Genomic DNA, 133417 nt, shown 5'->3' with positions numbered 1-133417 from the left:
GGCCAGGCTGGTCTCGAACTCCTGACCTCAGGGAGCCACTTTATAATGTGGATTTTACAGATAGGGCACAGGGGGTTCAGGAACACAACGGAGGTTCCACCCAGGCAGTCTGACTCCAGAACTCCCACCAGGACTCCAGGCCCCTTATCGAGCCAGTCTCAGCCTGCACACCCCTCACCCCCCCTCAGTGGAGGGCCTCAGGAAATGCAGACTCCTTCCCTCTTGGGGCACTTAGGAGGTGTGGAGGGGCAGGAAGGGTCCCCAACTCTGATGTCTTGTGCTCCAGCAGAGCTGCAGGCTCAGCCTCCCTGCTCCCTCTGAGAGCTGGTGCCGTCCACAAGGTCAGGGGGTGAGCTACCTGTCTCAGAGGGAAGCCAAGGAGTTGTTCAGCTAGGGCATTGCAGATAAGACACTTGCCACATCTACAGGGAGGTCTAAATGGTCTCTAAAATCTCTTCCTACTCACAGGTTATTTCACTTGGGCCATTTTTCACTAATTCATGTATGCATCCACTAACCTGATATTTGCACAGCAGCTACTGGGTACCAGGGCCTTAGATTTATTCAGAAAACAAACAGTCCACAGAGCAGGCAGCAGAGGCGTGATGAGCCTTGGGGTCGGCATCCAGCTCCACTGACCGGCTGGTTTATCTCCCTTAGCCTCAGTCTGCTCATCTGCAGAATGGACGTGATAGCAGTATCTATCCGTGGAGTTGTGAGGACTAAACGAATGCTAAGCGCTTCCACCCATGGCTGGCACGTGGCTGAGTGCTCAGTAAACATTTGCCACATCAAAATCCAGAGGAGAATTTAAATTACTAACCTTTGGGCTGTGCGAAATGGCTTATACCTGTAATCCCAGCACTTTGGGAAGCTGAGGTGGGTGGATCACTTGAGGCCAGGAGTTTGAGACCAGCCTGGCCAACATGGCAAAACGCTGTCTCTACTAAAAATACAAAAAAGTAGCCGGACATGGTGGTGCACACCTGTAGTCCCAGCTACTTGGGAGCCTGAGGCAGGAGAATCACTAGAACCCAGGGGGCAGAGGTTTCAGTGAACCGAGACTGTGCTGCTGTACTCCAGCCTGGGTGACAGAGAGAGACTCTGTCTCAAAAAATAAAAATAAAAATAAATTACTGACCTTTTAAACCATTCTGGCTGCAGTGTTGCCTCCTCATATTAGAACAATAGGAAAACTTTCCTGCATTCTGGCCACATCTGGAAGGTGGTCTCCATGCCACTGCTCTGCAGCCAGCACTAGGATCAGCCCCACCATCCTCACCATGCTTTCTAGAAAGGAAATGGTATTACCATGCCTCCTGCAATCAGTTCATCAGATCAGTTCTCCACTCTCTGTATCCTGTGGTCACACCCAAGTTCTGTCAATACGTGATCATCCATCTGTGCACTGTCTGGGGTCTGACTCCAGCCCTGGGTCTATCACTCTCCAGCTGTGTGGTACTGAGCAGGTCAGGGCCCTCTTCTGAGCCTCAGTGTTCCTCATCTGTGAAATGGGGATAATGACAGGACCTGTCCTTCTGTGTTTTCAAGCGAATCACATGAAGACACCTGGGGCCGAGGGGACACAGAACCACTCTGAAACACACGGTGCCAACCGAAAGGCTCCCCTGACAGACCCAGCAGCTCTGAGGAGTGCCTATCCCCGTTTTACAGACAAGGAGATGGAGGGTGACCGAAAACAACTCAGAGCAATCCACCAAGCCTCCATGAGTCAGTAGCATCAGGCCACTTCCGTGTGTTCCGTGACACTGCAGAGCTGTCCTGGCATGGCATCAGGGGCCTCTCCAGGTTTGCCCTGTGTTTTGAGTTACCTGAGTTCTGCCAGGGTCGAGATAGGAGCAACTGAGTCACCTCTTCTGGGGGCATTTTCAGCCAGGCCTCCCCATGCCTCCTCAGAGTCAACAGCTGCTGTGTCAATTACACAGAGGAAACAGGTGAAAACCAAATGTCAAGACTAGGGGGCAGAGGCTGTGGCCTAGAACAAAGCAGTTCACACTGAGCATATCCCTGGCACCCAGTGGCTCTCCTCCCAGCCCCAGAGCAGGCCTGGCCTACCCGCAGATCTCTTTCTGGGACCAGATGTCCCTCCTGGCTCCTCATCTCCCTACTGTCATCTCTGCCTAGAGAAATGCCATCCACCCCCCTTTATGGCCCAGTTCAAGTGCCCCTTCTTCCAAGAAGTCCTCTTGGAGTTCCCCCATCCTCTTTTATAGGAAGTCAGGCTCTGAACCCCTGAACCCCTGAACCCCAAAGTCCCACATCCCTTCACTTATAAGAATACTGACATCCAACACTCCCAAGCACCTCTCTGTGGCAGGTCCATTCCTAAAACTGCATGGATTGATTTATTTAATCACCATAACAATCATTTGAAGGGAATTACATAGGGGGTTATAGACAGGGAGACTGAGGCCTAAAGAGATTTAGGAACCTGCCCCAGAGCACACCAGCAATCAGTGCCAGTGACAGGACTTGAATCCATATCTCTGTTGGACCATAGGTCCATGATTTATCTCTAGGTCATACAGTTTCTCAGTGAATGTATTTTATTCATACATTCAACGAACACTTCCTAAGTGCCCACCAAGTGCCAGGCCTCAAGCTGGGCTCTGCATACATGACAGAGCCCAGAAACCATCCCTGCCTTCACGGAGCTGATAGCTTGATGAGGAAGTAAGGTAAAAAATTAAACAATCAACGAAGTAATTAATCAAATAATTCAATAAATATGAAGACAAATACATGTAATGGGAGGGCAATTTAGAAAGCAGCCTAAACAACAAAAGAGTGAAAATGAAATGAAATAGAAAATTCACTTTAGCCAGGTAATTAGGGAAGGCTTCTTGGAGGAGGTGACGTTTGTAACAAGGTCCTGATGGCTAAGGAGGAGCCAGCCTTGGAAAGAGTGGGCCTGGGGCTCAGCACACCAGGCAGAAGGAACAGCATGTGCAAAGGCTCAGAGTGAGGAATATCCTCAGCATGTTGGAGAAACTAGCATCTGGTAATTGTGACTGGAGCACAGAGGCAAAAGAGATGAGGGCAAAGAGCTGGGCTGTGAAGACAGAAACGGAAGTACAGTTGTAGTCCCAGGGCAGCAGAAAGCTATGGTGGATTCAAACAGGGAGTGAGGGGACCCATTTATATTTCAAGGAGGGGAGCTGAAGGACTCAGCTCTGCTCTGACGAGATAAAGGCTATTGATCAATGCTAGGCCCAGCAGCCTCTCCTGCATGCCAGACCAGGCATAATTATCTCCACTCTTTTGTTTTTTAGTTTGCTTTCTTCATTGCCCTTTCATTACATATATTTGTCTTCATATTTACTGAATTACTTGATTCATTACTTCATTGATTTTTCATTTCTTCTCTTACTTCCCCATCAAGAAATTGAACTGCTGGCTGGGCGCAGTGGCTCATGCCTAAATCCCAGCACTTTGGGAGACAAAGGCAGGCGGATCACTTGACGTCAGGAGTTCGAGACCAGCCTGCCAACATGATGAAACCCGGTCTCTACTAAAAATACAAAAAATTAGCCAGGTGTGGTGGTGGACGCCTGTAATCCCAGCTATTCAGGAGGCTGAGGCAGGAGAATCGCTTGAACCTAGGAGGTGGAGTTTGCAGTGAGCCAAGATCGTGCCACTGCACTCCAGCCTGGACGACAGAGAGAGACTCCGTCTCAAAAAAAAAAAAAAGAAAAGAAAAAAGAAAAATAAATTCAGCTGCTAACACCACAGGATCCTGATAGCCAGAGGTCACTAGGGACCAAGCAGAAGCCTTACAGAAGCCCCCCAGGGTAGAGGGTAGGAAGGCAGCCCCCCTACCCCACTCCCAGGGAGGAGACACTGGAACTGGTCTACCCAGAGCAGCTGAAAGGCAGGCAGTCGGTCCACCCACCCGTGCAGGCCCTGCAGCCTTGGGCCCCTCAGTCCTGGACGGGCCAGAGCTGGCCTCCTCCACCCCACATTAGTGGTGGGCTACTAAACATTAACAACTGGCTCTCTAAGTGTTGTTTGGATACCTATATTGCTATTTTTCATTTACATTAACAAAGAAAAAGGGAAACAGCAAAGATATGTCAGTATCTCATTTGTCCATCAATGACGTGAGCAATTTTTTGCCAAGTGGGATAATAGTCTTCAGATACTGGAATCTTTGCTGAATCTGATTTTGAATACAGGTTTTGAATAGTTGGCTGAATCCGATCATGGTTTTCAAATTGTTTGTGCTGTTCATGATGTAACTGCTACAGACATGACATATCGATTGCATGGAATGTGCCGTAATAACATTTCATCACTTTGTCAACTCTATCTAGACAATCAACAAAACAACAAAGCAAGTCCTGATTTGTAACATTTGCAGATTTCCATGGTTTTAATATTCTCTGACTAGGTGCAGTGTCTGTAATCTCAACACTTTGGGAGGCCAAGGTGCGAGGATCGCTTGAGACCAGGAGTTTAAGACTAGCGTGGGCAACCTACTGAGACTCGCCCCAATCTCTACCTAAAAAAAAAAAAAAAAAAAAGGAAAGTTGTAATACATAAATACTTCTGCCATGGCCAATTGCAAGATAGCAAACGAGCACAGCATTTGGAAAAGGTGCACAAAAACTCACCATTCTTTCTGCTCTACAAATGCAACAGATGGCAACCTCAAGAGCACAGAGGGATTCATTCGCTATGGCGATCACAGCAAAGGGCCACAAACGGGGTGGCTTGATCAGAAATGTATTCTCTCCCAGTTCTAGACATTAGAAGTCCAAGATCAAGGTGTCGGCAGGGTTGGTGCCTCTGAGGGCTATAAAAGAGAATCTGTCCCACACCTCTCCCCTGGTTTCTGGTGGTTGGCTGGCCGTCTTTGGCACTGCTTGGCTTGTAGAAATTTCACTCCGATCTCTGCCTTCATCTTCACATGGTGCCCTCCTTGTGTGTGTGTGTGTCTCTGCCCGATTCCCCCATTTTATAAGCACACCAGTCATATTGGATTATGGCCCATGCTAATAAACGCCAATTAACTTGCTTACTTTTGTAAAGACCTTATCTCCAAATAAGCTCACATTCTGAAGTACTCAGGGTCACAACTTTAACATATGAATTTAGGGCAAAGAGGAAGAGGATTCAATCCATTACAATGAATGATGGTGGTAAAATAATCAGAAAGTGTTTCATTCTGAATATTTATTATCTTTTTAAATATACAGTCATGAGTCACTCAACAAGGACACGTTCTGAGAAATGTGTCATTAGGTGATTTTGCTGTTGTGCAAACATCATAGAGTGCACTTATCCAAGCCTAGAGGATGCATTTTAAAATGTATATATTCTTACATGGAAAGCCAAATGTCCCAGCACCATTACTGAATATCAATCATTTCCCCCTAGTTGACCTGCAAGGCCAATATCAAGTGCTGTATGTAGCTTTCTCTACAAGCCCCATATAATCTTATGGGACCACCATCATCTATGTGGTCTGTCATTGCCCAAAACATCATTATGCAATGCATGACTGTAATTTAATTTTGTGTATGTAGGCCGGGCGCGGTGGCTCAAGCCTGTAATCCCAGCACTTTGGGAGGCCGAGACGGGCGGATCACGAGGTCAGGAGATCAAGACCATCCTGGCTAACACGGTGAAACCCCGTCTCTACTAAAAAATACAAAAAACTAGCCGGGCAAGGTGGCAGGCGCCTGTAGTCCCAGCTACTCGGGAGGCTGAGGCAGGAGAATGGCATAAACTCGGGCGGCGGAGCTTGCAGTGAGCTGAGATCCGGCCACTGCACTCCAGCCTGGGCGACAGAGTGAGACTCCGTCTCAAAAAAAAAAAAAAAAAAAAAAAAAAAAAAAAAAAAATTTGTGTATGTAATTTAATTCTTAACAGTGGCTATGTTTAACAACCAACTCACAAAATGCCTAAAAATTTAACCACCATTCTTGCAAGCCAAAACAGCAAGCTCCAACATGCCCCTGGTCCTTGCCTGCCCTCAGCCCTGTCCTGGGTCTGCATCTCACCTCCCTGCAGGCTCCTCTGAGCGGCGGGTCAGGAAAGCTGTATTCAGGTCCCATACATCTCCTCTGAGGAACCTCCAAAGTCTGGTCTCCTCCTACCCAGGAGGGGTCCTGAAGAAAAGACACTCCAGGGACAAGCTGTGGTCACAGGGCTGTCCAGCCTGACCAGTGGAGAGCCGAAGCTGTCCAAGTGCTCAGCTGAGCCAGGAGATGGCTCAGAAAGCACAACCCAGTTTTGTCCTCTGGGGTCACCAACCATCTCATTTTGCTGGGGACTGTCTCTGCTTAGCACTGAAAGCTCTGCCTCCCAGGAAATCCCTTAGTTCCAGTAAACTGAGAGCTGGTCACCCGCAGCTCATGGTCATATGGTCACAACAAAAGGAAAATGCTTATACAGTCGGCCCTCTGCACAAGTCATGGGGGGCATGACTGAAGGACTTGAGCATCCTACAATTTGGTCCCCCACAGATATTGGGGGATGACTGTAATATAAAATTCAGTGAAATAAGCAGAAAACAAAGGCAATGTCTCCACCTGTCTCAGGGACCTGTTTCCCCACTCAAAGACAGGGCTGCTACCCAGGGGCCACTTGGAAAAGCTCTGCACAGAGTGAACAATGATGTCAAATTGATGCTTCCAGGGCAAGCTGAGAGGTGGCAGGGATGAGAGGCAAGGAGAGGCAGCCCTGAGGAGCGGGCAAGCACAGGACCCTGGAGTTGGATTCCAGTCCTCGCTGTGTGACCTTGAGGAAGTGACCTACCTCTTGGTGCCTCAGTTTCTCCATCTGTGACAGGTTTCTTCCTCACTGGGTGGTTGTGCAGCTTTAGTGAGATCAACCATAGACAGCACAGTGTTGGGCTTATTGCCAGCACTTAAGCAGTGCTTTTAGGAAGCCAAACCAACTGATAGCATTTGTGCGTGCCTTTTTTTTTTTTTTTTTCCATTTTAGAATTGTTTCCATTATAGCTGTTCTAATGCTATTTGTGCAATCAAAACAAAACCAAACCAAACCCACAAGTATCTAGGTACATAAATCTATGTAAATATAATCTGAAACCAAACGTTGGAGTGTGGTGGGGTTGCACTGGGGCTGTCCCCCAGCTGTCACAGCTGGCCCCAAAGCACGCCATACTTGGAGGCGTGGCTTTAGAAGAGCTGACAGGAGATGCAGTGGTGCCTCCCTGAGGTTATGCCAACTCATGCCAGAACTATAACCCAAGCAGGCAGTCTGGCTGCTGAAGAAAGAGAGGGCAAGTGGGCGCAGCTCCTAAGACAGACAGGGTGTTTGTGTTTCCGGGACAGTCTGGCACAGAGGTGGCTCAGGCCCACCTCTGCGGCCTGACACAGATTCTATTCACCCTGCAGACTGGTCTCAGCAGTGTGGGGCTGCGGTGGCCCCACAGGGAGGAAACTGAGCTGCACTGCACAGAAGGGGAAGCCACGTCCGCCAGTTGCCTAGGGATAAAGCCTTCTGCTTTTCCACTTGTCTCTGAATTCCTGTCCCAGTAATTAGTATTTCTTGTGCAGGCTGGAAAGAGCAAAATACTTAGGGTGTAACATGTAAGGAGGTGCCCACCATCAGTGCCAATGGCCCTGCACCTCACTTTAATCTTCATGTGATTCTGTTAGGCAAACTCTATTATTATCCCATTCCATTGTCCAAAAAAGGAAAAAAAAAAAAAAAAGAAAAAGAAAAAGAATAAGGCTCAGAGAGCTGATGTTACTTGCCCTGGAAAGTGACAGAGCCAAAATTCAAACCCAGACCCATCAGATTCCAGCACCTAATGGCTCAACCACTGGGCCATCCTTTCTCCTGAGCACATGGGCACCCAGGTGATCCTCAAGTGACCAGTGTGGCAGAAAGTACACTGAGGCTGAGTGTGCAGGCAGCAGCTGCAGTCCCTGCTCTGTCCGGGCTCACCAGGTGACCTTGGGCAAGTCCCTTTTTTTCTCTGTGCCTCAGTTTCCTTGTTTATAGAAGCGGGTGGCTATGCTGGGCCAAGAATCACAAACTGCAGGGCCCACAGCGCCCAGGCAGCAAAGCTAACGAGAGCAGGAGGGGGCAGGGTGGGAGACAATAGGGAGTAGGGGCGCCTGGGGTGAACTGGAGAGTACAGGCCACGCTGGGAAGCACTGCCCAGCTCCAGTGAACTGTCACTTGAGGAAATACAAGCCACATGTGGCCTGGTCCTTCAGTTTTTTCAAGGAAGCCAGAAATTTGAAATTAGTATGAAAATCTTAATTGTTATAAGTTGGGGATGAATTCAAATAGATTTAAAGCCTGTCTTAAGCCAAACAAAGCCTATCTAAGGCTAGATCTCACCCACAGGGCCTCCAGCAAGCAACCTCTAGATTCCATGTCAGAAGCTGTAAGTGTTCCTCAATATCCACCTCCCCTTTCTATATGAATAGAACCCCATATTTTCAGCTAGGTTCACGGCCCCCTAGAATAAAGACATTATTACCTAACATTCCTTGCAACTAGGTGGCCACATGACCAAGTTCTGAAAAATAGGATGCGGCCGTAAGTAAAGTCTGCAACTCTTGCATCATACCCTTAACAAAAAAAAGAGGTGCACCCTTTTGGAGGAGCAAAAAGGGAAGGGGTATGAGTGCCCAAAGTCCAGAAGCCACCACAGCCACCGTGTAGCCTGGTCCCTCGCATGGGATGGAAGTAAACAGCTTCTTGTTTATATGAATTCTTACTCTGAGTTTGTTACAGCAGCCAAAGCCATAACCTACCTAGCAGAGGCTTTTTCAGGGACCTTCCTCAGGGCTCATAATTTTAAAGCCAGAAGGCTCCCGCAATCCTCAATTCCTACCCCCATTCCTGCCCATGTACCCATTTTACAGATGGGGAGACCAAGGTTCAGAAAGGTGGGGAGTCTGTGACTTCATGAGTGAACAGCCTTTGTAAATGCAGACACATCATGAACAGGACCCTTCCTCTACCCCAAATAAAGCTACCAGGAGCTCACATCTGGGAAAAGGGACTACAAGGGTGGGGACCGTGCCACCCGCACCCTTTCAGGGGCCACTGTGTGCTAGGCAAAGCCTTTCTTCACTGCTAGGGGCCCCTACAAGTCCCAGGCTTGCACCCTAACCCCGTGTTTCTTTGCTGTCTGCCCGCAGTCCCCGAGCTCATGTCTCTCCGGGCTGAAGAGGCCTTCAGGACTTTTTTTTTTTTTTTTTTTTTTTTGAGATGGAGTCTCACTCTGTTGCCCAGTCTGGAGTGCAGTGGCACCATCTCGGCTCACTGTAACCTCCACTTCCTAGGTTCCAGTGATTCTCCTGCCTCAGCCCCCCGAGTAGCTGGGATTACAGGCGTGCGCCACCACACCCACCTAATTTTTCTATTTTTAGTAGAGACAGGGTTTCACCATGTTGGCCAGGCTAGTCTCAAACTCCTGACCTGAAATGATCCGCCCGCCTCGGCCTCCCAAAGTGCTGGGATTACAGGCATGAGCCACCGTGCCTGGCCCGCATTGGTAATTTTTTAAAGCTCCTTCCACCCCTATACACCCTCACCCCCACACACCCTCACCCCCACCCCCGCCTGATGGCCCCAGGTGACTGCAGGGTCAGGGCACGTGAGTCTGGTGGTTTCGCCCTTAGGGTCCCGGGTATCCAGTGCTCGGCGCTTTGCCAGTCTCAGCCACTGGCTCAGACTTTCCCCTGGAGACAGAGAGGCTATGGGGGCAGTGATCTGGAAGGCCAGCTGTGTAAAAGTCCCTGAGGGTCAAAGTCTAGACCCGGCAGTGGTGGAGAATAAAACACTGGGAGGCTGCACCTGCCGTTCTGCAAATACGCCTGCCCCTGCCTTAGCAGCAGAAGGCCTCAGCCAGCCCTCAGCGGGAACCCAGCCAGGGCCACCCACCCCAGCCATGCTAAGCCTCTGCCAGAGTGAGAGAGGCCCGTGTCACAGTCACTCTCAGGGTGGGCCAGAGGGTATCACAGAGACAGGCCGGTCCTGGAGCCATGCACATCAGGGGCTGGGTGCCACCTCCAGCACCAACTCATAGTGACTTTGGGCAAGTCCCTTTTCCGTCTTGAACCTCAGTGGGCCTAGTCTTGGCAACTGTGTGGTCGAGTGTCCAGTCCAGGGTCTAGACCAGAGTCAGTGGCAGCAAACAGCCTTGTTATCAAGAAGTAACATAACAAGAAGAAAGGAGAAAAAAGATAAGCTGATTTTTCCTTTTCTGAGTGTTTGTAGAAGTCAACAGACAATGTCCAAGGTTAATAAATCAGGAAATGGCAGTATAAGCATGTTATTTATGGCTCTGGAGGTAACGCCATATGAGCTCAAACTATTAGAAGTGGTTGCCTCTGGGGATGGGGCTTGCAGGAAACTGGGGCTTTTCATTATAAGTCCTTTTTACCAGTTCATGTTTTTTTAATGTCTGTTTAGAATTATTTATTAAAAAGTGACCCTGCCCCTCCAGTGTTGATTTTCCAGGTCATCACTGTTAACAGAAGTGTTTTTGGCCTATAAGGCCACGTATAGGATTAAGTGCTCAGACTGTGGAGTTGGGTTACCAGAGTTCAAATCCCTGCTCTGTAACTTACCAGCTGTGCCGCCTTGGGCAAATTACTTAACCACTCTGTTCCTGTTTTCTCATATGTAGAATAGGAATAATAATAATTCAATGCTCCTGGTATATACAGTAAACATTCAGTAACTGCAAGACATTTTATTATATATCCCTTTAATTCATATATGCAATTGTTTTACAAAAATAGAATTAGTATGCTATACATAGTGTTTGCAACTTGCTTTTCTTTCTCTTGCCAAGTTATAATGGATATCATTTCAGCTTAGAATGTACAGTTCTATTTCATTCTTTTTAATTAATACAAGAACTCCATTGCATACAATGTAAAATTATTTAGCCATAACCCTCTACTGAAGGAAATTTAGGGGTCCTATTCTTTGGTGTAATATACTTTGCAGTAATTAACATATATATTTTGGCACACATGTGGCTATTTCTAAAGGATAGATACCTAAAAGAGGGATTAATAGGTTATAGAATTGTGCAATTAAAAATTGTACAGATACTTGAGCCGGGGAGGTCAAGGCTGCAGTGAGCATGATGGCACCACTGCATTTCAGCCTGGGTGACACAGCAAGACTCTGTCTAAAATAAAAAGGCATAGACACTGCTAAATTGCCCCCCTTAAAAAGTAGTACCAATTTAGAGTCCCAGCATTTCCATTCCAATGTGGAGGTGATCTCTCTAGATTGGCAAAAAATTGTTTTAGTGTGCCTATTGTAATTCTGAGTGGAACCGAGCATATTTTCGTAACTTCATCATCCATTTTTATTTCTTCTCCTGTGAAACAAATGTTTATATCCTTTACCCAACTGAAAAAAAGTAATACTGTTTATTAAACTTCAAAAACATTTCAGCATTCTAAACATACAAAAAATAATAATAACAGAATGTTGCAAATCGTGTTTACGGAGAGAAGGTTCCTGAACTTTCATTGCAGTGGCTCTTTGCTTTACTGACAATGAAGAGCTCTAGAGTTTATTTAAAAACCACCACACTTAACTAAAAAAACAAAACAAAAACTAAACACTTCTCATGCCAGCTGACCCCCCACCTTTTCCCCTAGCTAAGAATGGCAGCAGAAAGCTGTCACCATATACAGAAACAAGACAACTTGAAGCTAAATGAATGCCCACTGCAGTCAACCAGTCTAGCGTCACGGTGCATGCCCTGAGCTATGGCCCCTCCAAAAGGCACCTTCCCCACAGCCTCAACGCCAGACAAGAAGCATCAAGAGCTTGCCTCAGTTGTTTTATTCTTTTTACAAACTATAGACGTATGTAGTTGATAACTCAGGATTTCTAGCCAATAACCACATAGTTAACACCATCTTACAAATTATAAAAATCCCAGAAACACGTTTTTTTTTTTTATTGGGGGTTTTTTTGTTTGTTTGTTTTTTTGGTTTTTTTCGCTCTGTCCCCCATGTTGGAGTGCAGTAGTGCAATCTCGGCTCACTGCAACCTCTGCCTTCTGGGTTCAAGCAATTCTCGTGCCTCAGCCTCCCGAGTAACTGGGACCACAGGCATGCGCCACCACGCCCGGCTAATTTTTGTATTTTTAGTAGAGACAGGGTTTCGCCATGTTGGCCAAGTTTGTCTCGAACTGCTGACCTCAGGTGATCTGCCTACCTGAGGCTCCCAAAGTGCTGGGCTTACAGGTGTGAGCCACCACGCCCGGCCCAGAAACATCTTTAAATGCCCTGTCACACCAACAGCAAAGTGCACAGAGTGAGAATATGAGAATGCCTTTTCATTTTAAAATGTTTGGAGGCCGGGCATCGTGGCTCATGCCTGTAATCCCAGCACTTGGGGAGGCCAAGGCTGGCGAATGGTGAATGGCTTGAGCCCAGGATTTCAAGACCAGCCTAGGTGACATGATGAAATACCATCTCTACAAAAAATTTAAAAATTAGCCATGTATGGTGGCATGCACCTGTAATCCCAGCTACCTGGGGAGCTGAGGTGGGAGATTCGCCTGAGCCCAGGAGGTGGAGGCTGCAGTGAGCCGAGATCACACCACAGCACACCAGCTTGGGCGACAGAGCAAGACCCTGTCTCAAAAAACAAACAAACAACAAAAAAAAGGTTTGGAATTATGTACAACTTTGATACAGTTTCAGGGTGCTCTGGACACCCATGGCCACTTTATGTAAACCACTGACAGTTTCTAGAGCGCTCTGAGAGACTACAACATGATCGTGATCAAATTTTGTAAGTAAAACTAATGACGGCAACAGATACTTCTCAAATAAGAGATGAGTCAATTACAGCAGCGGTCCTCAACCTTTTTGGCACCAGCGACCGGTTTCACAGAAGAAAATTTTCCACAGACAGGGGCCGGGGGTGGGGGCAAGGGGGATGGTTTTGGGATGAAACTGTTCCACCTCAGATAATCAGGCATTAGTTAGATTCTCTTAAAGAGCACTCAACCTATATCCCGCTCACACGCAGTTTACAACAGGGTTCAGGCTCCCATGAGAATCTAATGCCACCGCTGATCCAACAGGAGGCTCAGGTGGTAATACTTGCTCACCCACCGCTCACCTCCTGCTGTGATGCCTGGTTCCTAACAGGCCACAGGTGAGTACTGGTCCATGGACCAGGGGTTGGGGACTCCTGAATTCTGACACTCCTCTGCTCTAAGATATTGACAAGGAGATGGATAAACAGGTTTTTTTATTCATCCTCTTCCTCGTCTACCTTTTTCAGGCAATTTTAACTTTGGCGCCATCAAACTTTCCTTGAGACTTAGAGTCAGTGACACCCTTCTCACACTTCTTCAGTTCACTGCCTTAGTGATGTCAGGCTGCTTTGCACTGTCACTCAAGTTGTTCCATATCTCACTCAGCTTTTTTGCCACATCTCCAATAGAGATGCCAGGGTTTGTGGATTTGTCCTTGGGGTGGAATACTGAACAGAACAGGAAGAATCCAGATGGTAGCCTTTTGGGGGCTTTAGAGTCCTCTTCTTGCCTCCCTTAGCTGGTCTGTAATCCTTTATTTCTCAATCATAGAGTACTTCAACCACCTCAGTCATTTCATCAGGCTTAGACTTCTCTTTTCCACACATTGCCTTCCACCTCTCAGAGCACTTCTTGGAAATTTCTGTGAAATTGACAAGTACCTCTGGGTTTTTCTTCCTGTGTTCTTCTCTGACATCTGCATAAAAAAGGCATAACCAGATATCTCACCTTTTGGTTTCTTGGAGGTCATCTTTAGCCATCCTGACTGTATTGTTCGCTAGTCTGGGCAACGCAGGGCACCTGCTTTACGCATTTTTAATTGGGCTTTTTGCCACTTTCTTACTGATTCATAGGACCTCTTTGCATATTAGAAACCTTAATTCTTTAACACATATGAGCCAAATATTTTCCCAGGGTCTTCTGCATGCTTTTAGCTAAATTCTTGGTGTCATTGGTCATAGAAAAGTTTTGCATTTTTATAGTTAGATGTAGTCTTTCTTTATGATTTCTGGTTTTCATGTCTTGCTTTAAAAGGCTTTTTCTGATTGGAATTTATTTTTAAAATACTCTCCTATATTTTCTTTTTAATACTTTTATAGTATCTGTTTAACATTTAATTCATCTGGAATGTTTGTGTGCATGAACATGTTGTGAGGTAGGAGTCTAATTTTTTGTGGGGTGAGTCTTTTTAAAAATTGATAAATAATAGTCATACATACTTATGAGGTACATGTGATATTTTGATCCGTGCACACAATGCGTAATGATTAAATTAGGATAATTAGGATAACCATCACCTCAAGCATTTATTATTTCTTTGCATTGGGAACCTTCCAAATCTCCTATTCCAGCTATTTTGAAATAAACTATAAATCCTGTTAACTATAGTTACCCTACTAGGATCTAATTTTGTTTGCATCTAAATGGAGAACCAATTGTCCCAACATAATTTATCGATTAAGTCACCCTTTCCTGCCTGACTTGTGATGTCCCTTTGTCAAAAGCGTCTCTCTGTCATTTTATGCATTCTTCTTGTGGTTGGCACATGGCAGGACTCATGAATGTTGACTTTGGGAGCAGCTGAAATGTCGGCTGAATGAGAGCGAGCATATGCCACAGTGCAGCTGACCAGAGCTCACCTTGCAGCTCAGAACTCAGAACCAGAAATGAATATGAATGGCTCCCAACATCAGTTAATATTTGTGGCTTTGGTTTTGATGTTGTTTTCAAAACAACTTTGCTTACCTACAATAATTTTTCCACATATTAAGTGTACAGGGTGATGACTGATGACTTGGCAAACATGTACACTCTTGGACCAAACATGCCAACCAAATAATACAGAACACGTCCATCTTTCCAGAAAGTTCCCTTGGGGCTCTTTGCAGTCAACCTCCCCTCCACTTCCACCCCAGGCAACCACGATTATCTGAAACCACACGTGTGTAGCACATTGATAACATTGTCAGAGAAATAAATAACCCAGCTGCAGCACGAGCTTGTTGGCTGAGGAGGAAGGCCAACTTCCCCTAAGGGACAGGACTTCTCTCTTGAGGACGACAAACTCCTCCCTGGGCTGGTTTGGTTAAGAAGAAATGGGATAACCCAAACCAGGTCTCCCCAACTTCAGGTAGGCAAGTTCTGTTCCAGTGGTTTTCAACAAGTCTAGAAACTGGCCAGATATTTACTTAATATTTTCTTCTAGATCAATTGGTCTTTCTACATGTAATTCAAAATGATCACTTTTAAAACAAAATATAATATCCCATTAAATGATGAAGGGCACATGCCATAATTAACAAAGGACTAGTGATTATGCAAAATGAAAAATGAATCTTCTGTGTCATCTGAAATCATATGAATACTGCCTCGGGGGCAACCACAGACATGAAAGAGGTAAGGGAAAAGCAGAGGAAGAATCTGGAACTTCATTCAGGTTGGAGGCTGGTGGTTAGAGGGGAGGCAGAGGGGCACAAGGGCTGTCTCAGCAGAGCTAAGGGGTGAGGGCTCCCTTCATCACTAAAGCAAAGGAGTTGCTTTGGGAACAAACCTGAGTCTACACGATCCCTCCCTGCAAGGCCATGAGAAGGTAGAGAAACATCCCCTTAGCTCATAGGTTCTAGGACCTTCCAGCCATAAAAGGAAACAGAGCGGTTTTTGAGGGGCCACTCAAGGGGAAAATACCTTTGGAGTCAGACAGACTGGGATTCACTTCTACTTAGGTGACATTGGGGAAGAGAGTAAACAGAAAGGCCTCAGTTTTCTCATCTGTATAATGGATATAATAGTAGTACCTCATTGTAAGGACTGAAAGAAGTGTGGTTTATAAAGCACATTGCCCAGAAATGATAACCAGTCACCTTTCATTTGCCCTAGGATCCTGAAGGATACAAACACGTGGATATCAGCCTTTGCCCAGTGATTGAGTAGTTAATAAAATCAGTCCCCACTGAAAGAAGTGGGGCTGGCAGTCATGAGTTTTATTAATTAATTTCTCGTTAAAGTTTTGCCAGTGGGAGCAGTTAACTGCCTGTAGGCTGGCAGCCCTAACTAAATGAGAATGGATTCGGGGGTTGGCCTAGAAGCAGGGCAGGATTTGGGTGAGCAGAGGCTCTGGCCACAGAGGGCCTGCAGCACCTACTCCGGAACGCCTTGGCCAAGGCCTCTCCCAGTTCTGGCTTCCTCTGAGGGTGGAGGCAAGGGGCCTGCAAGGGCCTGGCAGAGGCAGGAAGCGGGCATCGGTGGGCTGGGAATTACTTTTTGCATGACTGAGCTGACCCTTTCCCAGGCCCTGTGCAAATTAGCTCCTGCAATCCCGCAGGGTCTGCCAGGTGAGTGCTGCTGCCACCTGCAGGCACAGGTGAGGAGTGCTCGGTGGTCACGTCCTTGCCCCAGTGCCCACACTCAGCACTGCCCTTTCGCTCGCGGGAGCAGACGGAGATCAGGGCCACACACTAGGAGGGACCGTTACACCTTTGCCTGATGGGCAGGGCAGGAGGGGCCCTTGAGACTTATCTCAACTGTGCCTTACCCCATTTCACTGAGGGGGTGGGGAGGACTGGAGCCCAGAGAAGGACAGGGACTGGTTTGAGGTACAGAGTTAGAGGCTGGAACCCAGGTGTCCTGCCTGGGCTCAGGGAAGGCAGGTCTCAGGTGGGCCTGGAGGCCAAGAAAGGGAAGCCTGCCTTCTTGAGTTTGTCCAGCCCAAGGGGAGCAGCAAGTTCTCACCTAGAATTATTCATCCATCCCTGCGAGAAACTGCTGGCCCAAGCCAGATATTGGGTAACACCTACCTAGGTGCTATGGCTGTGGTAACTTTAGAGGCAGTAGATTCTGAAGACTGTGGCTTCTGGGGAGGCAGCTTCATCTCATCAGCTCACTCTCTATCACCCAGCTCTTCAGGGGCCTTGAGTAACTTCAGCAACTCTGATAACAAACTTCCCAGTACAGACACAACACTGGGACTTGGTCACATGAGCTGGTGGCAGGAGGGGAGATGATTAGCCCTTCCTCTTGGTTCACCCCTGGGGAACTTGAGTTCCAAAAAGACAGGACTAGGCTATAGTCACACAGCAGCTATGATGAGAGAGCTGGGACTAGAATCCTGGGAATCCTGTTTTCAATAATGAAGGCAAAATACAGACACTTTGCGGCAAATAAAAACTGAGAAAGTTCACCACCAGCAAACCTTCACTAAAGAAAACTCTAACACAGGTACTTGAGGTGGAAGGGACCCGATCCAGATAGAAGGTCAGAGGTCACAAAAAGAATAGGGAGCAGAGAAAGTGGTAAATATGCAGACAAATGTGCACAAATATTGACTGCATAAAACAGTACTAATCGGCTGGGCGTGGTGGCTCATGCCTGTAATCCCAGCACTTTGGGAGGCCTAGGTGGGCGAATTACGAGGTCAAGAGATCGAGACCAGCCTGGCCAACATTGTGAAACCCCATCTCTACTAACGATACAAAAAATTAGCTAGGCATGGTGGCACGCACCTGTAATCCCAGCTACTCAGGAGGCTGAGGCAGGAGAATCATTTGAACCTTGGAACCTTGGAAGTTGCAATGATCGTGCCATTGCACTCCAGCCTGGGCGACAGGGCAAGACTGTGTCTCAAAAAACAAACAAACAAACAAACAAACAAACAAAATCCAGTAATGATCATATCTAGTAGAGTTTGGAAAAAAATGTAAATACCAGACAACATAACATAGGAATTGGGGTTAGGAAGGCAATAGACTCAAAATGTTCTAATATCAATGTGTTGTCCAGAAGGGTAGAGGTTTTCATTAATTGTAGGCTTTGATAAGTTAAGTGTGCATGTTATAATTTCTAGAGTGAACACTGGAAGAGGTTACACACTATGGCCCATGGGCTAAATACAGATTGCAGCCTGTTTTTATATAGCCTGCAAGCTAAGGATGATTTCTAGATTTTTAAATGGCTATAAAAAATCTGACTGTGGGCCGGGCGCGGTGGCTCAAGCCTGTAATCCCAGCACTTTGGGAGGCCGAGACGGGCGGATCACGAGGTCAGGAGATCGAGACCATCCTGGCTAACACAATGAAACCCCGTCTCCACTAAAAATACAAAAAAATTAGCTGGGCGTGGTGGCGGCGCCTGTAGTCCCAGCTACTCGGGAGGCTGAGGCAGGAGAATGGCGGGAACCCGGGAGGCGGAGCTTGCAGTGAGCCGAGATCGCGCCACTGCACTCCAGCCTGGGCGACAGAGCGAGACTCCGCCTCAAAAAAAAAAAAAAAAAAAAAAAAAAAAATCTGACTGTGGCCCACAGACCCTAATAAAAGCCACTGACTGTGGCCCACAAACTCTAAAATATATATTATCTGGCCCTTTACAGAATAAAGGTCTCTAACCCCTGTACTAAAGGAATAGAAGCAGTATGTCATTTCAAACAAGCCAAGAGACAAAATTAAATGATAAAATATTTGCAGATAATTTTTTAAGTCCAGAAAGAAGAGAAAAAGAACAGAATAAGCAGATAAGATAAAGTAATGGATTTAATTCTAAACATTTACAAAGTATACACTACGTTTACATTTACATATACATTTACATTAAATATAAATGAACTAAATGCTCCAGTTAAAAGGCAAAGAATTTCAGACTGGATTTGGAATGGGGGGAGGGGAAATTATGGTGTTTACAAAAGAAAAGATACATTTAAAGCATAAGAATAAAGTTTAAAGTAATAAGGTAAAAATACTAATGAAGAGAAAGTTGAAAAATTACCTATGGAATACAGTGTCCAATATTTGAGTGATGGGCATACCAGAAGCCCAATTGCACCATTACACACGTAATACTCATGTAGCGCACAAGCACATGTACTCCCTGAATCTAACACACACACACACACACACACACAATTTATTTCACACACGCGCACACACATACACACACACACAAAGGCAGATGTATTTATATTCGTGAAAAACAAAATAAACTTCAAGGCAAAAACCAGAGGTAAAGATAACAAACGTTACTAGGAAGACATAACAATATTAAATTTGTGCCTACAACATAAGCTCAAAATATATAAGCAAAACTTAATAAGACTATGGAAAAATCAACAGCCATAATAGAAGAGTTTAAGACACCTTTGTCAGTTTAATTTTAAAAACAAGACAAAAGAGTATAAAAGATTTGAAGAACTCTGTTAATAAACTAGACTTAATGAGCATGTGTATAACACTGCACACAATTGTTGTAAGATACATGTGTCAAGCAGAACGTTTATAAATTTGGCTCATATTCTGAGCCTAAAACAAATCTTGATAAATTTCTAGGAATTTTAACCATTCATGTAATGTTGCTCTGACCACAATACAATTAAGCTAAAATCGATAAAAAATAACTAGAAAATCCCCATAATGTGGAAAATTTAAAGACATACTTCTTTATAATATATCACAGAGAAGTTACAATTAAAAACTAAAAACATTTTGAGATGAATAATAATGAAAATATATATATCAAAGCTGGTAGGAAATTTTTCTAAAGTTAATACTTACAAGAAAATATATAGCATATATTAGAAAAGAATAAAGACTTAAAATTAATGAACTAAGTATCCATTTCAAAGAACCTAGAAAAATAATCGTAAATTCAACCCAAAAAGTATAGGAAAGACCAAAGCACAAGTTAACAAAATAGTAAGCATACAATTAAGAAAATGAACAAAAATCAAAATTGGCTCTTTGAAGAGACTAACAAAATTGGCAAACCTCTGGAGAAATAACGAAGACCCTAGGAAAAAAAAGCACAAATAACCTATGTCAGGTAGAAAAAGGAGAACATTATTATGACCATAATTATATAAGAAGATAATATTATGAACAACTTTATGCCAATAAATTTAAAATTTATAAAAAGCCTTAGAAAAGCATTGCTTACCTAAATTGATGTAAGTAGAAATAGAAATTCTGAGCAGTCCTAGACATTCTAGGATTTGTATTTATACTCAAAAATCTTCCCACAGTGAAAACTTAAGACCAGAAAGTTCCACTGGCAAGTTATACCAAACATTCTAGGAACAAATAATAATTCCAAGTTGGCCCCAAACTCTTATGAAGACTCAAACTCATTTTATGAGGCTGGCATACTCTTGACGCCAAAACCCAACAAGACAGTATGAGAAAGAAAACTTACAGGCTACTCTTTCTCAAGAACATCGATGCAAAAATTCTTTTAAAAAATTAGTAAACTAAATCCAGTAACATATAAAAGGATAATGTTAGGTTTAACAAATGCAACACATAGTTTACATTACCAAAAAAATTAATGTAATTCATGACATTAAAATATCAAAATTCTAAAATGATCGTAATATATGCAAAGAGATGTTTGACAAAATTCAAGATTCATTCATGATTTTAAAACAAACAAAAACCCTTAGCAAACTGGAAACAGAAGGGAACTCCCTAAATTTGATAATATCTGATTAAATATACAGGTATATGAAACCCTACAGCAGATAGTATACTTTCAGGTGAAACTGTTAAAAACTTTTCCCTGGAGATTGGTAACGAGATAAGGAAGCTCACCATTACCACAGCTGTTAAACTCTTGTTCTGTAAGACCTGGCCTGTGTATCAAGGAAAAGAAATAAAATAAAATAAAACATACAAGGATTGGAAAGATAAAAATGAACTTTATCATTCATGGATGATATGATGAGTACATGAAAAATGCAAAGCAATCCACAGATAAACTATTAGATTCAACAAGAGAGTTTAGCAAGGTTGCTGAATACAAAAATCAATCTTAAAACATCATTATGAGGCCAGACATAGTTGCTTATATCTGAAGTCTCAGCACTTTGGGAGGCTGAGGCAGGTGGATCACTTGAAGCCAGGAGTTTGAGACCAGCCTGGCCAGCATGGTGAAATGGCATCTCTACTAAAAATACAAAAATTAGCTGAGCATGGTGGTATGTGCCTGTACTCCCAACTACTTGGGAGGCTGAGGCACAAGAATCACTTGAACCTGGGAGGCAGAGGTTGCAGTGAGCCAAGATGGCACCACTGCACTCCAGCCTGGGCAACAGAGTGAGACTGTATCTCAAAAATAATAATAATTATGTAATACTATATAGTAGCCATAAGAATTAGGAAATGAAAATTTTTAAAAATCACTGCAATAGGCAGCCTCTAAAGCAGTCTCCCAGTGAACCCTACTTCCTGGTATTCACTCCTTTGTGTAATCTCATCTTCTTGTATGGGCTGGATTTAGTGACTAACTTCTAATGAATAGAATATGGCAGAAATCATGGGATGTCCCTTCTGATATTAGGTTGTAAAGAGTGTGGCTTCCATCTTGGATTCTCTCTCTCTCTCTCTCTCTCTCTCTCTCTCGTACTCTCTCTCTCTCTCAGATCACTTGCTCTGGGTGAAGCTAGCTGCCATGTCATGAGGCAGCCCTGTGGATCACCTCCACAGTCAGGCCCTCAGATGAGACCTCAGCCCTGTCCTCCAACTTGACTGAAGCCTCATAAAAGATCGTGAGCCAGAGCCACTCAGCTAGGCCACCTCTGGATTCCTGGCACACAAAAATGGGGAGATAAATATTTGTTGTTTTAGCCACTGAGTGTTGGAGTGATTTGTTACATGGCCATAACTAATATGACCATCATTTATAATACTTCAAAATATATCAAGTACTGAGAAATAAATCTAAATGGAAATGTGCAAAACCCAGATAAAATTCTAAAACTGAATTGAGAAATAATTTAAGACATGCAGAAATATACAAGTTAGGGCACTCACCAGTAGTCTAATACATATGTGGCTGCCTAGTTTATGACAGAGGTGACATTTCTGAACATTGAAGGAAGAGTTGACTTTTCAATAAATGGTGCTAGAACAGTTGGGTATCCCTATGGGAAAAAAATGAAATTTGACCCTAGCATGTACCAGTCACCAAAATCAATTAAAGATCTATGGGTGAAAAGCTATTAAATTTCCAGGCCATAACATAAACTAACCAGAAGTAAGAGTTTAATCAATTAGAATATATTAAACTAAAGAATGGCTGTTTGTCAAAAGACAGCAGGGAAAAAAAGTGAAAAAGAAAATTCATAGAATGGGAGAATATATTGACAATAATATAACTGACAAAGGAGTACTATCCAGAATACATAAATACCTCCTACAAATGGACAAGGAAGAAATGAAGAGTGAGCCTGAGACAAAGACTTGGGTACAGGCAGTATATCTAGAAGGTCATGCCAGGAGCAGGAGTTGGTGGGGGAGGGAGGTAGAAACCCAGTTCACAGACATTGTCAAGGTCACTGCTATAGGTACTGAAGACTGGGTTCCTTTGGGACCTCCAAGGCCCCTGAGAGTTCCAGGGTTGTTTCCATGAAGGTCAGGAGGCTGGAGCATTTCTCCACCATTCCAGGCTTTCCCACATGGTTGGAGGAGTCCCTGGGGTAGAATGTGGAAAGACTGACTCTCTGGCAGTGGGAGGCTCCATGACATGGAGGCTGAAATCAGAGTGATGCTGGCCCCAGATGTGTCTGCTATAGAGCCAAATGACCCAATAAGAAGCTGGAAAAGCATTTGAATAGGCACTTCAAAAGAGGAAATCCAACTGGCCGATAAATACATGCCGGAAATACAATTTAAAATACCAATGAGCCATCGCGACACACCCATGAGATTTCCCCCAAATTAACCATACAGAGTGTGGCTCTGTGGAGCACTTAGGAGGGGGCAGAGGATGGCTACGTGGGGCTGTAAATTTGTTCAACCACTTTAGAAACCAGGCATTATCTAGTAACATTGAAGATGCTCATGACCTGTGGTTCAGACAGTCCACTTCCAGATACATAGCCTGCAGAAGTACATGCATATTTGTACCTACTCACTTATAAGAATGCTTATAGTAGCATTGTTCATAACAGCTTTAACCTGCAAACATCCCAACATCCATCAGGAAATGAATGGATTAATAAATCAGAGTATGTTCACATATTGGAATAGTATACAGCAATGAACAGGAATGAACTACTTCTACATACAGCAATGCAGATGAATCTTCCAAACATAACGTTGAGTAAAGGAAGGTGAGTTTCATTCATGTAATCTTCCAAAATAAGCAAAACTAAAACTGTATTGTTTCAAAACTAACACGAAAGAGCTAAAACTGTATTGTTTACAACTGTACAGGTGGTAAAATCATAAATAAAAGTGAGAGAGAGATTCCTCTAAGTGTTGGAATAGTGTTTCCCTCTCCAGCACAGTGAGGTTGTGATGGAGGATTGGGGATGGGGGTTTCTGGGGTGGTGGCAATGTTCTCTTTCTTTACCAGGGTTGTAGTTACATAGGGATTTGCTTTATCATTTTTGTTAAACTATGGGTATATCCTGTGCATTCTGCATAGTTCACCATTTTTTAATGCTTAAAAATAAATAACTAGCCCAGGCATGGTGGTTCACACATATAATCTTTATGCTTTGGAAGGCTGCGGCAGGAGGGTCACTTGAAGCCAGGAGTTCAAGACCAGCCTAGGCAATGAAGCAAGACCCCCATCTCTACAGAAAAATTTTAAAATAGCTGGGCATCGTGATGCACACTGGTAGTTGCAGCTACTCAGGAGGCTGAGATGGAAGGATCACTTGAGCCAAGGAGTTTGAGGCTGCAGTGAGCTCTGATTGTGCCACTGCACTCCAGCCTAGGCAACAGAGTAGATCCTGTCTCTGAAAATCCATCAATCTATCAATCAAACTGACCCACACACATCACCAATTCTCTTCCCTCCCTTGGGTTCCTCACCTTAGTTACAGACAGGCCACCCCAACTACACAAGAGTCCAAGACTTCAGCCTTGATGATGCCCCACCCTCACCTGACCTGCAGTGTGGGTTCTACCTCCCAACACCTCCCAGAGCCTCACCCCTCCCTTCATTCCTGGTGGCAGCATGACCCAGGTGGGGTGGCTCACCATCATCTGCTGCTGATGCTCAAGGACAATCTAGGACAGCTACTCCTCCCTGGATGCCACTCCAACCTGTCTCCACCCACTGCCACAGTGATCTTTTTGAAACACCATTTGGATCAGGAACTCCCCTGGTCAAAGACCTTCAGTATCTCCTTACTTCCCGAGCACCATAATTGGCCCTTCCTTATTTTTCCAGTTTCTCTCCAGCTCCTCCCACCACCACTCTGCTCACCAAGCCCACTCTCCTGCATTCTCTTTCTCACCCAATCACCCCCAACCCCAAGCCTGTGCCACTTCCCCTCCCTTTTCTCCTGCCTAACCCTATTCAACACTGTGGTCTTGGTGTAGAAGTCACCTTCCATAGGAAACCCTCCTGCCCTGCACCGCCTGACTCAGGCTGGTTGACACCTCTCTCCCCACTCTAACACCCACTAGCGGAAGCAGCCAAGCCCACAGGCTCCAGGCACTCCAGAGAGGTCTGTGTTCTTGCAGCCTGGGTTCCTGGGTAAGGGAACAAATGCAGGGCCTGTCTGAGACCAGAGACTCCCACTGTGCCAGGCACAGCCTGAAAGCAGGTCCGGGGTGCTTCTGAGAAGGAGGCTTCTCAGCCTTAGCAAAGCTTTCCCTGGACCAAGCCTGGAGGGTGCAGAGAACCACGATGAGACCATGAAGTCTAACTCCAGGCCCTTTCCCCGTTTTCCTTCCAGGAGCAAGCAACCTAAGCCACCCAGATTTTTGTTTAACCCAAGGGCCTTCTCCACAAAAGACAAATTGAATTTCCTACCCATGCAGGGGATGGAAGGCCTTGGAGTCTAATGTGATGTAAAAAATAATAAAGAAATATGACATTTTTGCACTCCCAAGCTTGACCACACACATCTCACTATGTTAGCACTGCCTAATATCTCTCCAGGCCCCAGCAAATGGTGAGCCAAAGGTGGGGGAGTGAAGTGGCAGAAGCGGGAACCAGGTCTCCTTCCTTCATAGGGTACCCTGGAGCTGAGCAAGTCCTGGCTCAACAGAAGGTCTCACTGCATGTTGGATAGACAGAGGGTAGATGGACAGGTGTTTGAACATTGGATGGATGGATGGATGGATGGATGGATGGATGGATGGAGAGGTAAACCCACAGACATTAGAATGGACAGATGGACAGATGAGCGGATGAAGGAGGAAGGAAGGATGGATGGATGGATGGATGGATGGATGGATGGATGGACAGATGGATGCACAGACATTAGAATGGACAGATGGACAGATGAGTAGATGAAGGAGGAAGGATGGATGGATGACGGGTGGAGGACAATGGACAGATAGATAGTCAGATGAATGGCTGGATGAAGGAAGAGATGAATGGATAGCTGAGGAAATAGAAGACAAAGGGATAACGGATGGATGGGCAGACAAAAGAATGAACAGATAAATGGATGAATGGACAGACGTATAAATGGATGGGTTAGAACAACAGACAGTCCAACAGATGGATGGACACACTTACCAATGTTCTTCTTTAACAGGACTGGGAAAGTCAAGCCAGGGCCTCAAATCTGCTCTTGTTGGAAATGCTCCTCCTCATAGATGGCAGGGACGTCATCGCCACACACAGGTGCTGGGACAAGGGAAGAAGGCAGAAGTGGCCAGCCTGACCCCTGGTGGTTGCTATGGGAATGATCACCCCAGAGCCTGGCTTGGCTGCTGGGGGCCGTAGGGGCTGTGAGAAGCTGGGAAGGGTGGGACCTTCCAGAACACTCTGATCTTCTGTCATCCAGGCAGGTTCCCATCAAAACACTCTTGGACACAGTTTGCCACATCTATAGTGTGCTAGGCACTAAACCAGGACTTTGCTTGCACTCTGAAGGACCTAGTCTTGGCCAAACCCTGCTAGAGAGAGCTGCTGGGGCCACCGTGGACAGGTGACTCATACAGCATACATTTATGCATTGCTTGTCACGCCAGGCAGTGAGCCAGGACACTCATCCCTTTCTCATCAGCCCTTGAAGTAACACCCAAGACAACCCCCGTTTGACAGGTGAGAATACAGAACCTCAGAGAGGCCAAGAGGCTTGCGTGGGCCTGTAGCGAGTGAGGGGCAGAACCCAGGCTGTCAGGGAATCCCCCCCTCACCCTGCCCATCCTTAACGACCTTGCTCCCTGCCTCCCCGCCAGACCCTGTGGGGAGGAAAATTGAGGTTGACGTTCTCAGCATGCCGGCCTCAGCATGAGCACACACACAGCCCCTCCCACCTCAGATATCCCTGTCCAGTAGGGTCACTCCTAACCTCTCACGGTTCTGGTGGGGAAGCAGAGCCTGGTGTGATCTCAGCTCCAGCGCTGAGTACCTATGTGACCCTGGGCGAGCCACTTAACCTGTCTGTGCTTCAGCTTCTCATGCGTGTTCCCAGGATGACACTAAACACAGGGCTGGTGTCAACATTCAACAGGCAACCATATTTAGAGAGCATCTGACTCACCGGGAGTGTTTTCCTCTTATCATTGCTAGGGAGGAAATGGGCTCAGAGAAGAAAAAGCCTGAATATGGAAGACAGCAGTTTCCCCCACGCTCTCTTTCATCATTTTTCAATAATACGGTGGTATCATCACTCGTCTTAGAAACAGTGCTCCCTCCTTTGCCTGCAAATAAAATCCAAATTCCTGAGTCTCCTCTACCCTTCCTTATCTCCCCTCCCCAACCCCAGAGGCATCCTGAATTTTGTATGTACCCTTTACAGCTCTGTCTGTAAAGTTCAGTGCAGTGTAAGTGTTTAGATACATATTACTTACTTTTTCTTGGCATTAAACCATTATTAAAAATGTATGGGCTGGGCGGGTGGCTCACGCCTGTAATCTCAGCACCTTGGGAGGCCGAGGTAGGCAGATCAACTTGAGGCCAGGAGTTTGAGACCAGCCTGGCTAACATGAGGAAAATCAATCTCTACTAAAAATACAAAAAATTAGCCAGGTATGGTGGCACACGCCTATAACTCCAGCTACTTGGGAGGCTGAGGCAGGAGAATTGCCTGAGCCTGGAATACAGAGGTTGCAGTGAGCCGAGATTGCACCCCTGCCCTCCAGTCTGGGTGACAGAGCAAGACACTGTCTCCAAAACAAAAAAAGGCGTATCCACCAAGATTACATGCCTGTAATCTCAGCCTGGGCAACATAGTGAGGCCCCCGTCTCTACAAAAAATAAAAAATAAAAATAACTGGGTGTGGTGGTGTGCTTGTAGTCCCAGCTACTCCAGAGGCTGAGGTGGGAGGATCATATGGCCAACACAGTGAAATCCCATATCTACTAAAAATACAAAAATTAGCTGAGCGTGGTGGTGTGCACCTGTAGTCCCAGCTATTTGGGAAACTGAGGCAGAAGAATTGCTTGAACCCAGGAGGTGGAGGTTGCAATGAGCCGAGGTCATGCCACTGGAATCTGGAATCCAGCCTGGGCGATAGAGTAAGACTCTGTCTCCAAAAAAAAAAAAAAAAGTAAAATAATTAAGTAAAATTTTTAAAGGTATGAAACTGTAGTCTCTGGGACTTTTTTTTGTTTGTTTTTTTTAATCAACACCTATGTGTCTTAGCTTCGCCCACGCTGTGGCTGGTAGCTGTGGTCCATTCGCTTTAGAGGTTTAGAATGTTCTGTTCTGTGATGATACCACAAGGCCACTCTCCTATCAAGGGGAAGTTGGGCTGTTTCTGTGATTACTAACAACGCTGTTATGAACATTCTCAGGTGTGTCTCTAGGAACACTGCAAGGCTTCCCCTTAGATATAGTAGGGAGGTAGATTTGCCAGAGCATAGGTGTGCCAGTGTGCCTCCATACCAGCGATCCCCAACCTTTTGGGCACCAGGGACTGGTTTCATGGAAGACAATTTTTCCACAGATTTGGGGTGCACAGTGAGGAATGGTTTCAGGATGAAACTGTTCCACCTCAGATCATCAGGCATTAGATTCTCATAAGGAGTATACAATCTAGATCCCTCGCACGCACAGTTCACAATAGGGTTCTCAGTCCTATGAGAGTCTGATGCTGCCCCTGATCTGACAGGAGGCGGAGCTCAGGTGATAATGATTTCTCCCCAGCCAGTTCACGGCCTGGGGGTCGGGGACCCCTGCTCTGTACAAAGAGAAATGCCTAACTGCTTTTCCAAAGTGCTTGAACTAATTACACTCTCACCAACAATTCTGAGAGTTCCTGTTGAACCACGTCCTTGCCAACACTGAGCGGTGTCAGACATCATAATGTTTACCAATCAAACGTGTGGAGGATGATGTCTTGTTGTGGTCTTGATTTCCATGTGCCTGATCGCCAGTGGGCTTAAGCATCTCGTCATATTTTTTTGGCCATAGCTGTTTCATCTTTGGTGAAATGCTGGTTCATGGGTTTTTTTTGCCCATTTATCCTTTTCTTGCTAGTCCATAGGGGTTTTTGATACCAATCCTGATCATACATGTATATGTGTATATGTCTCTCACAGATTTAGCTTGTGTTTTCACTTGCTTAATGGTATCTTTGGGGAAACAAAATTGTTATTTTTTAATTGTATCAATTATTGTATCACAGTTAATGCTTTTTGGTGTATTTTATTTAAGAATTCTTTCCCTGAAGGCAGAAAGATATTAACCTATGTTTTCTCCAAACAGTGTTAAAGTTGTACCTCTATTAATCCATTTAGAACTGCGTCTTGGTTATGCTATAAGGTAGTGATCCAACTGCACTTTCCCCTCACATGAACAACCAACTTTACCCACTCTGAGTAATGAACACTCGCTCTTGCACACTGATCTGACATGTTCCCACTGGCAGAGCTCAGAGCTCCACGTCTGCCTGCATCTGCTTCTGGGCTTTCTTCTCTGTTTCTTTGGTCAGTTTGTTGATCCCTGTGACAAATTCCTAAATATATGGGGATTTTTTTAATTGTATTTTTGTTATTACCCTCTAACTTCATTGCATTATGATCTAAGAATGTCCTCTATCAAAAACAGGTTGAGTATCCCTAATCTGAAAATCCAAAATCCAAAATGCTCAAAAATTTTAAAACTTTTGGCCGGGCGCGGTGGCTCAAGCCTGTAATCCCAGCACTTTGGGAGGCCGAGACGGGCGGATCACGACGTCAGGAGTTCGAGACCATCCTGGCTAACACGGTGAAACCCCGTCTCTACTAAAAAATACAAAAAACTAGCCAGGCGAGGTGGTGGGCGCCTGTAGTCCCAGCTACTCGGGAGGCTGAGGCAGGAGAATGGCGTAAAAACCCGGGAGGCGGAGCTTGCAATGAGCTGAGATCCGGCCACTGCACTCCAGCCTGGGCGACACAGCAAGACTCCGTCTCAAAAAAAAAAAAAAAAACTTTTATATTTTTTTTGTTTGTTGTGTTTGTTGCTATTGTTGTTTTAAGACAGGGTCCCACTCAGTCGCCCAGGCTGGAGTGCAGTGGCACAGTCTCGGCTCACTGCAACCTCTGCCTCCTGGGTTCAAGTGATTCTCCTGCCTCAGCCTCCCAAGTAGCTGGGACCACAGGTGTGCACCACCATGCCCAGCTAATTTTTCTGTTTTTAGTAGAAACAGGGTTTTGCCATGTTGATTAGGCTAGTCTCGAACTCCTGACCTCAAGTGATGTGCCCACCTCAACCTCCCAAAGCGCTGCAATTACAGGCGTGAGCCACCACACCTGGCCCAAAATTTAAAACTTTTAAATCACAGACATGACACTCAAATGCTCATTGGGGTTGGACACAGTAGCTTACGCTGTTAATCCCAGCACTTTGGGATGTTGAGGTGAGAGGATCACTTGAGCCCAGGAGTTCGAAGCCAACCTGGACAACATAGTGAGACCCTGTCTCTGCAAAATTTTAAAAATTAGCCAGGTGTGGTGGTGCACACCTGTAGTTCCAGTTACTTAGGAGAATGAAGTAGGAGGATCCCTTGAGCCCAGTATACTTGGTGAGCTATGATAGTGCCACTGTACTCCACCCTGGCCAACACAGCAAGACTCTGTCCCAAAAAAAAAGAAACAGAGAGAGAGGGGGATAGAAGGAGGGGAGAGAGAGAGAAAAGAAAGAGAGAAAGAAAGGAAATAAAGAAAGAGGAAAGAAAAAGAAAGAAAGAAAGAAAGAAAGAAAGAAAGAAAGAAAGAAAGAAAGAAAGAAAGAAAGAAAGAAAGAAAGAAAGAAAGAAAGAAAGAGAAAGAAAGAGAAAGAAAGAAAGGAAGGAGGGAGGGTGGGTGGGAGGGAAGGAGAGAAGAAGGAAGGAAGGAGGGAGGGAGGGAGGGAAAGAGAAGAAGGAAGGAAGGAAAGAGGGAGGGAGGAAGGAAGGAAGGGAGGGAGGAAGGGAGGGAAGGAGAGAAGAAGGAAGGAAGGAAGGAGGGAGGGAGGGAGGAAGGAAGGAAGGAAGAAGAAAAGAAAAGAAAAGCTCATTGGACCATTTTGGATTTCAAATTTTCAGGTTAGGGATGCTGAACCAGTAAGTATATAATGCAAATATTTCAAATAAGAAAAAAAGAATCCAAAATCCTAAGCACTTCTGATCCCAAGCATTATGGGTAAGGGATAATCGACCTGTATCTCTTCTTTGAAATGTTTTGGAACTTGCTTTCTAACCTGGCATACAATCAGTTTTTGTAAATGGTCCGTGATTGCTTGGGGAGCGCCTAACTGTGGAAGGTGGGATTGAATCACTGTCCATTAGATCAAGTTTAATCTTGATGTTCACATCTTTGCTATTTTTTTCAGCTTTGCTATCAATAATTAAGAGAAGCATTTTAAATATGCCACGTTGGTGGTACATTTGTCAGTTTCTCCCTATTCTATCCTTTTTTTTTTTTTTTTTTTTTTTTTTTTTTTTTTTTTTTTTAGATGGAGTCTCACTCTGTCACCCAGGCTGGAGCACAAAGGCGCAATCTCAGCACACTGCAACCGCTCTCCCTACCCAGGTTCAAGCAATTCTCCTGCCTTGGCCTCCCAAGTAACTGGAACTACAGGCATGTGCCACCACACCCAGCTAATTTTTGTATTTTTAGTAGAGACAGGGTTTCACCACGTTGGTCAGGCTGGTCTCAAACTCCTGACCCTGTGATCTGCCCCACCTCGGCCTCCCAAAGTGCTGAGATTACAGGCATGAGACACTGTGCCCGGCCTCTATCAACTTTTAGAAGTCAAGTTTATTGGAGTAAATTTAAACACAATATAATGTACTTTTTAAATGAGCAGTTCTGTGAGTTTTTATATATACAATTATGCAATCACCACCACTCTCAGAATATATTATATTTTTAATAGCTTAAAAAGTCTCAGCCAGGCGCAGTGGCTTACACCTGTAATCCCAGCACTTTGGGAAGCTGAGGCGGGCGGATCACCCTAGGTTAGGAGTTCAGGACCAGAATGGCCAAGATGGCAAAACTCGTCTCTACCAAAAACACAAAAATTAGCCGGTCATGGTAGCGCACGCCTGTAGTCACAGCTACTTGGGGAGGCTGAGGCAGGAGAATCCCATGAACCTGGGAGGCAGAGGGTGCAGTGAGCCAAGATTGTGTTACTATTCTCCAGCTTAGGGGACAGAGCAAGACTCTATCTCAAAAAAAAAAAAAAAAGTCCCAGCTGGATTTTGTGGCTCACACCTGTAATCCCAGCACTTTAGGCCACCAAGGCAGAGGAATCCCTTGAGGCCAGAAGTTTGAGACGAGCCTGGGCAACATGGTGAAACCCCATCACTACAAAAAATAAAAGATTTAGCCGGGCGTGGTGGCATGTGCCTGTAGTCCCAGCTACTTGGGAGGCTGAAGTGGAAGAATCACTTGAGCCCAGGAAGTCGAGGCTACAGTGAACCGTGTTTGCGTCACTGCACTCCAGCCTGGGCAACAGAGCAAGACTCTGTCTCAAAAAAAAAAAAAAAAAAAAAAAGATGAATTGTTAAACAAAATGTGGTATATTCACAGTAGAATATTATTCAGCCAGAAAACAGAATGAAATTCTGATACGTTCTACAACATGAATAAACCTTGAAAATATCATGCTAAGTTAAGAAAAAATCTCCGAACAAAAGATTCTACTTGTGATATATGTGATTTCATTTATATTGAATAATTAATGTCCAGAATAGGTAAATTCATAGAGACAGAAAGTAGATAAATAGTTTGCCAGGGTCTGGGAGGAGAGAGAAGTGGGGAGTTACTGCTAATGAGTATGAGGTCTTTCTCTGGAATGACGAAAAAGCTCCAAAATTAGATAGTGGTAATGGTTTTACAACCGCAACCACTACACGGAAAACTTTAAACGGTTAGCTTTATGGTATATGAATTATGTCTCAGTAGAGCTGTTATGCTTTAAATGTTTGCATACAGGTATCAGTGCAGACATGTGTTTTTATTTGTCTGGATAAATATCTAGGAGTGGGATTGCTAGAGCATAAAGTCGTGTATATTTAACTTGTGAGAAACTGTCAATCTGTTTTCCGAAGTGACTGTACCATGTGTATTTCCACCAGCAGTATATGACAGTGCCAGCTGCTTTGTACCCTGGTTAGCACTTGGCATAGTCAATTTGGGGTTTTGCGTTTGTTTTTTATGTAGTTTACTAATAGATGTATAGCATATTCTTATTGTGGTTTTAATTTGCATCTCCTTTATCATTAAAGATGTTGAGCATCTTTTCATGTGCTTCTTTTCCATCCACATCCCTTCACTGGTGAAATGTCTGTTCAAACATTTTGTCCATCTTTTATTTGAATTTTTTTTAGATGTAAGAGTTCTTTTTTCCTTTTTTTTTTTTTTTTTTTTTTTGAGACAGCATTTCACTCGTCGCCCAGGCTGGAGTATAGTGGCGCGATCTGGACACTGCAACCTCCACCTCCCGGGTTCAAGCTATTCTCCTTCCTCAGCCTCCCAAGGAACTGGGATTACTGGCATGTACCACCACACCTGGCTAATTTTTGTATTTTTAGTAGAGATGGGATTTCACCATGTTTGCCAGGCTGCTCTCGAAACCCCTGACCTCAGGTGATCTGCCCACCTTGGCCTCCCAAAGTGCTGGGATTACTGGTGTGAGCCATCGCATCCAGCATGTGAGTTCTTACATATTCTGGATATAAGTCCTTTGTCAGGTATGTATTTCTGCAAAGTTTTTCTTCTAGTTTTTCCTTTTATTTCTCCTTAAGAGTGTCTTCTGAAGAGCAGAGGTGAGGTCTAGTTTATCTATTTTTGATAAATAGGTCTGGTTTCTCTATGAATGAAGTCTAGTTTATCTATTTTTGCCTGTTTTGTGTCCTAAGATATGTTTGTCTAACCACGGTCACAGTGATTTTTGCCTATGTTTTCTTCTAGAGGTATTATAGCTTTGTACTTTATGTTTAGATCTATGATTCACTTAGTTAATTTTTGTCCATGGTGTGAGATATGGGTCAAGGTTCATATTTTTTGCATATAGATGCTTATTTGTTCCAGCATCATTTGTTGAAAAGATTATCCTTTACCTCCATTCAATTGCCTTTGTGCCTTTGTGGGAAAAAAGTCTGTTGTGATTTTGCTTGGGATTTCATTGAATCTCCCCAGTTTAGAGAATCCTCTCATCTTAACAATATTGGGTCTTCCAATCCATGGATATGGCATAACTCTCCAATTATTTCGAGCTTGAAAAACTTCTTTCAATTTTTGCCTTATACTTTTTTTTTTGAGACAGTCTCACTCTGTTGCCCAGGCTGGAGTACAATGGCGTGATCTTGGCTCACTGCAACCTCCACCTCCCAGGTTCATGCCATTTTCCTGTCTCAGCCTCCTGAGTAGCTGGGACTACAGGCACGTGCCACCACGCCCAGCTAATTTTTTGTATTTTTAGTAGAGACAGTGTTTCACCATTTAGCCAGGATGGTCTCGATCACCTGACCTCATGATCTACCCACCTCAGCCTCCCAAAGTGCTGGGATTACAGGCGTGAGCCACGGCGCCCAGCCCAATTTTTGCCTTATACCTTTTAAGGCTACTTTATTATACCTTCTTGGTTAATTGAACACTTTATCATTATGTTGTGACTCTATTAGTGCATTGTGCTTTATAATTTGTCTTATATCAAAATTGCTATACAGGCTCTCGTTTATTTTTTCCTTCACATATCTTGATTCATTTTTGTTTTCTTCTTTTTTTGAGACAGTCTTACTGTGTTGCCCAGTCTGGAGTGCAGTGGTAGGATCACAGCTCATTGCAGCCTTCACTTCCAGGGCTCAAGTTATCCTCCTGCCTCAGCCTCCAAAGTAGCTGGGACTACAGGTGCATACCACTATGTGTCGCTGATTTTCAAATTTTTTTGTTTTTTTTAGAAATGAGGTCTCACTGTGTTGCCCAGGCTGGTCATGAATGCCTGGACTCAAGCGATCCTCCTTCCTCAGCCTCCCAAAGTGTTGGGATTATAGGTGTGAGCCACTACACCCAGCCTTGATTCATCTTTTTACTTTCAACCTTTCCATGTCCTTTTACTTGAGCTGTGTTTCTTATGAATGGCATATACCTGGGTTTTGTTTTTGCATTCAATCTTAATGTCTCTTGCCTTTTAACTGATCCATTTAGTCTGTTTATATTTATTATAATTATGGATATATTTGGGTATGTTTGTGTTATCTTACTTTTGGATTTCTATTAGTTCCACTTTTTGTTTCTTTTTCTTTGAGTTTTATTTGATTGTTTTATCTATCCTACTTTTTTCTCTCTACTGCCCTTGAAGTTGCTTTTTTTTTTTTTTTTTTTAGCTAAAGGCAATTAAACCCTTGAAGTTTTACCACATGTATTTAATTAATAATATCTCATATTAAACAATATCTTAACACCCTCCCTAACCCTCCCCACAAATGCCAGCTAACACTTTAGGACACTAGCTCCAGTCTTACTCTTACTCTTCCTTATTTATACACTATTATTCTCCAACATTTCACATTCCTTCTTCTTAACATCGCAAATAAAATTATTATTTTATACAGATGATTTTTGGATTGGCTTTAGCTACACTTACTATTTTTAAATTTATTTTTGAGACAAGGTCTCACTCTGTCACCCAAGCTGGAGTGCAGTGGCGCAATCACGGCTCCCTGCAGCCTTGACCTCCCTGGGCTCAGGTGATCCTCCCATCTCAGCCTCCCAAGTAGCTTGAACTACAGGTGCACACCGCCACACCTGGCTAATTTTTGTATTTTTAGTAGAGACGAGGTTTTACCATGTTGCCCAGGGTGGTCTTGAACTTCTGGACTCACGCTGTCGTCCCACCTTGGTCCCCCAAAGTGCTGGGATTATGGGTGTGAGCCACTGTGCCCAACCTTTTACCATTTTCTTTCTTTCTTTTTTTTTTTTTTTTTTTTTGAGGCGGAGTCTCGCTCTGGCACGATCTGGGCTCACTGCAAGCTCCACCTCCCAGGTTCACACCGTTCTCCTGCCTCAGCCTCCCAAGTAGCTGGGACTACAGGCGCCTGCCACCACGCCTGGCTAATTTTTTGTATTTTTAGTAGATACGGGGTTTCACCGTGTTAGCCAGAATGGTCTCGATCTCTTGACCTCGTGATCCGCCTGCCTCGGCCTCCCAAAGTGCTGGGATTACAGGCGTGAGCCACCGCGCCCGACCCCTTTTACCATTTTCTAACGTCACCATTCCTTCTTCTTGCATCTTAGGCTGACCTGGAATCATTTTCCTTCTTGAGGTACAGCCTTTGGGAGTTTCTTTGGGTCATTCTCAGCTTTTATTTACCTGTATATGTTATATGTATTTTTTTTTCCTTTTTGTCTTGGTTCTTGAATGGTAGTTTTATTACAGTGGGTAACTAGTTAGGTATGAGCAGGGCAGGAAAGGACTTCCCCCCAACACACACACACACACACACACACACACACACACACACACACACTAGGAGTGTTGGGTGACCATCAGGCGGTGGTCAGTTGGTTGTTAACTGTTTCTGTAAAGTAATTGGTCACAGCCAGTACGGGGGAAAGGCAGTCTCCTAATAGAAAACACCTGCAAGCGATCAGCAGCTTCCCAGTAAGATCTCAGGAGTGGGAAGCAGCTTACTTTCAAGATCCTGGACATATGCCAAGGTATCAAACCCCAAGTCAAGAGGCCAAGCTGTGCACTCGGTTTCTCAGGTCAACCGCTTGGCCTTCTTTTGTTTTGTTTTGTTTTGTTTGAGACGGAGTCTCACTGTGTTGCCCAGGCCACTGCAACCTCTGCCTCCTGGGTTCAAGCAATTCTCGTGCCTCAGCCTCTTGAGTAGCTGGGATTACAGGCACCCACCACCAGGCCCAGCTAATTTTTATGTTTTTAGTAGAGACATGGTTTCAACATGTTAGCCAGGGGGGTCTCAAATTCCTGACCTCAAGTGATCCATCCGCCTCGGCCTCCCAAAGTGCTGGGATTACAGGTGTGAAACACCGCGCCCAGCCCTAAAGCTTTTCAATAAACTTTGACTCCTGCTCTGAACTTCGCTCAGTCTCTCCTTTTGCCTTATACCCCTCAGTCAAATTCTTTCTTCTGAGGAGGCAAGAGGTTACTGCAGATCCAAACGGATTCACTAACAGTAACTTGGATATCTTCCACCAGTAACAGTTTTGCTGGACGCATTTTTTTTTTTTTTTTTTTTTTTTTTTAGATGGAGTTTCGCTCTTGTCACCCAGGCTAGAGTGCAGTGGCACAATCTTGGCTCACTGCAACCTCCACCTCCCGGGTTCAAGTGAGTCTCCTGCCTCAGCCTCCCAAGTAGCTGGGATTACAGGCATGCACCGCCACACCTGGCTAATTTTGTATTTTTAGTAAAGATGAGGTTTTGTCATGTTGGCCAGGCTGGTCTCGAACTCCTGACCTCAGGTATCTGCCCACTTCGGCCTCCCAAAGTGCTAGGATTACAGACGTGAGCCACAGCACCTGGCCCCTGATGGACACACTTCTAAGTGGACATTTATTTGCTGTCATCACTTTAAAGCTAGTACTCTCACCTCCTAGCTTTTGTCACGGTGGTTGAGAAGCCAGCTCACGTTCTGTTGTCCTTGATAGGCAATCTGTCCTTTCTCTCTGCCTGCTTTCATCGTTTCTCTCCGACATCCTGTAGTTTCGATAAAATGTGCATAAGCATGGATTTATGTATTATGCTTGAGATACTTCCTGTTTCCTGCTTCTGAGACTGTTTTTTCATCGCTCTGGAAAACGTGCAGCCATTTTGTCTTCAAATACCGCCTCTTTCCCGCTCCCTTCATTTCCTTCTTTTGGGACTCTTATAAGATCTTCTCATTCTTATTCTCTGTATCTCTTAAGCTCTCTTCATGTTATCCATCTTCTTATCTCTGTTGCATGCTTTATGTATATAACTCCAGGCTTACTAATTCTCTCTTGTTTGTTTGTTTTTGTTGTTGCTGTTGTTGTTAAAACAAGATCTGGCCCTATTGCCCAGGTTGGAGTGCAGTGGCACAATCTCGGCTCACTACAACCTCTGCCTCCCAGGCTCAAACCATCCTCCCACCTGAGTAGCTTCCTGAGTAGCTGGGACTATAGGCACATGCCACCATGCTGGGCTAATTAACTCTCTATTCAACTGTTTACTGTTAGTTGAATTTTAGATTTTGAGGTATTTTTTATTTTTATTTTTTTTTTAGTAGAGACAAGGTCTTGTTCTGTCACTCAGGCTTGAGTGCAGTGGAGTGATTATAGCTCACTGCAGCCTCAAACACCTGGGCTCAAGCAATCCTCCCGCCTCAGTCTCCCAAGTAACTAGAACTACAGGTGTGCCCCCACCATGCCTGGCTTTTTTTTTTTTTATAGGACAGGGGTCTTGCTATGTTGCCCAGGGTGGTCTGAAACTTCTGGCCTCAAGTGATCCTCCCGCCTCAGCTTCTTGAGTCACTAGGATTAAAGGCATGAGATACCATATCCAACTTGAGATAATATTTTATTTCTTGAAGTTCCTTTTTTTCCCCCCAAATATTTCTCTCTCTTCATTCCTGTTCATTTATATGCTCAAGTTTGCGATTGCATCTTGTGTTTCTTTAAACATGTCATGTATGGCTATTCTGTATTCCATCCCTGGGGTCTAAATCTGTTACTTCCTTCTTTTCTGCTGACTCTCACTCGGTGGCTTACTTTCTTGTGATTTGGTAAGTTTGGTATTGAAGCCCATTGCCTGATCTCACTCTGGGCATCCTCCTGGCCTAACCAAGGGAAGCTTTCCTCCATATTGAGTTTGCTTCTCTCTTGCCAGTAGCAGGGCGCACCCCAACCCAGGACCACCTCAGTCCCCTCAGAGAGTTGTATCTCAGAGGAGATTCAACTTCTCATCTTTCCCACCCCTAGCTCTTCCAAAGTCACTATCACCAAATGGAAAAAATTGCTATAAGACTGGCTTCGGAACCAGCCCTCCCCTCCAGACAATAAGCCAGTTCATGCCAGCTCTCTGATACTCTCCCACGCCCCCAGCTCCAGCGCCCCTGGGTTCATTCTCCAACTCCTTCTGTTGAAACCCAGGCTCTTGGCCACTCTATTCCCTCACCCTCCTTAATTTTTCTTCTCAGCACTTGTCACCACCTGTCCTGTCTGTCTCTTTGTTAAACTGTTCAGTGTAAGACATTCCTTCCCCACAAGAATGTGATGACTTGTTCATTTATATATCCTCAGCAACTAGTGCAGTGCCTAGAATATAACAAGTGTTTAACAATTACGTGATGGGTGAATGAATGAGTCAATGAGACACAGCACCTGTCTCCAAAATGCTCTCGGTCTGGCAGCTGAGACAGACAGGGACAGTCATAACACAGAGAAAGAACATCTGTCAGAGGGGGAGGGCAGGGGTGGTGGGGCTGAAAGGAGGCTCCACCCTAGATTTGCAGGTCAGGGACCACTTCCCAGTCTGGACTGAGGGGAATGAGGATGTGCAAGGCTGAGATTTGAAGGATGTGTCGCCATCACTCCACAAACGAGACGCACAGGAGAGCCTTCCAGACAGAGAACAGCCCAGAGATGAGAAAGAACCTGTTCAGGGAACTGAAAGCTGTTCAGTGTGGCAGCACCGAGGAGGATGGGGGAAGGAGTGGTAAGACACAGCTGGAGAGGGGGACACAAGCCGGACCCTGAGCCTTTCCAGTTCCAGTGGGGAGTGTGGCAATGAAGAGGGGGTACCGTGGAAGGGCTTCCGCAGGGGAGGACACGGGCAGGCTGCAGGATGGAAAACACCCTCTAGCTTCTGGATGAAGTTGGAATTGGGAGTGGGGAGGCAGGGAGGCCACGGGGCCCCTGCAGGAGATGGAGGCTAGGTCTGCACCAGGGCTGATAGCAGGGGTGGGGACACCCAAGGCAGACCCCTTGGGGTTTCTGGAGGAGGCTTTGACTGGCAATAGGAACACCTCAAGCTGAGTGGGCTGTGAATGAGGGGGACTCATCCAGTGGGCCGGGGGGCTGCCCCCTCAGCACAGCCTGGGTGGATTTAGAGAGTGAAGAGTCCACACCCCGGACTCCTGAGCCAATGCTCTTCTCATTAGAGTTTCCAGGTTTAGCAAAAATCAAAATACATCAATACAAAGGATACCCTGCTACATGTGAATCCAGGTAAACAACGAATAATGTTTTAGTATGTCTTCCAAATTGGGCATCTGGTATTTTATCTGACAATCCTATTTTCAATAGCCCTGCACACACACACACATGCAAACACCCCTTTCTGAAATAACAGTAACAAAACCACACACAGAAATCTCCTAATCTGTGGTCCCGTTGACATTTACGTGTCATCCGTTCACCAAGTGCCTGCTCTGAGTCCCTGGCCCTGAACAGCAGTCCCCAGACTCCACCCCATTCCATCCTCCGGCAGAGTCTGGAAGCTCCCAAGAGCTGGCCCTCGGGCCCCAGGGCCCCATCTGGGCTTTGCTGGGAGGGAGAGGAAGGGGGACATGGGACCCTGGTTCCACACCATCTCCCTCAGTCCCTCCCCCACACCCAGGTGAGACATTTCCAGGAAGTGGTCCCTGCTCAGGGCCTGGACCCCAGCGGGGCTCAGGGCCACAAGCTTGGGGTTGCTTCCTGAAACTGCCAGTCTCATCCCGTGTCACTGTGGCCACATCCTCCCTTGGGCATCCCTGGGCTTGGTGAGGTCTGGGGCCAGGCTCTGGGCTGGAGGGCTCTATGCAAACCCAGCCACAGCAGAAGCCTGTGTCCCCCAGCTCCCCTGGAGCTGTCCAAGAGAAGAGCTAAAGGTTCCCATGATTCCTCGGGACCCTCATTAGCATGGGGACCCCCCACTCCAAGGCCTGGAGAGCCTGGGCTTAACCATGGGAGCTTGGATGGGTGCTCACATCACCCAGATGGTGGTGGGGGTGGGGAGATTCTGCCTGGAGTGAGTTAGTGTGGGAAAGAGGCCTTCTCTATCCACCACTGGGGCGATTTTGTAGAAGATGTGATAAATGACCACCAGGAATTTCAACAGACTGGAAGATTGGGGAACTGGGAGGTCGGGGGACATGTGGCACGGCCTGGAGGCTGCACTGTGTGGGGACTATTCCTACAACAGCAGAAAGCCAGCAAGGTGGGAGTAGAGGCCCCTCTGGGGAAAGAAACTGAGGCATGGTGAGATGTGCCTAAGAAGGGGTTGTGCCTGCAAGGTTGAGCAGAGCTGGGCCTGGGGCTTGGACAGGCTGGCCTCTGAAACTCAGTCAACACTGTTAATAATAATAATAGCAAAAATACTAATGATAATACCAGTAACCGTTTACTGAGCACTTACTCTGTGCCAAGTCTCTTTATTTGAATTATTTTACTTAGTCCTCAAAATAGGTACCACTGGCCTCTATTTTACAAATAGGAAAACTGAGGCACAGAGAGGCTGAGTGGCTTGTCCACAGTCTCACAGCTAGCAAGTGGCAGAGCTGGCACTGGAGCCCAAGCAGCCTGGCTCCAGAGCCTGTGCCACTCACTGCTTGGTGAAGGAGTTACTTGCGTCTAGAAATGTACAGAAGAGCAGAAGATGTCCCAGGAGAACTTTTCCAGAGAAAATCCTGCTCCCATTTTCTGCCTGTGACCTTCGAGGTCATCAAAACTGCCCGATGGCCTGGGGCAGGGCCCTGAGCACCTACCCCAGCCCTGCTCTGGTGCCAGCTATATCTGGGGTGCGGCCCCCAAAAGTGACAGTGCAACGGCGCATTGGGAAAAGAGACAAATGGCCGTGTAAATGTGTGTTGCCTTTCCTCCTGGAGGAAGTGGGTCACTCAGCAGGCACAGTCCTGCAATTACGGCCCCTCCAGCTAGTGCATGGGGTCTGCAAACAGGTGTTTGAGCTATTCCAGATGCAGTCTTGGCACCAAGGGCCTCTGAGTGTTGGCCAGCGGCGCCCCCTCGTGTTCGTCCGGGGAAACGCACTGGCTTCATGAGCGCTGTCTCCCACAGGGTCTGACAGGTCTGGGGTAAGGGTGATTCTCTGCAACTATGGCCTGAGCTTTGGATTTAAAACCCACACTCTCACGCCTACCAGGGCAAATTCAATCCTGCCCAATCACCAAATAGCCAGGTCACTGGGGTCCAGCTGATTCAGCAGGAGGAGAAAGAAGTGTTTTCCTCTGCCCCGCAAGAAAACTCTGTGGGATGGGCTACTGGTCCAAATGGTCTGTAGAAGTCTTGGGAGTACGCAGGAGGAGCCTCTGGGAAGGGCTGAACCTCCCAGTCTCTGGGAAGGGTGGGCTTGGACTTGGAGTCATCATTATTTAGGGAGTTAAAGGAAAAGAGGCCTCAGGCATAGGCCAGTAAAGTCTCAGACCCTGGGTAGGTCCCACCTGCCCCAAGCCAAGATGCCGTCTGGCCCTCCCCAGGAGGAAGATGACAGGGCCGAGCAGGTGCTTCCATGGCAGCTTGGATGAGATCCTGCCCCTAGCAAGCAGGTGGAGGCTGTGGGAATTCCCACCCCACAGTGACACTCTTCCCCCTGGTCTTATGCAATCTTTACTAAGCTCCTGGGTTAAGCTGGACAAAGCCACTTGCCCCCATGTCACAGCTGTGGATACCCAGGGTCGGTGAGAAGTGGCAGGCCCAGGGTCATACAGACTCAGAACCAGGTCTTGAAACTCGGCCTCCTGATGCCCAGGCTGGTGCTCTGCCCACATCCCTGGACAGCTGGGCCCAGGTGCCAGGACAAAGTTTGCTGCCCCAGGTGAGGTTGGATCTGCCCTGGAGCAAAATGTCAGGGAGAGGTAGAGCAACACCTTCCCCTCAGTGCCTGGAGAGGCTGTGGAAGTGGAAAAGGCCCCTTGAGGGTCACAGTGGCCTCCGGGGTCCAGTAGCAAGCCTGCCACCCTCTAGCGGAATCCATGGCCTCAGGCTGCTGGCAGCCAGAGAGGCTGAGGGTTCCAGGCCAGGAGGCCCAGACTACGGCGTTGTCTGGGAGGAGCTGAAGGCCTCTACCTGTGCCTTGGCCTCTGCTTCTGAGCGGCATCGCTGGGAGCAGAACCACAGGAAAAGGAAGAAACCTGCAAGAGAAAGGCTGGTAGGTGGGAGTGCTACGGGGCAGCGTGGGCTTCCCCAGAGGCCAGGGTCTCCGTGGCTGCAGCAAGCTGGCCTCCCTGGGGCCCATGAGCAACTCTCAGAATCTCTTACTGTAGGAGGCCAGCAGCGGCAGAGCCTCAGAGCTGGAAGAGCTGCTGCGGCCAGACCATAGAGTACCTTCATGCAGATGTAGCCCCCACCAGCTTAGCTAATGGGGCTGTGGGTTGGATGTCAGTGCCCCACTCGCCCCCTTCACCTGAACCCCTTTGGCAGTGAACATCCCACCAGCCATACACCCCCTGCCAGGTGGCTTCCTCCAGGCCGCCCTCCAGCCCTACCGTAGAGCGAGTTTAAGATGGTGAAGAGGAACAGCTGGGGCAGCAGGAAGATGCCAAAAGAAAAGAAGGCCAAGGCCCAGGTGGTTCCCAGCAGCACGGTGAGGCCCAGCACGGTGACAGTGTCATGGCAGGCCCTGGCATTCGGTGCGTCCGCCCGCACCCGCAGCCTGCGCAGGGTCCACAGCGCCCAGGCCAGCACCACCAGGTTGAAAAGGGACGTGAGGCCACCGTAGCCCATGACCAGGACACTGTGTACCACAGGGCTCCGAACCCAGCACCTGCAGGGGAAGGTGATGTGTCGGGCTCACGGTGGCTCCTAGGCCCACGTGGAGGACAGCGTCACTCCCTGAAGCCCCACTCGGTCTCCTGGCTCAGGCTCTATTGTTTCCTGCCTGACTGAACACACGGTGAAGCCCCTCACCCGGCTTTCCAGCCAGGCCACCACCAGAAGACACATCTGCCGCCTCGGTCAACGATCTGAAGCTCCCCCATGACCACCTTTCCAGCCACAGTGGTTTCTCTCACGTCTGTGTGCCTTCACCACCCTGAAAATTCTTCCTGTCTCCTTTCCACATCTCACTCCTCTCTGCTTCCACAGCCAGCCCGAGGCCGGCATGCCCCATCTTCTATTGGACGCTTGGCCCAGAGCCCTCTTTCCTGGAAACTCCCCCTTCCACTCCACTACATGGTTGTCACCGCCTCATCTTCATCTCTGCAGTGGGACATCCCTACCCAGGAGCCTCTCCCCACCTAGACGGGGCCACCATGGCCTGCGCTGGACAGTGGGCAGGCTGCCAACCCATGGCTTGTGGACAAGGGCCCTCCAAGTGTCAACCTGAGAGCACGAAGAGCAGCAGGAGGCTCACTGAGGGATGAGCACAGAGCCATGGAGAACTGACCAAAGCCAGCCCTGATCCCGGGCCCTCCCAGAGGCCTCCACCCTCTGCCTCCCCAAGACACCTTCAAGACAGATGCCACCTTTTAGTCAGACACAATGTCATGCTGAGGCAGGAGAATAGCGTTCAGAGACAGGAACATAAGGACTTCCTAGAACTAAATCAAATGGAGGCCAGGCGCAGTGGCTCACGCCTGTAATCCCAGCACTTTGGGAGGCCAAGGTGGGCTGATCACTTGAGGTCAGGAGTTGGAGACCATCCTAACCAACATGGTGAAACCCCGTCTGTATTAAAAATACAAAAATTAGCTGGGCATGGTGGCGGGTGCCTGTAATTCCAGCTACTAGGGAGGCTGAGGCAGGAGAATCACTTGAACCTGAGAGGCAGAGGTTGCAGTGAGCCGAAATCGCACCATTGCACTCCAGCCTGGGTGACAGAGCGAGATTCCATCTCAAAATAAATAAAAATAAATCAAATGGAAACACTTCAGCTATGACAGGAAATATCCTCTCCATTTACATAGGGCGTATGTCAAATGACTTTGTAACTTTACTTCATCCTCCTCATTGACAGAGGGCGTACACCAAGTAACCAGTGGAAACCTCTAGAGGGTACTTAAATCTCCACAAATTCTGTAACCCTACTCTTGAGGCCCTATGCTCTGGCCCACTCCTGCACATGCTTTCATTTTCAATCAATCTCTGCTTTTGTTGCTTAATTCATTCCTCTGTACACTTTGTCCTTTTTCTTTTTTCCTTTTTTTTTTTTTTTTGAGAGGGAGTCTCTGCTGCCAGGCTGGAGTGCAGTGGCGTGATCTTGGCTCACTGCAACCTCCGCCTCCCGGGTTCAAGCAATTCTCCTCTCTCAGCCTCCTGAGTAGCTGGGACTACAGGTACCCAACATCACACCCGGCTAATTTTTATGTATTTTTAGTAAAGATGGGGTTTCAACATGTTGTCGAGGCTGACCTCGAACTCCTGACCTCAGCTGATCCACCTGCCTCGGCCTTCCAAAGTGCTGGGATTACAGGCATGAGCCACCATGCCTAGACTTGTCCAATTCTTTGTTCAAGATGCCAAGAACCTGGACACCCCCCATCAGTAATGATGTGCTTTATGTGAATTGTCCCCTGCAATCTCCATGACAACCCATAAAGCAAGTACATAATCATCCTCATTTTGCAGATGAGGAAACTCAGGCTCTGGCTCAGGAACACATTCCAGTTAGAGGCAAAGCTGGAACCTAATGCCCCCGGCCCAGAGCCTGAGCCCCTAACTGTCACAATCCCCTGCTTAGGTTCGCTTCGTGGCTCCTGCCCCTACAGTCACAAGGGTCCCAGGACATTATTTTGGGATTCCTCCGAGTTGATGAGTGGGGACTCACTCTCACCGTTAGGGAATATCCCCACAGGGGCAGCTCTACCACAGTCCATTCAGCCAGCATCCCGTCAGCGGACATCTGAATGATTTTCAAGGGTTCTATTTGTTTTGTTTTTTGAGATGGAGTCTCATTCTCTCTCCAGGCTGGAGTGCAGTGGCGCAATCTCAGCTCACTGCAACCTCCACCTCCCAGGTTCAAGCGATTCTCCTGACTCAGCCTCCTGAGTAGCTGGGATTACAGGTGCACACCACCACGCCTGGCTAATTTTTGTATTTTTAGTACAGATAAGATTTCTCCAAGTTGGCCAGGATGTGTTTTGTTTGTTTGTTTGTTTCAAGTCGGAGTCTTGCTGTTGCCCAGGCTGGAGTGCAGTGACGCTATCTCGGCTCACTGTAATCTCCACCTCCCGGGTTCATGCCATTCTCTTGCCTCAGCCTCCCAAGTAGTTAGGACTACAAGCGCCCACCACCATGCCCAGCTAATTTTTTGTGTTTTTAGTAGAGATGGGGTTTCACTGTGTTAGCCAGGATGGTCTTGATCTCCTGACCTCATGATCTGCCCGCCTCGGCCTCCCAAAGTGCTGGGATTACAGGCGTGAGCCACCGCGCCCAGCCTGTTTTTGGTTTTGTTTTGTTTTGTTTTGTTTTTGTTTTTGTTTTTGTTTTTTTTTGAGACGGAGTCATGCTCTGTCGCCCAGGCTGGAGTGCAGTGGCCGGATCTCAGCTCACTGCAAGCTCCGCCTCCCGGGTTCACGCCATTCTCCTGCCTCAGCCTCCCAAGTAGCTGGGACTACAGGCGCCCGCCACTTCGCCCGGCTAGTTTTTTGTATTTTTTTTAGTAGAGACGGGGTTTCACCGTGTTAGCCAGGATGGTCTCGATCTCCTGACCTCGTGATCCGCCCGTCTCGGCCTCCCAAAGTGCTGGGATTACAGGCTTGAGCCACCGCGCCCGGCCTGTTTTTGGTTTTTAACTGATGTTTGGGTTTAGGAATGTGTATATACAATAGTAAGAGATGTTTTAAATTGAAGAGGAAAAAAGTCACAAACCCCAAGGTAATTGTTTCCTGAGAGGAGGGGAGAGTGAGGGAGACCCACGGAGAAGCTGGCTCATAGGTGGGTGTTCTCTAACATCTGTGCATTAGTGGGTCCTGTGGATGTGTCACTATAGCTCCTTTGTCCTCATCACATTATTACATAAGAAAATAGGCTGGGCATAGTGGCTCACACCTGTAATCCCAGCACTTTGGGAGGCCAAGGCAGAAGGATCACCTGAGGTCAGTTGAGACCAGTTTGGCCAACATGCTGAAACCCTATCGCTACTAAAAATACAAAAATTAACTGAGCATGGTGGCAGGCACCTGTAATCCCAGCTACTCGGGAGGCTGAGGCAGGAGAATCGCTTGAACCCAGGAGGCAGAGGTTGAAGTGAGCTGAGATCGCGCCATTGCACTCCAGCCTGGGCAACAAGAGCGAAACTGCATCTCAAAAAAAAAAAAAAAAGAAAGAAAGAAAAGAAAATACATCTTCAAAGAGTATGTAAACTGAGGCCAGAGATTCTATTTCTTCATCTGTAGGATGGGGATGATTATGCACTTGCCTTATGGGCTGTCAAGGAGATTGCAGAGAACAATTCATGTAAATTGAAGTCACATGTCCTCTGATACACCCAAGCCTCACTGTGAGGGATCAGGCCCACCTATGTACCACGCAGTCCCCCGGCCTTGCTTCAGGGGCTGGGGGCCAGGCTCTGGACCAGCCTGCCAGAGACCACGTCCCAGCTCTGCCCCTGACTGGCTGGGGCTCCTCAGGTAGAGTTCTGAAGCTGCCTGTTTCTCAGGGGCCCTAACTGTAAAATAGGGCTGGCAACAGGACCCAGCCCTTGCCCTTGTGAAAACGAAACCGGCAGATACCCAAGGCCTGCCACAGAATCAGCCCCCAGCTATCCTGAGCCTTCATCAGCCAAGAAGGAAAAAGAAGGTTCCACAGCCAACTGCAAGTGAGTGACAGGCCGGCAGGGGTTCCTTAGGCTAGTCTATGTCTGGCTGTTAGAAATGCTGCATAATAATAAATAGTGTCCTTAATGTCCTCACCTGCAGGGAGGGGCTATAAAAAAAGCAGTAGCGTGTCCCCCGGCCCCCAAAGGCCTACCTCGCTGCCTCTCCTTGCCTCCCCCAAGCCCAGCCCCCACAGCATTCTTGTCCGACTGGGAGGGCTTGAGAGGCCTGGCAGTGCCCAGGGCAGATCGGGAGGAGTCGGAGCCTGGGTAGGTGCAGCAAGGTGGTCTGCAGGGGAACAGAGTCAAGTGCAGGCTGAGCCAGACCCTTAGGGCCTGGGCACTGGAGGACAGGGCAGGACAGAGGAGACGGGAGGCCCGGCTGCCCTGGCATGTTGGCGAACAGATGTGGCTCCGTAGACTTTGTCAGCATAGAATACAAGGCTGCCTCTGCAGGAGACCTGGATCCATGGAAGGGATGTGACGGAGCCCCCTGCAAACTCCCGTCAACCCCAGCTCCCTCTCTGCCCCACAGCCAGTGCCTTGCCTACAGAATATTCCATTTGGAGTCCCAGGCCCATGTGGCCCTTCTGTCAGAGCCAGGGAGCCCACTCAGCCCTGAGGGCACTCACATGGACATGTTCTGGAAGCCCGTGCCATTCTCCCAGCTGTTGAAGACGGGGATTGTGTGGGGTCCGTACACTGAGCTCTTGACAGAGAGGCAAAGCAGCACCAGGAGGGCTGGGACCCCTGAGAGGTGAGACAAAGGCTCAGGAGATGTGGGAGAGGGCTGGCCCTTGGTCCCTGGGGCTGCTGACACAGAATTCCACTGGGCAAGGGACAACTGGGAGGAGACTGTTCTGAGCCCCCAGCTTCAGAGCAATAAGCCTGGTGGTTTGGAGGAAGCTCAGTTCTACAATGGAACAGTGGTGGAGGGAGGAGTGGTCACACCGGGACGGTGATGGTGGGGAGCAAATGGGAGGGAGGACTGGGGAACTTCTGAGGAAATAGAAATAAGCAAGAAAGGGGCAAGGACGGTGATGAAGGTAGCAGTGATGGTACTGTTGGAGATAGAGAAGGTGGAAGAAGTGATGATGGTGGTGATGGAGGTGGAGGAGGTGGTGACGGTGGTGAAGGAGGTAGAGGAAATGATGGTGGTGATGGAGGTAGAGTAGATGATGGTGATGATGGAAGTGGAGGAGATGTAGGTGATGATGGTGATAGTGGAGGTGGAGGAGGTGATGATGGTGATGACAGAGGTGGAGAAGATGGAGGAGGTGATGGTGATGATAGAGGTGGAGGAGGTGATGATGATGATAGAGGTGGAGGAGATAGAGGAGGTGATGGTGATAGAGGTGGAGGAGGTGATGATGGTGATGATGGAGGTGGAGGAGGTGATGATGGTGCTGATAGAGGTGAAGGAGATGGAGGAGGTGATGGTGATGGTGATGGAGGGAGAGGAGGTGATAATGGTGGTGACAGAGGTGGAGGAGATGAAGCAGGTGATGGTGATGAAGGAGGTGAAGGTGTTGATGATGGTGATGATGGAGATGGAGGAGGTGATGATGGTGATGATAGAGGTGGAGGAGATGGAGGAGGTGATGATGATGGTGATGGAGGTGGAGGAGGTGATGGTGGTGACAGAGGTGGAGGAGATGAAGCAGGTGATGGTGATGAAGGAGGTGGAGGAGGTGATAGTGATGATAGAGGTGGAGGAAACGGAGATGATGGTGATGATGGAGCTAGAGGAGATGATGATGGTGATGATGGAGGTGGAGGAAGTGATGATGGTGATGATGGAGATGGAAGATGAATCAGGTGATGGTGATGAAGGAGGTGGAGGTGATGGTGATGATAGAGGTGGAGGAGATGGAGGTGATGGTGATGATGGAGCTAGAGGAGGTGATGATGGTGATGATGGAGGTGGAGGAGGTGATGATGGTGATGATGGAGGTGGAAGATGAATCAGGTGATGGTGATGAAGGAGGTGGAGGTGATGGTGATGATAGAGGTGGAGGAGATGGAGGTGATGGTGATGATGGAGCTACAGGAGGTGATGATGGTGATGATGGAGGTGGAGGAGGTGATGATGGTGATGATAGAGGTGGAGGAGATGGAGGAGGTGATGGTGATGATGGTGATGATGGAGGTGGAGGAGGTGATGATGGTGATAATAGAGGTAGAGGAAATGGAGGTGATGGTGATGATGGAGGTGGAGGAGGTGATGACGGTGATGATGAAGGTGGAGGAGGTAATGATGGTGATGATAGGGGTGGAGGAGATGGAGGAGGTGATGATGAATGGAGGTGGAGGAGGTGATGATGATGGTGATGGAGGTGGAGGAGGTGATGATGATGGTGATGGAGGTGGAGAAGGTGATGATGGTGGTGACAGAGGTGGAGGAGGTGATGATGATGGCGATGGAGGTGGAAGAGGTGATGGTGGTGATAGAGGTGGAGGAGGTGATGATGATGGCAATGGAGGTGGAGGAGGTGGTGACAGAGGTGGAGGAGGTGATGATGGAGGTGGAGGAGGTGACGATGGTGATGACAGAGATGGAGGAAATGGAGGAGGTGATGATGGAGGTGGAGGAGATGGAGCAGGTGATGATGGTGATGATGGAGGTAGAGGAGATGGAGGAAGTGATGGTGATGATGGAGGTGGAGGAGGTGATGATGGCGATGATAGAGGTGGAGGAGATGGAGGAGGTGATGATGATGGCAATGGAGGTGGAGGAGGTGATGATGGTGGTGACAGAAGTGGAGGAGATAGAAGAAGTGATGTTGATAACAGGTGGAGGAGGTGATAATGGTAGTGATAGAGGTGGAAGAGATGAAGGAGATGGAGGAGGTGATGGAGGTGGAGGAGGTGATGATGGAGGTGATGGAGGTGGAGGAGATGGAGGAGGTGAAGATGATGGCGATGGAGGTGGAGGAAGTGATGATGGTGGTGATAGAGGTGGAGGAGATGGAGGAGGTGATGTTGATAACAGAGGTGGAGGAGGTGATAATGGTAGTGATAGAGGTGGAGGAGATGAAGGAGGTGAAGGAGATGGAGGAGGTGATGGAGGTAGAGGAGGTGATGATGGAGGTGATTGAGGTGGAGGAGGTGATGATGGAGGTGATGATGGAGGTGATGGAGGTGAGGAGGTGATGATGGTGGTAATGGAGATGGAGGAGATGGAGGAGGTGATGGTGAAGATGGAGGTGGAAGAGGTGATGATGATGGTGGTGATGGAGGTGGAGGAGATGGAGGAGGTGATGGAGGTGGAGGAGGTGATGATGGAGGTGATGGAGGTGATGGAGGTGGAGGAGGTGATGATGGATGTGAAGGAGGTGGTGATGGAGGTGAAGGAGGTAATGATGGATGTGATAGAGGTGGAGGAGGTGGTGATGGAGGTGATGGAAGTGGAGGTGGTGGTGATGGAGGTGGAAGAGGTGATGGTGATGATGGAGGTGGAGGTGGTGATGGAGGTGATGGTGATGATGGAGGTGGAGGTGATGATGGAGGTGATGGAGGTGGAGGAGGTGGTGATGGAGGTGGAGGAGATGATGGTGGTGGTGGAGGAGGTGGTAGAGGTGGAGGAGGTGATGATGATGGTGATGAAGGTGGAGGAGGTGGTGATGGAGGTGGAGGAGGTGATGGTGATAACGGAAGTAGAGGAGATGATGATGGTAGTGATGGAGGTGGAGGAGGTGATGCTGATAACGGAGGTGAAGGAGGTGATGATGGTGGTGAAGGAGGTGGAGGAGGTGATGATGGTGATGATGGAGGTGGAAGAGGTGATAAAATTAGTAATGTAGAAAGTAGAGGTGGGTGTAGACAGAGATCACAGCTAGTGGTCATGTAATGGCCACTATGATGATGAGGAGGAGGGGAAAGAAAGGACTAAAAGGGGTCAATATCCTGCCCGCTGGAGGTCTGAGGAGAAGGAGAGGAGAGATGCTGTGCTTACCCCAGCCTAGCACACCAAGCTTGAGCACATATCTGCGGATGTAGATGTTGTAGACACGCCCGAGGAGGAGGTAGAGGTTGAAGCCCTCGATGGCCATCCAGGTGAGGCAGCTGAGCAGCGCGTAGTGCAGGGCAGCAGCCAGAGCCGTGCACGCTGACTGGGGCACAGGAGACATGGCAAATGCGGGGCTCAGCAGGAAGGTGATGTTCAGGAGCAGCACGGAGGCGTGCAGGTTCATATGGATGCGTGCTAAAGAGTCAATCTTCTTCCTGCAGGTGAGAGCATGGCCCTCCATGGCCCAGGGACATCATCCAGGCAGCACTACCCACTGGTGCATGCCGATGGGGAAAATGAGGTGAAGAAGGGGCAGGGATCCCACAGCAGTCGCACCAAGAGGCTGGTCTCCCACCTCCTGGCCCCCACCCTCTGGAGAAGCACACCCAGTTCTAGTTGACTAAATGGGACACAAGGAAGGGTGATGTGCCACAGTTGGGGGCAGGCCCAGCACTGTGGCAGTGGAATACCTGGAATGGAAGTGCAACAGGACCGTGATCAGTGAGGCCACGATGGAGATGCTGCAGCCCACGAGGGAGATGTATGTAAGAGGTGCCAGCAACTCTGCAGGGACCAGGGCCGGGGAGAATTGCTGCAGGAGGGAAGAGGGGCTGGAGGCCAGAAGCATAGTATCGCCCTCCCTCCCAGCCTCAGTCAGAGAGACCTCCTGAGGCCTCCTCTCCAAGTCCCCTTCCCCACAAGCCTAGCCATGGACCTGGCCTGAACGAGGCCATGGCAGATACAGTGAGTTTTGCCCCCGCCACAGCTCCCATCTCCCTCTTCTGCTATGAGTGCCTCCCTTCCCCTACTCCCTATGCACCTGGGGCGTTCCACCACTTTGCCCTCTCTGTGCAGAAAGGTGCGCTAGGCCTGGTCAAGCAGGGCCCTCCCTCCTCCTGCCTATAGTGATTGGTTCAGGGATGAGCACATGGCTGGCAGAACTGGGTAAAAGATTTTATTCCACTGGTCTGAAAGCTTGCAGGGCATGAGCCTGGAACTGCTGCCAGCTATATTATTATCTCATATTAGGAGTTCCTATTTGAGGGCTAAGCCAGCACAGAGCAAGCACAGTTGAGGGACAGAGATAGAGTGCTATCTTAGTGATCTTAGTGATCAGCCCCTGGATCAAGCCATGCCTGAAGCCTAACCCAGCCTTTTCAGGAACATGAGTCCTTAAATTTTCTTTCTTTTCTTTTTTTTTGCTTAAGCCCATTTAAGTTGGGTTTTCTGCCCCTTGCACCAGCTTTTGCCTTTCTCCTCTGCCACAGACACAGGGCCCTCTACAGCTCTGGGCCCCACTCAGGATGCATACATACCATGAGAACAGCAAAGTAGGTGAGGTGGTTGCAGCGGCAGAGCACCTGAGAGTGGGAGGGCTGCTCTGTACGACAGCCCTCAGGGCTCCAGCCGCCCCAGGGCTGTTTCCTGGCTCCCTCCTTCCAGAAGACACAGCTCAGGGTATAGCCTTCCTGGGTGAAGATGCTGGAGTCAGTCATAGGGTGCAGAGGAAAGGCTGCAGATCAGTGTCTGGGAGTCCTGGGGGCCAACGGTGACTCAACTGTCCATTCGCCAACATTTTACCAGGCACTGGCTGGCCTTTGGCCTCAGACAGTCTCAGATTCCAGTCCCATCTCCACTGTGGGCTCTCAGAGCGACCCGGGCAAGATGCCAAGTTGCTCTGCGCCTCAGTTTAGTCATCTGCAGAATAGGATCATTCATACCCATATTACAAGAACGGTGGAAAAACAAAGGGCAACATGGAATCTTGAGTGTCCAGCTCTGACCTTTTATACAGTAGGCACTCCATAACCAGCTGATCCCTTCCCCTCGTCCCCGTGGGGAACAGCAATGTGCTCAGACCCATGCCTGGCTGGGGGAGACGCATCTACAGACAACCCTAACGCCAAGTCACGTGGGTGGAGAGGTGGAGGAAATGACACAGGCAGTCACGGAAAACCATGGAGGGCAGGCAGAGCTGACCCAAAGGGAGAAGGGGAGGTGGGGGCCCTGAGGCCTTAGAGGATGTGTTGGATTTCAATATGAGTAGGGCAAGGGCATTCCAGGTGGAGGGAACCATAGTGGCAAAAGCCCAGAGATGAAAGGAAAGGATGATGGTGAAATTTACAGTGCAGGGCAGTCCTGGTGAGGCTGAAGGGAAGATGGAGCAGAAAGCAGAGGCTCCGGGCTTTTCAGGAATGGCAGGAACCAGAAAAGGAGGCACTGAGGCTTGTGAGCCACCCCACTCTGCCCCCACCCCCAATGAGCAGCCCTTTCTTTGTTCCAGGATCAGCATCTGCACTTCCCCTAGGAGCTCATTCTTTCACCCCAGTCCCTGGGCCCTGTGACCCAGGCCTGGCCAATCCACACCTTCCATCCCCCTGGACATAGTGACAGGTAAAGGGATGTACACATGACCCAGTTGAACCTTTAAGATCCTGAGACCCTGGTCTGCACTGGGGCAGGTTGGGGATGGAGAGTGGGGGGAAGAGCCTGATGGGAAGAAGGAAAGGAAGTCTGGCTCTTCAGCATCCATCATGCCACAGAATGGACAGCCAAGGCAGGAGACCATTGCTGAGATGGAGACAGACTGAGCCACGAGGGCATCAGATCTGTCCCTGGATCCAGCTGTGCCTGAAGCTGGTGGACCACCCCTAGACATTTCATTGATGTGTGCCAATCAGTTCCCTCTGTGCTCAAGCTGGCTTGAGGTGGTCTTTTCTCACTTGCAACCGAAAGCATCCTGACAAATGCATGAGTAAAAACCTCTCTTTCTTATTTCTTGAGCAGGAATTTTCAAAGTGTGATGGATTTCCAAGAGGGTTCCACAGGTTTGGGTCTGGTCAAACCAATGTTCAACAGGAGAGTCACAGAGGGGCAGGGGTGCAGGGGAAATGGGGGCGCCCCCAGCAGTACCAGGCTTTGGTTGTGCCAGAAGCTGATGTTCACCGGATCCCTGAGGTTGTTCACGTGTCCATGACTCAGCTGGGCCCCCAGGACGTAGTTATTGAGCAGAGATGAGTTGTTTTCATCCTGGAAGGGCAGCAGGAGAAGAGTTGAGTGGGGGTGGAAATCGGGAGGCCCTGGGTAAGGTCTGAGCCCCGCTTCCCTGGATGAGAACAAGCAGCAAGAGTTTCACGTGTACAGCATGAAAGCCTTCCCAGCCTCCCAGCCTCCCAGCCTTCCCAGCCTCCCAGCCTTCTCAACCTCCCAGCCTCCCAGCCTTCTCAGCCTCCCAGCCTCCCAGCCTTCCCAGCCTCCCAGCCTCCCAGCCTTTGCATGTGCTGTTCCTGCCAGGGGGAAAGCTGTCCTCTCACCCTCCCCTGCTTCACGTCCCATTCGTTTAATGCATTCCAGCCCCACACCCTCCACCTCACCACTATCCTCACACACTTTCAAAGCCAAAGTTGAAAGGTGCCTTCCCCAGAAGCTCCCCTGGACTGCCCACTGGGAAGAGCCCTGACCCCACACTGACTCATCCATCGCTCTGGATCTTTGTGGCTATTATCGACCTTGTGCTGACATTAAATCTCTAAGGTCTGGCCGGGCACAGTGGCTCACGCCTATAATCCTAGCATTTTGGGAGGCTGAGGCGGGCAGATCACTTGAGGCCAGGAGTTCAGGATCAGCCTCGCCAACATGGTTAAACCCGGTCTCTACTAAAAATACAAAATTAGCTGGGCATGGTGATGCACGCCTGTAATCCCAGGGAGGCTGAGGCAGGGGAATCGCTTGAACCTAGGAGGCGGAGGTTGCAGTGAGCCGAGATCATGCCACTGCACTCCAGCCTGGGCAACAGAGCGAGACTCTGACAAAAAAAAAAAAAAAAAAACAACAACAACAAAACAAAAAACCTCTAAGGTCTTAGTCTAAGCATGAAGACAGAGAGTTCTCTGAGCGCAGGGAACAAGTGTCTTCTTGTCTGTCTCCCGCCTAGCGACAGGCACATAGTAGGTTTCTTAGGTCTTATTTGCAGATTGTAATTGTGCCTTCCTACCATTCTGCTAAAGCTGGCAGGGAAACTGAGGCCCACAGAGGGACAATGGCTGGCTTGCATTGCACAGCCGACTGGTTGGTCTCACTCAGTGCTGGTCACCCAGAGGCCAGGCAGTGACATGGGCACCTGCAGTGGATCCCAAGAAGGGGCCGGCACCCACCCTCCTTGGCCCGCCATCACACTGACCTTGAAAAAGTGGGCATTGGAGAAGTAGATACAGATGAGCCGCAGCTCCCCGGGCCGGGTCTTGCAGGCATCCTGGGTCAGCTCGGCGGGGAACTGCATGGCATGCTGACCCCAGGCATACTGACCCCGGGCATGCTGACCCCGGGCCTGCAGAGGGTCACAGACAAGCTGAGTCTGGCAACCAGGACCTGTAGACCTGACCCCAACACCTTCACTGCCTCCCACTCCCCATGAAACCTTCCTTGGGGTTTCCACCCACAGAACCTTCGCCCCCCAGGCTGCATCTCCTCCCAAACTTCCCGAGATCCCAGGCCTTCCCTCCATGCTGTTCCTGAGTTTGGGGTGTTTACCTGACCCACTGGGCCCCTGAAGATGGAGCTACCTCAGCACTCAGCCCCAGCCCAGCCCCCGCCAGGGATCCAGCCAATCATCCCAGGGTCCTAAAAGGAGCCAGGGTTCCTGGCCTCTCTCACAGCTGCCTCCCCCAGGGGGTAGCCTCCAGCCAAAGCAGGAAGAAGACTCCACCCTGGAGGGGCCATAAAGCACCACCCTTTCCACAATTCACACAGCGAGTATCAGCCCCATTTTACAGAGGAGGTAACTCACTGCCAGTTAGGGCAGAGCCTGGACTGGGGGGTGTGGGGAGGAGGACGGTGGAGCCTAAAGAAAGTCCACACCTTAAACCCCTGGAGGACTTCTAGGGCAGGGGCAGCTGGCCACGCCCCCACCACCACCACCTGCAGCCTCTGACCTGGGGCACCCGCTTCAGAGTGGCACTGCTCAGTGAGAGGCCAGAGAAGTTGCAGCTCAGCTTGAAGGCCAGAGACTGGATGGCGGGTGTCTGCAAGGTCAGGTTGTAGCCCGGGAAGCTGGTGTTCAGTAGCATCTGCTCCAGCTGGTGAAGTTGACTGCAGCCCAGAGAGACGGCCAGGGAGGCCAGAGCCCAGAGTGGGGTAAGGGTGAGAGGGAGCTCTAGACAGCCTGGGAGGGCAGGGCCTCCCCACCCACACCCCTGCCACTCCCACCTCCAGACCACTGCATACACAGTGTCCTTGGCACACTGTTACCTCCCTACCCCATCTATCCCCTCCTCTCGATTAACTCCTGTTCAGGTCCCAGTTTGTTGTCACCTTCTCCAGGAAGCCTTCCCTGACTGCTCCCTCACAGCTTCCCAGTAGCCGCTCTTATCCCTGACCAGTCTTCAGCATTGTCTGCTCACCCAGAGCTGCTCAGTCTTTGGGTCACAGACCCTGGAGAACCCAGCCAGAATTTTAGAGTCCCTTCCCAGGAAAATGCATGGAGACCCACAATTCTACACTTAGTTTCATGATATCCATGATTAAGGGCCCCCATTCCTCAATGATAAACTTCATGAGGGCAGTGACACGCCCACCCTGCATCCGCAGAGCCTAGTGTCAGGCATGCAGTAGGCACTCAATAAAAGTGCTAAAAAAATGCACAGTTAAGAGTCTATACAAGACCAACTCTGACCCACTGATTCAAGGTGCAGGCTTGGGGTGGGAGACACAGCTGGCTCTAAACAGGAGAAGGCCACCCCCAACTCACCGAAGGTGAAAAAACGGGCTCCGGGCTCTGGACACTTGCATATTCTCCATGTAGCTGAGGAGTTCTTTCCATGTCTCTGTGGGGACACACCTCCCCCTCAGCTTGTGTCTCAGCTACCCTCTGGCCCCACCACCTCTGGGCTTTCCATCCCAGCCTGAGAGTCTAGTTCACAAGCAGCTCCTGCTGCCCCCAGGAAGCCTAAGTGGCCCCTTTCAGTCTCCCAGGGTTTGATGCCTGCCCCTTTTGCATCATAGTCCCAGGACTGGGCTAGGGCTGCCCCCAGTTCAGCAGAGCTCCCTTACCTGCTGTTGCATTCTGCAAAGTCAGAAGGCACAGGCACATGAAAAGAGTACCACAGTGATCCATGCCCTGTGCTGAGTCTCCTCCAAGAACTGGCTCTGGCCCTGGAAAAGGTACATGCCATCATCATGATGATAAAAGAACGGCCTCTAACTTCTAGGTGTCTGGCATGTCCCAATAGTAGGACATGCAGCATCTTATTTGACCCTCACCACTCTTGCATTTCACAGATGAGGAAGCTGAGGATGAAGGGCAAAGGGTCTTGCTTTACTTAAACCTGCCTAAAGCCAGGTCTCTAAGACTCCAGAATCCTTGACCACCAAGTAATGGCTGCCATTAGCAGCTCTGCCTGATACACTCCCCCTCCCAAAAAGCAGTCTATCTGGGGGCTTCCCCAGGACACCAGCTTCTACCCAGACGGAAGGTGTTTGGGAGAAAGCAACATGTAAACTCCATCCAGCCCTGCTATTAACTCATCATGTGGCTTTGGGTAGGATCTGTCTCTCTCTCTGCCCTCATTTTCCTCCATTTTAAAATGAATTAATAAACTTCTGCTTCAATAGAGCAAATTTATGTGTGCCCCTGAAAGCCCCATTAACATGAGAGGGAATTAATAAAATAGGCATAAAGCCACAGAACAATGGGAAAGAAAATAGGCATGAAAAACAGTACAATGGGGAAGAAAAGAGGCACAAAGCCTCTCAGGAAGCTGCTGGAGGATGTGCTCCAACAAAATGAGAGAGTAAATCATGAAAGACACAGGGTACAGGAAACCCTGTACCCTACCATGGGAGAGGTAAAGCTACTCCCTAGAAAACAGGCACAAAGAGAGAACAATGGGAAAGAAAACAACTGCAGAGATGGGAGATGTCAGCTAAACTTTGGAGGCTACAAGTAGGTGGCACCTGGTAAGACATTTAGCAGACTGAAAAAAGTTGAACCCAAGTGCCTGCAGTGGGGAGAGGTGTGGTGTTGGCGGGAGACAAGAAACCTCACAACCTTGGAAGCACTTGAGAACTGGAGGCATCAGAAACTTCTGAAGTGGGGATGAAGGAAGAGGCTAAAAACAGGGATTGTTGGTCAGACACGGTGGCTCACGCCTGTAATCCCAGCACTTTGGGAGGCCGAGGCGGGTGGATCATGAGATCAGGAGATCGAGACCATCCTGGCTAACATGGTGAAACCCCATCCCTACTAAAAATACAAAAAATTAGCCAGGTGTGGTGGCAGGCGCCTGTAGTCCCAGCTACTCAGGAGGCTGAGGCAGGAGAATGGCATCACCCAGGAGGCAAAGCTTGCAGTGAGCAGAGATGGTGCCACTGCACTCCAGCCTGGGGAACAGAGTGAGACTGTGTCTCAGAAAAAAAAAAAACAGGGATTGTTGTCCAGGCATGGCAGCTCACGCCTGTGATCTAAAACACTTTGGGAGGCCAAGGCAGGAGGATCGCTTGAGACCAGGAGTTCCAGACCAGCCAGGGCAACATGGCAAAACCCTGACTCTACAAAAAAATATATAAAAATTAGCCGGGTATGGTGGCCTGCGCTTGTATCCCCAGCTACTCAGGTGGGTGAGGTGGAAGAATCACCTGAGCCCAGGAGATGGAGGCTGCAGTGAGTCAAAATCATACCACTGCACTCCAGCCTGGGCAACAGAATGAGACCTTGTCTCAAAAAAATAAAAAATAAAAATAAAAACAAGATTCGTTGGTTGCGAGTCTTTAATGTCCAACTCAGTCCCCAGATCTCCCCTGCTACCTCGAGTTTTCAGGAGTTTCCTCACCATCCTACCATCCCAATCCTGCTCCACACAAAGTTTACTCTCTGGAGAGAGGATGCACCATAATCAGAGCAGAAGGGGGAATTAAACAATATCCCCTCCCCATGTCCTCCCCTACTCAGATTCCAGAAGACTGCAGCAGCCAGGGTTATGCCCCAAGGCAGGAGAAAAGTCTCTGAAGAGCTAACCATTCCCAGAATAGTATCCTATAGCTGCTTCCATTTTTGTGTTCCTCAATGTCATGGCCAAGACCTAACTTACAGTGAAATTTCACCAGTCACCAAGCTCTGCCAAGCAATTAGGTTTTTAGTGCTCCTCTCTTGAACGGTCAACCAAGGATTACTGAAAATTTCAAAACACACACCCTTTCTTGAGAAGCTGCTGGAGGATGTGCTCCAACAAAATGAGAGAGTAAATCATGAAAGAAGACACACGGTACAGGAAATCCTGTGTCCTACCATGGGAGAGGTAAAGCTACTCCCCAGAAAATGTGTGAAGAACAGCAGGACTAGGGCATTTCCCACCCGGAGGGAGCAGGAGAAAAGAATGCCCTGGGAGGGAGTTCTTCAAGAAAAAATTAAGGAAGAGGAAAAGGAGAGTAGATAGACGACCGAATAGGTTTGAACATCTAGAAAAACTGTTTTTGAGATGTCTTACAGAAAGTTTGTAAATGCAAAAATAAAAAGAAGCAATTAATTTCAAGAAAACCAAGTTGTACAAGAAAATGAAATGCTGCTACATGACTTGATATGGAATGTAATGCATATAGTCATAATAGAAACGTTAAACAAGAGATTTTTTTAATTGTGTAAAAACCGTATTAAGATGATTTTGATTTCCACCTAGAAAGTAGACAGCCAGATGGGAGCACTGTTCCCATTATAACAATGGAAAAGCTAAATAATGTACCAAATCTTTTTTTTTTTTTTTAGCCTACTGGAGAGCTGAAGTCACAGGCCACCAAGCAAACTGGTTTCTGGAGGTAACCAGAATGCATTATCTTTGATAGATGAAACACATGATCTGTTTCATGTTTGACAGAGCATGGAGGAATAGGTAGTTGCCGCAAAAGTAGATAAGGAGAAAATGACTAACACCTTAATGAAATCTTAATGGCTGAGCATTAGCTAGAGTGGCAGTTTACTGGGAGCCCCAGACACAAGGGTAACCTGTACCCCCAGACAGTTTCTTCCTACAGTCCTCCACTGGACACTCATGAGAATGATGTGGAGTGGGACAGGGCCTGAGGGAGGCCCCATGGTAACACAGCCATGCAAGACGTGCCAAGGGTTGAGGGTGGAGCAGGAGTACCTGGAGAAGCCCATCTGTGCTCTGGGCTCTGCATGAGTGCAAGGTAGTAATTGGCTGCTGCCAAGAGATAAACACCTGTACCCTGGCTTTGCTTTGATTTAAGATGCCCATCCCACAGGTCCCTGACCTGCTATAAAGCAAATGTTGACTGCCTCTGCTGGAGGAGTAGAAGACCCTCCCACTACAATGCTACAGTGACACTAAGCAAAAGCCATCAGGGCCGGGTGCCTTGGCTCATGCCAGTAATCCCAATACTTTGGGTGGCCGAGGTAGGCGAATTGCTTGAGCCTAGGGGTTCAAGACTAGCCTGGGCAACATGGCAAAACTCTGTCTCTAAAAAAAAAAAAAAAAAAAAAAGCCAGATGTGATGGTGCATGCCTGTAGTCCCAGCTACTTAGGAGGCTGGTGTGAGGATCACCTGAGCCTGGGAAGTTGGAGGCTGCAGTGAGCCGTGATAGCACCGCTGTACTCCATCCTGGGCAACAGAGTGAGAAAAGAAAACCAAAGGAAAAGCCGCTGGACACTGGCAAGGAAGAGGCAACCCATTAGTGTCCAGGATTTTGCACTGATATAAAATGGAGGGCTGCTGCTACTACTGGGAAAAGAGCAGGAATCTCACTCCCACTCGAGATCCCCCAACCAATAAGGCAGAGTTTAGTTCCCACAGGGGTGAAGGGGAGGAAGTCAGCCTGCATTCTAGTACCTGCACTGAATAAGAGGCTGAGGTTGTCAAAAACTGGAGGAGAAACAGGAACACTAAGAAAGCCCCACTCCTGGGGCTCAGGCTCAAGACTGTCTAAGGCTGAAGCTACAGCAGGATAATCAAGAATTCACTGCCTCCACCACAAGCCTTGCACCAAGCAACAAGTAACAGCAGTCCACCGCTGGAGAAGGGACTAGAACACGAAGAGAGATTTCCTCTGTGTTGCATGCATGCAATGCTGAGTGCAGAGTGGGGACCCTGGGGGACTCAAGTCCTCATTGAACACAATGTAGGGACAGTCCACCACTGGAGAAATTTGGAGCCTGTAGTCTACCGAAGGTAACTATAGCAACAACAAAACCTAAATCCAGCTGGGCACTGTGGCTCATGCCTGTAATCTCAGCACTTTGGGAGGCCGAGGCAGGAGGATCATTTCAACCCAAGAGTTCAAGATCAGCCTGGGCAACATAGTGAGCCTCTATCTCTAAATAAACAGATAAATAAATAAAACTTAAACCTAAATCAACTACAGATTAGATTGACTTGAGGCCTATACCAAAGCCATGACATAAGAAATATTTCAATTTCTTTCTAGGCATAAATATCATTTACTTTACTACTGTTCCATTACACACAATGCCTGGTAGTCAAAGATTTTAAGACACACAGAACCAGATCTTAGAGATGGCCAAAATGTTGGAACTATCAGATAGAGACAAGATAGCTCTGATAAATATGTTGAAGGGTGCAGTGGAAAAGGTAGACTTCTAAGAACAGATGGGAAATTTCAGCAGAACAATGGAAACTATTAAGACTAGTCAAGTAGAAATGTTAGAAACAAACTCGGTATCGGTGATGAAGAATTCTGTCAATGAGTTTATTAGCAAAGTGGACACAGTAAAGAATCTTTGACCTTGATGATAGTGTAATATAAATTATCCAAATTGAAATATAAAGAGTAAGAATAGTGAAAATAAAAATTAACAGATTACCCAAGAACTGTGCAAATGGTCTGTATATATGTAATTGGAATCCTAGCTAAAGGAGAGAGAACAGAGAAGAATAAATAGAAACAGAAAGAATAGAAAATTAAAATTTTTTAAATGGCCAATTTTTCCCCAAAACTAATAAAAGACAACAAACCACAGATCCAAGAAGCTCTGCAAAACCCCATGGAATAAATGCAAAGAAAAACACATCTAGATAAATCCTAGTCAAACTGCTGCAGAACCAAAGATAAGATCTTGAAGTCAGCCAGAAAAAAAGAGCCATTGTACACAGAAAATGAAAGATACAAACAACAAGAGGCTTCTTATCAGAAACTATCAAAACCAGAAGATAATGCAGTCATATCTTTCCATAAAAATCTGTCATTCTAAAACTCCATGCCCAAGGAAAATACCTTTCAAAAACGAAGACAAGGTTGGGTGCAGCGGCTCACACCTGTAATCCCAGCACTTTGAGAGGCTGAAGTGGGTGTATTGCTTGAGTCCAGGGGTTCAAAACCAGCCTGGCCAACATGGCGAAAACCTGTCTCTACAAAATATACAAAACTTAGTCAGGCATGGTGGCATGCACCTGTAGTCCCAGCTATTCAAGAGGCTAAGGCTGGAGGATCACTTGAGTCCAGGAGGTCAAGATTGCAGTGAGCCATGATCATGCCACTGCATTCCAGCCTGGGTGACAGAGAAAGACCCTGTATCAAAAAAAAAATGAAGACAAAATAAGAACTTCTTCAGATGAGCAAGGAGTTAGAGAATTCATTGCCAGCAGATTGGCACTAAAATAAATATTGAAGAAAATTCTTAGGGCAGAAGAAAAATTATGCCAGTTGGAAATTTGGACTTAAACAAAGAAAGGAAGAGTACTGTAATTGGCAAAAATGTGTCAAATATAAAATAAATTTCCTTGGTTTTAATGTCTGTTTAATATAAAAACAGTAACAATGCATTGTGGGGATCATAGCGTATGTAGAAGTAGAAGCATACCACAAAAATAGCACAACAGGCAGGAGAGCAGAAATGGAAGTATTTGGTTGTGAGGTTCTTAAACTATATTTTAAGTATTGTAATGTTATTTGAAAGTAAATTGTGGAAAGTTAAATATGTGTATTTAAATCCTACAGTGCCATTACAAAAAAGGAAAAATTATAAGATATAGCTAGTAAGGCAATAGTAGAGATAAAAGAATATTATGAAAACTGCTCAATCCAAAATAAGACAGGACAAGAAGGAAAAGAAACAAAGAACAGATGGAATAAAGAGAAAACAAATAGCAAGATGGTAGATATAAACCCAATCATATAAATAATTACATTAAGTATAGTCTAAATGCTCCAATTAAAAGGCAGAAATTGTCAGACTGGATTATAAAAGCAAAACCTAACTACATATTGTCTTCAAGAAACACGTATCAAATATAAAGACACCAATAAATTACATGTAAAATGATGGAAAAAGATATACCAATCATAAGTGTATTAGTCCAGCCTCACGCTGCTATAAAGAGCCGTCAGAGACTGAGTAACTTATAAAGAAAAGAGGTTTAATTGACTCACAGTTCCACAGGCATGGCTGCGGAGACCTTAGGAAACTTAACAATCATGGCAGAAGGTGAAGGGGAAGAAAGCACGTCTTCACATGGCAGCAGGGGAGACAGAGAGAGAAGGGGGAAGTGCCACACACTTTTAAACCATCAGATCTTGTGAGAACTCACTCACTATCAGGAGAACAGCAAGGGCGAAATCTGTCCCCATGATCCAATCACCTCCCACTAGGTCCCTCCCCAACACTGAAAAATTACAGTTCAACATGAGATTTGCATGGGGACCCAGAGCCAAACCATATCAATAAGTAAGATGGAATAGCTATATTAATATCTGAAAAAGTAAACTTCAGAGGGCCGGGCGCGGTGGCTCAAGCCTGTAATCCCAGCACTTTGGGAGGCCGAGACGGGCGGATCACAAGGTCAGGAGATCGAGACCATCCTGGCTAACATGGTGAAAACCCGTCTCTACTAAAAATACAAAAAACTAGCCGGGCGAGGTGGCGGGCGCCTGTAGTCCCAGCTACTCCGGAGGCTGAGGCAGGAGAATGGCGTGAACCCGGGAGGCGGAGCTTGCAGTGAGCTGAGACCCGGCCACTGCACTCCAGCCTGGGCGACAGAGCGAGACTCCGTCTCAAAAAAAAAAAAAAAAAAAAAAAAAAGTAAACTTCAGGATAAGGAATTTTACCAGGGATAAAGATTATACAATGCTAAAGACTAATTCATCAAGAAAATGTAACAATCTTTAATGTATGTGCACCTAATAACAGAGCTTTGAAAAATAAAGCAAAAATTGATCACGCTAAAGGGAGAAATTGACAAAGCAACACTTATAGTTGCAAAATACAATATTTCTCTCTGAGTAATTGACAAAAGTAGACAAAAATTGATAGAGAAGATGTATCAGTCCATTCTCACGCTGCTATGAACAAATACCCAAGACTGGGTATATAATCACGGAGGAAGGGCACCTCTTCAAAGGGTGGCAGGAGACAGAATGGTTAGCAAGGGAAAAACCAGATGCTTTTAAAACCATCAGATCTCGTGAGAACTCACTATCACGAGAGCAGCATGGGAGAAACTGCCCCCATGATCCAATCACTTCCCATCAGGTCCCTCCTGTGACACATGGAGATTACAGGAACTACAATTCAAGATGAGATTTGGATGGGGACACAGCCAAACCATATCAGAAGACATGAATGACACTATTAACTATCTTCTTTATATAGAACACTCTCCTAATTACATCAAAATACATCTTCTTTTCAATTACAACAGGAAACATTCACAAAGATAGACCATATTCTGGGCCATCAAATAAATCTCAATAAATGTAAAAGGATTAAAAGCACACAAAGTAAGTTCAGTAACCACCAGGAACTTAAACTAGAATTCATAAACATAAAGATGCCTCAAAAAATCCTCCAAATATTTGGAAATTAAATAACACACTATTAACCCATGAGTCAGAGACAAAATCACAAGGGAAATTATAAAATATATTCAACTGAATAAAAATGAAAACAACATAATATTTGTGGGATGCAGCTAAAGCAGAGCTTAGAGAAAAATTTATAGCACTAAATGCTTACATTAGGAAAGATGAAGGATTTCAAGACAGTGATGTAAGCTTCCACCTTAATAAATATAAAAAGAAGAGCAAACTAAGCACAAAATAAGCAGAAGGAAAAATAATAAAGATAAAATTATAAATCAATAAAATAGAAAATACAGAAGGAGTAGAGAAAAATCAGTGAAACCAAAAGCTGGTTATTTGAAAAGCTCAATAATATTGATAAGTCTGTAGCCAGAATGACAAAAGGGAAAAAAAGACAAGGTACAATGACCAGTTATCAGCAATAAAAGAGGGGCTATCACTACAGAACCGGCAGGTATCAAAATTAGGAGAATAATATTAACAATTTATGGCAATAAATTACATAACTTAGGTGAAATTTTAAAAATTCCTTGAAATACACAAACTACCAAAGCTTACTCAAGAAAAAATAGAAAATAGGAATAGTCCTTCACTGATTAAAGGAATTGGATTTGTAATTTAAAAACCTTCCCACATGGGAGGCCGAGGCGGGCGGATCACAAGGTCAGGAGATCGAGACCACGGTGAAACCCCGTCTCTACTAAAAATACAAAAAATTAGCCGGGCGCGGTTGTGGGTGCCTGTAGTCCCAGCTACTCAGGAGGCTGAGGCAGGAGAATGGCGTGAACCCGGGAGGCGGAGCTTGCAGTGAGCCGAGATCGCGCCACTGCACTCCAGCCTGGGCGACAGAGCGAGACTCCGTCTCAAAAAAAAAAAAAGAAAAAAAAACCTTCCCACAAAGAAACACTAGGCCCAGATGGCCTCACTGGTTAATTCTTCCAAACATTTAAAAAAGTTATAATATCAAGTCTATAGAAGCTCTTACAAAAAAATAGAAGACAAGGCCGGGCACGGTGGCTCACACCTGTAATCCCAGCACTTTGGGAGGCCGAGGTGAGTGGATCACGAGGTCAGAAGATCGAGACCATCCTGGCTAACATGGTGAAACCCCGTCTCTACTAAAAATACAAAATATTAGCCAGGCGTGGTGGCGGGCACCTGTAGTCCCAGCTATTCGGGATGCTGAGGCAGGAGAATGGTGTGAACATGGGAGGCAGAGCTTGCAGTGAGCCAAGATCGTGCCACTGCACTCCAACCTGGGCGACAGAGCAAGACTCCATCTCAAAAAAAAAAAAAAAAATGTACGAGACAAAATATAACAATCCTAAATGTATTCCTTTAGAAAATAAAAGGGAAAATGCTTCCAAATTCATTTTAGAAGGCTAATATTACCGTAGTACCAAAACTAGCCACAGACACAGACCAACACCCCTCATGAATATAGTCCAATCCCAATTAAAATCACTGCAGGATATTTTGTAGAGAATGACAAGCTGACTATAAAATGTATACGTAAGAACAAAGGATCTTGAATAGACAAAACAATTTTGATAAAGAACAATGAAGTTGGAAGAGTCACACTACTTGATTTCAAGGCTTACTATAAAGCTACAATAATCAAGACAGTGTGTTACTGCCATAAGCACAGATATAGAGATAAATATAACAGAATAGAGAGTCCAAAAATTTGTTCATATATTGATTTTTTGTCAATTAATTTTTGACAAAGATGCAAAGGTAATTCAGTAGAGAAAGGATAATTGATTCAACAATTAATGATGGAACAATTGGATATCTCACGCCAAAAAAAAAAAACCATCTTGAATCCATATCTTGAAGCACATACAAAATTTAACTCAGAATGGATCACAGACACAAATAACAAGACTAAAACTGTACAGGCGTACCTGGCTTTACTGTATTTTGCAGATCTTGTGGGTTTTTCTACAAATTGAAGACTGTCTATCAAAGAAGTCTATCTGCACCATTTTTCCAATAGTACGTGTTCACTTAATGGCTGTGTCCTATTTTGGTGATTCTCATAATATTTCAAACTTTTTCATCATGATTATATCTGCTGTGGTGATCTGTGAACAGAGATCTTTGACGTCACTATTATAATTGTTTTGGAGTACCACAAACTGCGCCCATATAAGATGGCAAACTTAACCAATAAATGTATACATTTTGACTGCTTTACCAACCAGCAATGTTCCCCTGTCTCTCTCCCTCTTCTTGGGCCTCCCCATTCCCTAGGACACAACAATATCGAAATTAGAACAATGAATAACTCTACAATGGCCTCTAAGTGTTCAAGTAAAAGAAAGAGTCGCACATCTCTCACTTTAAATCAAAAGCTAGAAATGTTAAGCTCAGTGAGGAAGACATGTCAAAACCCAGATAAGCCAAAAGCTGGGCGTCTTGCACCGAACAGTTCACCAAGTTATGAATGAAAAGGAAAAGCTCTTAAAGAAAATTTAAAGTGCTACTCCAGTGAACACATGAAGCGAAACAACCTTATTGCTGATATGGAGAACGTTTCAGTGATCTGGATAGAAGATCAAACCAGCCCCCCCGCCAACATTTCCTTAATTAAGCCAAAGCCTAGTTCAGAGCAAGGCCCTAACTCCTCAATTCTATGAAGGCCAAGGTGGGTGAGGAAGCTGAAAAAAAGATGGAAGCTAGCAGAGGTTGGTTCATGAGGTTGAAGGAAAAAATCCATTTCCATGACATAGCAGTACAAAGTGAAACAGCGAGTGCTGATGGAGAAGCAAGTTATCCACAAGAACTAGCTAACATCATGCATGAGGGTGGCTACATTAAACAACAGCATTTCAGTGTGGATGAAATAGCCTCATATTGGAAGCAGATGCCATCTAAGAGTTTCATAGCCAGAGAGAAGAAATCAATGCCTGGCTTCAAAGCTTCAAAGGACAGGCTAATTCACTTGTTAGCAGGTAATGCAGCTGGTGACTTCGAATGGAAGCCAATACTCATTTAACATCCTGAAAATCCTAAGTCTCCTAAGAATTATGCTAAATCTACTCTGCCTGTGCTCTACGAATGAATAACAAAGCCTGGATGACAGCAATCTATTTATAGCATGGTTTCCTGAATATTTTAAACCCACTGTTAAGACCTACTGTTCAAAAAAAAAATTTATTTCAAAATATTGCTGCTCATTGACAATGTACCTAGTCACCCAAGAGTTCTGACGGAGATGTACAAGGAGATTAATGTTGTTCTTGTGCTGCTAACACAACATCCATTCTGCAGTCCATGGATCAAGGAGTCATTTTGACTGTCAAGTCTTATTATTTAGGAAACAAATTTCCTAAGGCTATAGTTGTCATAAATAGTGACTTCTCTGATGGATCAGGGCAAAGTCAATTGAAAATCTTCTGGAAAGGATTCACCCTTCTAGATGCTGCAAGAACATGTGTGATTCATGGGAGGAAGTCAAAATATCAACATTAACAGGAGTTTGGAAGAGGTTGATTCCATGCTTCATGGATGACTTTGAGGGGTTCAAAACTTCAGTGGGGAAAGTAACTACAGATGTGATGAGAATAGAACGAGAACTAGAATTAGAAGTGGATCCTGAAGATGTGACTGATTTGCTGCGGTCTCATGATCAAAGTTGAATGAATGAGGAGTCACTTCTCATAGATGAACAAAGAGTGGTTTTTTGAAATGGAATCTACTCCTGGTGAAGATATGGTGAACACTGTGGAAATGACCACAAAAGATTCAGAATATTAAATAAATGTAGTGGATGAAGCCCCTGCAGGGTTTGAGAGGACTGACTCCAATTTTGAATGAAGCTCTACTGCGAGTAAAATACTATCAAACAGCATCACGTGCTACAGAGAAACATCTTATGAAAGAAAGAGTCAATTGATGTGGCAAACTTCACTGCTGTCTTAAGAAATAGCCAGCCACCCCAACCTTCAACAACCACCACCTTGATCAGTCAGCAGCCATCAACATCAAGGCAAGATCTTCCACCAGCAAAAAGTGTGTGATTTGTTGAAGGCTCAGATAGATTGTTAGTATTTTTTAGCAATAAAGTGTCCTTTAATTAAGGTATGTACATTTTTAGACATAATGCTTTTGCACACTAAATAGACTACAGTATAATGTAAACATAACTTTTTTCGTGTGTGAGACACAGTCTCGCTCTGTCGCCCAGGCTGGAATGCAGTGGCACGATCTCAGCTCACGGCAACCTCTGCCTCCGCCTCCTGGGTTCAAGCGATTCTTCTGCCTCAGCCTCCCGAGTAGATGGGATTACAGGCACACACCACCATGCTCAGCTAATTTTTGTATTTTTTGGAGAGACGGGTTTCACCATGTTGGTCAGGATGGTCTCGATCTCCTGACCTCGTGATCCGCCTGCCTCGGCCTCCCAAAGTGCTGGGATTACAGGCATGACTCACCGCACCCACCGTAAGCATAACTTTTATATGCACTGGAAAACCAAACAATTTGTGTGACTCACTTTATTACCATATTTGCTTTACTGTGGTGGTCTAAAACCAAACCCACAATATCTCCAAGATATGTCTGTAAAACTCCTTGAAAAAAACAAAAAAGAAAATCCTTCTGACTTAGGTTATGCAAAGATTTCTTAGAAACAACACCAAAAACATGATCCATGGCAACGACAACAACAAAAAACTGATAAACTGAATTTCATCAAAATTAAAACTTCTGCTTTTTGAAGGTCATGGTTAGGAAAATAAGAAGATAAGCCACAGACTGGGAGAAAACATTTACAAACACGTATCTGATGTTTTTTAAAAATTGTATGTGGACTATATAAAGAACCCTTACACAACTAATAACAGGACAAACTATCCAATAAAGATAGGAAAAGATTTGAACAATCACTATACCAATGAAGATGTACAGATGGGTTGGGCATGGTGGCTCACACCTGTAATCCCAGCACTTTGGGAGGCCAAGGCAGGTGGGTCACCTGAGGTCAGGAGTTCGAAACCAGCCTGGCCAACATGATGAAACCCCTATCTCTATTAAAAAATAACAATTGGCCGGGCGCGGTGGCTCAAGCCTGTAATCCCAGCACTTTGGGAGGCCGAGACGGGCGGATCACTAGGTCAGGAGATCGAGACCATCCTGGCTAACACGGTGAAACCCCGTCTCTACTAAAAAATACAAAAAACTAGCCGGGCGAGGTGGCGGGCGCCTGTAGTCCCAGCTACTCAGGAGGCTGAGACAGGAGAATGGCCCGAACCCGGGAGGCGGAGCTTGCAGTGAGCTGAGATCCGGCCACTGCACTCCAGCCTGGGCGACAGAGCGAGACTCCGTCTCAAAAAAATAAAAAAATAAAAAAATAACAATTAGCCAGGTGTGGTAGCAGGTGCCTGTAATCCTAGCTACTTGGGAGTCTAAGGCAGGAGAATTGCTTCAACCCAGGAGAAGGAGGCTGCAGTGAGCTGAGATCATGCCACTGCATTCCAGCCTGGGTGACAGAGCTGGACCTACATGTTTAAAAAAAAAAAAAAAAAACCTATAGATGCAAATAAGCACATGAAAAATGCTCAATATCATTAGTCATTAGAGAAATGCATATAAAAACCACAATGAGATATCACTACACACCTTCTAGAATGACTAGGATTAAAATGACTGGTAATACAAAGTATTATGAGGATACAGAACAGCTGGAAGTCTCATTCACTCCTGGAGGGAATGTAACATGGAAGTGGAATCTAGAAAAGTCAAAACTATTGGATCAGAGAACAAATCAGTAGTTGCCAGGGAGAAGGTAAAAGATATTAACTACAAAAGGGCCCAAGATAACTTTTCAGGGGACAACAATGTTCTATATTTTGATTGTGATATACATGTATACATGACGGTACACATCTGTCAAAATGCACCAAACTGCTCTCCAAAAGGGTGAATTTTATTGTATGTATACCTCTATAGACAAGACTTTAGAAATCCAACTTAAAAAACATATTAAGAGGATGAAGAAGAGGAAATAGGGGAGGGAGGGCAAGAGAACTGATGATCCTCCTCTTAGAAGAAAGAAAGTCAATGAAAACTTGCAAGGCTTCAAAGAGGGAGAGCCACAAAACTCAAAACACCTGTTTGATGGTAGTGGCAGAGGAAAGTAGTTAAGAACATGAGTTTTCATTTTTCCACCACTGGATCTGCAAAAATCTGAAATATGATAGCACCCAGTGAGTCTGTGGGGACAGGCACATTCCCGCACTCTCCGTCTAAGATCTGAGCACCATCTGCAAGGGGGCGGCTTAGCAACACATTCGAACTTTATGTTCTGAATATCCTTTGAGCCAGGAAACTCATTCTTATGAATTTATCCTATGGAAAGAACAGGGCAAGCCAGGATTATACACATACAAGAATATTTAGAGTAGTATTGTTAATAAAGAAAAGTTGAAAGCTATGTGAACATCTATCAATAGAAGAATAAATAAATTACACTCCAGTGCCATTCTGGAAAACAGTTCGACAGTTTCTTATAAAACTAAACATGTACCTATCATATGACCCAATAATTGCACTCTTGGGCTTTTATCCCAGAGAAATGAAACCTCGTATTCACACAAAAACCTGTATATGAACAGTCATCGCAGCTTTATTCATAATAGCCTCAAAGTGGGTGAAAATGGTTAAATGGTGATACATTTACCCTCTGAAATACAATTCTCAGCAGTTAAAAAAATGAATTTCTCAAAAAAAGCTACTGACACACACAACTTGGACGGATCTTAAAGGAATTATCATGAGCCAAAAAAAAAAAAAAAGCCGATCTGAAAATCGGCTGTGTGATTCAATTTATGCAACAGTCTTGAAATGACAAAATGATAGAGATGGAGAATAGATTAGTGGTTGCAAAGGGTTAGGGAGGGGGAGTCTGTTTCTTTAAAGGTCTTGCACAAGGGATCCTTGTGGCGATGGAACAGTTCTGTGTCTTGATTGTGGTGCTGTTTACAGGAATCTTTTATTTTATGTCATGAAATTGCAAGGCAAACGGTCTGGCAGTTTCTTATAAAGTTAAAACACACTTACCAAAGAACCAGCACACATAAATGAGTGTCTATAATACAGAATGAAGTCTGTGAACTATACCAAAGACAATTTCCTGGCTTTGATATTACACTGTAGGCATGCAAGATGTTACTACTGGAGAATAAGTGAAGGGTATACAAAACCTTCTGTACTATTTTTTGCAACCTTCTGTGCATTTATAATTTTTTCGTTTTTTTTTTTTGTTTTTTGTTTTTTGTTTTTTTTTGAGACGGAGTCTCGCTCTGTCGCCCAGGCTGGAGTGCAGTGGCCGGATCTCAGCTCACTGCAAGCTCCGCCTCCCGGGTTTACGCCATTCTCCTGCCTCAGCCTCCCGAGTAGCTGGGACTACAGGCGCCCGCCACCGCGCCCGGCTAGTTTTTTGTATTTTTTAGTAGAGACGGGGTTTCATCGTGTTAGCCAGGATGGTCTCGATCTCCTGACCTCGTGATCCGCCCGTCTCGGCCTCCCAAAGTGCTGGGATTACAGGCTTGAGCCACCGCGCCCGGCCTATAATTTTTTCAAAATTAAAAGTTAAAATATGTAACAGATTGTCATTTCACTATTAAGAATTATGTGTATTCTTTCAAAAAAAAAAAAAAAAAGATGCGTATAGCCGGGCACCATGGTTTGCACCTGTAATCCCAAACTAAGACAGGAGAATTGCTTGAGGCCAGGAGTTAATGACCAGCCTAGGCAACATAGCGAGACCCTTTCTCTAAAAAAAATTTTGAGGCCAGGTGTGGTGGCTCATGCCTGTAATTCCAGCACATTGGGAGGCCTAGGTGGGCAAATCACTTGAGGTCAGGAGTTCAAGACCACCCTGGGCAACATGGCAAAACCCCATCTCTACTGAAAATATAAAAATTAGCCAGGCATGTTGGCACATGTGTAATCCTAGCTACTCAGGAGGCTGAGGCAAGAGGATTGTTTGAGCCCAGGAGTTCAAGACTTCAGTGAGCTATGATGGCACATCTGCACTCCAGCCAGGATGACAGAGTGAGACTCTTCTCCAAAAAAAAAAAAAAAGGCTGGGCACAGTGGCTCACGCCTGTAATCCCACCACTCTGGGAGGCCAAGGCAGGCGGATCACAAGGTTAGGAGATTGAGACCATCCTGGTCAACATGATGAAACCCCATCTCCACTAAAAATACAAAAAAAAAAAAAAAAAAAAAAAAAATTAGCTGGGTTTGGTGGTGGGCGCCTGTAATCCCAGCTACTTGGGAGGCGGAGTCAGGAGAATCACTTGAACCCAGTAGGCAGAGGTTGCAGTGAGCCAAGATCGCGCCACTGCACTCCAGCCTGGCGACAGAGCGAGACTCCGTCTCAAAAAAATAACACAAAAAAATAAAGCTAAGTAAAAGAAGAGCACAGCATATCACTGAGTGGAAAGGGCAGGTTGAAAATAACACATGAAATCTCATTTACGAAAAATTATGTTTGTATGCATGCTGAAGCATATTGGGAGATCTAGAAGGATGGCCACCAAAATGTTAATAATGTTTTTTTGAGGGGAGAGGTTTTTCTTTTTAAACTTCCTTCTATATTTGCTGTATTGTTTAATTTTTTTTACAACATATTACCTTCATGACAACAACAACAAAAAAAACAAATATTTTAATAGTTAGGATTTTTAAATGCTCCAAGTGACTATCAATACGGAAGAAATAATAGTGACATATTGCTCATAAAAGACAGAAAGCACATTGCAAAACAATCTAATTCCATTGTCGCAAAAAAAATCATATATTTTATTATATGCAAAATCTGGACAGGCCAGGCGCAGTGGCTCACACCTGTAATCCCATCACTTTGGGAGGCCAAGGCGGAAGGATCATTTGAGCCCAGGAGATCGAGACCACCCTGGGCAACACAGCAAGACCCCTATCTCTACAAAAAATACAAAAAATTAGCTGGACTTGGTGGCACATGCCTGTAGTCTCAGCTACTCAGGAGGCTGAGGTGGGAGGATCGCTTGAGCTCAGGAGGTCGAGGCTTCAGTGAGCTATGATTGTGCCACTAAACTCCAGCCTGGGTGACAGATCAAAACCCTGTCTCAAAAACAAAAAACAGAAACAAAACAAGAAAACAATGAAGTGGGGAAGGTTTTTCTAGCTATGACTCAAAATCCAGAAGCCAAAAGAGAAAATACAGATACATTTTATTACATAAAAATTATTTAAGGCCAGGCGTGGTGGCTCACGTCTGTAATACCAGCACTCTGGGAGGCTGAAGTGGGTGGATCACGAGATCAGGAGATCGAGACCCTCCTGGTTAACACGGTGAAACCCTGTCTCTACTAAAAACACAAAAAATTAGCTGGGCATGGTGGCGGGTGCCTGTAGTCCCAGCTACTTGGGAGGCTGAGGCAGGAGAAAGGTGTGAACCCGGGAGGCAGAGCTTGCAGTGAGCTGGTATCGTACCATTGCACTCCAGCCTGGGCAGCTGAGCAAGACTCCATCTTAGAAAAAAACAAACAAAAAAAATTGTTTAAAAAGACACTTCTACCTGGCCAAAAGAAGGCCATATGTAATGCTAAAAGACAAATGTCAGATTAGGAAAACTATTTGCATATAATACTTTTATCTATGTATAACAGACAAGAGCTGATTTTCCTATTACGTAAAATGCTTCTAGAAATTGATAAGGAAAAGTCGAACCCAATATAAAAATGGGCAAATGGCGGAGCGTGGTAGCTCATACCTGTAATCTCAGCGCTTTGGTAGGCCAAAGCGGGAGGAAGATTTGAGCTCAGGAATTCGAGACCAGCCTGAGTGACATAGCAAGATCTTGACTCTACTAAAAATCAAAAACATTAGCTGAGTGTGGTGCCACGCACCTGGTAGTTTCAGTTGCTTGGCAGGCTGAGGTGAGAGGATCACGTGAGCCCAGGAGTTTGAGGTTTCAGTAAGCTATCATGGTGTCACTGCACTCCAGCTTGTGTGACAGAGTGAGACCCTGTATCAGAAATAAATAAATAGAGCCGTGCGTGGTGGCTTATGCCTGTAATCCCAGCACTTTGGGAGGCCGAGGCAGGAGGATCACCTGAGGTCAGGAGTTCAAGACCAGCCTGGCCAACATAGTGAAACCCTGTCTCTACTAAAAATACAAAAATTAGCCAGGCGCAGTGGAGCACGCCTGTAATCCCAGCTACTCGGGAGGCTGAGTCAGGAGAATGGCTTGAACCCATGAGGTGGAGGTTGAAGTGAGCAGAGATCATACCACTGCACTCCAGTCTGGGTGACAGAGCAAGACTCCGTCTCAAAAAATAAAAATAAATAAATGGTGAACTCACACATGTGAGAAATAATATAAGCATAGCGACATTGTTTGTAAGAGCAAATAAATAGAACCAGCACAAATGTCTATGAATAGGGGACTAGTTAAATAAACTGTAGCTTATCTCTACAACATTAGAATATGCAGATGACAAAGTGGAAGCTCTCCTCTTATTGACATGGAAAGCTCTCCAAGATGTATTTTCAAGTGAAAAAGCAAAATGCAGAATAGTATGTAGAGTATACAACTTTTTGTATCAACTGGGGCACTTTTGTATCAACTGGAACATCCACACCCAGCTAATGTTTTTATTTTTGTAGAGACGTGGTTTCAGCATGTTGCCCAGGCTGGTCTCAAACACCTGGGCTCAAGCGATCCTCCCTCCTCCCGTCTCAACCTCCCAAAGGGCTGGGATCACAGGAGGAAGCCACCAAGCCCGGTCTCTACTCCAATGTCATGAAGGAATCTACCCGTTTCTTCCAGTCCTTTTATAGATTCATTTTTCAAATTGAAATCTCCAGTCCATTTGCATTGATAATGGGGTACAGTGGGAAATATAAATCCAATTTCATTTTTTCTCCAGGTGGTCACCCATTTTTCTTAACATAATTTTTTAATATATATGTTTATTTTAAATATGAAATAGAGACTCTGGAGTCACAGAAGGCTGGGTTCTTATTTATTTGGCTATTTGGTTATTTATTTGGCTGTGTTATTTACTTACCCTCTCAGAACCTCAGAGAAAAGACAAAGGACAAGATTTGGGGGAGCCGGGTGCGGTGGCTCATGCCTTAATCCCAGCACTTTGGGAGGCTGAAGCAGGAGGATCACTTGAGCCCAGGAGTTTGAGACCAGCCAGAGCAACATAAGGAGACCCCATCTCTACAAAATTAAACATTAAAAATCCTAACCCAGCATGGTGGCATGAGCCTGTGGTCCCAGCTACTCAGGAGGCTGAGATGGGAGGATTACTTGGGCCTGGGAGCCGTGATTGTGACACTGCACTCCAGCACTCCAGCCTGGGTGACAGAGGGAGACTCTGTCTAAAAAAAAAAAAAACAAAAAAACAAAAAAGATTTGGGGAGGCAAAAGAAGCTACTGAGCTACTGAAGGAAATCATTTAGGAGAGATAACTGAGGCCCAGTAGTGGAGGACCTGATAGCACAGAAAGGATCTTGGGCCAACTTGTCTGCCCCTTCACTATACTGTTGGTGAAACTGAGGTCCAGTCAGATAGATGGATTTGACCTGCAGGGTGTGGACCCTAAGACCAGGCTCTTACCCACACTGGTTCCAGGCAGGCACTGAGGGAAGACAAGCCTGACCCTACTACACAACTGAAGAAATTGAGGCCAAAGCAGAAGTGATACCTCCCCCAGGCACTCCAGATAGAAGCTGTGGTTTCCACCCCCTTTCCCAGGAGCAAACCACGGTCTTCACTTCTGCTTGCAACCTCCAAATTCCCCTCCACATCCCTTCACCATCATCTCACACGCCGAGTCATTTCGTTTTCCACCCTGCAATTCATTATTTGGGGCCTTCTAGGAAATAGCAATCCCTTCCTTACCTGACTTCCAGAATGGTTCCAGTTGATGGTGGGGAAACTGAATACTGCACAGAGGAGCCTGCTTGAGTTCTACAGCAGGCCAGTGGGCAAGCTGGGACTCAAACCCAGGCCTCCAGGGTCCAGGGCGCTACCCCTGCACACTGCAGCCTCCCAAAGATGGTTGGGCAGCTGAGTTGCTGTGTAGACAAGTAACACTCTATTTAGGCCAATAGACAAATGACGAGCTGTGGAGCACAGGACAGAGCCTTTGGAAGATGAGAATCTGATAACCAGTGCCAGTATTCAGTGCCTAGGCTGAGTGACACCGGACAAGGCACTTGACCTCTCTGTGTCTCAGGTTTTCTCATCCGTAAAATGAGGCCAAGGAAACCTATTTCCCAGAAAGAGAAACTCCAACAACAATTTCCCTGATCCTCTACTGGAATCAGGCTCTGAGCCAGGTCCAGGGCTCTGGCCAAAGTCCTTGGTCAGGAACACATCTGAGCACAAGGTTTGGGAAACCCTGCCTTCCTCCCTGCAGCTGACCACGCACCCCAGAAGCCCACCTCTCCCCAGCAGCATGAGGGCCTACTGAGCCAGCCATTCTCCACACACAGCCCCACCTGCCCCTGCCAACCACAGTCTGGAGCCCCTGCCTCTGGCCTGGGTGAGGAATCAACCAACCTGTGGTCTCTGCAAAAAAAAAAAAAGCCCTAAGAGGCCAGGTGCAGTGGCTCACACCTGTAATCCCAGCACTTTGGGAGGGAAAAGCAGATGGATCACCTGAGATCAGGAGTTCGAGACCAGCCTGACCAACATGGTGAAATCCCACCTCTACTAAAATTATGAAAATTAGCCAGGCATTGCGGCTGGCGCCTGTAATCCCAGCTACTCAGGAGGCTAAGGCAGGAGAATCGCTTGAACCTGGGAAGTGGAGGTTGCAGTGAGCTGAGATCACGCCATTGCATTTCAGTCTGGGCAACAGAACAAGATTCTAAAAATAAAAAAAAAAGCCCTAAGAGATGCTATTAGTGACCCCATTTCACAGGCTGGGAAAGAAAGGCCCCCCCCGGAGCCCAACAGGAAGTCTGTGACCAAGCCAGCAGCAGGGCCATTTCCCTGAGACATGCTGTCCCCAGGATCCAGTCTAGGTCGCTCTGAAAGGAGCTGCACCTGCTCCAGTCTGCCAAGCACAAAGTATGTGCCAGGCCCTCTACTGAGCCCCTGACAACCATCCACAGTGCAGGTTCCCAGACTCACCCCATTTTATAGATGAGAAACTGAGGTCCAGAAAAGAAACCACCCTTCACTTGTCCCAGACCTCGTGGGGAAGCTAAGATTCAAGCCCCATGCCTAACCACTTCTTAATTTAAATCGCCCCTCCTTCCAAAAGCATAGTTCTCTACATTCCCCCAGATGTGGAGCTGCCAACCAGAAAGGGAAGGAGGGTGGGTCCCCAGCTTGCTCACCCAGGATGTCCCCAGGCCTGTGCCCACCTAGGTGTGGGTATGCCCAGTACCCACTGAGGGGCCTGTGGATAAGGACAGAGAACTGGGCAGGGCAGAGTGGGGAGAGGCCCAGAGGAGGCTGACCTGTGAAGCTGCCGCTGCCGTCTCAGCTACTGTCTCAGCTGCTGTCTCGGCTGCTGTCTTGTTGCTTCTGCAGGAAGAAGGGGAAGTTGGGAGGCGTCTGTGGATGGCCTCTCCCTTCGCCCCACACCTGCACCCCCACTGCACTTCTCTCTGCTCCCTCCACCCCAGGCCCAGGCATCACACTCTCACTTCACTTCTCCTTTCACTAACAGCATCCTCTTTGCTTCCTCCAAGCCGGTGGTCATGCCCTGGTCACCCTTTGATGGTATCACCCCGTAGAGCCTGCAGCACTTCCTGGGGTGGTGGCTTCTCTGTGGAGGTGCTCGAGGACATGGCAAAATGGCCTTACGCAGTGCTCAAGACCCACCTGAGCTCCGCATCCTTAGGCAAGAGATGTCGCCCCTCTGGGGCTCAAGTTTTCCCACCTATAGAAAAGGGAAAATGATCCCTGCCTGATTTGACAATCGATGGCATATCGGTGATGGCAAGGACCTCAGGCAGGAGCTGGGTCAGACTGCCTGGGTTCAAGTACCAAGCCCACCACTTGCTGGGTGGGTGACTTGGGGCAAGCCACTCACGCTCTCTGAACCTGTTTCCCCTCTGTAAAATGGAGATAATGACAGTAGCACCTTGCAGGGTAGTGTGGGGCTTACAAAAGGTAAGGCTGGCAAAGTCACTGGAAGCACTCTATGAAGCCATCATATTTCACAGATGAAGGATCTGAAGCCCAGAAAGGACCAGGGCCTGGCCCAAAGTTACCAAGTGGCAGAGCCTGGTGGAGAGGGGCCTCCCTGGCCACAGAGCCCAGAAAACGTGGGGCTGGAAAGCTGGCCAGCTTCTCCCTGAGCCAGGGGTCTGGATAGGCCCGAACTGCATCAGCCATACCCTCTGAAGAGCTCTAAGGGAAAGCCAAGAGGTGTGTGGGGGTAGAGAGAGACAGTGCGTGTGTTGGTAATGGGGAGATGGTGCTCTCTCTTGCCTGGGCCCCATCCAGACTCCTGGGAAAACTGTGACTCAGGAATGTTCTCTTCCAGCCCTGGCGGAAAGATGGAGAGGCAGCAAAAGGCAGAAACCAGACAGGTCCTAACACGGTCTCCCTCCTCTCTGCCTCACTGGGACCCTTCCCGCATCAGCCCAAGCACACCTCACAGGTAGTACAAGTGCCTCTGCGGAAGCAGGAGGGAGCTGCTCCTTGGAGGGCAGGCAGGTCCCCACGCCAGCTGCACGGTGAAGGCTTTGCAGGGACACCAGTGCACCTGTGTCCTGACTCCTGGGCTACACTCCCTCTGGGTGACTTGGACAAGCCTTGGACCTTCTTGGCACTTCTGTTTTCTTTGATCATGATCCAGACCTTGACCTCCAGGCCCTTCCTTTCTGAGGTCACCCAGCTACCGCTAGGATTGCCATGCCAACCTCCTCCTTCCTCATGCTGAATGTGAGCCCAGCTGGCTGTTCTCAGGGCTCAGGAGGAGGCCCTGCCTACCCCACAGCCCCTCTATTTTCCAGCCTGGGTCTGTACCAGCCTCACTGTGCTGTGCTTCAGTTGGGGATTAAGTTAGTGCCTGTTACTTAGCCCTGCACTCCTGATCCTGAAACTCACTACCAAGATACTCTCCTGCTCAAAAGCCAGTGGTGAGGCTAGGTGCGGTGACTCAGGCCTGTAATCCCAGCACTTTGGGAGGCAGAGGCAGGTGGATCACTTAAGGCTAGGAGTTTGAGACCAGCCTGGGCAACATGGCGAAACCCCGTCTCTACTAAAAATACAAAAATTAGCCAGGCGTGGTGGCACACACTTGTAATCCTAGGTACTCGGGAGACTGAGGCAAAGAATCGCTTAAACCCAGAAGGTGGAGGTTGCAGTGAGCCGAGATCACACCACTGCATTCCAGCTTGGGCAACAGAGCGAGACTCCGTCTCAAAAACAAAACCAACCAACCAACCAACCAACCAACCAGTGGTGGCTTCCTTCACAGTCTAACCCCATCCAACTTCCACCACCACCCAGTCTGAGTGTGCTTGCCATATTAATACTCACCTCCCTGCTCGGTCCCAGCTGTGGTCCCACACATGTACCTGGGAAGCCCTCCAGCTCCTCTCCACCCATCAGGGCTCCACTGGATCCTGCCTCCTCCAAGAAGGCTTCTCTGCCTCCCACCCCTCTGCAAAACACTCTGGATGCTTGAGTGGTAGGAAGCCTGCCAGTCTTCTCTCAGGCCCCCAGGCAGGGAGGAGGCCACATACCATCCCAGTAAAGTGTCTCCTCATATGGGGGCTACTAATCCTGGTGAGCTGCAAGAAGACTGTAGTGGGACCCCAACAGGACTTTAGATAAACTGAGTTACACTGCAAAAAATGTCATTTACACGTCTTTCTCAATCTTGGTTGTGTCCAGCAGAAGCCTCAGCTTAAGGCTAAACTGTTTCTTTTGTTTTTTGTTTGTTTGTGTGTTTGTTTGTTTGAGACAGAGTCTCACTCTATCAACAGGCTGGAGTGCAGTGGTTCAATCTCGGCTCTCTGCAACCTCTGCTCCCGGGTTCAAGCAATTCTCCTGCCTCAGCCTCCCAAGTAGCTGGGACTACAGACGCACGCCACCACACCCAGCTAATTTTTGTATTTTTAGTAGAGACGGGGTTTCACCATGTTGGCCAGGATGGTCTCGATCTCTTGACAAGTCAAATGATCTGCTCACCTTTGTCTCCCAAAGTGCTGGGATTATAGGCATAAGCCACCGCGCTCAGCCAAGGGCTAAACTGTTTTAACCCCTCTCTCACAAAGGACTAGGTCCCTTATTTTTCCCCATTTTTCAATCTTTTATTAGACATCAAAACAGGATGTCTGACTTCTAAACGCTTTATTGTGGTAAGAAATATATATATATACACACACACACATACATATATGTAACAAAAGTTACCATTTTAAGCATTTTTAAGTGTAGATTCAGGCCAGGTGGGGTGGCTCACGCCTATAATCCCAACACTTTGGACAAAGCCCTAGTGGTAGGACTACTTGAGCCCAGGAGTTCAAGACCAGCCTGGGAAACATAGCAGACCCTGACTCTACAAAAAAAAAAAAAAAAAAAAAAAACAGAAAAAAAAATTAGTTGGTCATGGTAACATGCCCCTGTAGATCCACCTACTCAGGAGGCTAAGGTGGGAGGATCGCTTGAGCCCAGGAAGTCGAGGCAGCAGAGAGTTGTGTTCGAACCACTGCACTCTAGCCTGGCGATAGAGTGAGACTCTGTCTCAAACAAACAAACACCCTGTCTCAAAAAAAAAAAAAAAAGTGTACAGTGCAATGGTATTATGTACCTTCACACTGTCATGCAAACATCACCACATCCCATGTCCAAAACATTTTTCATATTCTCAAACTGAAACTCCATACCCATGAAACAGAACTTCCTGTTTTCTACTCCCCCAAGCCCTTGCAGCCACAGTTCTATTTTCTGTCTCTTGAATTTGACCAATCTAAGTACCTCATCTTAGTAGAATCACACAGTCTTTGCCTTTGCGTGACTGGCTCATTTCACTTAGCATGATGTCTTCAAGGTTCCTCCGTGTTGTAGTGTGTCAGACTCTCATTCCTTTTAAAGGTTGAATCACATTCCACTATGTGTATAATACACATTACATTTTGTTCATTCATCTGTTGATGGACACTTGAGTTACTTCCACCTTTCAGCTATTGTGATTAATGTTGCAATGAACATGGGTGTAGAAATGATGCCCCTTCTTAACAAAGAGAACGTTTCTAGCTAGACTTTACTAATGTTGTTTTATTTGCATGCTATTTATTGTTGTGATTTTCTTCTACTTCTGGCAAATTATACAAATTTTCTATTTACCTGGCTATATGAAATAGCCTTTAAGATACACGTAGATCCTCCACAGTGGAATGATTTAAAGAAAAATGCTAAGTAAATAAGGGCACAAGCGTCATGTGTTAGTGGCAAAAAGTGATGGCAGTGATACAGGAAGAGAACTGCTGAAGTGTGAAAAATATCGATACACACCTCAAAAACCTGACTGTCCTGAGTTGAGAGGAGTGGGACAGACTGCCAGAGAGAAACCCTACCGAGACCACGGGGGAGGCTGATGCCAGATCAACCTTGCATTCAGAGAGGCACCTGGAGGTGTTGTTCTAGAAAGAGAACTACAGTAAAATTGAAACAGTCAGATCTGGGATCCAAAATCTCATAGGGTGACCCTGGGCCAGTTACTTGAGATGATCCTCTGGCCTCTGCCTCCCAAGTTAGCTGGGACTACAGGTGTGTACCACCACACCTGTCTAAACTTTTCATCTTTTTGTAGAGACAGGGTGTCCCTATGTTGCCCACGCTGGTCTTGAACTCCAGGCCTCAGGCGATCCTCCTGCTTCAGCTTCCCAAAGCACCGGGATTACAAGTGTGAGCCACCGTGCCCAGCCCAGTCACTTCTGATCTTCACTTTTCTCATTATGACACGGTGGTAATAACACCCAGCCCCAAGGTAACTAAGATAACATCATGGGAGCTGCCAGAACCTGTGGCCAGCACCTACCTTGGTTCTACGATCGGGTGGGTCACGTCACCCAACCCTAGCCCCTGCAAAAGACACCCTCAGGACAATATTTATTGCTTCTCTCTAAGGAGAGAAGGCCTGATAGTGAGGAGGTTATAGCTAGAGTTCAGGTGCACCATCAACTCAGTCTCCACCACCTTCCCCAGCCCCATTTCCACCTCCAAAAACTCTGGGCAAGACCTCTGGGCTCTTGACCCAAGGCTGTTACTGACTCTAGGACCCTGTGCAAGTCTGAGCCAAGAGCCTCTCTGAGCCTTCACTTCCCCAGCTGTAAAATGTGGATGCCCTTGTCCTCTGAGTACTCAAACCGCATACATCCCCTATCTGTCTCTGGCTGGCGAACAGACGCTGTCAGCATTCAGCCATGCAGAACAAATACAAAGCAAATGAATCGACAAGTGAAACTACCAGTCTTGCAAAGTGTGGGATTTCATGAAGTTGGTGGAAGCAATGCAGGAGAAATGGAACAGCCGCTGCCCACAGAGAAAGGGAACGTCTGCAAGGGAAGTGACCCAGACCCGAAAAAAATCACTGGACTACCAAAGGATTCAGAGTGATCCTAGAGTTTGAGGAAGCTTTCAAATATTTTTGCAAAAATGACTCTTACTGCAAAAAACAAATTAGAAGGGAAGGATGCTACATACTCAACCACTACAAGAAAAAATAAGACTTCCAGTGTTAACATTTGATTCATTCTTGGTTCATTCTAAGGCGTGCATGGTTGCAATCCTAATCTAAACTCTGTTAATCATGGGGTAAAACGAACTTATCTTTGTAATATTTAGCTTCTTTTTCTAGGTAAAATCCCAATCAGGCTGGGTTTTCTCCACTGTCTTGGTGAATTTTTGGTCTTCTTTTAAATAGATTCACCTCGGGGGCCTTCCAGGGTACAGGATATGGTGGGGAGTCCTCCAGACGCCTGTCCCCGCTTTCCAGCCAAGATCACAAACACCCTACCCCCAAAACATACGGGCGCCCCCGAAGGTGCATTACCGTAATTCCCCAGGGCCTGCTAACCACCATCGCGATGCGGAGAAAAGCCTCTGCCCGCCGGGCCGAGTGCTCCCCGCGCCCCCCACTTCTTAAGCGCGAGGCTGCTTTCGTCAACCCTTTTGTTGTACAGAAGGAGAAACTGAGGCCCGATGGGTACAGACTTGTTGGCCCACGTCCACTCGGTGGCAGAGCTGGCCCAGGGAAGAATGCAAGTAACAACAGTGAAGACTTGGTAAGCTCGCTCCACGTGCCGAGCTGGGACCCGCTGTGCCCGTTTCTGCGGGGGGCGCCTCGTACCTAGTTGGCGCTGAGGAAACCTGAACCAAGAAAGCCGAGCACCCCCCCCCCGGCCCCTCATGGGGGTGGGGCCTCCATCGGGGTCCGGCCAGCTCTGCAGCAGAGCCCACCGCCCCGGCCCGCACCCCTCGCCCAGAAGTTAGGCTGGAGCCTCCACCACAGCAGCTCGGCGGGCCGGGGTCACAGCGGGGCCGCAGCCTGCGACCGCCTCGGGGGCCCCGCCGCTCCCCCTGCTTCCCCTCCCCCCAGGAGGGAGGAGGAGACTCCGCGGCCCTCCCTCGGCCCCTCCAGCGGCGGTCGCCGCTGCACTGTGTCCGCTCCACCCCGCCGCGGCGGCTCGGACGGCCGGAGCCCGCAGGTCTCGGCCCGCGGTGAGTGGGGGCGGCAGGCGAGGGGCGGCACGCCACAGCGGCCCAGGAACTTGCTCCAGGCCGCGCGCTTTCCGCGGGAAAAAAGGGGTTAAGTTGTGGGGCGTGCTGTAGGAGCAGACACAGTCGGGGCGCCCGCGGCAACCCCCGAACTCAGAGCAGAACTTTCTAGACCCCTCCCCGGACTCCCTCACCCCCTGGAACCCCAGGTCTCCAGTGGGGAGGGGCCGCGGGGAGATGGGGGAGGGGAGGCGCCTCCGGAATGCCGCGGCCCGGGCCGGACGGGAGGGGGCGGCAGGCGGGGACGGAATTTGGAACTCTCCCGGGGGACCCAACGTGGTCGCCATGGCGAATGCGGGATGGACGGGCGGTGCTGGCCAATCAGAACACGGCGCTCTGCCCAGAGCCGCGGCGGCTGCCAATGGGGGCCTTGCGGTGGGGTGGGCGGGACCGCGCCGCACGGGCCGGGAACCCCCTCCACCCTCCGCCCGCCGCTAGGGGGAGCCGGGCGGCTAGCAGGGCCGGCAGCCTAGGAGGGGGCGACTAAGTGAGGAGTAAGACGACCCAGGGCTGGGGCTTCAGTTTCTCTACCTTAGATGGGGGTGGTGTCTACCTCCCCACCCCCGCTCTGCCAGGGCTTTTGTGGGGGTTGGATTGATTTGGGTTAGCGAAGTCTGCCCACCTGTTAGAGCGTTCAGGAATCTTTTTAGTGCCTCTCCTCATCCTGTAGGTAGGGAAACTGAGGCCCAGAGAGGGCAGAGACTTGCAGCTATCTCACAGCATTATCAATGACGGAGCTGGGACTAGTGGGATGTCTGCTGTACAAGAGTGACAAGTTCACGGTGTTGCCGAGAGGGGTGGGGCTGGGGTCGGGGTCGGCTCCCATGAAGGTTCACGCCGCCATCCCAGCTGTGAGTATCCACTTCGCCTGGTGCCTGCTGACCCCATCGTGTAGGTGCTCTGTGTAGGTGGGCACTGTGCCCCTCATCGTGTAGGACCCACATCGTGTAGGTGGGCACTGTGCCCCTCAGGTGGTCAAGACCCAGGAGAGGAAGCATCCCATCTCCAGCTCCCTACCCTGGCCTTTCTGCTGGTCTATGGTGTGGACACAGACACGTAGCTGTACCTCTGTGCCTCAGTTGGTCCATCTGTAAAGAAAGGAGTTCAAGTCAGTGATCCAGGCTGTCTCTGTAGCTCCTCAGTCTAAGATAGGGGTACCTGGGAACAGACCAGGGGTGCCTACCCCCAAGCTCAGGTCCAGCCTGGAGGCCTAGCCTCCATCCCTTCCCTCCCCGCCAGCCAGCTCCCCCAAGAGGTCCTACAGCTGGAGCCTGGGCAGCAGGTCACAGGGACAGGTGCCCGCAGTCTGTGGGCTGACCAGCCTTGGGCCCTGCACTTATTCAATCAGGCTGTCCTCTGTGGTTTCCCACTGGGCTCTGCTTTCTGTCCGCAGCCAGGCCTGTGGCCATGGGCTTGTCCCAGGGCCCTACCTGAAAGGCTCTGGGAGGGTCTACAGGGTTTCAGACCTGGGGGAAGGGGTTGGGCCACTGGGCTCCCCATCCCTTCAGCTGGCCCCTGTCCAGGCCTTGGCATTACTCATTCTTCTCACTGGATATGGAGAGACCCATCCAAACATTCTGAGGACAAAACACAACATTGTTTCCCTCTGGGTCAATTAGGCTTCCCCAGGTAAAAGGTGGGACAGCTGACCTGGCCGTGAGACGACCTCTTACTCCGACCATGGCCACAGACAGGCTCAGATACCTACCTGTCTCAGAGCCTGGCCACAGACTGACTCCTGATCCTTAGGATGACTCAACCTTCCCAAACTCTGCATGGTCACAAGGGTACCCCTAAGAGTGGTACTACCTTCTTAGGGGTACCTTCCATCCATCACGCATCTGCTGTATGCTGGGCCCTGTGCTGATGCCCTCACTTGTGGACTTCAAAGTGAAGCCTTTGCTGTAGAATAGGGAGGTGCCTGGTGCTTTGGGAGCATACTCTGTACAGAGGTTAGAGAAGGCTTCCCAGGGGAGGGGACGCTGGAGGTGGGTTTTGAAGGATGTATAGGAGTTTGCTGATGAAGGAAGGAGAGATATTCCAGACAAGTCCACAAGCAACAGGAACCACTGGTCACTTTCTGTGGGCAGGGCTAATGAGGGCCTAGCCTGGAGCAAGTGTCAGACCAAAATATTCCTGTTTCTGTCCTGGAGTGAGCTACCAGTGAGCACAGCTGTGGGGCTGGGGTTCAGGAGCCCTGGTTTCTACTCAGCTCTGCTGCCCAGCTAAGGGGATGTAAGGTCGTAATTCAGTCTTCTGCTCTCCAGCCCACCAGCTAGCATTAATCAGTTAGTATCTGTGGGGCCTGTCCTAGAAGCTCTAAGTGGCAAAGTGTCCCATCTGGATGGGGGAAGCCTGTACTGCCAGGAGACGGCAGCTTGCCAGGCCTGGCTGTGGGAGGTTGTAGGGCTGTGCTCCCCAGGTTGGGGGGTGGTTGGGGAGATCAAGGCATTTCCTGGAGTTGGTGGCAGCTGAACTTGCAGATGGGTGGGGGGCTCTGGAGTCTGGGACAGGGGCATTTGGAATACAAACCCAGAGACTTAAAGCAGTAACAGACCCGTCTGGCTGTTGGGAGGCAGGACAAGAGAGAGTGGGATAGGAAAGGCTCCCTGGGGCCTGTGGTGGGTGGTCCCACCATGACCTGCCCCTTGGTGGGGCAGTGATGCTAAGGGAACAGGAGGCCCCACCCCACACACATACACACCTCATGGGAAGAGGGCACTGAGCCTGCTGGAAGGGGTGGGCAGGGCAGCTGGGGCATCTCCATGACTGTGGGCCATGCTCTGCGCTGCTGCTGCCCCTCAGTGAGTGTGCGCGTTACTGGGGCTGTGTGTGTGAGTGTGAGTGTGCACGTGTTACTGGGGCTGCATGTGAGTGTGTGCATTACCGGGGCTATGTGTGTGTGAGCATGCAGGTTACTGGGGCTGTGTGTGAGTGCGGGTCCCTGGGGCCATGTGTGTGAGCGTTACTGGGGCTGTGTGTGAATGCGGGTCCCCAGGGCTGTGTGTGAGTGTGTGCGTTACTGGGGCTGTATGTGAGTGTGTGTCCCCAGGGCTGTGCTGTATGAGTGGGGAGGGATGGGGGGAGGTGTTGCTAGGCAGGGTCTGGCTGCCCTTGGGTCTATGTGGGAGTGCAGGATTCCTGGTGTGCTGGGGGCGGGGTGGGCTTCTCCAGAAAACTCCTGAGGACCCTGACCCCACCCCTTCCCACACACCCGCTCCAGGGGACCCTGGGCCTGAAGTACAAAGGTGGGAGTGCTGTTGCAAAACTTCCCTGCCCTGCTGTGCCCCTTTCTCCTCCTTCCTCCTAGGAGGGGCCTGGCCAGGACGCTGGGAAGGAGAACGAGCTGAGTCTGGATCCCGCATCTCTGCCTTTAGCATGGGTGCCTGGAAGCCATTAGGGGCCTGGGTGGTGCCTGCCCTGGCCCTGCGCAACAGGCTTGGATTCCTGGAAGGAGCCGGTGGCCCTCTCCGGGCCAAGCCCTGTGCCAGGCCTGGCAGCTCCCAGAGGCAGGGAGGATGTGGCAATGACCCCCTCCCTGCCAGGCTCCTGGTTCAGGGGCTGCGGGAAGGGCCCAGCCGACAGGGCCCAGGCCCCCATACCCAGCACAGCTGCTGGCTGGCACTCGGGTTTCCTGCCTCCTCCTCCTCCTCCTCCTCCTCCCCCCCTCCTCCCCCGCAGGCTCTCACATTGTTTTTCTTTTCCAAGAGCTTCTCTATGTGGAGCTAGGCCAGGAAAATGAGGAGTGTGTGTGTCTGCGTGTGTGTGTGTGTGTTTGTGTGTGTGTATCTACTTCTGGGGATGAGCATGTCTCCTTGCATGTCCTTGTACCTGTGTGTCAGTGTGCTGGCATGTGTGTGTCTTCAGGTGTGTCTGTGTCTACAGGCGAATGTCTCTCCATGCACCCGTGTAGTTGTGTGTGCCTGTCGGTCCATCTGAGCATATGTGTATCTGCCCCTGGGTGTTCTCATCTGTGCATGGGATTGCATGTCTGTGTGTGCACAGATGTTTGTGAACACACACGGGCATCAAGGCCAGCGAACTCACTGCACAGGTGGAGAGACTGAGTCACAGAGGCACAGGCTGCTAGGGATCTCCCGGGATGTCAGTGCCTGGATCTGTATGGCTGTATCTGGGTGTGTGACACAGATGTTATCAGGGTCAGGATGTACACGTTGTGTTTATGGAACTGTGGGTAGTAAGAAAGCAACGCCAAATACTCAAATACCCCAAACGATTAAAATGCAAATTCTCAGCTCCACACCTACCAAACATGACTCTCTCGGGTATGGGGCCAAGTGTCCGGGTGAATCTGAAGGATACCCTGATGAAGAAGCAGTGGTCTCTCTCACACGTCCTCCCTTCTACACATGGGGAAACTGAAGCCCAGAAAGGGACAGTGGCTTACATAAGGTTGGTGTCAGAGCTGGGCCTAGACCTCATGCATGGTAAAGGCAGACAGACAATAAACGAACAGCAAATGGCCTAGAGAAATGCAGTGGGGTCTCTGAGCAGCATGGAGGAACCTTGACAAAAGGTCATGAATTTTTAAAATACTGCTCCACGTGGTGGTGTAAACCTCCAATGCCTGGCTCCACAGTTGAAGGTAAGAGCGGGCAAAGCAGTGGAGGGAACAGGGTTGGCGTTTGCCGGGACAGTCCACAACAGAAGGGGCCTAGGGCATGGAGGGTGCTGGCAAGGGAGAGATTAGGAGCACCGAAGGTGAGCTGGGAAGGAGAGGGACGTGGGGGGTGGGCAGTGCAGTGGTGGGATCAGTGGCTTGTGGCTCCTTGCTGGGATTGGAGAGTATTTGGAGTTGAGTCCTAGAGGGAGTAACCTTAGAATTGAGGCTAGGGAGGAATCAGTATTGGTAATGACACAAGGGGTGGCCACCAGAGTGGTCAGGTTCTTATAAGCAACTCTGGCTGTTGCTTTTGAGAACGGATTTGAAGGAGGCAAAAGTGCATGATGGGCAGGGAGGTGGGTGTGGGTACTGTTGCCCAGGTGAGTGAAGGTGGTGTGGACCCTGACAGGTTAGTGACTGTGGACAAAGAAGGTGGATGGAAGGTAGATGCAAGGCAGACAGACTGACAAGGTTTGGTGGTGGGTGGGGGAGGAGAGAAGGCAGATTTCAGGGGCCCCCACAGCTGGTAGGAGTGAGGAAGTGCCTTCTCTCGGAGGAGCACCCAGAAGGAGCTGGTCATGGGGGGAATGGAGGCAGCAAGTTCCATTTTGACCAAGACGAGCCTGAGTCGTCTATCAGGCATCTGGATGGAGGTATGGCAGGCTCTGAGGGCAACCTGGGCTGGAGAGAGACTTGGGGTTGAGGGTTGAGGACATAGCAAGATGGCTCGGGCAGGGATAGCGTGAGAGGAGAAGGGGGCCCAGGGCTGGATGACAGCAGCACTTGAGGGTTAAGCCCAGGGGGTCCACCTGGGAGGCTGACGAGCAGCTAGAGAGGAGGGGAAACCTGGAGAGGAAGACGTGGAAGAAGTGAGGCAGGGAAGCAGGTGGCATGGTAGGTCCACAGGGGACACCGTCACAGGGGCCTGGAAACCAGCCTGCCATAGGTGGCTGGGTGGCAGAGCACCAAGGAGGTAGATGGAGTGGAGACAGTAAGTGTGGACCACTTTGGAAGGGCCTTAAAAGGAAGGAGCCAGGGGAGGGGAGAAGAAGGTGCCAGGAGACACTTCAGCAGGGGTAAGGCCCCTGGAGAGGATGTCACTGGCTAGGGTGGGACAGGCAGGAGGGGGCCTTCGGCTCAAGGAGAACCCCTCTGTCCTCTTAGGGGCAGAGAGGAGGGGGCCGTGGGGCTTGACAGCTTCCTTTTTCACTGCAAACCCTGACATTAGATCATCTGCCAAGAATGAGGTGGGTTAGAGATTGGAAGAGGGTGGAGAGGGGACACAGAAGGCTGCCAGGCAGCCTTGGGGACAGCCAGTGCTGAGAGTCCCACCGACAGTGCACTGATCACGCAGAAAGGGTGAGTCTTAGGGGCAGGCGTGAAGATCTGTGGACCAGGGCTCTCTGCCTAATGGGGATGGAAAGGTGTGATGTCCCAAGGGGCTATTGGTGGGTGGCAGTCAGCAGAGGCCACAATGGAGGGAGACTGGGTCAGACTGGGGACAGAGAAGGACATGCCTCTCATTTATTTTAAGGCAGAGGCATGGCCCATAAATGGCAGAGCCCATTGCTGGGCAATGGGGAGGCTGAAGTGAGACACAGAGAACAAGAGAGATGTTTGCAGTGAGTCAGGGTGTCAGGGAGGGGTGGTTCCAGCAAAGAAGGGGAGGGAACATCCTGCTGTACTCTCAGAAGCCCCTGCCATCTGAGGACTGGTTTATTTCCATCATCATCCCCAGCGCGTGCATTCATTCAGCAAATCCTTACTAGAGTTTGCATTTGGACTCATAGATACCATAAATGGAGGTAATCATTTTCCTCACCTCCACTCTTTAAGGAATAAATGAGATCGTTCACCTAAAGCCCTGGGCATAATGCCTGGCTTGTGGCCTGCCCTCCACAAATATCATTGTCATCATGTGTTGGGACTAAAACAGTGGCCACGACCCAGTCCCGGACCACAGCAAACTCTCACAGCCTTGGGTTAAGGGTACAGAGCAGACACATAAAGGGCAGGGTAAGTTAGTGCAGTGATGGAGACACATAAGGGGCTGATAGACCTGGCCTGAGGAGCTCCAGAGGGCTTCCAGGAGGAGGTGATATCTCAGAAGAATTTTAAAGAAGTTAGCCCAGTGCAGGAAGAGGCAGGGAGCGGACTCCTGGCACCAGCCCAGTGCCCCTTCGTGGGTCCCGTGCGGAAGTGGGACAGTAGTATAGTATAAGCCATCGAGATGGGACCTGGATGATAAAGAACAGATCAAGGTTTCAGATCAGCGCCGCTAGGTGAAGGGATTGGAATGGGAGTCTGGAGGCCACTGAGGAGGCTTTTGCGGGCCCTTGCGCCACCAATCCTGCCTCACTGGGACGCTCCTGGAACAGAACTCACTCCTCCCACCTTGGCCGTTCGGTTCTCTCCGCCTGGCCCTTAGCGCGGCTGATCTTCCAGACTGACGGTGGTCAATCCAATAACGGTTGCGTTCTCCCGCAGGTCCGAGGAGGCGTCCTCCGCCCTGTGGCCTGGAGAGAAGCGGGGCGCGGCGCCATCATGCACAGTGGTATCGCGTCCGCCGCGCGTCCCCGGAGCCGCCCCTGAGCCCGGCCGCCAGTTCGAGCCCAGGGCCCGCCCGGCCGCACCATGAGCCACGGGCCCAGCCCCCGGCTGGCCGAATCCCCGCAGCTGTCCAAGGGTAGCCTCCTGACCATCCTGGGCAGCCCGTCGCCGGAGCGCATGGGGCCTGCCGACTCCCTGCCGCCCACGCCGCCCAGCGGCACGCCCTCGCCCGGGCCGCCCCCCGCGCTGCCCCTGCCCCCCGCGCCCGCGCTGCTGGCCGACGGCGACTGGGAGAGCCGCGAGGAGCTGCGGCTGCGGGAGCTGGAGGAGGCGCGGGCGCGGGCGGCGCAGATGGAGAAGACCATGCGCTGGTGGTCGGACTGCACTGCCAATTGGCGCGAGAAGTGGAGCAAGGTGCGCGCTGAGCGCAACCGCGCGCGCGAAGAGGTGCGCCAGCTGCGCCAGCGCCTGGACGCGCTCACCAAAGAACTGGCGGGCGCACGGCGCGAGCGCCAGGAGGCACAGGGCGAGTGCGAGGCACGGGGCCGCGAGCTGGCGCGGCTGAGGGGCGCCAGAGGCGTCGCCGACCAGATGCGCGACGGCCCCGAGCCGGAGGCGGAGCGGGAGCCAGTGCGTGACGTCGGATCCGAGAGGCCGCCCAGCAGCCAGGTGCGCGGCGCGGGCGGGGCGTTCGCGCCCCAGTCTCGAAGTGGGCGGGGCCGATTGGCCTGAGCTGCTGGGCTCAGAAACAAGCTAGTAAAGGCCTGGCCTCCTGGAGGTTTCACTTCTCCAGGTCGGGTTCTACCCTTGTGGGGCCTCACATCATCTTCCTTCCGGAGACCTCAGGGTGGAGAATCCCAAGTTCTGTGATACTCCACTCCCACACCTGATAAGTCAACAGAACCAAGGAATCATCCCCTTTGAGCAGGAGAGGGATCCAGCAGCTTGCCTGGAAGTTAGCTGATTCGTAGCAGAGCTGAATCCATTGATTCAGTCAGAGCTGAGCGGTGGGGGAAATCAGGGCACTGGGATCACAGAGGAGGTCCCTGACGCAGGCTTCACAGAAGCTTTCCTGGAAGAGGGCACATTCAAGCTGAGACTAGAATGATAAGTAGGAATTAGCTGTGAAAAGTGCCAGGAGGGCAGGACGACGTGACTCGTACCTGGAGTACCAGCTACTTGGGAGGCTGTGACTGTGGCAGGAGGATCCCTTGAACCCAGGAGGTCGAGGTTGCAGTGAAATATGATTATACTGCTGCAGAGGGCACCCTCTCCTGAGCCAGCAGGCCTGTTACCAGAAAACCACCTAGGGGCAGGGTCCAAGCTCAGCTCCCCAGCTCTGTCCCCAGCTCAGTCCCTGGACAGGCCAACTCTTCCAGATAAGACTGCCCCCTCCTCTCTCCTGCCCAGCCCCCTCCACCCCATAGGCTAGCTCGGGCACTGCTGCCTCCTGTGGCTGAAGTCCCCTCTTCCCTGGGGCGACCTGGTGTTTGAAGGTGGTGTTCACTGTGCACAATGCGTTCCTGTCCTGTCCTTGTTCCAGTTGTCCATCACAGGCCAGAGGGCTGTGGGCAGTCGCAGGAGCCCTAGGCTTGCAGTCTGAGTTTGTCCTCCAGCCCAGCCTCTTCATGCTGTGGCCCAGAACAAGTCCTATCTCTCCCTGTTCCCCATTAGTAAAACAGGGCTTTGAACCAGTTGCCACCCCCACCTGGATAATCTGAGATACAGAAGAGTAGCTCTCACTCCTCAGGGAGTCCTCAGGGCCACCACTCCAGTCCAGCTAGAGAAACCGAGGGCCGGGCCAGGAAGAGGTTGGCCCGGACTCATCTGGAAAGGCTGTGGGAGAAGCTGGAACGGGGGCTGTGGTCCTTGTGGGTTTGTGTCAGAGACAGGCCTTGGGGATGGCAGGGGCAGAGAAGAAGGGGAGGATGGCAAGAAGGAAGGGGTCTCGGCCCTGGGTTCGTAATTTCTCACTGCTTGCTGTCTGAGAGCTGGCTCTCCCCACAGGCACTGCTTGCCCATGTCACCAGTCTCCCCATGCTTTACTGTTTGCCCCTTAAAAAACAGGATCTTAGAGCTGGAATTCCTTTGGAAGGAATCTAGGCTTAAGCCATTACAGGAATTCCTGCTTCAACATTTGTTCCCATCAGTGCCCCACTATAGGTTTGCATACTTCCAGTGACAGGGAGCTCACCACCTCTCCTGGGGAATCTTCTAGGATACAGGGAACCATGGCGCTGACACTCTGCAGCTCCAGGAGGTGAAGTGGGAGGCCCAGAGTAGGGCGTGTCTGAGCTGGAGAGGCAGGCAGCAGAAGAGGAAACTGAGGCCCAAAGACACTGAGTGACTTGCCCAAGGTTACCCATCAAGCTGATCTCAGACCCAGGGCCTGGCTTGGCGGCCACTGCTCCAGCCTCCACCTTGGTCCCCGCAGGAACTGGAGCTGGTGGAGAGCCTGCTGAAGAGCATGCCGGAGGAGTCTGAGGACTGCTGGGAGGCACGCAGCATGGGGGCCGGGGGCCCGCGGGGCAGCTCAGGCCGCCAGGAGCGGAGCCGGCTGCCCTGGGAGGACACAGCTACCACAGAGGAGGAGGCCTCCAAGTTGACTGCCCTGCGGCTACGACTGGATGAGTCCCAGAAGGTGCTGCTCAAGGAGCGAGAGTGAGTCGTGGGAGGCAGGAGGGGGCAGCGGTAGGGCCAGGTGAGCACCCCCAGAATGACAGAACTTTAGACTCGCGAAGATGACAGGTAGTGTTTAGGCTGTGTCTTGGAACTGTAGAGCAGTGGTGTTCCACCCGAGAACTCAATGCAAGTTTTTATTTCTTCATTCAAATAATACGTTACTGGGCACCTGTTCTGGACCAGGCACTGTGCTCAGCCCTGAGGATACAGCCATAAATAAGACAGAAGCCCTTGCCTTCCTGAAACTTACTTTCTAGCTGGGGGAGAGGGCTGTGGGCAGGGCAAAAGCAGGGAATGGAGACAGGGAAGTTGGTAGGTTGCAGCTGGGACTTTGGTTTTGTACCTGTGAGTTTGAGATGGCAGGGAGGCAGCTGGGGAAGTGAATGAGTCTGGAGTTCATGAGACGGTCCTGTGCTGGAGGTAAAAATGCAAGAGTCACCAGTGAAGAGATGATATTAAAAGCCATGAGCTGGGCCAGGTGCGGTGGCTCACGCCTGTAATCCCAGCATTTTGGGAGGCTGAGGTGGGCAGATCACTTGAGGTCAGGAGTTCGAGACCCACCTGACCAACATGGTGAAACCCCATCTCTACTAAAAATGCAAAAGTTAGCCAGGCATGGTGGCAGGCACCTGTAATACCAGCTACTCAGGAGGCTGAGGCAGAAGAATTGCTTGAAGCGGGGAGGTGGAGGTTGCAGTGAGCCAGAATTGTGCCACTGCACTCCAGCCTGGGTGACAGAGCAAGATTCTGTATTAAAAAAAAAAAAAAAAAAAAAAAAAACCATGAGCCTGGCCAAGGGCCAAGGAGTGAGTGTGGATAGGGAAGAGGTCAGAGGATCCAGCCCTGAAGTGCCAAGTTTAGAGGTCTGTTAGAGGAAAGGGAAACAGCAGAGGAGACAAGAGAAGGAAGCTGGGCTGGGGAAGGGGAACCACAAGAAACGGTTTCCCGGAGGACACAGTGATCAGTAAGAACAGGGCTGAGCCCTGACCATTGGATTTAGAATGTGGAGGTAACCAGTGACCTTGATCAGGGCAGTTTAGAGGGCACGAGCTTGATGATAATGAATATTCTGCAGTTTTTCTGTCCAGAAATTAAATACATCAATAGCATAACCTATCTACATACCCCTTTTTAAAAAAATCAATATAATGGCCAGGTGCAGTGACTCATGCCTGTAATCTTAGCACTTTGGGATTCCAAGGCAGGAGAATTGCTTGAGACCAGCCTGGGCCACACAGCAAGACCCTGTCTCTACAAAAAAAGACAGAGCCTTACTCTGTCACCCAGGCTGGAGTACAGTAGCACAGTCTCGGCTCACTGTAACCTCTGCCTCCCATGTTCAAGTGATTCTCTTGCCTCAGCCTCCCGAGTAACTGGGATTACAGGCATGTGCCACCAGACCTGGCTAATTTTTGTATTTTTAGTAGCGGAGTTTTACCATGTTGGCCAGGCTGGTCTCGAACTCCTGACCTCAGGTAATCCACCCACCTCAGCTTCCCATAGTGCCGGGAATACAGGCATGAGCCATTGTGCCCAGCCTACAAAAAAAGAAAAAATACATATATTAGCTGGGAATGGTGCTGTGCCACTGTAGTCCCAGCTACTTGGAAGGCTGAGGCGGGAGGATGGCCCGAGCCCAGGAGATCGAGGCTGAGGGAGCTATGATTGTATGATTGCACCAGTACCCTCCAGCCTAGGTGGCAGAGAGAGACACTGTCTCAAAAAAAAATCAGTATAATGCCTCTGTGAAGATGTAGGCAGAGATCAGGACGATGCTTCTGTGGACATCGTTGCATCTTTGGTCAAGGAATACCAAAGATGGCCAGCAAACTGCCAGAAGCTGGGGGAGACGCATGGAACAGATTCTTTCTCGCAGCCCTCAGAGAACCAGCCCTGCCAACAACTAGATCTTGGACTTCTAGCCTCTAGAAATATGAGAGAATAAATTTTGACTGTTTAAGCCAAACAAGCGAAAAAATCAACCTAGTGCACTAACTGAAATATAAAGTAGAAGTGAAAGTAACTTTTTTTTTTTTTTTTTTTTTGGAGACAGAGTCTCACTCTGTTGCCCAGGCTGGAGTACGGTGGCGCTATCTTGGCTCACTACAATCTCTGTCTCCCTGGTTCAAGCAATTCTCATGCGTCAGCCTCCTGAGTAGCTAGGACTATAGGCACACACCACCACGCCCAGCTAATTTTTTGTATTTTTAGTAGAGACAGGGTTTCACCTTGGTGCCCAGGCTGCTCTTGAACTCCTGAGCTCAGGCAGTCCACCTGCCTTGGCCTCCCAAAGTGCCAGGATTACAGTATGAGTCACTGCACCCAGCCTGAAAGTAACTTAAAATACACATGTTGTGATATGGAAGGGCTTGGGCTAGCTCCTCCAGAAGAAATGATGAAGTGGTCAGAGTGGGTGTCTTTACATGGGATGATAGTGACGATAGTTACAACAGCAAACACATAGCACATGCTCCGAGTCAGGTGCTGTGTTGAAGGCTTACATGTATCTGCACATTTAAGTCACCTCGCAAGACAGCTACAAAGGCGGCTCATGCAGGTGTGCAGAGTTAGCAACTCAAAGACACAAGTAGTGTCACTGTGATGATGAGGTTTCTTGAGAGATGAACAACCTTTGGTAAAGTTCTGAACAAAGAAAAGTGCAGCCAGGCATAGTGGCTCATGCCTGTAATCCCAGTGCTTTGGGAGCTCGAGGTGGCAGGATCGCTTGAGCCCAGGAGTTCAGGGTTGCAGTGAGCTGTGAACAGACAGGAACGGGGTGGTCTTTGACAGACGAACCTGGGGCAGAGCGGGAGGGAGGTACTTGCCCAGACATGCCCAGTGCTCTGGAGCCTTGACCCCCTCCCCACAGTATGAGCTGGGCACTTGCCCTCTGGTAGGGAGTGCGGTTCCAGGCAGTGAGCTGTGATCTGCGCTCCAGTCTCTGGAATGCAGAGCCAGATCCTGTCTCTAAAAACAAAGAAAAGTGCAGTCTTCCCTCAGTTTATACAGTGATTCCATTCCTAGAAAATTCAGTGTGTGTTAGTATAAACATTACTTTGTGTTTCGATGTAAATCAGAGTGAGGCTCTAGGCTCAGCTCATCTCCACCCCGAGCAATGTCCAGTGGGCTGTGCGTGCATTCAGTAGGATGCAGAATGCATCCTGATGGGCAGAACGCCCAGGGCATTGCAGGGAGTCAGGCACCCTGGCCCCCGCCCACTAAATGACCCCTAATCACTGGGATAGCCAAAAATGTCCCCGTGGGTTTTCAACATGCCTCCTGCAGGGTGACGTCCCCTCTGGGAACCCCACGTTGGAAGCGTGGAGTTTTCCACTCTCAGAGAGAGAGGCCAGCGTGGTGTGGGGTTATGAAGGGCAGCGTGCTGGAAGGTGATGCTGAGCTCAGCCACTGGTGAGCACCTACTCTGCCAGGGCCAGGCATCACGCTTGTTACCTACAGTGCCTCATTCAAGATCAAGGCAGGGTGGCGGTTATGGGAGGATGTAGGGATCCCACACAGTGACGATGGCAAGAGAGGACCCTCTCTCCAGGTCACTGGACAGTGTTTTCCAGCGTTTCTATTTGCAGAACGGTGTGTTCAGACCAAGCCTTGCAGGGAACATAGTCTACAAAACAGACAGGAGCAGGGTGGTCTTTGACAGCTCTTCGAGAAGAACAAGGTGGGGCAAGGAGTGGAGTGGTCAGTGCTGGGGCTGCCACCTCCTGGAGCCATTTTCAGATGAGCCTGGAGTACAGCAGGAGAGAGGTTCTTGCCCAGGGATGCTCAGTGCGCTGGAACCCCAACCACCTCCCCGCAATGTGAGCAGGGCACTTGCACTTGGATAGGGAATGCAGTTCCAGGAGAACTGCAAAGCCAGGGTGCTTGTAGCCACGTAGGGCGCCTGGGCCTGAATACCAAGGCAAGGATTTTGGACTTGGGCTCAACAAGTGCAGAGGGTACACGGCAGGGCCACCTTTGGTGAGGACTCCAAGCAGAGGGCCTCGGTGGGCTCACCCCTGTGTCTGTCCCTTCCCTAGGGATAAACTGGCATTGAGCAGAAACATTGAGAAGCTAGAGGGGGAGCTCAGCCAGTGGAAGATCAAGTATGAGGAGCTGAGCAAGACCAAGCAGGAGATGCTCAAGCAGGTGAGTCTTGGAGACCAGAGGGGCTTCCTGGAGGTGGCAGGATCACACTGTTGAATTTCAGTAGCGGAAATAGAAGAGAGAATTCATTCATTAATTCATCTGACAGTCGTTTTTTTTTTTTTTTTTTTTTTTTGAGACAGAGTCTCACTCTGTCGCCTAGGCTAGAGTGCAGTGGTGTGATCTCAGCTCACTGCAACCTCCACCTCCCAGGTTCAAGTGATTCTCATGCCTCAGCTTCCCGAATAGCTGGGATTACAGGCGCCCACAACCACGCCCAGCTAATTTTTGTATTTGTAGTAGAGACAGGGTTTCACCATGTTGGCCAGGCTGGTCTTGAACTCCTGAACCCAAGTGATCCTTCTGCCTCAGCCTCGAAAGTGCTGGGATTACAGGTGTGAGCCACCATGCCTGGCCTTATTTATTTATTTATTTATTTATTTATTTATTTATTTATTTAATTCTGAGTTGTCCTGAGTGTTGGGCAGGCACGGTCCCTGCCTTCAGGAGCTCACTTTGTGGGGGCTGAGGGCAAGGGAGACCAACAGTCACCAGGCAGATTCGTGAGTTATGAGAGAGTCAAAACGGAATGAGAGAGATGGGCTGGTAAGTCAGGAAAGGCCTAAGAAGGTGGCATTTGAGGCAAGACCTAAAGGGGCTAGAGGAAGCTGTCCTTGAGAAGATACAGGGGAGAGTGTTCCTGGCAGAAGGCACAGCGATGCCAAAGTCCTGAGGCAGGAACAAGCCCAGCATGTGCGGGAAACAGGGAGGGCCAAGTGTCTGGAGAGCAGGAAGTGAGAGGCGAGGCCGCAGGAGGGGGCCTTGTAGACCAAGATGAAGAGGAAGAGTCTGGATGTGGCGTTCATTGGGCTCCTATCTGTACTAGGTGTCACTGAAGCCTCATGGCAGTCCAGGGAGCTGAGTCCTCATATCCCTACCTTACAGATGGGGAAACTGAGGCTACAGTGCAGGTGTGGGGGCTCAGAGCAGGCTGAGCTGCCACTAGTGCCTCCTGTGCAGGCCTCAGTGGCCACCAGAGGGCGCAGCCAGCCACGGAACGCCGCACTGGATCAGTCGGTTTCTAGCAGCTGGGAGGATCACAGACCTTTAGAGTCTAAAATTGTCCTGGAGAGGACCGAGACTGGTCTTACATGAGAATCTCTTAGGAAATCTCCTAAAATACAGATTCCCAGACCTCACCTCCACCTTCCTGAATCAGCACCTTTCAGGCTTGGGTCCAGGACCCTGTTTTGTATTCTTTTCAAATTATGAAGTATAATCATTTGAAGAAAAGCAAAGGAAACACAAATGTACAATTTAGTAGAAAATTATAAAGGTTCTCTTTTGTATGTGGCATTTCTCCCTCAACACTGTGTGTTGAAAACTCATCCATGTGTTGCAGGGAGCAGCAGTTTGTTGGGGTTTGCTGTATACCACAAGAAATGTTATTGTCTTAAATGCATGCCAAGCAATTCTGAGGCATCTGTGTGCAGAGCAGTGTTGGAATCAGTCACTATACACTGAGGGCAGCCCCGTGCCCAGGCCACACAACGACACAAAGGTGGACAGACACAGAAGCTCCCCATCCTCCCAGGCTAGCTTTCCAGTGGGGAGTGGGATGAGGAGGCCCCTCCTCCAAGCCAGGTGGACAGAGGAGGCATCCCTAAGGAGGGGACCTTTAGGTCAAGGCCTGAGAGTAAGAAAAATCAGTCCTATGAAGTGTCTCAGAAAGAATGTTCCACGCATGTGCAAAGGCCCTGTGGTGGGCAGGAACTTGGTGTGTCTGAGGAGTAGAAAGGAGTCCATGGTGCCTGGAGTACAGTGAACTAAGGGGAGAGTGGTGGGTAGGCACCCAATCGTGCAGGGCTTTGTGAGTGTAGAGAGGAGCTGGACTTTACCCTAAGGCACCTGGGAGCCATCAGAGGCTTCGTGGGAGGAGGGTGGTATGATTGCATTCATCTTTGTTAAAAGCTCCCTCTGGGCTGCTGTTGTGGAAAATGGGTTGACGGAGAAGGGCCAGATGTAGACACTGGGAGGCTAGACAGTAATGAGGAAGAGAGACATTGGGAGGAGCGGAAGTGGTCAGATTTGAGGTCTGTTTGGAATACCTGGTGCCTGCCCCATTTGGGTGCTGCCTCAGGCTCTGCGCTGAGCACTCCTGCACTGGTACCTACCCCTGGAGCTGGTTCCAGGCTGTATCCTGGTGGTTCTCATGACCAGGTGGGGCCTTATCCTTGCAGCTCAGCATCCTGAAGGAGGCGCACCAGGATGAGCTGGGCCGCATGTCTGAGGACCTGGAGGATGAGCTCGGTGCACGCTCCAGCATGGACCGGAAGATGGCCGAGCTGAGGGGCGAGGTGAGGCCATGGATGGGACCCAGGAGGACTTGGGTTTAGGGGTCCTGGGGCCCTGCCTCCATCAGCGGGTCACTGGGAAAAGGGCAGGGGCCAGGCCTATGCTCTGAGGAGGACCAGCCACATCGAAGGGTGTCCTGATCTGCAGGAGGCAGGCCTCTCTCCCATACAGAGGCCAGAAGCGCTCTCACATCCTGTACACCATGAAATGAGCCCAGCTTAATTATAGCCAGTGCAGCTGGATCTGCTTCCTGGAGCCAAAAATGGCTCCAGGAGGTGGTGGGGGCATCCAGCTCAGGCCCTGCATGCCCCCTCCCCTGGGAGTCCTCACTCTGCCCTGCCCTGCTGCAGATGGAGCGGCTGCAGGCCGAAAATGCCGCGGAGTGGGGCCGCCGGGAGCGGCTAGAGACAGAGAAACTGGGCCTTGAACGGGAGAACAAGAAGCTGCGGGCACAGGTCGGGGACCTGGAGGAGGCACTGGCCCGGCGGCGGCGGCAGACAGCCAGCGCACTGGACTGTGACCTGAGGGCCAGCCAGGCCGCGCTCTTCGAGAAGAACAAGGTGGGGCAAGGAGTGGAGTGGCCAGTGCTGGGGCCGCCACCTCCCAGAGCGTAGCCTCCCTACTGTGTGTCAGGCCTGGTGATAATTATGGTAGCTGCATGTATTGAGCACCTTGTGTGCTAGACCAGTTAGTAATTATAGTAGCCACATTCATTGAGCACTTACTGTGTGCCAGGCTCCACTCTAGGTGCCAGGGACACAGCACTGAGCAGACAGATGTGGCCTCCCCTCTTCCCCTCATGGAGCTGAAGGCTCACTTGGGGGATGTGCACGTGGCTCTCTCTGTCACACAGATTCATGCCAATCACACAGCTTCATGGTCACCAGCAAGAAGAGGGGATACCAGGAGACCTGGCTTAGGCCCACAGTCCTGGAAATGTCTCCTGGAGGCAGTGAATTTTAAACTGAGTTCTCAGCTGGGCGCAGTGGCACACACCTGTAATCTCAGCACTTTGGGAGGCTGGGGCGGGCGGATCACCTGAGGTCAGCAGTTTGGGACCAGTCTGGCTGACATGGCGAAACCCCATCTCTACTAAAAATACAAAAATTAGCCGAGCATTGTGGTGGGCGCCTGTAATCCCAGCTACTTGGGTGGCTGAGGCAGGAGAATCGCTTGAAACCGGGAGGCGGAGGTTGCACTGAGCTGAGATTGCACCACTGCACCCCAGCCTGGGTGACAGAGAGAAACTCTGTCTCAAAAAAAGAATAATAAATAAATAAACTGAGTTCTCTAGGAAAAGCAGCTGTTGACTGGTAGTGTGTGGATTTAGGGGAGGGGATGGAGAGAAGTTAGGACTAACATGAATAAACGTCCGTGGTGAAAGAGACACAGAGCTTTGGAGGAACAAGGCCAGTGTGCTGGAGGGGAGTGAGCGGGGGGATGTGGTAGGTGAGGCAGGAGTGGTGGGCCTCCTCGAGAGAGTTTAAAGCAGGAGGAAAGTGTGAGCAGTCTGTGTGGACAAAGAATGGGAATACAGGCTGGGGGGAAGCTGTTGACATTCTCTGGACAGCAAGAGAGGGAGGAGACCTGGACCAGGTTGCAATCGGTAGAGATGGAACAAAAAGGATGGACTCGAGACTTTCAGGCAATGCCTATTCCTATTTTACAGATATGGAAACTGAGGCTGGGAGAACTCACAGACCTCCAGAGTATAGGCACCTCTTTTGCTGGCTGCCCTTCCTCTCCCCAACCACTCTGGGCTCTGAGACACCCACCTACTCCCCAGCCTAGCTCATTCCCAACCCAGGTCTTTCAATGCCATGTATATGCCCCTGAAGACTCCAGACCTCATCCTTCCCCAGAAACCCCGATTCTGCTTCAACAGCTCCAGGGCAGATCCAGTAGCATCTGAAAGTTACACATCCAAACTGGAGCCACAGGTTCCACCCATCCAGCCTTCTCACTCCCTAGAAGGCACCTCCAGCCTCTGGCTTCTCAGCCAAACCTCTAATGCTGATATTTCAGACAGCAGATGGAGAGATTCTGGGAAGGAGAGACACCCAGCATCCCTAGAACTGCCTGACCTCATGGGACTCCCTGGCATGGCGCCCAGGCTGATACTGATCCCCCCTCCCTCCCACCCCATCCCTGTGCCCTGCAGGAGCTGGCAGACTTGAAGCATGTGCATGGCAAGCTGAAGAAGCAGTTCCAGGAGAAGGTGGCAGAGCTGGCACATGCCAACCGGCGGGTGGAGCAGCACGAGGCCGAGGTGAAGAAGCTGCGGCTGCGGGTGGAGGAGCTCAAGAAGGAGCTGGCCCAGGCTGAGGATGAGGTGAGGACCACGGAGGGGCAGGGGCAGCCACAGACCTCAGCCAGGGAGGAGTGGGGGCCGCAGGGCCCTCCTGGCCTCTCCATTCTCAGCCCCTGGTGCCCAGCACAAGCCTGGCTCTCAGGAGGTGCCCAGGGTAGAGTGGTAGGTGTGTGATGAATGGATGGCAGGATAGACATGTGGGTGGGAAGATAGGAAGAAAAATGAAGAGAAGACAAGATGGATGTGTGCATGGATGAACCGATAGATGAAGGAATGAGTGGATGGATGAATGGGAGAGAGAAGCAGGGCGGCGGATGGATGGGTGGTTCCAATGGATATATGAACAGATGATGGCTGGATGGGTAGACAGTGGACAAACGGATGGACAGCTGACTGGGTCAGTGGGTGGAAGAACGAATGGAGAGGGAGAAAGGCCAGGTTGATGGGAAGATAGGTGTGTCCGGGAGAGCAGGAAGGCATGGCTAGGCATGCTGGATGGGCAGCTGATTAGATGAATGGATGGGGAGTGATAGGTGACTGTCTCCATGGGCAGATGAATATTTCCCTGGACAAATGGTCAGATGGACAGACTGATGGGGACAGAAGGATAGGAGGTGGATGGCTGCATCAGTAGTGCAGGGCTTGGGAGGATGGGTAGATGTGCAAGAGGAGGCAAAGGGGATGGAGAGGAACCGAAGCGATGCTTTTCTGGAAGAGGTAAACCTTAGCCTAGGCCTCAAGGAGCAAACGCTCTGGGAGGAGCACCTTCCCAGGGAACAGCGTTGGGAGTGGTTGTCCCTGGGCGGGTGGCCGGCCTTGCCCAGCCCTGGGTGACCCTCATGCTCTCGGCCCTGCTCACCCCCCCGCAGCTGGACGAGGCCCACAACCAGGCACGTAAGCTGCAGCGGTCGCTGGACGAGCAGACGGAGCAGAGTGAGAACCTGCAAGTGCAACTGGAGCACCTGCAGTCCAGGTGGGCCCCGGGCAGGGAACAAAAACAGGGCAGAGACTTCCAGCCAGGGAACCCTCCAGTCAGGGATGGAGCCCAAACCAAGGCTGGTGGGGGAGACGGAGAAGGAAGAGATCCAGGTGCCTGGAGCCAGAATCCTTTCCCCTCCGGGCAGGAAGGACCAGAGCCAGGAAACCAGGGCAGGGGGTGCAGGAAGTCAGGCCAGCTGCAGGCCCTGGAATTGTCTCCTCTAGTGGGAGGGCTGGTGGGCGGAGTGAGGGCCGGAAGGGCGGGCTGGAGAGGTCAGGCCCAAGGCGGGGGTGGGGGGGACAGTGGGTGGGGCCAGCAGGGCTCCAGATTCATGGACAAGAAGAATAAGCAGTCCTCAGGGTTACTGGGCCCAGGTGACACCAGGACATCAGGGATCTGAGAGACTGGCAAGCAGGGAACCGTGGAGGGGCCCCAGGCCTGGATCCCCTCCACTGCCAACAGGCCCCACCCAGCACGCCCTGCCTCCCTCCCCCAGCCCTGTCTCCTTCCCAGCACTCTGTGAATCACAGAGCCAGGTGATATCAGAAAACTTCAGTCCAGGTCCCTCCCACTTCACAGCTGGGAGGCCCAAGGAGCATTGGAGCCACAGCATTGACCTGTGCCGGATCACAGCATTGACCGGTGCCGGGCCCTGAGAATGCATTTACTTGCATTCTCTTCTTTCGTGGAATAGAGGGTGCCCGGTTCTGCAGCCAGACTGCCTGAATGGTGTGAAGCCTGGCTCAGCATTAGCAGCTGTGTGGCCTTGGGACACTTATTTAACCTCTCTGTGTCAGTTTCTTCATCTGTAAAATGGGGATGGTGATAGTTCTTACCTCTTGATTGTTGTGAGCATTAAATGAGCTGATCCATTCTTATGAAAGTACCTGGAGGCGAGGCATGGTAGCTCACACCTGTAATCCCAATACTTTGAGAGGCCAGGGCAAGAGGATTGCTTGAGACTAGGAGTTCGAGACCCCTGGGCAACATAGCAAGACCCCATGTCTACAAAAAAATACAAAACTTACCAGGCATGGTGGTGTGTGCCTGTAGTTCCGCCTACTTGGGAGACCGAGGCAGGAGGATCACTTGAGCTCAGGAGTTCATAGCTGTAGTGAGCTGTGATGACACCACTGCACTCCAACCTGGGAGACAGAGTGAGATCCTGTCAGAAAGAAAGAGAGAAAGAGACAAAGAGAGAGAGAGGGAGAGAGAGGGAGGGAGGCGGGGAGAGAGAGAGAGACAGAGAGACAGAGAGAAAGGAAAACACCTGGCACATAATAAATGCTGAGTAATTGTCAGCAGCTGCTGCTATTACTACTATTACTACTACTGCTGGGGAGGGGCTTATATTTGGGTTACATATTGTGCTTCAGCATCACACCGCTTCTATGAGAGAAAGGAAAGATGTTTTTTCCTAGGGGGCTGGCAGATGAGGAAACTAAGGCCCAAGAGGGTAAGTCTTTCCATGGCCACACAGTTCGTGGGTGGCCAGGCAGAATCACCCCTGGCCATCAACCATCCAAGCCCTTATTTACTGAGCATTTACTATATGCTGCTGTTTGCTGAGATCTTGTGGCTTAGAGTATGGGCTGCAGAGACCTAACAGCCGTTGTCCCATGGTAAACTGAGCCTCGATTTCCCCACCCGTCTGGGATGATGCCCATAAAGTGTTGTGCAGGGGCCCAGGCATGGGTCCAAGTCAGGACCCATGCCTGGCTGGCTCTGCCCACTCTGACCCCGCAGGACACACCCTTCAAAAGCCCACTTAGCCTTGGGGCTTTCCCGCAGTCTGGGTCACATTGTTCAGGAGCCATAAACTCCAGAAGTGGGCAGGCAGGCTCTGCTGAGCCTCTCAAGTGCTTCCATCCGGGAGGGTGGGGCCACCCAGGACTGCTGTGTCGTTTTATTTTCCAACTTTTTGTGCTTTAATGTTCCGGGGACAGCTCACTAAATCACTGTGCAGTAATGGAGGCCCCCGCCTGTGCCCCTCCCTTGCGTGTTAATAATTCATGCCTTCCAGTAAGATGCAGCCGGGGTGGCCACTTTGCTGGGGGGTGGGGGGAGGGATCGGCATTTCCTTCACCAGCTCTTCTTAGAGTCAAAGTTTTGCTCGTAAATTTTGACTTTAGGAATTTTAATGTGAGGAAGAACTGGGGCTGAGCCCTTTCTCACTGACACTGGGAATGTAGAGGGCTCAGCCCACCACCACCGTCGCCACCACCCAACTCTGCTGCCTGTGCTCTGAGAGCCAGGCTTGGGTTCAAATCCCGCAGCATGACCTTGAGCCAACTCCTTCACTTCTCTAACCGCCCAGCTGCTCTGGCACCACCCACTTCAGTTCAGAGCTCTGCCCCACTCCCCACCATCTGTGTGACTTTGAGCGAATGACTTCACCTTTCTGTGCCTCGGTTTCCTTGCTTATAAAATGGGGGTGATAATGGCACCTCTATCATATAAGGAGATTACAGGAGATGAGACAGCAGGGAAAGCGCCAGGGAAGGCTTAACTGCTGCTGCACCAGCTGCAGCCACCTTATTGGAGGACTGCCGGCCAGGCTGCTCTAACCTCCTGTCACCTCAACCCCGCAGGCTCCGCAGGCAGCAGCAGAACGCTCCCCTCTTCGGGAAGATCCGCAGTGCTCGCTTTGGCACCGAGGAGGCCGGGGATGGAGCCAGCGACCTGGACGAGGACGAGGACCTGCAAATCCAGGTGGCCTAGAGCTTCCTGTGGCTGGCAGGATGGGCCGCCCCACACCTGCCCAGGGTCCAGGCTAACCAGCCACTCAAACTGATGCAGCGCCTAGGCTCACTCTGGGACCAGTCCCTGCCACAGCCAACTTTCTTCTCTCCCAGGGATGGTGTCAACAGTCCCACTTACAAACGCCCTGTGGAAAGGAAGCCTATGTCTCTCATATATATATGTATGTATCTCCAGGAGTCTTTGGACCCATTTGGTTTTATAAATACAGGACAGCTCCAAGGCCCAGTCCAGGTGACCTCACCCACCCAGGACTTCATGCAGGGCTGGCCATGTTGGGGGAGGTTGTTGGAGCCGCAGCCTGGGCTGCCCCTCTAGGCTTCACTGTTCATCATACAATGCAGTGAACCCAGTTCTTTGTAATAAATGAAGTTCAAGTTCTTGGGGCATCTGAAAGTGTGGTGGATGTGGGCGGGGGGTGTGGGGGACGGCATCGGCCTGCACCTGACACTGAACCAGAGCTCAGGAATGTCAAGTAACTTAATAAATGAGTGAATGTGAAGAAGAAAGAATGAATGAATGAGGCCAGGCACGGTGGCTCACACCTGTAATCCCAGCACTTTGGAGTCCAAGGCAGGTAAATCACTTGAGCCCTGGAGTTCGAGACCAGCCTGGGCAACATGGCCAAACCGCGTCTTTACTAAAAACACAAAAATGAAACACACACACACACACACACACACACACACACACACACACACACATGAGCCAGGCGTGGTGGCGGTCGCCTGTAATCTCAGCTACTCAGGAGGCTGAGGCAGGAGAATCGCTTGAAGCCAGGAGGTGGAGGTTGCAGTGAGCCGAGATCACACCATTGCACTCCAGTCTAGGCAACAGAGCAAGACTCGGTCTCAAAAAAACCCCCGCAAAGAATGAATAAACGAACATCTGAGCTGCTGAGCAGTCTGGTATCCACTCCTATGATGAGGAGGAAGAAAGTATAGTGCGTGTCTACTCTAGAGACTTCAGTTCCGGCACCCGATGGATTCATGTCTCTGCCCCTTATTAGCTGTGCAACCTCTGGGAAGTTACTTGCCCTCTCTGAGCCTCAGTTTTTTCATTTGTAAGATGCCTCAGAGCTGTCACAAGAATTAGATAGGTTAACCCAGAGCTCAGTAAAGGTTAGCTATATTAAATACCTAAAAGTTTTCCCTGGAGAGGAGGAATTTGCCAGATGGGCGCAGGGGATGAAGTTCAGGTGATTGATGGAAGTTTACCTAGAGGTAGGTGTGGACACAGTAAATAACAAACCCTTTTCTTTTTTTCCCCAGCCCTGCCCTAGGTAGCGAAATTACAGGCGGTTTTATTTTTGGTATTTAATTTCTACACCTTCCATAACCAGCAGATTTATGTTACATCTGATGGAAATAGTGATTACAAACACGGTAGCAGGTCAGGTGTGGTGGTTCACGCCTGTAATCCTAGCACTTTGGGAGGCTGAGGCAGGTGGATCACCTGAGGTCAGGAGTTCAAGACCAGCCTGGCCAACATGGCGAAACCCCGTCGCTACTAAAAATACAAAAATTAGTCAGGCATGGTGGCAGGCGCCTATAGTCCCAGCTACTTGGGAAGCTGAGGCAGGATAATCACTTGAACTCGGGAGGCAGAGTTTGCAGTGAGCTGAGATTGCACCACTGCACTCCAGCCTGAGCAACAGAGCAAGCCTCCGCCTCAAAAAGAAAGAAACACAGTAGTATACACTTTTGATCTTTCACAGTCTAGGTGGCTTTCAGGGCATCTGCTCTTTGGACAGGACCCTTTAGTTAAATTCTCAGTACCCGGGCCTGCTTTCTGCAGAAGGAAGCATTGCCAGAATTATTCTAGCATAAAGAAGGTGGTGAGCTCCCTGTGTTTAGGGGTGTGCAAGGAGAGGCTAGGGCTCCAGCCTGGCACCAAAGAGGAGTTAAATTCAGATGATTAAGGGGCTGCCTGCTCAGGGTAGGAGAGCTGCACTAAATGATTTTCTCTCTTGGTGTGGCCTAGTTAAGAGGGAGCCCTGAGGCCACAGTGCTCAGAGCACCAGGGACGCCTGGTGCTGGGCCTCAGGGTCACCAGGAGACCTGGGGACTGCGAAGAGGGGAGAGGCAGACCCAGGAGCCCAGCTGGGCGCTAATAAATACGGGCACTGAAAAATTGTCCGTTGCCAAGACTAAATGAATTATGTTAGCGAGGTGGGTTTGCTGCCATGGCAAAGAGGCCCCTGGGCTCTGAGGGGGATGGAGGGGCTGCGTGAGACAACCATGGGGACTCCCCGTTTGTGGCCAGTGGAAAGTCAGCGCCAGTGGAAAACAGGGCTTTGGGAAGAAGGTCATTTCCTGCCAGGGATCTGTCTGCTTTCTCTCCCAAATAGGAAGTTGGTCCCAGAAAAGGCTGAAAGTGCTGCCCTTTGACCCTGAAGAGCTAGGAGGCAGGAGCCAGGCCCTCACTGACACTAGCTCTAAGAGCCACCTCCGGCTGGACCTGTTGGACCTGCCATTCCCAGACACAGAGCAGACCCCGTCTGGCGCGGCCAGGCTCCCCCAGACTCCCTGGCACCTCTTGTGAGATAGCACTGAGCCAGGGCCTCGTTACAGCCCCTATCTTCCAGGCAGACTGCTCCTAAGAATGTCAGCAAGGAGAGGGTCTGGCTTCCCACCTCCATGGTACATAGGAAAACAGGCCTCGGGAGGGGAGGGACTGTTGTAGATAGGGCTTGGAGATGGTCCCAGCCTGGAACGCGTGCTGCTTCTGCTCACAACCCTTCCGTGGCTCCCCACCTTACCTGCAGAGAAAGTCACCTAGTGGTCATGGCGGCCGCTGCCAACAGAAGCATTAGCTTTGCGACATGTGATACTTTAAAAAAATATTTAATGCATTGCTAACATTGGTAATGGAGGTTTTCCCACAAAGGCATGGGTTTCCCTCTCTTGAGAAGTTAGCATCTCTGACCAGTCTGGACTCACTCCCACATGGCTATAGTTGCTGGGCTGAGAGGAGGCTGCTCCCTGGGGTGGGACACAGGCACCCTAGGCACTGCAGTCCCCACCACTCCCTGCAGCCTTCCCCTGCACCGCCCTTACTCATTTAAATTACTGCCCCACTCCTGGAGACATTTGAAGATTTTTCCTCAGGCTTAGTCCAGTTTCTCTTTGAACAAGTAAGGAAACAGAGAAAGGGGAAGCACTGAGCCCGCCAGCATGAAGTGTAGTCAGGCCAAGGGCACATGTCACTCGCAGGCTCAGATCCCCCGCAGGTTCCTGGTCACTCCAGGGGTGACTGCTGAGAACAGCCAGAATGTGTTGAGCCCCCGTGCCACCCCCCGGTGCCTCACAGGCATCCTCTCACTGGTCGCTCCCAACAGCCACACGTGGTAGGTGTCACCATCATCATCCTATTTTATGCTAAGGATCCAGGGGCTCAGAGAGAGTGATTGTTCCAAGGCCACACAGCTGATTAGACATGAAACTGGGATCCCAGGCCAGAGCCCACACTCCTTTATTTTTATTATTATTATAATTTTTTTTTTTTTTTTTGATACAGCATTTCTCTGTGTCGCCCAGACTGGCGTGCAGTGGCACAATCTCGGCTCACTGCAGCCTCTGTCTCCCAGGTTCAGGAGATTCTCATGCCTCAGCCTTCCATGTAGCTGGGATTACAAGCATGTGCCACCATGCCCAGCTGTTTGTTGTTGTTTGTTTGTTTGTTTTTAGTAGAGATGGGGTTTCACCATGTTGGCCAGGCTGGTCTCAAACTCCTGACCTCAAGTGATCCACCTGCCTTGGCCTCTCAAAGTGCTGGGGTTATGGACATGAGCCACCACGCCTGGCCCACACTCCTGATCATGGGCTGCCACCCCATCCTCCAAGGCAAGGCCCCGTGTGGCCCCTGCCCTCTGCCACACCACCACACTCTACTCTACAGACACTGCAGCTCCAGCCATGCCAACCTCCTTACTGCCCCGAGTACTGCCCTGCACCCATCAAAGTCCCACCAGCCCTTCAGAGCTCGGTCTACTGGGTTCATTCTTAGCATGTTAGGGGAGCTGTTTATGTGTCTGCTGCTTCTGCCTCCCTGGCTGCTCCTGGAGGGCAGAGAATCGTCTAGCAACCAGCACAGTGCCTTGGACCTAGTGGGCATTTCTTTAAGTGTTAGAGGGGAGGCAGGAGGGAAAGCATGATGGATGCATGGAAGGATGGATGGAGGAAGGACAGATGGGTGGGATGGTAGAAGCTGAAACCAGAACCCCACCCCACCCCCGGCTCCACTGCAATAACCGCCAGGCCAGTCCTAGGAGGGTCTTTCTGCTGCCCAGCTAAGTCTTCCTCCTGGAGTGGGGGGCGTGGAAGTCCCCCAAGCCCAGGTACCAAAAACCACAGCAACCCAGGGGCAGCAGTGCCAGGGCCTCTCCTCATAGGCCTGGAGTGCCCAGACGGGCTGGAAAACTAGCTGAGCCAGACACTACCCCGCCACCCGGTCCCTCCTCTCCTGTAGTGGGAGGGCTGGGGGCCCTGAGCCTGTCCTTCCTCTCCAGCCAAGGCCATTTTATCCAGCCTGACTCTACCAGGCAGCGCCTAGGGATTTCTGCCTAGAAATCCATGCCCAGCAGTGAGCCCTCTGCACTCCAGCCCTCCAGACAAACCTGGCTTCTGGCCCCAGCCTCTCTCTGATCGGCTTTGGTTTCCCTATCTGTCAAATGGGGGCAGGAACAAATGGGCTGTCCAAATCCACCTTCACTGACATGACTGTGCCGTTCTATTCCTTCTCTGACTCTCCCTGCTGCCCTGTATTTCCTCCCAAGCACCCACTGCTTTGTCTTCCTGGGGCCCTCCAGCCACTCCAGGCAGCCCTTCTGGGCCAGTGGAGGGGGGCTGGAGGCAGTGGCAGCATCCAGAAGCCAGCTGCAGCTCTCAGCCGGCCGCCTCCCACCTCCCTCGCCACCACTGGCTCCCCTGCCTACTTTACTAATTGCAGGGTTGCAAGATGCCATCTGCCTCCCAGGCCCCAGGCAGGCGCCTCCCAATGGGGCAGGGCCCCCCTGGAAAGCCTCCCAGTCTTCCTCAAGCCCCACAGACCCAGCTGCACTGGGGGTGGTCTCCAGAGTGCTCAGACTCCTTCCCAATCCCAGGGAGGGGGCCTGAAAAGGTGGAAGCGTGAAGCCTTCCTCCGAGGCTTTCCCATTTCCCAGGCTTCCCCTACGTCAGAGAGGAGCAGCCTGGCCTTCCCCTCCCCTGCTGAAGGCCTAGCAGGGCTGGCCACATCCTGGCCCCTGGGGTGCCCCAGGCTCTCGCCCTTGAGCACATTCTCCAAGTGGGCTCAGCTCCCTGTTGCTCTCGGAAAAAGTCCAGATGGGCCTCTTGCTACAGCCTCTCCTCCTCCCCAACTGCCTTCCCCAGCAATGCCACTGCACCTGCCTTGTGACCTGAGCACCAATGACCTGGTCTGACTGCATGCCAGAGAACACAGGGATTCAGGACCATGCTTCGTCAGCCCACCCCGAGCTCCGAGCTCAGAGGGCAGGAATCCTGCCTGCAGGAGTCTGAGTGTGTCCCCAGGAAAGGAAGGAGAGCGTCATTCGGGGCTCATGCTCCTTCTCTATGTTGCTGTTTAATTTTTACCTTCACAACCCCCTGGGAGGTGAAAAATGGCAAATGAGAAAACTGAGGCCCAGGGAGGGAAGGACCCAGCCAGGAAGTGGCAGGATCAGGATTTGAATGAACCAAGGTAGCTCCAAAGGCTGGGCATTTTCAGCTACAGCGCCGAGCCAGTGATGACCTGACAGCTGTCACCAAGCCCTCTCCCCTCAGATCATTCTGCAAAGCCCTTTCTCACCCAGAGCCTCACCTGATCCCCTAACTTGGATGGGTTGCAGCTGGGAATCTCATTACCTAGGTGAGTAAACTGAGGTCCCGAGAGCGAAGTGGCTTGTCCCAGGGTACCCAGCCTCTGTGTCCTGAGAATCCCCAGATCCTCTTAATTAGGCGGTAATCCATCGCTCCTTTATCCCCCACCCATTCTTTTTTTTTTTTCCATAGTTAAGGAAATATTGACCCCTTCATTATCATAAATTCAGAGAGATGTGGATTTGCCACCACTCCTAACCATGCAAGCCGCACAACCTCTTAGAGTCTCAGTTTCCACCTCTGTAACACGGGATGTGTTGTGGGGCTTAGAAAGGACCTTTGTCAAGCCCCTCACACAGGGTCCAGCACCAGCAGTATTGTGTGTCCACCTTTGTCCCAGGGCACCTGTCAGGTCTGTGTGGGAGACCAGTTGTTCAGGCAAAAAAAGCACACTCGTGTACACTGGGGCAGGATCCTTATCCAGGATCTGTCTCTGCCTGCACGGCCTGCCCCACCCAGCCACACGTGGCTCCCGCTGCCCTCAGTCCCCTCTCAGAAACCTCCACCCGATCACCCGCCCAGATATCTTTTTTTTTTTTTTTTTTTTTTTTTTTTTTTTTTTTTTTGAGACAGTGTCTTGCTCTGTCATCCAGGCTGGAGTGCAATGGCGCGATCTCAGCTCGCTGCAACCTCCGCCTCCCAGATTCAAGCAATTCTTCTGCCTCAGCCTCCCAGGTAGCTGGGACTACAGACGTGCACTACCAAGCCCGGCTAATTTTTGTATTTTTTAGTAGAGACGGGGTTTCACCATGTTGACCAGGCTGGTCTTGAACTCCTGACCTCATGATCCACCCGCTTCAGCCTCCCAAAGTGCTAGCATTACAGGTGTGAGCCACCGCTACTGGCCCACTCAGGTATCTTAATGCCGAGCTATCTCAATTCCAGGATAGGATGGGATTGGGAAATGGCAATGCTTGGAGAGCAGTGACACCTTTGTCTGTCCCTGGACCACCACCCTGTCCCCACCACCCCCGCCCTGATGGCTGATAAACTGGACTCAGGTGTATAAAAAAATCCTGTAGGAATCAGTCTGGTAGAAATCCTTTATCAGATGAAGCTTATCTAGTCCCCCAATCCCTGAAGGGTAAACTGAGGAAGCTGCTAAACTAAGAGGGGTAGGGGCAGAGAGAAAAAAGAGGTACCAGGCTAAACAGGCTGACTTTGTTATTTCTTTTGATGCTCCTGACAGCCCAGTGAGGTGATCACAATTATCCCCTATAAGGGGATAATAATTATCTTACAGGTGAGAAAACTGAGGTTGAGATCTTCAGCAGCTTCCCGGGGTCTCAGAGCAACTAAGAGGCAGGGCTAGAACTAGGGCTGGTAACCCCACTGCATCTGCTGCCCGTGGAACACCCTAAATATAACACACACCTCTTCCCGGGCCTCCTGGGGCCCTGAGGTCTGGATGGTGTCTCTTTTCACAGCTTCATTTCCCCACAGCGCCCCCTCCCTGACTATATTCCAGTCCACTGGCCTCCTTTCCACTCCTCAACACCCCAATCCCACTCCAGCCTCAGGGCCTCCAGCCATGCTGTTCCTTCTGCCTAGAACCACCTTTCCCTCCTTCACATCCTTCCAGTCTCATTTGAAAGGTCACTTCCAGGCCAGGTGCAGTGGCTCACACCTGTAATCCCAGCACTTTGGGAGGCCGAGGTGGGTGGATCACTTCAGGTCAGGAGTTCAAGACCAGCCTAGCCAACATGGCAAAACCCCATCTCTACTAAAAATACAAAAATTAGCCGGGCATGGTGGTGCATGCCTGTAAACCCAGCTACTCAGGAGGCTGAGGCAGGAGAATCACTTGATCTGGGAGGTGAAGGTTGCAGTGAGCGGAGATCACGCCACTGCATTCCAGCCTGGGTGTAGAGTGAGACCCCGTCTCAAAAACAAAAAAAAAGTTAAAGGTAATTTCCCAAGGGCAAGGAAGTGGTAAGGGCTTCCCTGACTCCTCTAGCTAAAAGGATACACCCTCTCCTGTGCCCCTATTAACCTGCATTTCAGTCCCTTGACATTGATTTTTCCAGATGGCTTCACTTTCCTCATTGCCAATGTTTTCACTTGACTGGTGCAGCCCTCCCGTGCCCTTGCCAGCCAGCAAGTTCCTCCTTTTTGCTCACCTTGGTGCCCCCACCACCTATGCCAGCCACATAGCGGGAGCTCACTGAGCATTGGATGGATGGATGGATGGATGACCTCCCAGGCTCCCTCTCAGGCCCCTGCTCTGGGCACTCGAAGGCAGCAAGAGCAGGAGGGAGAAACCAAGTCAGGCAAATGCACTGTGCAAAGTTTTTTGAGAGGAAACTCAAAGATGCAGTGCTATTAAAAATTGATATTTCAATGAGATAATCCCTCTCCTAGGCTTTTAATTGATTGTCTAAAAAGCCTTCCTCTGTTGTTGTGCTTCTTTATTTGCAGGGACCATTAATTTTTTTATGGACGATCAAACCCGGATAGGGTGGAGGGGCTACCGCACGACTGATTCAAAAACAGTAACAGAGGCGCCAGGGAGGAACATCTGGGGCCTTGACTGTGGGTCCTGGCAGGGGGTGGCTGACTCCCTTGAGGAAGGAGGGGAAGCCCCTGTGCATCCAGGACACACACACACACATCTCTGTCCTCAGTCCCAAGTCCCAAAGGACAGGCTTCGTAAAGGGAGGAGAAGGTGGAGGCTCAACAAAGGACTGGGGCAACAGGCCCCCCAACATCAAGGCAAAGCCCCATTCTGGGAGGTGGGACTCCTGGGTTTCTCCCTTGCCACTGGTGGCCAGTTCCCCATCCGCTCCAGGCATTGGTCCCTTGCAGGACAGGGCTGGAGGTGGACAAGGAAGAACAGAGAAGGGGGCTCAGGATTTCTAGACCCTGCCACTTCTCCCCTCTGGGCCTCTTTCCTCCTGTATTCAGTGGGGGTAACAGTGGCTCCAGTCTCAAGGGATGGCTCTTCAGGCCAAGCACAGCACCTGACTCCCGTAAGAGTGCAGGAAGAGCTTATGTTGCTCTCGCTGTTATTAATCTCAGCTTCCTTCTCCTGCTCTGCAGGCTGCCCTCAAATTCTTGCCACGCCACTCCCTCCCGCATGCTGGGCTTGCACAGTTTTGTGGCTGCAGAGGTGTTATGCGAACACCTGTCTCCAGGTCACTGGCCCCATCTGCTTCTACCGCATCTATCCACTCCATCAGCCTGACAGGCAGCCTGAAGGAGGCCCCAGAGGGTCTCCGTCTACCTGGCAGTGAGCCAGGGCTGGGCTGGGCTGCTCCCCGAGCTGGCGTCCCACGCTTACCTCCTCTCTGTTGCTCCACGCCTGCAAGACCTCTTTTCCAGGAGGAAGAGACTTGCCAAGAAGGCCAACTTCATGGTTGTGCGGGCAACCTGTGCTGTTACTCAGCGCCCTACAGGGCCCAGGGCTTGGTTTAATACTCTATTGTCACCCCTCGGCAATGTATTAATCATTTGTTGGTGGGGCACATATTCTTTTTGTGCTGGGCCCCGAAAATGATGCGGCCAGTCTTGCTGCCAAGGGACAGTGCTGCTTCAGGAAATGGCCACAGGGTGCATCCCCAGGGCAATGCCCATACCTTTAGGCCATGGACTGTCCCTGCAAAGGGTTGACCTAATCCCCACACCTTCCCTCCTCACCTTGCCTGGGTCCTCCCAGCTGCTCACTGCAGAGGCCCTTCAGGGGATGTGCAAGTTTGTGGGAAATGATTTCTCCAAGCATTGCTAAGTCTCAGACCCCAGGGAGGGGACTTAAGGGTATGGCAAGGGGTGTCCCCAAACACATATGTTCACCAAGCCTCATCTGTGGACTGAGGAAATAATGTTTCACCCAAACAGGTATGACTCTTGTCAAGTGAAGTTCGGAGTCCACATAGCAGAGGAGGAATGAAGTAAATCATCTGGGGAATTCCTAATAGCCTTTGGTCAACATATTGGTTTCCCGAGGGGTTTTTTTTTCCCAGGTACTGAATATTAAAGGTAAGACAGCTTTGACCTTATGGGCATCAGAAAGGTTTCCTCCATTGATGCCCACCCTCAGATGGGAACAGGGCAGGCTGGCAAAATGCAGCAGAAACAGTTCACTTTGAGAAATCTCTCCTAAGGAAATCTGTAAGCACACATCATCTATAAGTGCAGGTGCAAATATTTAGCCACACGAGTGCTCATTGTGGCACTGTTTACAAAAGCAAAAATAGAGACAGCTAAATGGCCGTGGTCAGGGGCTGGCTAAATAAATGACAGTGCGTTTCTCTAGGGGCATGTCAGACTGTTGGTAAAATTCACCTTGTCCTGTGAAAGAAGAGGGAGTGAGTGAAAAATCAGTTTTGGAAAAAAGCGTCCAACATGGGCTTGGTTTTCTGTCTATATCTGTGGAGGCATTGAGACGATAATGTTCGTCCCAGGGTCATTGTTTATCTTCCTTCTTATCCTTGAGTGTCCTGGCTTCCAGTAGCCAATCACCAAGGAGTCAGGGACACTTGTCATTCTAAAGATCTCTCAGACCTGTTCAGAGCCACCAACCCTCTCACTACTCACCACCTCTCTCCTTCGAGACTTGCTCTTGTTTCCTGTCTTGCTCCCCCACTTCCACTTGGCCCCTCCATATATTCTCTAAGGACAGCCAGAGGGATTCTTTCTCAAAGTATAAATTGGGGCCTGGCGCGGTGGCTCATGCCTGCAATCCCAGCACTTTGGGAGGCTGAGTCGGGTGGATCACTTGAGGCCAGGAGCTCAAGACCAGCCTGGCCAACATGGTGAAACCCCATCTCTACTAAAAAAAATACAAAAATTAGCCAGGCATGGTGGCGTGTGCCTATAATCCCAGCTACTCAGGAGGCTAAGGCAGAATTGCTTGAACCTGGGAGGCAGAGGTTTCAGTGACCCAAGGTCGTGCCACGGCACTCCACCTTGGGCAACAGAGTGATACTCTATTGAAAAAAAAAAAAAAAAAAAAAGTCAATTGGATCTTATCTCCTGCTTCGTGTAAAACCCTTGACTGGCTCCCTGTTACTCTTAAGATAGAGATGGAATTCTGGGACTGGCCTTCAAGACCCTACATCCAGCCTCTCCAAGCACTGTGCTTCCCCTCTTCACTGCACTCAGCCACCCTAGCCTCCTCCCATGCCCTTCTGCAGGCCAGGATCTCTTCTGCCAAGGGGCCTTTACACGTGCAGTTCCCTCTACCCAGAACATTCTCTCTCCCTTCTTCACCAGGTTACCTAATCCTTTCGCTTTCACCTTAAGGGCTACTTCCTTAGGAAGCCTTCCCAGACAAATCAGGTCTCCCTGTATCTCCGTCTTTGGTTTTTTGTTTTTAAAGATTGGGTCTCCCTCTGTTGCCCAGGATGGAGTGCAGTAGCATGATCTTGACTCACTGCAGCCTTGACTTCCTGGGCTCAAGTGATTTTCCTGCTTCAGCCTACCGAGTAGCTGGGGCTACAGGCACATGCCACCAAGCCGGGTTAGTTTTTTATATTTCCTTGTACAGACAGGGTCTCACTATGTTGCCCAGGCTGGTCTCAAACTCATGGCCTCAAGTGATCTTCCCACCTTGGCCTCCCAAAGTGTTGGCATGAGCCACTATGCCTGGCCCCCATATCTCTTCTAGCCCCCTGTAGCCGCTTCCACTCCTTCTGCCCTTCTCACAGTTGCACTTGCCGGTGACTTGCACTAGACCATGAACTCTGCAAGGCCATGGGCTCTTCCCGTGGAACACTGTGTCCCCAGTGCCCAGCGCCTGGCACAGAGTAGGTGCTCAGATGTTTGCTGAGTGAATCAATGAATCAGGGAGGGAGAGGAGGCTGGCCCAAGCACTTGGCCTCCCTTCACTGCTGCCTGTCCAGGGAGCAGCTTGTCAGACCTGCTATTAGCGTCTCACACGTGTGCTCAGGAAGGCAGTCCAGGGAGAACTCTGTGTGGGGAGGTGGGGCAGGAATGTTGTCCCGGGCCTCCTTCCTGTGGGCTGCTCTCTGAGCCCATCAGAAATCACCCCTCACCCGGCCTCCCCAGGAGGAAGCTAAAGGAGCTAGGGGGCCCCCGTCTCCTTCCTCTCCACGCCCCTCCTGGTCAGTTCACTTTGATGTGAAGGTTCTTGGGGAGGCTGGTTTGTGTCACTGTCGAGTTGGGGAGGGAGACAGGAAGAGGCCTCATCTCTTTTTTTTTTTTTTTTTTTTTTTGAGATAAGGTCTCGCTCTGTCACCCAGGCTGAAGTACAGTGACACAGTCATGGCTCACTGCAGCCTCGACCTCCTGGGCTCAAGTGATCCTCCCACCACAGCCTCCTGAGTAGCTGGTACCACAGGCATGCACCACTGCGCCTGGCTAATTTTTATTATTATTACTTTTTGTAGAGACAGGGTTTCGCTTTGGTGTCCAGGTTGGTCTTGAACTCTTGGGCTCAAGCAATCCTCCCACCTCAGTCTCCCAAAGTGCTGAGATTACACTGCACTGGGCCAAGGCCTAATCTTAACTGGCCAACGGGGCCAGCTCTCAGTGCTCCTGTGTAGCTCTCGAAGACACCAGCCTCTCACCAATGTCATTTGAAAAGAATTCATGGCCAGGCGTGGTGGCTCACACCCGCAATCTCAACACTTTGGGGGGCCAACACGGGCGGATCACATGAGGTCAGAAGTTTGAGACCAGCTTGCCCAACATAGTGAAACCCCATCTCTACTAAAAATACAAAAACTAGTCAGGCATAGTGGTGGGCGCCTGTAGTCCCAGATACTCTGGAGGCTGAGGCGGGAGAATCATTTGAACCCAAGAGGCAGAGATTACAGTGAGCTGAGATCGTGCCACTGCACTCCAGCCTGGGCAACAGGGTGAGACTCCGTCTTGAAAAAAAAAAAAAAGAAGAATTCACCTGTCTGATGGCTGTGGTGACATTGCCCAGGATTCAGGGGACTCCAGGTGTCATCCTCTTCCCTGGGCCTGGCACCTGGCTCTGTGGAGCTTACCCTTTTCCCCAAGAGTAGACCTGAGGGGTGTGGGGGAAGCAAGGACCTTGCTAGAGGCCCCATAGAAGGCTGACATGAACAGGAACCCCCATCCTTCTAGGTTATGCCAAGGCCCCAAGCAACAGAGTCTCCAGGGTCACCTGTTCAAGTCCTGGCATGACTGCATCATCTTGGACAGATTCTTCTACTTCCTGGGCCTCAGTTTCTCTACCTGTGAAATGGGAATTGCTGCCGTGAGGTTCAATAGGCTAGTAAGGTGTCTCCCCAGGTGTGGAGCACACCATGGTGATAGACACAGTGATGTGAGCCACACTCTACAAAATGGCCTTAATCAACACTGGGCTGAACTATGAGAAAGCAATTCTCTATTCGTTTTTCTTTTCCTTCTCTGACTGTTGTCAAGGGGAAAGCCTCAGACAGGTGGTAGCATGGGTTTGGCCTCTCTCCGACATGTGCTGAGCTCCTTTTAACAAAAGCCTCAGAGCTTTCCAGGCAGGCATTGTTTGCCAGCCCCAGTCGAATGTGCTTGTCTTATTTTCAAGGTGTTTTATTTATACAGTTTGTTCTTGAGGCAAATAGAAAAATGTGAGGTGATTTAAGGCAAGGTCTTGAGCAAATAATAGTAGAGGAGATGCTTGAATCTGACAAAAATCACAGAGTAGCTAGAATGGCCAGGCTTGGGAAATGCTTTTATAGTGTGGGCAAAAATTGCCTGAAAACGTTCGTGTGCGGTATAAACACGGTTTGAGGTCGAGGACGTGGAAAAGTCATGTCACAAAAGGGCTTTGCCTTTCCTGGGTGAAAACTTCAGGCTTGTGGGGCTAAGGCCCAAAGAAGATGGTTAAAACAGTGGTTGGCTGGGCATAGTGGTTCACACCTGTAATCCCAGTACTTTGGGAGGTCAACGCTGGGGGACTGCTTGAGGCCAGCCTGGGCAACATAGAGCCCTGTTTCTACAAAAAATATGAAAATAGGCCTGGCGCGGTGGCTCAAGCCTGTAATCCCAGCACTTTGGGAGGCCGAACGGGTGGATCACGAGGTCAGGAGATCGAGACCATCCTGGCTAACACGGTGAAACCCCGTCTCCACTAAAAAATACAAAAAACTAGCTGGGCGAGGTGGCAGGCGCCTGTAGTCCCAGCTACTCCGGAGGCTGAGGCAGGAGAATGGCGTGAACGCGGGAGGCGGAGCTTGCAGTGAGCTGAGATCTGGCCACTGCACTCCAGCCTGGGCCACAAAGCGAGACTCCATCTCAAAAAAAAAAAAAAAATGAAAAGTAGCCAAGCAGGCATGGTGGTGGACATCTGTAGTCCCAGCTACTCAGAAGGCTGAGGCAGGAGGATCACATGAGCCCAGGAGTTCGAGGTTGCAGTGAGCCATGATTGCACCACTGTAGTTAAGCCTGGGCAACACAGTGAGACCCTATCTCTAAAAACAAAAGCATACAGAAATTAGCTGGTCATGGTGGTGCGTGCCTGTATTTCCAGCTACTCGGGAGGCTGAGGCAGGAGAATCGCTTGAACCCGGGAGGCAGAGGTTGCAGTGAGCCAAGATCGCACCACTGCACTCCAGCCTGGCGACAGAGCGAGATTCCATCTCAAAACAAAACAAAACAAAAACAAACAAAAAACAAAAGCAAAAACGCAAACTCTCAATACTTGCGACAAGCCTCCCTCCATTCCATGAACCAGGTGGATGTTTCCACAGGTCTTATTTCACTAAACTTTTAATGTTCTCATTTCCAGAGGAGGAAAATGAAGTTCTCAATGGTGAAAGGACCCAAGATGGAGCTGGGATTGGCCCCAGATCCTTCCCTGCCTCCATTCTCAGTGTAGATTTTCAAGTGCCAGGGACACCGCCTCCTTCACACCCTCTCCCAGTGGATGCCTGGGTTAGGACCTGAGGTGTGGGCTGCCATCTGCGCTCAGGAGGTAATCGGAGGCCAGTATGTAACCCCTCACGGAACACCATCCCCACACCACCCCCAAAACAGCCCATGGTGGGTGGGTAGAGGAGGTACAATCACATTCTCACATGCTGGAGCCTGTTCCAACAGCTTTATATCTATTTCCTCATGATTCTAGAAGGAGAGACACTCTTATCATCACCCTCATCAACCCCACATTACAGACGGCAAAGTTGAGGCACAGAGAGGCGAGGTGAGTTGCCCAAGTGTGGAACCAGGGCTCGGACACCGTGGTTTGGCTCTAGAACCTGCATACTTTAGCACCACCCTTCTCTGCCTGGAATCTTCTCGTCCTTTACAGCACAGCCTTTTGGGCAGGCCATGTGAGGCTCACCCACCTCCATTTCCAGGAGGAAACAGAGGTGCAGAGATGAGTCTGCCTCATTCACTGTCCCTTACTCAATTGCCTCAGTTTCCCTAGGCATCACATTCTGACTGGAGGTCATGATTACCAGGGCCTTGGTGTTCCTTCCTGGCTGAGGAGTCGAGGGAAGCCCCAAGTCTGGGCGCCAGCCTGGGGCTGCCATCACAACCCCAGGCTTCACCAGATTCCGCCCATGAGAGCATCCAGCTTGGTCCTGCCATCTCTCCATCTCTTTCCTTTGTGGCTGCTCAAGCCCATTTCCTCCCAGACAAATTGGGGCAAAAGCCAGCACCCAGAGCCACCAAAAGCCCCAATAATGCTCAGGTGAGGAGTAAAGCCAGTCTTCCCATCTGGAAAGAGTGTTGGCCGAGGAATGAAAATGTAAGACGATAAAATCCATCCGCAGGGTGGGGCTGAGGGGCCCTGGTGGGGGCTGCTTGGGGCTGAATGGACTGTGAGCCTCCCACGACAGTGATGGTGGCCTTTTGGCTCTGCAGGCTCGGGCACAAAGGATCTAATAAAGCAAACACAGCTGGGACCAGCGTGCTGCCCCCAGCCCCTCCTGGCCTCAGGCCCAGCATTAATGCTGGACTAAAACAGGCTGAGGCCCCTGGCTGTGAGCTGGAGGGGTGTACCCAGTCACACCAGCCTCATTTAACCTCTCTTAGGCAGTGCTGGGGGATGGAGTGGAGACTGTCATCTATAAATTTCAGTGCAGCCCTGCGTCTCTCCCAGGATTTTATTTAATTAATTTATTTTTTGAGACAGGGTCTTGCTCTGTCACCCAGATGGAGTGCAGTGTCACTATCATAGCTCACTGCAGCCCCCAACTCCTGGGCTCGAGCCATCCTCCTGCCTCAGCCTCCTGAGTAGCTAGGACTATAGGCATGCACTACCACACCTGGCTAATATAAAAATTTTTTTTTTAGAGATGAGGATCTCGTTATGTTGCCCAGGCTGTTCTCAAACTCCTGGCCTCAAGTGATCCTCCACCCTCAGCCTCCCAAAGTACTGGGATTACAGGTATGAGCCACCACACCCAGCCCCACTCATGATTGGGGCCCTGAGGTTCCAGGAAGGAGAAGCACTTGCCAATGGCCTCACAACCAGAGGAACATCGGGCTGCAGCTGAGACACACCCTTCAGTCTCCACTCAATCAATTCTTGGTCATCCACAGTGCCCACAACCCCCGGCCCTGCCCACACCCAAGGGTGGCATGAACACCTACAGGGTGCAACTTCTAAGGTCAGATTTGGAAACTGGACCTTGGGAAGATTTTTCGTAGTAATAGATTGCAAATACTCGATTCAAGGTAACACATGAACGAAACAGTTTCAGATTTTGGTATGTGATGGATGTATATATTGTATATGCTGTATTGTGATACATATCACATGCGTTGTGTGTAGGCATATGTGTATGTGTCTCTGTGTGTGTGTGTGTGCACACGCATGTGTGTGTATGGAATCATACGGAATGTACTTGTCTGGCTTCCTTCACTCTTACTCAGTGTAATTATTTTGAGATTCATCTATGTTGTTGCAGTATTTCATTCCTCTTATTGTTGAGCCGTATTCCAATGTGTATATATATGTCTATTAAATTATTTTAACACGCAAGCTGGCCAGGCACAATGGCTCACATCTGTAAATCCAGCACCCTGGGAGGCTGAGGCAGGAGTGTGGTTTGAGCCCAGGGGTTCAAGACCAGCCTGGGCAACATAGTGAGACACTGTCTCTACAAAAATTTTTTTTTAATTAGCCAGGTGTGGTGGCACGTGCCAATAATCCTAGCTACTTGGGAGGCTGAGGCAGGAGGACTGCTTGAGCCCAGGAAGATGAGGCTACAGTGAACTATGATCACGCCACTGCATTCCAGCCTGGGTGACAGAATGAGATCCTATATCGAATAAATAAATAAATAAACAAACATGTAGGCTAATAGATAGTGATTGAAGGTAAATCAATGGATGCCTGGAGACTGACAGGGGCAGGGAAATGATGAAGAAGAAATGTAAGGAAGAAGAAAACTATAAAATGATAGATATACTCACTAACTTAATTGTGCTGTTAGTTTCCTGGGTGTATAACTATGTCAAAATTCATCAGACTGTACATTTTAAATACATGAAGTTTACTGTATGTTATATACTTCAACAAAACTATTTATACATATGCATACACACACACACACACACAAAACTATCACCATTGGATCTGTGACTTAATGGATATTATTGCTTATCTCCTAGTTCAAGGGCAGAGCTGAGCTGGTGCTTATTTATTTTTTTAAGTGAGTTGGTTCTTCTGCTTCTGGGAAGATGGAGTAGGCCTACTTTTTCCTATTCCTCCCAGTAAGTACAACTAAAAACCTTGGAAGTTATATCCAAAACAAACACAAGAAGACTCTGAAAGATGGAGAGAAGAAGGCGGACGGGCTAGGGAATGTGGGACTCAAGCAACAACACACTGGTGATTTTCCTGGGTTTTTCTTTTGCCTCATACATGGCACACTTGGAGCTGAAAAGGCCAGCAACCCAGAAATGTCAGCGGGCAGAGAGCAAGAAATACCACCAAATGAGAAAAGCCTGCTCTCTCCAGCCAAAGGACCAAGAAAGGGGCATCCTGGCTAGACATCAAATGTTTAGACAATAAGCACTCAGCTCCAGCCAAAAACCAAAACAAACAAACAAACAAAATTGGTCCCACCTCCACCCATAACAGCAAAGGCTTAGTGGACACTCTAGATTTCTTTTGAGACAGGGTCTCGCTCTGTCATTCACCCAGGCTGGAGTGCAATGGCATGATCTCAGCTCACTGTGGCCTCAACCTTCGTGGGCTCAGGTGATCCTCCCACCTCAGCCTCCCAAATAGCTGGGAATACAGGCTTACACCACCACACCTGGATTTTTTTTTTTTTTTTTTTTTTTTTGTAGAGATGGGTTTTGCCGTGTTGGCCAGGCTGGTCTCAAACTCCTAGGCTCAAGCAATCCACTCACCTCAGCCTCCTGGAGTCTTGGGATTACAGGCGTGAGCCACTGCGCCCAGTCCAGGACTCTAGATTTCTGCCCTCGTCAGTCTGTAACGAGGCACCTTAACTTTCCCACCAGCCAAAATCGAGACTCTCCTGCTGCCGTGTCAGTGTAGACCATATGGGAAGCCTGGACCTCCACGTGACCTGGTAGTAATGAGGTGTCCCTCTCCCTCCCTTCTGGGGTTGTGTCAGAGGTGAAAAGTCAGGTCTTTCACTACTGCCCAGTAGTAATGAAGCCACCTCCACAGTGCTTTCAGTGGAGAACATGAGGACGCTGGAACTTCCGTCCCTGCCCAATAGTAATGAGTGGGCAGCCTCCTGCAAGATATAAACAGAGACCAAGTGGAGAACCAGGACTTCTATCTCCACCTAACTGTAACTAGGTGGTGCTCCCCTTCCCCTGCTAGAGCAGTAATCAGAGAAAGCCAGCTAAAACAGGAGGCTTAAACAAACTCCAAAGTCTCATAACATAATATGAAAATATCCAGGTTTCCAAAAAGCACTCATCCCCAGAATCAGAAAAATCTCATACTGAATGAAAAATAAAAGGCAATCAATAGATTTGAACCCTGAGATGACAGAGATGTTAGAATTATCTGACAAAGATTTTAAAGTGGCCATTATAAAATGTTTCAAGGAGCAACTGCAAATATGCTTGAAACAAGTGAAAATAAAAAAACATAGTCTCAGCAAAGAAACAGAAGGTATAAAGAGATCCAGTGGGAATTTTCAAACAACACAATAACTGAAATAAAAACCTCAGTGGGTGGGCTGAATGACAGAATCAGGGGAACAGGAAAGAATCAGTGAACTGGAAGAGAGAGCAATAGAAATTGCCCAATTTGAACAACAGAGAGAAAATACACTGAAAAATACAGGACCTGTAGGACTATAACAAAAGATTTAATATTTGTGCCATCAGAGTCCCTGAAAGAGAGAAGAAGGAAGACAGGGCTTAAAAAAAAAAGCACTCAAGGAAATAATGGCTGAGGCCAGGCACAGTGGTTCATGCCTATAATCCCAGCACTTTGGGAGACCGAGGCGGGCAGATCACCTGAGGCCAGGATTCTAGACCAGCCTGGCCAACATGGTGAAACTCTGTCTCGACTAAAATTATAAAATTAGCCTGGCATGGTGGCACATGCCTGTAATTTCAGCTACCCAGAGGCTGAGGTGGGAGAATTGCTTGAACCCGGAGGTGGAGGTTGCAATGAGCCGAGATCACGCCACTGCACTCCAGCCTGGGCAACAGAGCGAGACTCCATCTAAAAAGAAAAGAAAAGAGGCCAGGTGCGGTGGCTCACGCCTGTAATCCCAGCCCTTTGGGACGCCGAGGCAGGTGGATCACTAGGTCAGGAGACTGAGACCATCCTGGCTAACACGGTGAAACCCTGTCTCTACTAAAAATTACAAAAAAAAAAAAAAAAATTAGCTGGGCTTGGTGGCAGGCGCCTGTAGTCCCAGCTAGTTGGGAGGCTGAGGCAGGAGAATGGCGTGAACCCGGAAGGCGGAGCTTGCAGTGAGCCAAGATCACGCCACTGCACTCCAGCCTGGGCGACAGAGTGAGACTCCGTCTCAAAAAAGAAAAAAAAAAAGAAAGAAAGAAAAAGAAAAAAGAAAAGAAAAGAAATAACGGCTGAAATCTGTCCAAATTTGGTAAAGGACACAAGCCTATAGATTCAAGAATGTGAGTGAACCTCAAAGAGGCAACCCAAAGAAATCCACTCCAAAATATCTCATAATTAAACTTCTGAGAACTAAAGATAAAAATGTCTTGAAAGCACCTAGAGAAAACAATACCTCGCAGATAAAGCAAACACAATTCCAATGACAGCAATTTTTTCATCAGAAACCACAGTTGTCGGTTGGGCATGGTGGCTCACGCCTGTAATCCCAGCACTTTGGGAGGCCGAGGTGGGCAGATCACCGGAGGTCAAGAGTTCGAGACCAGCCTGCCCAATACGGCAAAACCCCGTCTCTACTAAAAATACAAAAAATTAGCTGGGCGTAGTGGCGGGCGCCTGTAATTCCAGCTACTTGGGAGGCTGAGGCAGAAGAATCACTGGAACCCAGGAGGCAGAGGTTGCAGTGAGCCAAGATCATGCCATTGCACTCCAGCCTGGGCAACAAGAGCAAAACTCTGTGAAGGGAAGAGGAGGGGAAGGGGGGGAGGGGAGGGAAGGGAGAAAGCATCCATCCATTGTGGTCAGAAGGAGGTAGAACAAGAAATTTTTTTTTTTTTTTTGAGACAGAGTCTCACTCTGTTGCCCAGGCTAGAGTGCAGTGGCACAATCTCAGCTCACTACAAGCTCCACCTCCGGAGTTCGTGCCATTCTCCTACCTCAGCCTCCTAAGTAGCTGGGACTACAGGTGTCTGCCATCATGCCTGGCTAATTTTTTGTATTTTTAGTAGAGACAGGTTTTCACCGTGTTAGCTAGGATGGTCTCGATCTTCTGACCTCATGATCTGCCCGCCTTGGCCTCCCAAAGTGCTGGGATTACAGGCGTGAGCCACGGTGCCTGACCAGAACAAGATTTTTTAAGGGCTGAATGAAAAGAACTGTCAACCCAGAATCCTATACCCAGTGAAAATGTTCTTCAGGAATGAAGGGAAAATTTGGACATTTTAAAATAAAACAAAACTAAGAGAATTTACTCCTAGACTAAAAAATGGCTAAATAAAATTCTCGAAATAGAAACAATAAAAGAAGAAATTTTGAATAATCAGGAGGGATGAAATAACATATTAAGCAAACATATGGGTAAACACAATAGGCTTGGCCAGGCGTGGTGGCTCATGCCTGTAATCCCAGAACTTTGGGAGGCTGAGGAGGGTGGATCACCTGAGGTCGGGAGTTTGAGACCAGCCTGACCAACATGGAGAAACGCCATCTCTACTAAAAATACAAAATTAGCCGGGTGTGGTGGTACCTGCTTATAATTCCAGCTACTTGGGAGGCTGAGGCAAGAGAATCGCTTGAACCCAGGAGGCAGAGGTTCCACTGAACCGAGATCACATCATTGCATACCAGCTTGGGCCACAGAGTGAGACTCTATCTCAAAAAAAAAAAAAAAAATAAAAAATATATATATATACACACACACACACACACACACACACACACACATATATACACACACACACACACGATAGGCTTTTCTTCTAGAATTTTCTAAATTATTATTCATGGTTGAAGTAAAATTATTTTGCTTCTGATACAGTTCTAAATGTATATAGAGGAAAATTTTAACACAATTATAGATTGGGGAGGATAAAGGGACATAAAGAGGTAATATTTCTTTTTGTTGTTGTTATTGAGACGGAGTTTCACTCTTGTTGCCCAGGCTGGAGTGCAATGGCGCGTTCTTGGCTCACCACAACCTCCGCCTCTGGGTTCAAGCGATTCTTCTGCCTCAGCCTCCCGAGTAGCCGGGATTACAGGCATGCGCCACCACACCCAGCTATTTTTGTATTTTTAGTAGAGATGGGGTTTCTCCATGTTGGTAGCGAACTCTCGACCTCAGGTGATCCGCCCGCCTCGGCCTCCCAAAGTGCTGGGATTACAGGCGTGAGCCACTGCGCCTGGCCATAAACAGGTAATATTTCTATACTTTACTCAAACTAGTAGAACAATCTCAGTAGACTGAGAGAAATTAAATAGAGATGATGTAATACCTAAAGCAACACCGCTAAAGAGCTAAACAAAAAGATATACTCAAAAACATAATAAGTAAATTAAAATGAGATTGTAAAAAATGTTCAGGCTAGGCACGGTGGCTCACGCCTGTCATCTCAGAACTCTGGGGGGCTGAGGGAGATGGATCACCTGAGGTCAGGAGTTCAAGACCAACCTGGCCAACATAGTGAAACCCTGTCTCTACGAAAAATACAAAAATTTACCAGGCATGGTGGCACACACCTGTAATCCCAGCTACTCGAAAGGCTGAGGCAGGACAATTGCTTGAACCCGGGAGGTGGAGTTTGCAGTGAGCTGAGATCAGGCCAATGCACTCCAGCCTGGGCGATAGAGCTAGACTCTGTCTCAAAAAAAAAAAAAAAGAAAAAGAAACTGTTCAAGTAACACATAGGAAAGCAGGAAAAAGAAAACACAGAAATAAAAAAGAGAACGAACAGTCAAAAAAAAAAAATAAGAAGACAAGACCACGCCATTGCACGCCAGCCTGGGAGATAGAGCGAGACTCTTGTCTCAAAAAAAATAAATTAACAAAAAATAAAAATAAAAAGAAGAAAGAAAGAAAATAAAAGAAAAAAAGAAATAATGCTTTTCCACCTATCCTGGTGTCCCTTAACACAAAATTAATCATCACAGTAGACTCTAGAGCAAAGAAAACTACCAGAGACAGAGAACGACAGTATATAATAGTAAAAGTGTCAATCTATCCAGAAGATATAGAAATCCTTAATACAGCGCTGGGTATGGTGGCTCATGCCTGTAATCCCAGCACTTTGGGGGGCCGAGGCAGGCAGATCACAAGGTCAGGATTTCGAGATTGGCCTGTCCATTATGGTGAAACCGCATCTGTATGAAAAATACAAAAATTAGCCAGGTGTGGTAGTGCGCCCCTGTAGTCCCAGCTACTCGGGAGGCTGAGGCAGAAGAATCGCTTGAACCTGGGAGGCGGAGATTGCAGTGAGCCGAGATCACGCCACTGTATTCCAGCCTGGGTGACAGAGCGAGATTCCATATCAAAAAAAAAAAAAGAAGAAGAAAAGAAATCCTTAATACACATGCACCAAGCAAGAGAACTACAAAATATGCAAAACAAAAACTGATAGAACTGAAAGGAGAAATGGACAAATCCACACTTACAGCGGGAGATAGCAACACCTCTCTCCAGCTATTGATAGTACAACTAGATATAAAATCAGAAAAGATGCAGAACTTAACCACAGCATCAACCAACAGGAGCTAACTGATACTTTTAGAACACTCTGCCTCAGAACAGCAGAATATACTGTGTTTTCTTTTTTTTCTTGTTTGAGACAGAGTCTTGCTCTGTCATCCATGCTGGAGTGCAGTGGCACAATCTTGGCTCACTGCCACCTCCGCCTCCTGGGTTCCAGCAAGCACATCTGGCTAATTTTTGTATTTTTCGTAGAGACGGGGTTTCACCATATTGTCCAGGCTGGTCTTAAACTCCTGGCCTCGGCCGGGCGCGGTGGCTCAAGCCTGTAATCCCAGTACTTTGGGAGGTCGAGGCGGGCGGATCACGAGGTCAGGAGATCGAGACCATCCTGGCTAACACGGTGAAACCCCGTCTCTACTAAAAATACAAAAAAACTATCCGGGCGCGGTGGCGGGCGCCTGTAGTCCCAGCTACTCGGGAGGCTGAGGCAGGAGAATGGCGTAAACCCGGGAGGCGGAGCTTGCAGTGAGCTGAGATCCGGCCACTGCACTCCAGCCTGGGTGACAGAGCAAGACTCCGTCTCAAAAAAAAAACAAAAAAACAAAAAAACAAAAAAAAAAAACTCCTGGCCTCAAGTGATCTGCCCGCCTCAGCCTCCCAAAGTGCTAGGATTACAGGAGTGAGCCACCACACCAGGCCCACACCTTGTTTTCAAGTGCCCATGAACATATACCAAGATAGACCACATCCTGGCCATAAAACAAACTTTAACAAGTTTAAAATAATTGAAATCTTACAGAGTATTTTTTCTGGCTACAATGGAATCAAACTAGAAATCAGTAACACAAAGAGAACAGGAAATTCTCTAAATGCTTAGAAATTAAACCGTACACTTCTGAATGATCCATGGATAAAGTTTCAAGGGAATTTTTTAAAACATACATTGAACTGAATGACAGTGAAAGTAAAACATACCAAAATTTGTGAAATACACCTAAAGCAGCACTAATATGGAAATTTATTTCACTTTAGAAAAGAGGAAAAGTCTTAAATCTGTCATCTAAACTCTATATCATCTAAACTTGATAGACTGACACCTTAAAGACCTAGAAAAAAACAGTGAAATAAATTCAAAACCAGCAGAAGTAAGGGAATAATAAAGATAAGAGCAGAAATCAATGAAATCTAAAATGAGAGAGAGAGAGAGAGGAGGGATATATAGAGAGAGAATTAGTGGAACAAAGATTTGGTTTTTTGAACAGATCAATAAAATTGGCAAACCTCTAGCAAGACTGACAGAGTAAAAAAAGTCAGAGAAGACACAAATACCTATACCTAAAAAAAGTCAGAGAAGTGAAATAAGGAATATTGCTATAAACCCTGAAGACATCAGTAATAATAATAATAAGGTAATGTTTATTATTATTATAAAGTTGATAACTTAGATGAAATAACTACTTCCCCAAAGACACAAACTGTTACAATTCATTTAACATGAAATAGTTCATTTGAGTAGTCCTGTAACAATTAAGGAAATTAGATTTTAAATTTTAAAACTCCCAAAAAGAAATCTCTTTGGGAAGCCAAGGCGGGAGGATCACTTGATCCCAGGAGTTCGAGACCAGCCTGGGCAACATAGTGAGACTTCCCATCTCGTTTTATTTTAAAAAATTATTATTAGTATTATTTTAAAACTCCAGACTCAGATGTTTTTGCTGAAGAATTGTACCAAACATTTAAAAAATTAATACTAATTCTACAAAATTGTTTTCAGAAAATAGGAGTGAATTCTGTTCAGTTCATTCTATAAAGTCAGTACCCTGATACTAAAACCAGATAAGGTAGTACATAAAAAAAGAAAAGAAAACTGGCCGGGTGCAGCGCAGTGGCTCACACCTGTAATCCCAGCATTTTGGGAGGCCGAGGCAGGCAGATCACCTGAGGTCAGGAGTTCAAGACCAGCTTGGCCAACATGGTGAAACCCTGTCTCTACTAAAAATACAAAAATTAGCCGGGTGTGGTAGCAGGCACCTGCAATCCCAGCTACATGGGAGGCTGAGGCAGAATAATCGCTTGAACTCGGGAGGCAGAGGTTGCAGTGAGCCAAGATGGTGCCATTGCACTCCAGCCTGGGCAAGAGAACAAGACTCTGTCTCAAGGAAAACAAAAAAACAAAAACAAACAAACAAAAAAACAGGCTAAAGATGAAATATCACATATTACATCAGTCAGTATAGAAAAGCATTTGACTAAATTAAACATTCATTAATAGTAAAAGCTCTCAAAAAATAAGAGAGGAGAACTTCCATAATTTGATAAATAGAATCTACAAAAAACTTACAGCTAACATTGGTCCTTAATGATGAAAAATTGAATGCTCTCCCTGAAGACCAGCAATAGGGCAAGGATGTCAGCTCATACTACAACATAGTGCTGAACATTTTAGCCAATGCGATAAACCACTAACAAATAGGTAGAAAAAGAGGAAAAAAACCTTTTCTGCATGCAGATGACATGATTATCTATATAGAAAATGTCAAAGAATCTACCAAGAAAAAGAAAAAAACCTCCTAGAACTAATATGTTCGGCAAGGTTGCAAAATATAATTATACAAAAATTATTTCCATATACTAGCAATGAACTCATTCATAGACAACAAAATTACAAATGCAATACCTTTTAAAATCACCAAAAATAAGTAAATAAAATATTTAGGTGGAAAGCTAACAAAATGTGTATAGAACCTGTATGCTGAAAACTCCGTAATGCTGATGAAAGACATTAAAAATAAATAAATAAGTGGAGAGACATACTGTGTTCTTGAATTGGAAGACTCAGCATAGTAAAAATGTCAATGCTCCCCAATTGATATACAGGTTTAATGTAATTTCTATCAGAATCCCAGCAAGATATTCTGTAGATATAGATAACATTATTCTAAAACTTACATAGAAAGATAAAGAATATTACTAGGACAGCTGAAACAATTTTGAAAAAGAATAAGTTGGGGCTGGGCGCAGTGGCTCGTGCCTGTAATCCCAACAATTGGGAGGCCAAGCTGGTAGGATCACTTAAGGCCAGGAGATTGAGACCAGCCTGGGCAACATAGCAAGTACTCCGTCTCTACACAATTATTTTAAAAAGTTAGTTGGGCATGGTTGGTCTCAGCTACTCAGGAGGTTGAGGGTGGAAGATTCCTTGAGCCCAGGTGCTCAAGACTGCAGTGAGCTATGATTGTGTCACTGCACACCAGCTTGGGGGACAGAGTGAAACCTTGTCGC

At 48.8% G+C, this 133417-nt stretch overlaps 2 protein-coding genes and 1 long non-coding RNA gene across 11 annotated transcripts; 1 reads left to right on the top strand and 2 right to left on the bottom strand.

Annotated features, from left to right (window-relative positions):
* Positions 1 to 39382: 39382 nt before the first annotated feature.
* On the bottom strand, positions 39383 to 84014 carry LOC105494021 (adhesion G protein-coupled receptor G5). Of its 7 annotated transcripts, none has more exons than XM_071084616.1 (13): positions 78576 to 78791; positions 78387 to 78453; positions 57134 to 57235; positions 56832 to 56907; positions 56017 to 56173; positions 55266 to 55412; positions 53999 to 54115; positions 52402 to 52554; positions 51556 to 51677; positions 51032 to 51300; positions 47709 to 47826; positions 42809 to 43086; positions 39383 to 42454 (listed from the first exon to the last, which is right to left on the bottom strand). In XM_071084616.1, the coding sequence occupies exons 3-13, from the start codon at positions 57195 to 57197 to the stop codon at positions 42354 to 42356; spliced, it is 1602 nt and encodes a 533-aa protein (XP_070940717.1). In that variant the 5' UTR covers positions 57198 to 57235; positions 78387 to 78453; positions 78576 to 78791; the 3' UTR covers positions 39383 to 42353. The 7 variants fall into 7 exon arrangements, with proteins under 7 accessions (XP_070940717.1, XP_070940718.1, XP_070940719.1 ...); XM_071084617.1 differs by having other exon boundaries at positions 78597 to 78791; XM_071084618.1 differs by lacking the exons at positions 78387 to 78453; positions 78576 to 78791 and adding an exon at positions 83942 to 84014.
* Positions 84015 to 84099: 85 nt separating this feature from the next.
* LOC105494020 (coiled-coil domain containing 102A) lies at positions 84100 to 107451 on the top strand. 3 transcript variants are annotated; one of them, XM_071084614.1, is made up of 9 exons: positions 84100 to 84173; positions 91778 to 92509; positions 94275 to 94501; positions 98560 to 98668; positions 100906 to 101022; positions 101371 to 101580; positions 103182 to 103352; positions 104201 to 104304; positions 106902 to 107451. In XM_071084614.1, exons 2-9 carry the CDS (start codon positions 91925 to 91927, stop codon positions 107029 to 107031), a joined length of 1653 nt encoding a protein of 550 aa, XP_070940715.1. In that variant the 5' UTR covers positions 84100 to 84173; positions 91778 to 91924; the 3' UTR covers positions 107032 to 107451. The 3 variants fall into 3 exon arrangements, with proteins under 3 accessions (XP_070940715.1, XP_011760373.2, XP_070940716.1); XM_011762071.3 differs by lacking the exon at positions 84100 to 84173 and adding an exon at positions 84528 to 84609; XM_071084615.1 differs by lacking the exon at positions 84100 to 84173 and having other exon boundaries at positions 91724 to 92509.
* On the bottom strand, positions 91307 to 92446 carry LOC105494019 (uncharacterized). Its single transcript, XR_003020991.2, has 3 exons — positions 92323 to 92446; positions 91685 to 91806; positions 91307 to 91527 (listed from the first exon to the last, which is right to left on the bottom strand). It is a non-coding gene; the product is annotated as an uncharacterized lncRNA (long non-coding RNA).
* Positions 107452 to 133417: the final 25966 nt, after the last annotated feature.

Source organism: Macaca nemestrina, chromosome 18 (genome assembly GCF_043159975.1).
Source record: "Macaca nemestrina isolate mMacNem1 chromosome 18, mMacNem.hap1, whole genome shotgun sequence".
Classification (NCBI taxonomy): Eukaryota; Metazoa; Chordata; class Mammalia; order Primates; family Cercopithecidae; genus Macaca; species Macaca nemestrina.
The sequence above is the reverse complement of the archived record's forward strand: the minus strand, read 5'-3'. Positions and strand labels throughout refer to the sequence as shown.

Excerpts from the sequence above, each read along its gene's own strand:
- LOC105494021 (XM_071084618.1), bottom strand. The coding sequence starts at position 57,197 with ATGGATCACTGTGGTACTCTTTTCATGTGCCTGTGCCTTCTGACTTTG. Across the intron at positions 55,413-56,016 it reads CTCTGAAGCGGGTGCCCCAG|GCCCGGGGTCAGCATGCCCG; the intron begins GTCAGAGGCTGC and ends GACCCTCTGCAG. Across the intron at positions 42,455-42,808 it reads CATCTTAAACTCGCTCTACG|GTTTCTTCCTTTTCCTGTGG; the intron begins GTAGGGCTGGAG and ends TTTCTCTTGCAG.
- LOC105494020 (XM_071084614.1), top strand. The coding sequence starts at position 91,925 with ATGAGCCACGGGCCCAGCCCCCGGCTGGCCGAATCCCCGCAGCTGTCC. Across the intron at positions 103,353-104,200 it reads TGGCCCAGGCTGAGGATGAG|CTGGACGAGGCCCACAACCA; the intron begins GTGAGGACCACG and ends ACCCCCCCGCAG. Across the intron at positions 104,305-106,901 it reads CTGGAGCACCTGCAGTCCAG|GCTCCGCAGGCAGCAGCAGA; the intron begins GTGGGCCCCGGG and ends TCAACCCCGCAG.